A 144179-nucleotide genomic window follows, 5' to 3' on the forward strand; every position below is an offset into this window, starting at 1 on the left:
GTTGTCTGTGAGACGCAGGAAAACAACTACCCGCTCTCTCGGTGATCCGCCATCGAGCCAGAGAACAAAGGACCAGTTGACTGGGTGAGTACTGAGCGGTTTAATGTGTCTTTGTTTCTTTCGAAATTGTATTCTTTCCCGCCGTGAGTTAACTATAAGGTTTCCTTTCATTGCTGTTTTAGGCTGCGTCGTGTTTATTAGGGATTTGTTTCAGTATAGCTTTTATTAAACTGATTTTGCCCGCGCACGGCCAAAGACAACATCCGGGTCTTACATGCAACATTTTGGGAGCACCACTAGGTGTCCCTGTAACACCGGCTACTAACATATGCTATATGCAACAGGATTCTACTGCTAACTTGCATTTTGTCTAGCCCTGATGAGATTGTTGCGCTGAAGCATTATTCTGCGAGCGTTTGTTGGCAGATTTCGTTATGCGCTAAAGCATTTTCGATTTCTTACATCCCCATCTGACATTTAGTGTTAAATTTTTAGCTAAGATTCGGGCTCAGCTAGAGGTGGTTGAGATGTCTAGGTTAAGGGAAAATCCTGTTAATTCTATAGACTGGTCTGCTTTTAAGATTTGGGAGAGAGTAGCACGAGAGAGGTTTTTTAGGTCAGGAAGGAAAGATAAGGAGGTTCAGCAGACAGTCTCTCCGCCATTTCCCCAGCAGAATAACTCTGATTTAAAATTAGATTTTTCCCCCTCTCGTTGCTCCGTGCTCACACCACCCAATCAGGCTGTTCTTTCCCCTTTTTATGCTCCCGCCATTAGCCACGCCCCTTCTCTCTCCCCTCTACAATACGAGTTAAGCGCGCCCCTTTCTACGAGGTATTCGTCCGAACAAGAACAGGTCAGGAAGGAAGAATTGGCTAGAGCTATATCTGAGGCTAAGTTTAATTTGGAACAACTGCAAATGGCTAGAGATAGTCTGGAGGGACCGCAAATACAAGCGCCACTGATACGCTGCCCAAACCCTGTTCCTCGCCCTTCACAAATAAATGATGCAGCTGGTTATGCGGCCTGGACTCCAGAGATTACGGTTTATAGACCCTGGCGCTCTGATGAACTGCGTAATATAGCTAAAACCTTGCCCGATCCAACCAAAGACATGAACGAGTTCGAGAATCTTTTTAACAGTTTAGTTCGAATGTATGAGCCTCACGCCGAGGAAATCGCCATGATCATGCGACAAGTACTTGGGTTAAAATGGATCGAAGTAAAAGACCCGTTTGATATTACGTTGCCTTTTTCTCATGTCGATTTTACTGCACAAAACGCTGCGCTGTTGAACAGAATCAAAACTCGATTCCCTAAAAAGATGGATTGGGACCGTATCACATATTGTAAACAAAATTCCGATGAACAGTTCGAAAAATTTTGGGAACGGCTAGAATCAGTTTTCGCCGCACACAGTGGCATGGACAAAGCGAACGCCGATTATAAAAAGATTTTGAAACAACAGTTAATGAATAACTCTCTCTCCTCTTTGTCTGACCGAGTGAGGATGATATGCCACACCTGGGAATCAACTTCTCTCGGGGAAGTTGTTGATCATTTCCGGTATTCCGAACGCCTCCGACATTACATTGAACAACGGAATTTGAAAAAAGTCAAGGATGGTGCCGCTAGACTTCAGGCTGCTCAATTGAGACAATTAGACATTCAAAATAAAGGTGCAGGTCTGAAACAAAAACGGGGACGACGACAAAGGGAGAATAGGCAACGTAGCAGTAGGTCTAAGCATGTTCACAGGTACAGACAGAGTGGGAAAGATGAGGCATGTTTTCATTGTGGTCAATATGGTCACTGGATTGAACAGTGTCACAGTTACCGCAAGCTGAATGAAAGGGAAGAGCCTCAGATTTGGGGTCGAGCGCCACCTGCTGGGTTTCCCTTGAACAACCCACAAGGGAGATTTTAACTAGCCAAGATAGAGCCATATATTTTTTTTTTAAGGTAAATAAACAGGAGAAGACAGATGTAGCTGAGGCGGTAAGGTTTGTGCATGATGGTGGGAGGATGATCTTTTAGGTTTGGAGGAGAACTCAAAAGTCTGACAGGGTTTTGAATAGGTGTTTGAGTTTAGGTTATGGTTTTCGCTTTGTTTCAGGAGTTTTATGTTTCAATAGTCAATGAATGGCCATAAGCTGTTCGTTTATGCATTCTACTGTATGAATTTCATTCACATAATGATGATGTGTTTGTGAGGAGTTGGCTTTAGGCCTTCCCCTCTGCTATATTGACCCCAGTCTGTTGAGTGTTATTTTTCAGGTGCTATGGACCCTGGGCGGCAGGTCTTTGAGGAGCCTGGATCGTGCCTTCCTGGGGACTGCCTGGAACCTGTTGTTTGTCTGTTAACTGTTTGTCTTGTCTATCTCTTTCTGATATATGTAGGAACATGAGGTTACTGGATGTTTAGCATTATATGTCATTTCTGGTTAAGGGGTCTGTTTCGATAAAGCTTGAGGATGTCGCCTACATTTCACCTGTGTTTTTGATTCAGGTGTGTGTACACGTCTCCTTGGTTAGATTGTTCTGTTTTGTAGTAATTTAGGTTTAGTCTATTTCTATAGGATGTTCTGTTTTTGTGTAGTTTTGTGTTGATGTTTTCAGATTTTCCTGGAGTGCATTGTGTGGGCTACCAAGGAGTAGCCCCTCGCCAGCATGAAGCTATGAACTGTGTGGAGTCACGAATGACTTGAGGGTCATTCTTGGACATTTCTGGAGTGTTCTCCCTGTTTCAGACGGGGTGAGCTTACCATCTTGCTACGGACATTGCTCTCTGGGTGTCAGAGAGGACTGCGACACCGGGGGGTTTGATGTCTGAAGATTGCTCCAGCATGGAAAGAGGATATGAGACAGCGCTGAGGGCTGTTCTCTCTCGATGGGGCAATGTGCTAGTAACCTCTGGCCCCCAATTTGCTTTGCTGCTGTGTGATGATTTGGTTATTTGTATGTGTTTAATGTTTTTGTTAAATATCTCATGTTTATAGTTTGAGGCACATTCATCGGGCCTGAGTGTTTTTTCTGAGTGTTTTTACAGACAACTGTCGTTCCGGGAGTGATGGGTGAATGCCGAACCAGGAGGCGGGCACAGGACCGGAGGTGTAGATGGAGGTTACCGGCCTGTTTCCCTACAGATGGGCGATCTGTGGTTCGTTGGATGCAGGACCAACGCCATGTCACCGACTCACTGTGAGCGACAGATAAGTATGAAACAGGGAAGAGACCATTTTGTCCGAAGCGGTGCCCAATACTCTGTCCTCAAATGCAGAAGAGGGAAGTTTTAGATAATTTTAGCTATACAAATGAAGCTTTGATGGATTTTTTGATTAGTTAATTGTAAATGAAGCCAGTTCATTTTAGTGTCATTTTATTTGAGTGATGCATTTTTTTTCCCCATCTCTATTTTTATCCTGACTTCAGGGAATTTGTTTTCACCCTTAGGGGGTGTTTTTTTGTTGAGACGAGAATGTGGTTATTTTATTTTATTTCATAAAATCGCGAGAGAAATTCTAGAGCCAAATCCAATTGCCTTGATCATGACTGGGGACTGGGCGTGTTAAAGTCATTCTAACACTGCCCCTGATGTCACTGTAGGCTACTGCAGACTGGCTCTAATAACACTTGAACAGACACCCTGTTTAAGTTTTCCTGACTGAATAACAACATTTTTCCCCAAAGCAGGAGCTTGCACTTAAGGGGAGACACCCCAGGTGAATAGGAAAAAAAAAATCCTTAATAGGTATCACCATCAAACTCCCCAAGTTTGTTAGGTACATTAAGGAGCATCTTTTTTGTATTACAATTTTTCTGAAATCTTATGGATAAATATGCAAATTAGGCATTATATGTGCTAAATATGCGCTAATTTGCATAATTTCAGGAAATCAATTTTTTTAACTGGTTCAAGCCAGATTCAAAATTCTTGTTTCATTTTGTTCACATATCCCTATTCAAACTTTGTCCAAGGGGGATTTTTGATATCTCTTTTCTTCACTTCAGAAATCGGAAAATACTGTCAACAGTCATTAAAAGACCAATTTTCGCCATGTTTTAGGGATAAACTGTTATATAAATCAGGCTATGAATGAAATTTTAAAAATCCCCCTTGGACAAACTCTCAGAATATGGATTGGAACAAAACTGGAAAGTTAGGTGTATGTAGGTGCTACTCAAGTGGTGGTTTTGATGTCCCTAAGATGAGAAATAACTCATTTTGAGAAAACGGGCTTTGAAAATTTGTATTGTAAAAAACCATACATTTGCATTGTAAACCAATATTTACAAACACAATATCCAATCACATCATTAGTAACAACATTACACAACATCTGAAAACACATAGAAACTGAAAACTGAATAACACAGCATGTTGTGGATTCAAAATAGTCCAGGAGTAGACATTTTGTATAGAGAAGTAAGACCTGTTTAGTTGGAAGCCCACTCACCACGTCAAGGTACAGCCCACGAGTGGGATGTTAGTAAGACGAGACTAGAGACGAGACAATGTTAGTAGGGAAGAGAACATTCCCTTTTAGAAAGCTTGTATTATTTTGTTAAACAGATCATGGACAAAGATAGACACATTTGACGAGGACATGCATGAGAAAACAGATTATCTAGCTTTTTGTGTTTTTTTAAGCGTTTTACATGGAGAAAACATGAATGAATGAATGAACATGAAGAGTAAGCTGATTCATAAATACACAGGACAAGATGTGGTAAACAATGCAGGGTAAACACCAATAGAAGCTAAATATAGATTGCCAAACAAACAAGTGATATAACCATCGTCAAAAGCAACACCATAGGAGACATCAAGCTACGCCGTCATAGGTCTACAGAGTCACTCCTCAGATGGCACCACACTAGCTATCAACAAAACTGTTGTAAGCAGCTGGTCTGTAGAACCCACTCAGCTGCAGTCCCCAAAACTGTCCTAAAACCACAATATGTTCCTGGTGCGCATGGGGTTGTCATCAGTGAAGCGGACTACCCCATATTGCCGCCTTCATGTTGTCCACTGAACGCTGGTTATTGAGAATTATTGTAATAATTCTCAATAACTGTAATAATTTTGTAACATTTTGCATTTATTGGCAGTCAGCTTACCTACCTCTGGGTCCACATCTGCATATGCCTGCCTAATCTGCTCTCTGCTTCTGTGAAAGGACTCCAGACCTCTCTCTATTTCAGCAACTGAAATTAAAACAGTTTATTTGGTCAGTTTATGGATGCATGTAGATATGCCACAGGTAGAGAGACTACTGTGCATATGTATAGGCTTCTGATATTGGCTAGAGAGAGAGAGAGAGAGAGAGAGAGAGAGAGAGGGAACACGTTTTATTTCTGAATAACCTCAGAAAGACACCCACCTCACAGCAGCACAGGATTTCATTAAAATGAAGCTCAAAATATAGAAATGTGTGTGCGTGGTGTGTGTGTGTGTGTGTGTGTGTGTGTGTGTGTGTGTGCACACCATGATGTGCTGTGTCTGTGTGATGAGGCTGAGGAATTAGTCTCAAATGGAGCAAGGTAATGGGCAATTATAAGAGGAGCAATAGTTGGCATCCACAGCCACACACACACACAGAAACACACACACCACACTCTCACACAAATACACACGCACACACACATACACACATGCACACACATACAGTACACACAGAAAACCACAGGTTGTGGTTTTTGGATGTGATTTATTAGCTATTTAACAAAGTTAACAAACAAGCACAGTAATTTCAATAGGCGATTTTACCCTCTGAGAGTAGGGGGGGCAACATTTTGACGTGAGAAAAAAAAACAGTTCTGCTGTCCCGTCCCATCCCATCTATTTACAAAGAATGCCAGTTGTGAACAGTCCTATGCTAATATGAAATCCGTATGACAATTCAATATGCACAACGCATCAAACTTCATCTAGACACCACAAGCATGTCAATATGACTTTATGACCGAGCACTAGGCCATACCCAACATCACAACATCAAACTGCAACTGTGCACGTAGCAGAGCAGTGAGTGTAGGCTATCACACACACAGGCAGTCCTGCAGCCTTCAAAATAGGCTATGCCATGTCGGTAGCACAACAGTAACTAAATTAAGCATAGCTTCGATAGCCTCTGGAGCATTTCTGCATTCGATTGCACCTGCTGCGGTGTCATTTCGAGTGGTAGCTTCTTCATTAGCATTGCCAGTTATTTTATTTTTTTATGAAGAAGTGGTCAATTGTTTTTATAGCTCTTTTCACCATTGTGAGCAGGTTGGCTAGTTGTAGCTTGTTGCAGTACAGTCAGACTCAGATTTCATTTTTTTGCGGTAACAGATCAAACCAGAAATAGTTGAGGTCGACGAACGAGTTGTGCCATTGGTGGATTATGAATATATTCATAAAATATATATATTTTGTTTTTTTAAGGTAGCCTAGTTTAAGTAATAAATACACTTTTAAAATAAATGATGACCTAACACAAACTTGTACAAACCACGATTATGTTTTTAATAATAAATGTGTTAATAAGTTAAACAAAAAAAAACAAAAACACTTCTTTCTTTTTTTCTTTTTTTTTTATTTGAGCAGAGTTGGGCTGGCCAATCAGGGGGGGACACTTGCACCCCCTGCCCCCTTATAAAATCGCCTATGTTCTGGACAGACCTGGAAAACCCAAGCGTGTAGTGAGGGTGAACTGGGAACGTCGGGAGGAAGAGCCTGTCCGGAGAGATTTCAATTGCCACCTCCGATGGAGCAGGCATCCCTGTGGAGGTTGGGGACATCGAGCATGAGTGGTCGGTGTTCAAAGCCTCCATTGCTGAAGCTGCGGCTGGGAGCTGTGGCCTGAGGGCCATAGGTAACTCAAGGGGTGGTAACCCTCAGACACCATGGTGGACAGTGGTGGTCAGGGAAGCCATCCGACTGAAGAAGGAGGCCTTCCGGGATATGTTAGGGTATCGACTGGCCCGGAGGGCTGCGGCTTTGGCCGTGACCAAGGCAAAGCAGCGGGTGTGGGAGGAGTTCGGAGAAACCATGGAGAAGGACTTTCGGTCAGTACCAAAGTGTTTCTGGAAGACCATCAGACACCTCAGAAAGGGAAAGGGGGGGACCATCCAAGCTGTATAAAGCAAGACTGACCTCAAATAAAGCTGACCTCAACTGAGGAGGTTGTTGAGCATTGGAAGGAGCATTTTGAGGAACTCCTGAATCCGACCAATGATCGAGGCAGAGCCGGAAGATGATGGGGGGTCATTGTCAATTTCCCTGGAGGAGGTCACTGAGGTAGTCAAACAACTCCACAGTGGCAAAGCCCCAGGGACTCATGAGATCCGTCCAGAAATGCTTAAGGCGCTGGGTGTTGAGGGGCTGTCTTGGTTGACACGCCTCTTTAACATTGCGTGGAAGTCCGGGTCAGTGCCAAAGGAGTGGCAGACTGGGGTGGTGGTCCCAATATTCAAAAAAGGGGACCAGAGGGTGTGTGCCAATTATAGAGGCATCACATTACTCAGCCTCCCAGAGATCACGGATACAAGCGGCCGAAATGAGTTTTCTCCGGAGGGTGGCTGGGGTCTCCCTGAGAGATCGGGTGAGAAGTTCAGTCATCCAGGAGAGACTCGGAGTAGAGCCGCTGCTCCTTTGCGTCGAAAGGAGCCAGTTGAGGTGGTTCAGGCATTTAGTGAGGATGCCTCCTGGGCGCCTCCCTAGGGGGGTGTTCCAGGCGTGTCCGGCTGGGAGGAGGCCGCGGGGTAGACCCAGGACTAGGTGGCGGGACTACATCTCCGCACTGGCCTGGGAGCGGCTAAAGATTCCCCAGGCAGAGCTGGTTGATGCTGCTAGGGAAAGGGATGTCTGGGGCCCCCTGCTGGAACTGCTGCCTCCGCGACCTGACCCCGGATAAGCGGATGAAGATGGATGGATGGATCATTGCATTATCACTGCACTATCACTGCATTGTTGCTGCACTATCACGGCACTGTCACTGCATTATTACTGCATTATCATTGCATTATCACTGCACTGTCACTGCATTACCACTGCATTATCACTGCACTATCACTGCACAACACCCATCACTTCCCCCATAGAAATATGAGGAGAACAATACCAGAACTGTCCATTTGATATGAGCCTCAGGTTCAGACAGCCAATCTTGTATGGATTACCCAGCACCCCCGTAGATATCTCTCCTTTTGTTATGGAAACAGGAGTGTTTAAAGCCAGATCTCTGAATGGAGGACTGTGATGCTTTGGGGCATTGCTGCTGGAATCATTGAAATGCAGATGTCCTGCAGAGATCAGACCTAGAGGCCGCTGTCTTGGTGGTAATGGAGAGGTAATTGCTGTATCTACAGTATCTACTGCTTACTGTTTTGATCCATCTACCCCTCTTTCTCTCTTCCATCTCTCCCTGTACCCATCACTCACCCTCTCACAACCCACATCCCCCATTCCTCTCTTCCCCTCCCTTCCTCCCCTCCCTCTCTCTTTTTCTTTCCTCCGCTTCCCTTCCTCCCTAGTTTGTGTATTTTATCTGTGGATGACCTCACCCCTCCTGCAGCTGTAACCATGCTCAGATCAGAGAGAGGAGAGATAGAGAAAAGAAGAGAGAGAAGGAGAGAGAGGGGAGAGAAGTGGAGAGAGAGAGAAAGAGAGGGAGAGGGGAGAGAGAAAGGGGGAGAGAGAAGGGGGTGTGGGGAGAAGGAGAGAGAGAAAGAGAGAGAGAGGGGAAAGAGAGAGAGGGGAAAGAGAGACAGAGGGAGAGAGAAGTGGAGAGAGGGATATAAAGTGAGAGAGAGTCTCCCTCTATGTTGTCCTCTCCAGTCTTGCTGAACCACTGAACAGTCCACCGTCCTAACGCTGATTAACGTCAACATCTGTTGAAAATGTCAGAAGTAATCATTGCAATGCTGCAGCGTCCCACCCATCCTGCAGGGTGGCCTCTGTGTTTCCCATCTGAAGTAGTGTGTACTGTATATACGGTTTTTCAAATGGTTTATGACTCAAATGGCTGAATCCTGTCCACACGTTTCCAGGGCTGACTGTACAATAACATCCTAAACCTTATCTTCATATGACTTCATAGTGGTCCAATGCAGATCTCTGTTTCTCCAGTCTGGTGAGATGTTCTCCTGGTTGGGGTTGTTTCTCTCTTCAAGCCAATGCCAGCATGTCGACCCTCGTTAGCTAAATAAAGGTTAAGATGCCCCAGGGCACAGGGCCCGAATTGGAGAACACCAACCATCTGCCCAATCCCCCCCCCCCCCCCCCTCCCAACCTCCCTCCCTCCTCCCTCCCCCCTCCTCCTCCTTCCCCTCCTCCTCCCTCTCAACCTCCCGCCTCCTCCCTCCCCTCCTCCCTCTCAACCTCACCCCTCCCTCACCTCTCTTCCTCCAGATCTGTCTCTTCTGTAATTGGTGCAGCAGTGAGTCTCAGGAACAGCTGATTAGATGGAATAAATAACATGACATCATGCCTTTTCCATTATGTACGGTGTTATCATTATGTCACAGATCATGACCTGGACCACTGAACCCTCAACATGGCTGACTAATGGACAGGACTCTTCACAAGACGCACATGGTCGATGACGATAATTGTCCCGCAGCAGAGCCACATGTTCGTCAATAGAAACTAGAAAGTACATTTCCTGGAGAAAATGTGAGGTGGGCTAGCTGCTGCAGCTGTATGTAACAAGACCGTGCGTCTCTAGCCCACCTAGGGGCTGAGTTGTGGGGTCTGTGGCGTGGACAGTGGCATGGTGGTGAGACTCCGCCCCCTCAGGTCAGAGCTGGTCTTGGACAGTGTACCCCTCTCCGGGCCACCTACCCGCCCGCACCGGTGAAGACCATGTGTCTCTAGCCCACTCAGGGGCTGAGTTGTGGGGCCGTGGCGTGGATAGTGGCGTGGGGGTGAGACTCCGCCCCCTTGGGTCAGAGCCGGTCGTGGACAGTGTAGGCCATACCGGGCTACCCACCTGCCTTCACCAGTGAAGATTGTGTGTCTCTAGCCACCTCAGAGGCTGTGTTGTGAGGTCCATGGCATGGATAGTGGTGTGATGGCGAGACTCCGCCCCCTCCGGTCAGAGCAGGTCGGGGGCAGTGCACTGACATCCGGGCAATCTCCATGCACCCAACAGTGAAGGCCGTGTGTCTGTAGCTCACTCAGGGGCTGAGATGTGGGGACAGTGGCGTGGATAGTGGCGTTGTGACGAGACTCCGCCCCTTCGGGTCAGAGCCAGTCTAGGACAGCGTACTGCTCCCCGGACCACCCACATGCACCCAACCGTGAAAACTGCGTCTTTAGCCAACTCAGGGTCTGAGATGTGGGGACGGTGGCGTGGATAGTGGCGTCGTGGCGAGACTCCGCCCCCTCAGGTCAGAGGTTGTGGGGGGCAGGTCAGTGATTGCCAGGCCATCCCCATGCACCCCTCATTGGAGACCCCGGGCGGAGCAGTAGCTGTGAAGGTGTTGTATGGAAGTTGAGGTTAGAAGCAGTAGCAGTGAAAAGCAGTACGTGTTTGTTATGAGTACTGCTAGTACTACACTCAAAAATAGATTAGACCACTCATCATAACTCATAGTTTTATTGAGTTCAATAGCTGAAAGAGGACAAAATATATTGTGGCATATATATGAGCTTGCAGCCTGAAAAAGAGTGTCATTCTGAATATTTCTTTGAATATAAGGAAAGAAAGAAAGAAAGAAAGAAAGAAAGAAAGAAAGAAAGAAAGAAAGAAAGAGAAGGATGGATGGATGGATGGATGGATGGATGGATGGATGGATGGATGGATGAAAGAAAGAAAGAAAGAAAGAAAAATGGATAGATGGATGGATGGATGGATGGATGGATGGATGGATGGATGGATGGATGAAAGAAAGAAAGATGGATGGATGGATGGATGAAAGAAGGATGGATGGATGGATGGATGGATGGATGGATGGATGGATGGATGGATGAAAGAAAGAAAGAAAGAAGAAGGATGGATGGATGGATGGATGAAAGAAAGAAAGAAAGAAAGAAGGATGGATGAATGAAAGAAAGAAAGAAGGATGGATGGATGGATGGATGGATGAAAGAAAGAAAGAAGGATGGATGGATGGATGGATGGATGAAAGAAAGAAAGAAAGAAAGAAAGGAAGGAAGGAAGGAAGGAAAGAAGGAAGGATGGAAGGAAGGAAAGAAAGAAAGAAAGAAAGAAAGAAAGAAAGAAAGAAAGAAAGAAAGAAAGAAAGAAAGAAAGAAGGAAGGAAGGAAGGAAGGAAGGAAAGAAGGAAGGAAGGAAAGGAAGAAAGGAAGGATGGAAGGAAGGAAGGAAGGAAAGAAGGAAGGAAGGATGGAAGGAAAGAAAGAAAGAAAGGAAGGAAGGAAGGAAAGATGGATGGAAGGATGGATGGATGGAAGGAAGGAAAGGAAGGAAGGATGGAAGGAAGGAAGGAAGGAAGGATGGAAGGAAGGAAAGGAAGAAAGGAAGAAAGGAAGGGTGGAAGGAAGGAAGGAAGGAAGGAAGGAAGGAAGGAAAGAAGGAAGGAAGGAAGGAAGGAAGGATGGATGGAAGGATGGAAGGGTGGAAGGATGGATGGAAGGAAGGAAGTAAGGAAGGAAGGAAGGAAGGAAGGGAAGAAAGGAAGGATGGATGGATGGATGGATGGATGGATGGAAGGAAGGAAGGAAGGAAGGAAAGAAGGAAGGAAGGATGGAAGGAAGGAAGGAAGGACAGAAAGAAAGAAAGAAAGAAAGAAAGAAAGAAAGAAAGAAAGAAAGAAAGAAAGAAAGAAAGAAAGAAAGAAAGAAAGGAAGGAAGGAAGGAAAGATGGATGGAAGGAAGGAATGAATGAATGAATATGAATGCTACCACAATAGTCATGAAAGGGTGCCTGTACAGAGAGCCTGCATGTGTCCCCAAATTCAAATCCCAACTGACACTGTGCCCTACTAACACAGTACGTAAAACTGACGGGACACATTGGTGTAATTGTGGTAACTTTGCGACGTCACCAGCAGCGGACCTAGCTGACACCTAGCTGACACTTGCCTTTTCAGTCGCAAAATAACCAAAATAGCCGTCCTCAAGTACACTGTAAGGGAACGTAGCCGCCACTGCTGCTTAAATCCGTAACTACGATGTAATTAAATAACGTGACAATGTGGTTAGATCACAGTCCCAATCTGACTTTATTGGAAATGTGTCACAGTGGGTCAGAACATTTGTAAATTACTTAGGTTTTAAAATAAATTTTGAAGTCATACAGTTACAGAATTGTAATAATGAGGAGAAATCCTGCATGTCTGTTTTGTGTGTAATTTCTCATTTACAGTTAATATTAACACTAAAGATTTGCAGTCTAGGCCTAATAAAAAGAATGATAAAAAATATGCCTATGAATAAAGTCCTAATTTTGCAACCTAAATGTGAGCAATGAACGCTGAGCAGTGAACGTAGAATGCAAGGCATTGGGCTACTTTCTTAGGTGACACAATTCAAGAACTAGACAAACAAGTTACACACTCTGTGCCAGTAGGTGGCGGTATGCACATTAAAGTTGTTTGCGATCCGCCACTAAACCTAGCGAAGGAGAAGAAGAACGGTAAACTTCCGCCCCGTTTCAAACAGAAGGAGAAAGACCAACACGCTTTGTCTCCGCGACAACACAGATCCTGTAAGTATCTCAATTTCAATGTATACATTAGTATGTATACATACATACTATGTATTTTGGTATCGTCCCAGATAAAACACCAACGTTATGTGCAAGCTACCCTTTTGTAATGATTATCTATATGCAGATGCTTTCCAATGTTGGCTAACTAGCTAGCCAGCTAACGTGATTAGCCTTTTTCGGGCAATGGTGGAGTCTTCTCGAGTCTAGCAGGCTCGCGCGAGCTCCTGCACGTTCGTACTGTTTCATCGCTTGGAATAAAATGTGATAATTAGCTTACTCATTGATTTCGCATTAACCCACGACACCGTTAGTATGTGTTTGTTTTTAGGCATTCATTTTTCCGAAGTTAACGTTAACAGAATACTAGAGGCCCCAACAACGGAGCTAGGCTAGCTAGCAGGATTTGTTATAGCAGCCATCTTGGCTCATTTGGTTACAGCAGCCATCCTGGTGGATTTCATGTTACTCTTAACTGTTGAAATGGTTGCTCATTCTGTCAAACGGGTAAAGAATTGTGTACTATGTTTTCACTCACATACAAATCCAAATTTTGCATAATAGGTACTCATGATGTGGACTACTAATAGAGGCGCTAAGACGGGGACAGGCGTGGCCAGGGGCAGTCCTGGGACAGCACCACAGGCTCTGTGAGTCTTGTTCAGTTGAATGCCCTCATGAGTATTAACAGAAGAGCACCATATACATATGCACACATACACTCTAACATGTCGCTCTCTCCTCAGCTCAGCCCAATGGTCTCTGATGGTTCTGTCTGGCCAGCCCTTAGGTGGAGAAACACCTGATCATCAATATAGGCAGGCACACGTAAGTACAAATGCACATACGTTTCCATAGACGGGATAAACAAAAGGGAATATTGATATTGAGTTAATGTTAGCGGTAGACACGTGAGATTCATAAGACGCATCACTGACGCCAGTGATGCCACAATATCAGGGAAATTGAGCAATTGCTTCCCTGTAGTGCAAACTTGCAAGATTCGCTCAGTTATTAACCCTTCTTGCCTTTTTTGTTGTTGGTTTTCTCTCTCCTCCTTCCTCTCTGTGCAGTTCTCCTGTGTGCTGAGCCGCTATCCCATGTATTGCCACTGCTGACAGGGTAGAGCTCAGCCCCATGCAGAAGTGAGTGATGAGGAGAGGGAAGATCATTTTCCCGTTTTTTTCCCCTCCAGTTCTAGGAACCGTCTCAAGAATGTGTTCCCCACTTTTATGCCTTTAAATCAGGGTTGCAGTATTCCAGGTGTGTGGCCATGGCCATGAACACCAGTAGAGGAGGGAACCAAGTGTCTCATTCTCTCTCCACAGTTGTGTGGTTGTAACCCCCCACTAGCTACATATTCATTCAATCTTTATTTAACCTCGTGAATCAATTGAGAGTAAGCTCTCATTTACAATGACGTATAATCACTCTATATTTGAACTTGTACTACAGGTGAGATAATCCTTTTTAATGGTCTCTCCAGAGGCGGACTGGGACCAAAAATCGGCCCTGGCATTTTTGGCCCAGACCGGCCCACCACAATCGGCCGGACCCAGACCTGGACTGGGTGAATATTTCCTACCGGGAAATGTAGCCCCAGTCAGGCCACTAGCCGAGCTGACGCGGAGAGATGGAACACCTTCAGTTTCGTTTTGTTGACGGGGGGGGGGGGGGGGGGGGGGGGTGCTGCTGCGCGATTTGTTGACGGGGTGACAGGCCAGTTGGGCCAGCCCACTGTCAGTATAGAAAATGGACCAATGGGCCGCTGTCCCTGATCTATGGGCCGTTCGTTGGCTCTTTTTTTTTTAGATCGGCCCACAAGTAGGTCCGGCCCACCGGGCATTTGCCCGGTACGCCACATGGCCAGTCCGGCCCTGGGTCTCTCTCATTCGCTCTCCTAGCTGTGATGTTAGAGTTGTGCAAGACTTGGGTGTTCTCCTGCTCTGAGTGCCCATTCTCCTATACCTCCCAGATCTACCTCCACAAGCACATCAAGAGGAGCCATGACAACCTCTGTCTGCTGAGGAACACACAGAGCATTATGAAGTAGCCAGTGCCTTGGCGAAGGTGTTTGAGCAGCAGTCATCAATGGATTAACTCCCAAGACACAAGGAAGAGACAGCGCAACACACGCTATGACTCCAGTGACGAAGGTAATATAATAAAGTGCATTCAACAGTCCCAAAAGAGTACTACTTGAGTTGACTAATCTGAGCTAATTTACCTCTACTATATGTTCCAGTGCCCAGGCAGCCGGTCGGCAGAACTCAGACCAGACCAGCTATGCCAGGTGCCAGAGCTGGAAGGCCTGCTCTGCCAGTTATCAATGCAGGTATCCATGCATGTTTGTGTTGGTGAAATGTCTATGCATATTTGCACACTTAGTTAACTCAGGACTTTCGGAAGACTCATGTACTCAGTTCACTAATTCGCTCATCTCACATCTCACTACTCGGCAGTAGATGTTCATCGCCCGGGTCCTTTGAGCCAAGGCGCTGTGAGCCCAGGCCCTTCAGCCCTTCAGACGTCCAGGCACGAGCAGCATGCATCAGCGATTAGCACCCCGGCCAGACCAGGTCAGGGTCTGACATGTCTCATGTCGAGTTGATTCTTCCCCTTATGCCAGAATCACTACGCCGCCAGCACCATAGTTTCCTGCTCATCCCTTTATCCTCTGGTTTTCAGGTAGTTCTCTGATGCCATCGCCTGTGAGACCAACAGCTCCAGCAGTGTTGCCATCAAGCTCTGCAGATGCTGGTATGCTGAATTTTGTGAACTACTTCATGCTGCATGTAGGGATATACTTTGAGCTGAATATCCATTATGGGACCGTACAATTACTTATAGCCACATCTGTGTTTAATATCCAGACTTCCAGAGGATGATGTGTCAGCAGTTCTCCAGCGTCATGCAGAGTCTGAGGGAGATGGCACAGACAATGATGAGACTGGAGCAGAGGCTGGAGCAGAGACTGTCCGGCGAGTCTGCAGACAGCTATCGGGGAGCAGTACTGGATGACCTGCACCCTGCTAAAACGGAGGAGGAGCTGCTGGTCTTGGAGGAGCAGCTGAAGGACAAGGATCATCAAAGGAAGATGGTGAGTAACTTCAGGGCAGAACTTTGTTCCTTATTTTTGCAGGGAAGTGTTAAGGAAATGTAAAAGTAAATGATTGTCTTTATGTTTTGCAGACACGATATCTGAGCTTCATGCCATGTGCATTGAAACCATTCCCTTTTTGGTTAAAAGGTGCAGTTATGGCCTGTAAGCCAAGCACCACTGTGACGGAGGTGTCTGCCCAGCTGCAGGAGATGCTGAAACATGCCCCTGCTCGATTCAAAAAGGTATGTGATGTCAGGCAGTTAATTTTCTCGTATCCAGTGACATGGCACGCTTCCAATGAACGTATGCGACTTGCTTTTACAGCCATTTCATTATGTCCTTAGGCATCTGCTCCAGCCCAGCTGACCTCCCCAGCCCAGCCCCTGACCGCAGCTCCAGCCCTGACCACAGTGGAGTATTCAGATGAGGATGAACTCTTCTGCCCAGACCCTCGATTCAGATGTGGGTGACCCCCAGCCCGTCTCCCTAAACCTGCCTTTCCAGCCTGCAAGGATGGATGCCTTTTTTGTAAATAGTTTTTGTAAATTTTAACCTTTTTTTGTGGGATACAACGGTCTGTTCCCGGTCTGCCTGCCACAGAATGCGCACTGTTTCATTTTTGTTTTTAGAACTTTTGCAATTGTCAGATAATGGGTTGCTAGCCAGAGCTTGTACATGCTTTTTTTTGCTTTTCTGGCTATGCGTAATGTGACAGACCGTAAACCTCATCCTTGTAAATATGTATACTTTTAATTAGTAATGTACTTTGTGTAATAAAATGTTCTAAACTGTTAATGGTGTTCAGTCTTATATTGGTTTGTATCATAATGCTTGCTGCTATATCCCCATATAGCATTAATTCGTTTTTGTACTGGTAAATGCTAAATATAGCCAGTGGTACTGCAAATGCTAAATATAGCCAGTGGTCAGTAAGTGACCATATTTGCACCGTGCGAAAAAGACGTGCAGACCAAGTCATATAAATACCTGTAAATCTAGTGTCAGCCAAGTGAGTTTATTACGGAAGTTCCTGCCCACGTTTTTTGCACGCGGCCGCACCGTATTTGCACCGTGCGAAAAAGACGTGCAGACCAAGTCATATAAATACCTGTAAATCTAGTGTCAGCCAGGTGAGTTTATAACGGAGGTTCCTGCCCACGTGATCACGTGCGTTCTTTGCACGCGGCCGCAACTTCTGAATGACGTGTCGTTCTTACGTAGAGTCTACTAAACGGCAGATCTCGCGTTTCCGTAAATGGCCGCGTAATTTCCGCACGCGGCGCAGACGAATCGTCACCTATAGCGGCCGTATGTAGAACGTTTGCGCAACCTGCGTGTGTTAGTAGGGTGAGCATCCTCTCATTCACTTCAATGGAAAGGCATGTTGGATTCAGACAGCTCTCTCTCAAAAAGTATAAAGGTCACAGCCTAGATATTGACATCGTAGGAATCCTGAGAAAATGTTGAACATTTTAGGCTATGATATGTCCATGTAGCTTAAAAACTGTAGGCATGGCGACGAGTTAGAAAAAGGGTAAAAATGCAAAATTAGCTTCAATGAGGAGCGCAGTTGCCGAACAAATCATCATACAGCGAAAAATATAAGTCTTAGGCTTAGATACTTACATTGTACGAATCAGCACAGTTGTGTGAATGTTTTGATGTATAATATGTGTGTGAGCTTTCAAAACTGTAGGAGTGCCAGCAGTTTACATAATGTGTGAATATTTTCAATATTCAGGAAGGAAGGAAGGAAGGAAGGAAGGAAAGAAGGAAGGAAGGAAGGAAAGATGGATGGAAGGAAGGAATGAATGAATATGAATGCTACCAGAGTAGTCATAAAAGGGTGCCTGTACAGAGAACCTGCACGTGTCCCCCAAATTCAAATCCCAATTCTGCAAGCTAGCCCACCTAATTAAAGCATTGCGTTAAAGGGAGAAAGTGCGAGGGGTAAACTGTGGGGAAAGAGGGATGATGAGGAGAAGAGAGGGGAGGAGGAGAGCAGAAGATGGGAGAGAGGTGAAGGGAGGAGAGGAGATGAGGAGAGGAGAGGAGGGGAGGAGAGAGTTGGAGAGAGGAGGAGAGGAGGCGAGCAGAAGAGATGAGTATATGGATTTGTTGTATAATCGTCGCGCGTGCGGCAAATCAGTGGCCCACACAGCAGAAGCTACTACACCATCTGTCTCCTCCGACTCAGAACTGGTCAAGATCGGAGAGGGAGGGAGGGAGGGAGGGAGATATATATATATATATATATATAGAGAGAGAGAGAGAGAGAGAGAGAGAGAGAGAGAGAGAGAGAGAGAGAGAGAGAGAGAGAGAGTTGCTCATTGCTGGACCGGTAGTCGGCTCCCTGCCTCGCTTAACGCAGCTGCCAGTCGGTCAGCATCGCTGAATTAAAACCCACTTTCATCCTCCGTGTGTGAAACGGAAAGCGGAAGCCCGTTTCGAGCATCATGAAAGAGAATTCATTCAGTTGGACAAATAGGCTGTTGAACTCATTATTCGCTTGTATTGAGCTCCGATATTTGATAACCTACAGGGTTTGATTGGATTTAATCGGATAATGAAACAACAAAAATAAATAGTGCTGTGCTTAAATCGACCGGCTGGTAGCCTACGAGGCGGGCTGTCGATGAAGCGCTTGGAAGAATTGGACACAAACGGCATTTAGCCTACTATAGGATAATATCACCCTGGTGAGTATAGTTTTCTGTTCATAGGCTGTTCGGTCAGTGGGTTGTGGACTGGGATAGCTCCCTCTGCATCAGACAAAAAACAACATTATTTTAAACCATTCCTATAGGCTAGGCCTACTTAATGTCTAGCCTAATTGTGTATTTTATATAAAATATTAGTCAAATATGTTCTACAAGCTCTGTTTGTTTTAATGGCACGTTTGTGTCCAACTGCTTCTGTTATGCAGGTCACTTTGGGATTTTATTTACAAATTATTTAGTGACCGGTGAATTTTCACCAGGCTCGGCCTGTTCAGTTTCATAAACTGAAATCACATGAAAGTTGGGAATTTACAGTTAGGCTACTACATATACATTTAATATGATCTATCTTCTTTAAGAGACCGGTGAACATGCAAGGTGACTTCGCCGACCAAGCCTTTATCCACAGGTGCCCCATCCCAGCAGCTACTCCTACTTGTTGGGTTTTCTTTAAGACCACTGATCTAGTTGATTACTATTCCATTTAGAATTTAAAACTATTTAATTTTCTTCCCACAGATATCCCAGCTCTACATGCGAGGTTACTGGAAATAATTTCGCGCCTTTCCCGTCTGCTGTAGCTGTGCGCCTGTTTTGTCCCAGACGCCTCGCCGTTGGGATGGGGGACCACGTGTCCAAGCGGCTGAATCTGGTTAGTAACGCGGAAGAGATGGAGGAGCGCTGCTTCCACAACCCCTACCCAGACTGGGACCAGGGCGTCCTGGCCTCCTCCGACCCAGGAGCCGACAGCTACTCCAACGAGCCACTCGATGCAAACGGAAAGGTTAGAGAGGCTGTTTATAACGTGTGTTGATGTTACGTTTCTTCCTTAGTTTGCTAGCTAGCCCATCTAAGGCTAGCTTCAGTGAGTCCCCATCTTCAAGATTCACGTTTATTGCCGTGTATATGGTTCACACATACTAGGAATTTGACTAGGGTTAAGGCATAGCCTACGATGTTGGAGACGACCAGGGCCGGCCCATGGGTCTATGGGGCCCTAGGCAGATCTTGAAAATGGGGCCTCTCCCCCAAACATAATTTAACCCCTACCCAGCTAAATCTGCCTCGACAGTCAAGACTTCTGAACTCCAAACAATAATTTAATTAAGGTCTCATTCTATTGAGTGTGTCACAGCCATTCAGCGAGCCGTTAGCACAGAGCCATCTTTTTCATTTAATTTCAAACCTTTATTTAAACTCGTAGGGCAATTGAGGTTTCCCTCATTTCCAATGCCGACGAGCTCACAAGCAAACACAAACATCAACAAAACATAAGCAATTTACAACAACAATACAATTAAGATCTAAAACAGTGACAAGTTGATGAACAAATGTCTAGAGCCATGGCTCTGAACTCCGTATCGGAGGGAAGCAGCTCTAGCTTCAATGTCTGTTGGAGAGAGTTTCAGGTATACTGAGCATCATAAGTGAATGCAGCCCATCCAAGTTCTGTACGAGAACGAGGGACCTTAAAAACAAGAAGATCATTCGATCAAGTCTGATGAGTGCCGACACTCCGAATCAGCAGAGGTGACAGGTACAGTGGAAGTTTGCCAGCAATGCTTTTATAAATGAACATAAACCAGTGATAGTTACGCCTTGAAGACAGAGATTGCCAGCCAACTTTATCATAAAGAATGCAATGGTGAGTGTCATAACCTGTAATACTGTACATCTCAGAGCGGAATGGTAAACAGTGTCGAGGGGTTTCAATGTTGTCACAGAGGCATGTCTATATATGTAGCTAATGTTACTAGCTAAACACAATCTCCCAGAGCTGCATTCAACCAGTCCCAAGAACTGTGCAACTTGCATAGCTTATCTTACATTGCATTAACGTTACTTACGTTAGGTGGATTTATAACAGTCGAAAGCTATGGCCTGTGTAAATTAGTTTTAGTTTTAGCCACAGCTAGCTAAGATATAGCTAACCTTAACTAGCTACAGTAACGTTAGCTAGGTAGGCCTATCTTCACACGTCACGTGCCAGTTCCAACTAGGGATGTCAGTTTCGGTTAAGTTTTCTTTCGATTGACTGACACCCATAACCGGTAATTAACCGGTTAATTAAACTTCCTCTGTGAGTGTGTTTCTGTTTTGTCTTTTAGTGTTTGTTCAACAGTTGTGTTAGTGTTCTCTGAAAGTTCCGTCCATCTGCGCACCTCTCTCGTCTCTGGACATTCTTTTTATAGTTTATTTACATAAGCAGGCCACAAGAAGGTGGTGGAGGGATCGCTGTTTCCTATTGGTGCCGCGGGTTTGGCCCTGTATGCCCCTTTGATCGGGGTATAACAGCGGTCCAATGTTTTTGATCCTCTCGTGGCATAGTGTTGGTGGAAGTTAGGCAACACTGTCTTTAGGTTCGCCTGGTTAAAATCACCAGCTACAGTTAGCGCAGCATTTGGGTCGCTAGATTGGTACCGTAGCTGTCCAATGCTTTGTGGAGAACTGAGAGGGCAGAAGACGTTGTCGCCTGTGGTGGAATACACACAGCCACGATTATAACCCAGGTAAACTTATGTGGGAGAAAGTGCGGTCGGCATTTTATTGCAAGGAATTCCAAGTCAGACGAGCAGTGGCGTTGCATTTCAGTGATTTTCTTTCTACACCATTTCTGGTTAACAAACACACAGACCACTGCCTCTTGTTGGACATTGGATGCAGTCTCCTGCCAGAGGGGTGTGGGTCAAAGAGATTGTGACTGGGATGGGAGTGGTCGGCCACAATCTGGCCTGTTTTAGGGTCCTGGAGGTGTGCAGGTCCTTTCTACAGCCCATCACCCTCTGAGTGGAGCAGATGATCTTGATGATGATCTTATTCTATTCTGTTCAAACATCAGTACTTACTAGAACTGACTATAACAGTAATAATAATAATAATGTACCTAATAAATTAGGCCCATTTGTCCACCCTCTCACCACAAACACGCAAACACACACACACACACACACACACACACACACACACACACACACACACACACACCCAGCCAAGCACACTGCAAAGGAATTAGTTAGGAGGGGGGAGATCCCAGGCAGAGGGGAGATGGTTCAGTTCTCCAGGCCTGTGGCCGTTTGGTTTAGTGCTCCAGGCCTGTGGCCTTCACCTATTGAGGGATTGAAGTGACTCTTAAGCCACTATGGAGAACATAGCATCAGGGCTAATGATGTCTTGGCATGGTTCCACCTCTGTCTGCTTTAGAGCCACACAAAGGATAGGATGATCACACAGGCCAGTCTGTCTGTCTGTCTGTCTGTCTGTCTGGCTGGCTGACATGACATGACAGCAATGACAACAACAGTGGGTCCTGATTGAGGCTATACGCGTAGAGATGGCGGCTGGCCTTTATTGCCCTCTCTGTGTTCAGCACCTTAGACAGCAGCACCATGCTGGCACGTCATGATGCCTAGTGGAGGTTCATGCAGGGGTAGTTAGGCCTACCTAACCCAGACAAGTGCTTGGCTTTCCCATTGAGCAGCCAACACTGGGCTGGTTGAATGTTGAGCAAGAAGCAGCCATCATCAAGGCCTGAGCCCTAGGCCTGTTTGTTGCCATCCCTGGGTCCTGATCCACCAGCCTGAAGATATGCAGCTCTGCATGGAGCAGAGGTTTGAGTGGGCCTGGATGTGGTATAATCCAGATTAATCCCAATAAACACCCTGAGGCACTGAGCAGAGATCAGGATTATGGCATAAAAACATAAAATCAATGTCTCTTCAGCAGAAGAGCCCAGGGGACGTCCAGGCTGTTCTAATGCCAGCCTACTGCTGTCTATCGGTCCATCCTTCTGTCTGTCTGTCTGTCTGTTTGTCCGTCCGTCTGTCTGTTTGTCCGCCTGTCTGAGGCAGTGTCTCTGTTCCCTCCCTGGTTGGTTGCTCTTAGTCTCATCAGGGATAAGGCCAGGGCTGTGAACAGAGGCGAACATTCGTGCCGGACATGTTTTCTTTGAATGTTTATATTTGAACAAAGAGCCCTTCTGTGATCAACAATGATTTTCTTAGGATGTAGTCCTGCTAGTACACCCTAATTTAACGTTAGTTAGAAGTAAAAAGGCCTCCGGAATTCAATTCAATTCAATTAATTAATTAATTCATTCATTCATACAATTACATTTCCCTCAGTCCAGTGTCAATTTTTGTTATTTATGTTATGTTTATGTTATGTTACTTATGTTTGCAAACATTTGCAGCGTACACAAGGCAAAAAAGTTTAAAATAGTTTCCAAACGTTCGCCAATTTTTGCTATGTTTCCTGAATTTGAACGCACCCCAGGTGTTCCATAGTAGTTCCTATATATTTCAAGCCTAAGAACACACACTGGTGAGACCATTAGGTTGCTGTTCTTTATACTACAGCTAGTTTCGACCGCGCATTGTGATTGGCTATGACGCATTCCAAGCCGTGCTATAACCACAATATACCAACGGGCAAATCACCGGTAAATGTATCACTACGCTTTGATACATTGTATGAATGAATGAATAAATGAAAGTTTATTTCGAACATAATAAAAACAGATTAAAACAAACAAAAAACAATAACAGTGTTCAAAAAGGAGTAGGAAGAAGTATACACTTGTAGGTTCCTCCCCTTCTCACTCTATTAACTCAAAATATGTAATAAATAATTAAACCAAAAATTTGCAACCCAGTATCCACCGTCTAAAGAAAATTAAAATAACAATAGTGAGCCATGAGGCCTTTAACACAACCCTTCCTCATCCATATACTTTAGTGCTTTGTTTAAACTCCATGCCCAGATTATTCCACAAGTTCACACCACAAACTGAAATACACATACTCTTCATTGTCGAGCGAACACAATGTTTCTTGAAATTAAACTCCCCTCTTAAATCATAAACCCCCTTCTCTGTCACAGAACATTTTCTGTATATTGCCCGGGAGTGAATTGTTTCTGGCTCTATACATGATTTGAACAATCCTAAATTCTAACAGGTCCATAAACTTCATGACATGCGATCTCAAAAACAGTCCGTTTGTGTGCTCCAGATATCCTACCTTATCATGACGTGATGGATGTATGTAGGCTATTAAACTCGTGTGATACAGTGTATTCAAATCAGCGATTCACGTTGGATACACCAATTGTCACATATCCTACTTCAAAAAATGTATAGTGCTACGGGAAGTTTAACATTACGTCCAATGTCGACCTTGACAACATTACAAATGGACAAAGTTCATATTAGCCGCTAGCTTGCTTGTTTGCTCTGTTTACGTTGTGGGCCAGTCCAGCTGTAAGTTGCCTATAGCAACGGTAAACAATTGGGAACTATTTGGGATTGCGGAGGGCCGAAAGCAACTCAATTTAGCGAAATTGAACACTGAACCCATATATATATATATATATATATATATATATATATATATATATATATATATATTTATATATATATATATATAAAATATTTAATGACAGTGCAGTGCTGTTGTATAAAAGCAATAAGACACTTGAGGTCGTGCGTTACTGTGGTTATTGGCACGGCTGTGATGCCTGCGGCCGCACCACAGCCGTGCCAATAACCACAGTAAAGCACGTGTCTTATTGCTTAATTACGCACCAGTGTGGCTGTCGGTCTGTGCTGACCAGTGCAGCTGTCCTCCTCTCTAACACTGTCACAGACCACCAGAGCAGCTGTCCTCTCCTCTAACACTGTCACAGACCACCAGAGCAGCTGTCTTGTAGCACCGTCACAGACCGTCGGAGCAGGGAAGCAGAAACTCTGCATGATTTGCATCGCTAGAGAAGGAACAGCTGCTGAGCTGGCTGCTATGAGTCTGTCCTTCCGCATGGAGCCTCAGCGAGACAGAGGGGGGCTCACTGGGAGACTGGGGGGCCATGAGGGGGGGGCATGGGGGAGTCTGGAGGGAGGCAGGGGGGAGTGGAGGGAGGTAGGGTGGGGGGCTGTGGGGGAGTCTGGAGGGAGGCAGGGGGGAGTGGAGGGAGGTAGGGTGGGGGGCTGTGGGGGAGTCTGGAGGGAGGCAGGGGGGAGTGGAGGGAGGTAGGGTGGGGGGCTGTGGGGGAGTCTGGAGGGAGGCAGGGGGGAGTGGAGGGAGGTAGGGTGGGGGGCTGTGGGGGAGTCTGGAGGGAGGCAGGGGAGAGTGGAGGGAGGTAGGGTGGGGGGCTGTGGGGGAGTCTGGAGGGAGGCAGGGGGGAGTGGAGGGTGGGGGGCTCAGCATGTAGACTCATGAGTCAGTGTCTAAGCACTTGTCAACTAGAGACTGAGGACTCTCATTCAGATTCCGTCGCTTAAAAAAATGTGAGAGTTTAGAAGAAAACCTGCATTGCAGCACCAATCCAAAGTCTTTATCAAGGCGTAGGTTTGTTCAGGTTGAACCAGTCCAAAGCAGCAGGCGTAGTCTTGTTATCGTTTGTTCTTGCCGGCATTTTAGCGACTATTTCAATGTTCAGAAGGCTCAGATCTCCGATTGTCTGGTATGGTGAGACTACTCAGCGTGTGGCTGGGGAGAGACCAGAGCTGTCAGACCTACAGAACCTTCGGTACACCACTGTGCCAGGCTGGCTGGGTGGGTGTGTCTCTAACTGGCGCTTCCTCTGGTGGGATGAGGCAGGATGTTTTGATCAGCTCAAAAAAAGCTCCTGTTTATTAGAGAAGATGGAGTTCTGTACTCTCATCAACATTCAGGTCACACACACACCCACACCCCCCCCCCCACACACACACCGAAATATCTACAGTGTATTGAGCTGTGGTGTACTGAGCAGTGTATGGATGGTGTCTCCAGGTGAGCGAGGTGTTCCAGAAGAAGGTGCAGAACAAGATCAAAGACCTGCTGCAGCAGATGGAGGAGGGGCTGAAGACCGCCGACCCCCATGACCTCTCCACCTACACTGGCTGGACAGGTCGGTTCCTACCTTGACCCCACCCTGGCCCTATTAGGGCTGTGTACCGAACCACAGTGATTTTTTGGCACCGACCAAGTGACGTCGGTACGACTGCACATCGAACGCTGTTAAAGATTCGGTGCTGAAGTTCGATACTTCAGGAGAGAGAATGTTTAGTTTGATCATCCAACCAATCACATATCTAGATAGGAGGACTATGGGACACTCCTCTCTCTCTTTCTCTGTCTCTCTCTTGCTCTCTGTCTCTCTCTCTCCCCCTTCTCTCCCTTCTCTCTCCTCCCCCTCTCTTCTCTATCTCACCCCCTCTTCTCCCCCTTTCTCTCTCTCTCTCTCTCTCTCTCTCCCTCTCCAGGTATCTCCTTGCTGTACCTCCAGCTGCACCGTGTGAGTGGGGAGGCCTCCCACCTGCAGAGGGCGCTGGACTACGTGAAGCGGACCCTGCGGAACCTGACTGGTCGGCGGGTCACCTTCCTATGCGGGGACGCCGGGCCGCTAGCCGTGGGCGCCGTGGTCCACCATCGCCTCCAGAACCAGGCCGAGTCCCAGGACTGCATTGCCAAGTATGGACCATCCAATTAGCTTACTAACTCTCTAATCGCCAAGTATAGACCACCTGACTAGCTTACTAACTCTATAACTTGTCCCAGGATGGCCCCTAACCCTAACCTGAATAGCTTACGACCTCTAACTCTGATTTTGTTACTCACTAACTAGTTAACTCGCTCTCTAACTAGCTACCTCTCTGTTAACTCTATGACAGATGATCTACTGTGTGTGTGTACATTCTCCTAACAGCTGTGTGTGTGTGTGTGTGTGCGTGCGTGCGTGCGTGCGTGCGTGCGTGGGTGCATGTGTGTATGTGTGCGTGCATGCGTGTGTGTATATATATGTGTGTGTGTGTGTTTGTGTTCTCCAGGCTGTTGCAACTGCAGAGATCAGTGTTGAGTTCGGACTCTGAGCTACCAGATGAGCTGCTGTATGGCAGAGCTGGCTACCTGTACGCTCTGCTGTACCTCAACAAGGAGATCAGCCCCACCACTGTGGACCAGAGCACCCTCACCAAGGTCTGTCACACACACACACACACACACATACACACACACACACACACACACACACACACACACACACACACACACACACATGATTTGGTCCGATTTAGGATTAAACCATGTTTTGCCCATGGTGTTGTGTAATTGTAAAGAGAGAGAGTGTGTGTGTGTGTGTGTGTGTGTGTGTGTGTGTGTGTGTGTGTGTGTGTGTGTGTGTGTGTGTGTGTCTGTGTGTGGTGTACATATTTGTCTGTGCCCTGTCATTGCACCAAGGGAGCATCTGGTGCCACAGCTTTGGAAGCACTGACTGTGTGTGTGTGTGTGTGTGAGAGAGAGAGAGAGTGAGAGGGAGTACTTTGGTGTTAAAGGATAATGTTCATTTTTGACAACCTGGACCTTATTTACGGCGTATAATAAGATATAATATGATCTTGAGAAATGTCTTTCAAAACGAAATAGCTTCCTCACTTGCTCCAGCACTAATGCGCACAGCGCGCAATCGTTGCTCCAGCACGCTGTGCGCATGCGTGCTGGAGCAAGTGAGGAAGCTATTTCGTGTCTAAAGACGTTTCTAAAGATCATATTACAGAGGCATGTGAAATACCACAACAGGCCTATGCTCTATGTAAGCACAACTAGCGATTCATAAAGACAGATTGATGAAAACAACCGTTTCGCGGCAGAAAATAGATTTTTAGAAACTGCATTCTAAGTGCCCAGACCACCGCCATTACATGGATATACTGGCTCGCGCTGGATTTTAAATTTCTTCTACATGCCTCCGAACTACACCAAAGTGATCTCGGTGAGTCAAACGTCTCGTAAATAAGGTCCAGGTTGTCAAAAACGAGCATTGTCCTTTAATTTGACTTTGTTTGTGCCGATTATCCATAGTAATAACCAACTAGTTACAAAAGTAACTTACCCTATAGTCCATTGTTCCATGCCCGGGAGAAATGTTAGGAGCTTGGCTTAAATGACGCACCTCTCTCGCTCTGTAGTCGTTACAAAGTCAAATTAAGACGTATTGAATGACGACATTTGGATTTCTGGAACTTGGATTATTGGAAAGGAAAAAGAGCTTATGTTTGGAACCATCCGTGAGTATATTACAGCCTATGCCGCTGCGCTCAAATTGTTTGTTTGGACAACAGGGAAGCGCTGGGTTCAACCCTGAAGAACTTTGAAACCCAAATGTTGATCGCGCCCTAAAAGTGCTAAATAAATAAAGAAACTGGAGCAACAAGGTGAAACGGGTGAGATGGTGGTAGAGAGAGAAAAATAATTTTATAAACGAATGGCAACGCGGCGAGGGAAGTTGGGTGTTCTCACTCGTAAATGCAATGAAATAAATGCGCTTATGGAGGCTAATCAGCCCAACACAAATGAACTGGTAAAACAACACGTTGATATTTTTAATGAGTACCTAGCTGAGTTTATGGAATTGCAAGTGACTGTCCAGTCGTTATTGCCCGAAGATGAAAAAGAGTTCGACCACAACGACTGGTACGAACCTAAACTGTTGCGTTTCAAGCAGTTCCTACGTGATGTTAAATTTTGGTTTAATGCTGATAAGGTAGAATCTGAACCCGAGAAAGAGGAGAAAGAATTGCACCACCAAAAGGATGTTGTCACTGAATCTGAAATATGGCCACTTGATAGTGTTTCACAGACTTCAGTAAAGGCCGCGAGTAAATCCTCTAGCCAGCGCAGTAAAGCGTCTGCTGCGCTCTCCGAAGCCCGAGTTCAACGCGCCATACTAGAGGCGCAACAAGGAACACTGGATGCGCAACTGGAGTTAGACATGGAGGAAACGCGAATAAAAGCGAAAAAATAAAAACTTAAAATAAAGACTAAGTTAGCTGAGGCTGAAGCTAAAATAAAAGTGCTGTCGGAGTCTCAGTTTTTACGCATGGAAATGGGTAGCCGCGCAAGTTCGTCAGCTGAGTATATTGTTCCAACGACAGCAAAAAAAGGTTCAAACCAAGGAAATAATTAACCCTGACCAAAATATCTCTAAGACCTCCACATTTCAGGTTGAATCAGAGGTGCAAAGCATAACCCCATTCCAAACCGATAGGCGTGTCCAACGCGCAATGGAAACGGAGACTCCAAGGGTCGATTCTCTTGCTGATGTCATGACAAGGCAAAATGAAATTACAAAACTGCTGGTGAAACAAAGTTTAATGTCTCAACTTCCACAAAGAGGAATCCCCGTCTTTCATGGTGACCCACTGCAGTTCAGATCTTTCATTAAAGCCATTGAACAAACCATTGAAACCAAAACGGAGGATATGCAGCAAAGGCTGTACTACTTGGAACAATACACCTCAGGAGAACCAAGGAAGCTCGTGCACAGTTGTTTTCACATGCCACCAAGTGTAGGATACAAGGAAGCCAAGGAACAACTGGAATGGCATTTTGGAAATGAAATGAAAATCACATCTGCTTTTATGGACAAGGCAATGAATTGGCCTGCTATTAAGGCAGAGGATGCATCTGGTTTAAGGTCATATGCAATCTTTCTGAAAAGCTGTCACAACACAATGCAGGAGATGGACTGTGTAAAAGATCTTGAAGCACCCTCCAATATGAGGATCATTGTGTCAAAGCTACCTTTTAAGTTTCGTGAAAAATGTAGATCAATAGCCTGTGGCTTTCATGACAAGCACAATAAGAGAGCCACATTTGAGGATGTACTTGCTTTTATTAACAAACAGTCTCGAATCATGCTGGATCCAATCTTTGGAGAAATCCACTGTTCATTGACCACAGCCTCAGACTCAAAAGTGCAACACAAAGCATTTTCAAAATATACCAGCAGGGGGAGCAGTTTTGCTACAGCTGTTTCACCAATGTCAATGGCTGAGCAAGAAAAGGTGCAACCACATCACAACAAGCAAGCCTCACCTGCAATCAGTAGTTCAAGTGCCTTCACAAAGCCTTGCTTGTTTTGTAACAAAAACCATCCGATGGAAGTATGCGAAGCACTTCAAACCAAATCAAATAACGAGAAGGTGGAGTTCTTGAAAACTAAAGGAATATGTTTTGGGTGCTTAGAGAAAGGGCACATGAGTAGGAGTTGTCAGAAGCGTATGACTTGTGATGTATGTAAACAAAAACATCCTACAATGTTGCATATAACAAAGGAGAATCAAAGAAAAGCATCTGATGCTCTTGTCTCTATGGCAACTCGTAGTTATACTGGGGCCGGAATCAAACAGTGCGTGCTGGCAATCATGCCTGTCAAAGTTAAATTGAAAAAAGGAACGAAGCACATTCAAACATATGCTTTCCTAGACCCAGGGAGCTCAGCAACATTTTGCACTGAGGAGTTGTCCATGCAGCTTCACGCCCCTGGTAAAAAGACAGATATACTTTTAAAGACAATGGGTCAAGAAAAGGCAATATCCAGTTATAGAATTTCCGGTATGGAAGTAGCTGCATTAGACAGTGACACGTTTCTCAAGCTGCCTGATATTTTTACGCAAAAATCAATCCCAGTAACACATGACAATATTCCAAAAGAAAAGGATTTAAGAAAATTGTCTTACCTTGAGGAGGTTGAGTTGACACCAATTGATGCAAGCATTGGGCTACTAATAGGAGTCAATGCTCCAAGAGCTTTAGAACCCTGGAAAATAATTAACAGTGTAGGTAGTGGACCATATGCTGTCAAAACTCTTCTTGGCTGGGTTATCAATGGCCCACTTGGCATTGAGGAAAGTGGAAATGGCAGTGACTCTACTGTTCAAGTCAACAGAATATCCATTGCCAGCTTGGAAAACCTGTTAATACAACAGAACAACCATGACTTCAAGGAACAAGCCAAACTGAAAGCAAAAGCATTATATTGTCAAGGAAGACAAAGTCCTGAGGATGTCAGAAGATGCACCACAGACAGTGACGTCCTACTGAGAGCTAATGCTGCAATGTCTGGCAAGGAAGAGGAACTCTCTTTCTTATGCCCCCTAGAGGAGTCAGATTTGTTATGCCCCCTAGAGGAGTCAGATTTGTTATGTCCCCTGGAGGAATCAGATTTAGAAGGTTTGGTCAATGAACCAGCCACATGCTCAGAAAAGGATCACAAAATCAATATGAACACAGAAACAAGTAAAACATTTGTGGAGAGTGAGAATTATGAGGATGAACTGCCCTTCCATATTGAGCCTTGGTTATGCATTTCCCTTGTAGAAATCCAGAAGGATTTCGGCCTATGACCAGTAGGGGCAGTGCAATGCGATAGGGAGATACAGTCAGAACCAACAAAAATGAGGGTGCTACACAAGTTCCAGATATTAAAGTCGAAAATGTCTCCTCTCCCCCAACAACAAATGAAATGGAACCCCTTTGGTGTCTTAATGGAAACGGAAACGCTGACATGGTCCATATGCATAAATATGATGTAACTAAAAGGCTGGAAGAGGATAAGAGAAACTCTCCAGACATTTGGAGGGATACACCTTATGCACAAACAACCGTTTTGTCTGACATAAATTCCCTCCCTGGAACACCACCTGGAGAGACCATGTTAGAAAATGAAACAGTGCCCAGACCTACTGAGGGCCAATCCCTGACTGAGCCATCAACAACAGAGACAATGAGGGACCTTTATCCCTTGTGTTGGGAAATTGGTCTGGACCTTAGACTAAAATCAAAGTGTTGGGCAGAACAGAAGCTAAATCCATCCTTATTGACGAAGGGTGTGATGATTGAAGTAGCTAGTTTTACCAAATATTTGGGTGGAGCCCCCAAGCAAATCATGTTTGATCTTTTGAAACAGAAGCCGTTCTCACTTGCTCCCAGGATGAAAAGGAAAACTTCAGAAGGCACAGAGGAAACTAATGCAACAGCTTCAAAATGTCCAAGACTTTAAAAAAAAAAAAAAAAAAAAAAAAAAAAAAAAGGAGATTGGATTTAAAAAAGGAAGCAAGAGGAACAAGCCCCGCCAAAGCTTCCTGGTTGGGGACCTAGTCCTTATAGTCGATGAGTCTACCCCCAGGAACTCATGGTCTCTGGGACGCATTATAGAGACTATGAAGGATCATAAGGGGTTTGTGCGTAGAGTACGTGTTAGGACACAAAGAAATGAGCTCGAAAGGCCCGTTACTAAGATATGCCTTTTGATTGAAGCCGAGTAGGTTGACTTTAAGGTCCTGTATGGCAGAATGTGTAATTGGAGGCTGAATATTGTAAATTGTACATTTTAATTGATCTTGAGATACCCTTGAATACATGCTGTATAAAAAAAGTATAATGTAATGCACTTATAAATGTACAGTAGATGCATATGAATATGTTCCTTTGAAATCTATTGAAATGATGGACTTTAACTATCATGGGCTTTATGCCTGAAGAGCTTTTTGAGTTTTTGATGGACACTTTCTTTTTGGACTCTTGCGTACACACATACACGCGTACATACATACAGTACACACACATGCACACATGGAAAGGAGGGTCCGGCCGATAGTCGAACCTCAGATCGAAGAGGAACAATGCAGATTTCGTCCTGGTCGTGGAACTACCGACCAGCTCTTCACTCTCGCAAGGATCTTGGAGGGGGCTTTGGAGTTTGCCCAACCTGTCTACATGTGTTTTGTGGACTTGGAGAAGGCTTACGACCGGGTCCCTCGAGAGGTCTTGTGGAGGGTTATGCGGGAGTATGGGGTGAGGGGGTCCCTACTTAGGGCCATCCAATCCCTGTACACCCAGAGCGAGAGCTGTGTCCGGTCCTCGGCAGTAAGTCGTCTTCCTTTCCGGTGGGGGTTGGCCTCCGCCAGGGCTGCGCTTTGTCACCAATCCTGTTTGTGATGTTCATGGACAGGATATCGAGGCGTAGCCGTGGGGAGGTGGGTTTGCAGTTCGGTGAGCTGGGGATCACGTCGCTGCTTTTTGCAGATGATGTGGTCCTGATGGCATCAGCTGCCTGCGACCTCCAGCACTCTCTGGATAGGTTCGCAACTGAGTGTGAAGCGGCTGGGATGAGAATAAGCACTTCTAAAGCTGAGGCCATGGTTCTCAGCAGGAAACCGGTGGCCTGTCCGCTCCGAGTAGGAAATGAGTCCTTACCCCCAAGTGAAGGAGTTCAAGTATCTGGGGGTCTTGTTCACGAGTGAGGGAACCATGGAGAGGGAGTTTGGCCGGAGAATCGGAGCAGCTTGTGCGGTTCTGCAGTCGCTTTACCGCACTGTTGTGACGAAAAAAAGGTGAGCCAAAAGGCAAAGCTCTCGATCTACCGGTCTATCTTCGTCCCACTCTCACCTATGGTCATGAAGGATGGGTCATGACCGAAAGAACGAGATCACGGATACAAGCGGCCAAAATGAGTTTTCTCCGGAGGGTGGCTGGGGTCTCCCTGAGAGATGGGGTGAGAAGTTCAGTCATCCGGGAGAGACTCGGAGTAGAGCCGCTGCTCCTTTGCGTCGAAAGGAGCCAGTTGAGGTGGTTCGGGCATCTAGTGAGGATGCCTCCTGGGCGCCTCCCTAGGGAGGTGTTCCAGGCGTGTCCGGCTGGGAGGAGGCCGTGGGGTAGACCCAGGACTAGGTGGCGGGACTACATCTCCGCACTGGCCTGTGAGCGGCTAAAGATTCCCCAGGCAGAGCTGGTTGATGCTGCTAGGGAAAGGGATGTCTGGGGCCCCCTGCCGGAGCTGCTGCCTCCGCGACCCGACCCCCGATAAGCAGATGAAGATGGATGGATAGATGGACACATGCACACACAAACACATATGCCTACACGCAAGGAGAATGGACATTTGAAAAGACATGTAAATGTGAAATGTGATAATTATGCAATGAATGATAATGATATGAGAGTGATTAATGTTTATATGAATGTAGTAATTACACTCTATACCATAAGTGAACAACAATGGCTGATGTATGAAATTGGTAATTATTTGTTTTACAAAAATTAGGGGCCGGAATGTTACAGCCATTTTCATTGAATATTTATGGTTTATGTTTTGAGGTATAGCCTTGGATGAGTGATAGTTTTGTGTTATTGTTGTTTGTTTTGTTTCATGTGCCTAATGTCCTTTTGAGTTGGATTCCTGAGGACAGGATAGAGAGGTCAAGGGGTGTGTCTATATAGGACAAGGGGAAGTTGAATTGGGTAGGCCAAGGTGAAAGAGGAGTGTGGTTCAACACCTTAATTTGACCATACTCTCCGTATCTGTGTTAGAACATTGGTTTTTGTAAGTTTATTTTTGGACGAATATCGAAAACTATGGATTTGGAACAATAAATTAATTTTCTTTGCAACGACTACAGAGCGAGAGAGGTGCGTAATTTAAGCCAAGCTCCTAACATTTCTCCCGGGCATGGAACAATGGACTATGGATAATCGGCACAAACAGTAAACACAACACACACACACACATAACAGTACACACAACACGCACACATAGTGATAATGTATCCCAGGGCGCACCTGGACCTGCCTCACGGCACGCCATTTGGGAACCACGGCTTTACAGTATCTGGTCTCTCCGTCTAGTCTCTCTCTTCACGCTCCCTGTTATCTCTGTCTGAAAGCTCTGTTTGGTCTTTCTCTGTCTGATAGCTCTGTCCGGTCTCTCTCTACAGTCTCCGTTCTCTCTGTCTGCTAGCTCTGTTTGGTCTCTCAGGTGTATGTTTTCTGAGGGAGACGAGACCAGAGTTAATTCATTAGCTCACTCAAACAAATGAATTCCTGTTAAATTATATCTGCTCCCTCTGCTCAGAGGCTGCACTGGTCGCTGACGAGGGTCTTCTATGTAGATGTGTGTTAAAAGAGGAAAGAGTTTGCATGTAAGTGCGTGCATGTGTGTGTGCGTGTGTGTGCATGTGTGCTTGTGAGTGTGTGTGCACTTGTGAGTGTGTGTGTGAGTGCGTGTGTGCATGTGTGCTGGTGAGTGTGTGTGTGCGCTTGCGAGTGTGTGTGAGTGCGTGTGTGCATGTGTGCTTCTGAGTGTGCGTGCGCTTGTGAGTGTGTGTGTATGTGTGAGTGTGAGTGTGTGTGTGCATGTGTGCTTGTGAGTGTGTTTGTGTGTGTGTGTGTGTGTGTGTGTGTGTGTGTGTGTGTGTGTGTGTGTGCAGGGAGAGAGAATTGGAGTGCGAGAGAGAGAGCGAGAGAGGGTCTTAGTCTGCAGTTTTTTTGTAATCTGTCCACAAGGCCCCTGCACAGCAAGAGGGGAAGAGGAGGAAGGGAGAGAGGGAGTAGAGAGAGGAGGGAGGGAGAGAGGGAGTAGAGAGAGAGTAGAGAGAGGAGGGAGGGAGGGAGAGAGGGAGTAGAGAGAGGAGGGAGGGAGAGAGGGAGTAGAGAGAGGAGGGAGGGAGAACAGTGCTGCTGCAGTGACCCCTCCCTGATGACAAGGTGGTTCCAGCAAGAACACCCCCCCTTCCCAGACTACTGTCAGCCTGTCTCTCTCCTGAACTGCACCAGGCCTGTCTCTCTCCTGAACTGCACCAGGCCTGTCTCTCTCCTGAACTGCACCAGGCCTGTCTCTCTCCTGAACTAAACCAGGCCTGTCTCTCTCCTGAACTAAACCAGGCCTGTCTCTCTCCTGAACTAAACCAGGCCTGTCTCTCTCCTGAACTAAACCAGGCCTGTCTCTCTCCTGAACTAAACCAGGCCTGTCTCTCTCCTGTCCTGAAAAGGGTTAGAGGAGGACTTCAGAATATTCAAACACACCCGCACCTCGTAGGAGATGATGTTAGTGATGTTAATATCAATGACTGCCTCTTTCATGAAATGTTGAACTCTTCTATCAACATGGTGCTGTGTGAACTCCTCTAGCTAGTTGTGAATGGACTATCTTGCAGTCACAAGTAACATAACCGTGTGTGCACACTTTAGATTGGTGTGCTATGTTTGTTAGTTGAATGTTGGCGTTGGTTGGATGGATTTTGTTTGTTGGTGAACATGCTAACAACTAGATTGCACCTGAAGAAGGCCATGTCGACCGAAACGCTGTGCTTTATTAAAACCACTATGGGAGCTATTTAAACAGTGTACGGACCTCTCTTCTCTTATCAACATGCTAACTTCCAACATTCTAACAACAACCGCCAACTTTAGAATGCTGGGTGCTGGGAGTTGCCGTTGACGTTGGTTGGAGCATTGTGTAGACACCTAAAGTCTCATTCAAACAAAGTCAAGATTAAAACCTGCGTTTGTGTGGATCCCTAATGTCTTTACAGGCTGAGTCATAGACTGGAAGCCTCGCCATTTAACATAAGCAGAGGAGGTACTCACCCCCTCCCTCCCTCCGCTAGGTGGTGACGGCCATGTTGGAGTCGGGGAAGAGTCTGTCCCGGGAGGAGAAGAAGGCGGAGAGATGCCCGCTGCTGTACGAGTGGCACAAGAAGCAGTACGTTGGCGCCGCCCACGGCCTGGCGGGCATCTACTACATGCTGATGCAGGTAGGGGATGTGTGTGTGTGAGTGTGTTTTTGCGTGTGTGGGTGCGTGTGTGGGTGGGTGTGTGTGTGTGTGGGGGTGCGTGTGTTTGTGTGTGTGTGTGTGTGTGTGTAATGCTAACATGCTAGCCAGGGGTTAGCTGCCAGGCAGACTAGGGCTGTTGGTATCATGCTATCATTCTACTAGAGGTCTTCACGGGTCGGGTAAATCCGAGAGGACCCGAACCGGACCCGAGACCCGTCCGGGTCCACATTTCCACGCTTTTATTATGGTCAATTGGGTTCGGGTGGATGCAATTCTATTACCTTGGGTCCCGGGTCTGTTTGTCACTATGCGTAATACCCGAGAGAAACGCATGACGCAAATTCAGTGAGACGCGACTCGAGCGGAGACACCGCCACCACCAGTAGCCTACCTTGTGAAAAGCCAGGTCAAGCCTGGCTTATGTGTGTTGGCTGGCTTGTTTCTGTGCGGGACTGGTAGGACGGTAATGTCTGATAAATAAAGATGGGTCTTTTCACCTGGACACATCACTTCCAATGCTTCCAATGCTAATCCAGCACAATAAGAGCGGGATAGCCAGTTAGCTCATGATAGCTCCTTTGCTCATGATAACAAAGTCATCCCCACCAGGAACCCCGGTTTCCTGGGTGGGAGTCCAATGCTCTCACCACTACTCTACTTGTGCAGTGGAGTTCGGCGGGTGGGTTTTGGTGTCCTTCTTCCAGTCCCTAGTGTGGGTTGGGGTTAGAATATGGGTTGGGGTTGGGACAGGATCTGATCTATAAGGCAAGGGGTAAAGGTTGGAGTGAAAGGATGAACATGTGGAGGTTTGGGGTATAGTCCCATAAAGTCATCCCCACCGGGTGTTCAACCCCAGTCTCCAAGGTGGGAGTCCAATGCTCTCACCACTACTCTACTTGTGCAGTGTAGATCGGCGGGTAGATTTTGGTGTCCTTCTTGATTTTGGTGTGCTGGGACTACTGAACGAAGCACGCATGCCCGCGCAGTGCGCACGATTTTTTGGGGGGTGCGCTGTCAAAGCATGCCCTGATGGGTTTCACAACACCAGAAGGGCGCTGAGCATTGGCATTTATATGTGACAGCGGCTGGTGATTTTGTCCGCAACTCGGCAAACCCCGAAATGCGCTAGGGGGCAAAATAAATAAAAAAATGTTTTTTTTCGTTTTTTGTTGTATTACCAAAGTTGAAGTTGTGAAGAACCCACTTACTATAACAGACAACAGTTTTAGGTTCACGAAATACGTATAATTAGTCTGCAAACTAAGCTCGTTTTTAGCTGATTTCGAGTCGGGTTTGGGGGCGGGCAGATCGATTAGCATGATTTTGTTTCATTGGCTATTGCTTCCGGGTTCTCCGCCCCCCCCACCCTTCCCCAACACGCCGGCTTTGTTTACATTCAGTCCCAAGTTTAACCATGGATGCTACAGCTTTTGCTAAAGAGAAGACGGGGATGGCATCCAGGACATGGAAAGAGTTTTAAGAGCAGCTAAAACTCCAGCAGAGCAGGACTCGTTCGTACACGGAGTTTATTCTTGATGACCTGTGATACAGAGATGACTGTATCAACAAAGCAAGTTGCTACCAAGCGAACGACGTACCAGGTTCACACCACTGTTGTCTGCCGCCAAGCATTCTGCTTTGCTTTGGGGTAAGCTATCTTTATACTATCTGTGCTGTTTACATTACATTAAACGTTAGTCGTTTAGCAGTAGCTCCTTTCTAAACAAGTGACTAAGTCTAGCTAGCATAACAAAGGCACTAGCACTAACTAACAAAGGCTAGCTAGCTAACGTTAGCTAACATGCTAGTTAGCTGAGCTGTCCCTTCATTCCTAAACTAGCCAGCTACCTAGCACAGGGACATGGCTATAGCTAGTGAGCTATCCCTTTGTTCCTAAACTAGCCAGCAAGGCAGCTAATATCTAGCCAGCTGCCTAGCACAGGGACATGGCTAGCTAGTGAGCTAGCCCTTTGTTCCTAAACTAGCTAGCCAGGCAGCTAATATCCAGCCAGCTGCCTTTATCTATATGGAGTGCCAGTACTGTGGGCAATAGTTTAATGTACTTTCTTCCTTCTATTCTATTGCAGTTTTGATGCTGAGAGACCTGGCATGGTTGTGGCCAGAGAACACCGTGATGCACCGGCAGTCGAGTTTCAGCTGCTGCGCAAGCCTGATGTCCTGCCCCCCAGAGAAGGTCTTCTTGTGCAAGCCCCACCCAGACTGGACATGGCCAGACAGACGTATCTCTTTGACAAGATCAGAGAGTTCTGCTCTGATGAGGGACGAGACGTCACATGTCCCCCGCCAAACTCCACAGCAGCTCAGAACAAGACTGTCCGCTGGTAGATTCACTGCAGATCATCAGGACGGACAGCACTGCAGGAGAAAGGCCACAGCCTTTTCCTGTTTGTATACTGAACCGTTGCTTGTTCTCTTGCACAGACTTGCCCACACTTGCACAGACTGCATTGTCAGAATATTGAATACTGAGCTGAGTACTGTTGTTATTACCTTGAGTATTGAGCTGGGGACTGTTATTACTTTGTTGTACACTTGATCACAATGAACACTATGCACCGTGTCTATAAAACAGACAACTGACTGTACACTTTAACACTTAGACTGTTGCCTTTTTTTGTACACTTTACTACTTATGCTTGTACTTTATATCATGTATGTGACAATAATGAATGTTACATTTGAACTTCATCTTATATTGTGTTGTGAATGCAGTTGAGAACAAGATTAATACTGACTCAAAGAGTGTGGGGTCATCAGTGAGAGAGCACCCCACTTGGCAGCCACTCTCAGTTAATACCCCAAGTTGACAGCCACTCTGACAGATAATGACAGATCGTCCAGTGGGGGAGTGGCTGGGGGTGGGGTTACCAGGCTATTGTTCACGCCCATTACCTGGCAGTCAGAGGTGTGAAAATGTTTGAGAACTTTGGAGGAAGATTTCTCAGCTAAGTTGATTTGGCAGTACTAGCATTCAAATAAGCATATCTTCTTCAACTATGTTCAGATTTCAATGTATGAGACCTCGTTTGAAAGTTTACAATCTGCACTTTCATAATCTGTAAAAAACTGAAAAATGACCTTTGCCTAGTTGAGGACCAAATTACCAGCGGCGGTCACATATGTAAAAACATACAGGCTACTGATGTTTTTTTAAACACATCAACAAGGGCCAATAATTTGAGAGCGAGCGAATAAGAGGGCAATATTTAGGCCGAAACAACCAAGCTTTTAGGGACACACTAAATAAACTACAGAGCCATTATGACAACAATGGCCAAGCACCACGAAGAGAATGACAGGACGATAAAATACACCCCCTTAGGACACAGCACTCAATAGCCTACTCTCCTACTTCACTAATCAGTGTTTAGCCTACTAGGCTACTAGGCGTATTAGCCCACCGCTCCAGGTCTTGATTTGGTCTTGATTTGATTTGGTCTTCGACTTCTGTAAAAGCTAGAATCATTTTATCTGGCCTACAATGTTAAGTGAATAACGAGCTAGTAAGACCGGTGTCAACGGACCGTAACGTGGACTGTATTTTCATGAGGACGGAGCACTACCAAAATGCTAGACACGGATGACAATTAAGCGATATGGCAGAATACAAGACGCATTTAAGTCAAAAACAGTCTGAAAGTCGATTTCAGGCTTCCCCTTATGGTGTCAGAACGATGGCTTATGATCAAGTTTTCAAATCAAGTTTTATTTGGATTTGTATGGGTAACCCAGGAGCAATCGCCACTGGTAGGGGTACCAATAATTTGCAACACTTGGGACAATTTAATTTTTCCTATCAAAACGTAAACAACTATAATTCCGCACCAAAACGAAGTCCATTAGGCTACGACAACTCGTGCTCAAACACCACAACGCCTTTTATCAAACTGAAATAGCGCTGCCAGTGCTAACCATCTCTGGGCTACTGTATTTAACATAATAACATCGCATTCATAAGCCATCGTTCTGACACCATAAGGGGAAGCTTGTCAACGACATGCGACAACAGGTCCTTATCTCTCACATAGCAGCAAATTCACACACATTGCCAACATGATCAATCTGAAATGCATACGGTTGCGTGTCCACCGACAAGCTGTATTTTAGGGCGCTATAGGGACGAGAAAATAACTTACCTGATATAAATTGGGCACCGCAAACGCGGGCATTTCTGATTATGTCCTCAGTCCAGTCCGTAGGCTATGCTTAGCCACAGGCGACTCCATTTCTGAAAAGGCCGGTTTCCTCTTGAAACGAATAAAGTTTGTCACTAGAGCGCCGATTTGTAACCAACACCCGTAGACGCAACAGCCAGACCTATTGATGGTATATAAAATACGGCTCGCTCTGAACTCGTCCGTCTCCACCTGCTTCTGTTTCAAGAATGCCCGCGCATACATAGCTGGGTCTATAATGAACAAATATGACCCACGCTCTATTTTAAGAAATGGACCCATAGTTATGCACCTCCCTACCTTAAAGACCTCTGCCTCCCGCCATTGGAATGCCCTCCCTGACAATCTGAGGACACCACAGACTCTGGGCCCTTTCATAATAAAGACCTACAGTACTTATTTAGAAAAGCTTTTTTGTTTGTACTGTGTATATATTTGTTAATTAATGTCTCTGTTTTCTTAATGACTGTGATTGTTTCGGCACTTGTTTCACAATCTAGCTGCTAGTCGGACTAGGACTGTTGTTGGTACCATGCTAACATGCTAGTCAGGGGTTAGCTGCCAGACAGACTAGTGCCTTTGGTACCATGCTAACATGCTAGCTGCCAGACAGACTAGGGCTGTTGGTACCATGCTAACGTGCTAGTTGTCAGGCAGACTGGGGCTGTTGATACCATGCTAACATGCTTTTTGCCAGGCAGACTGTAGGGCTGTTGGTACCATGCTAACATGCCAGTCAGATAGCAGAGCTCTGTTGCCTGTGCTATGCTAACAAGGTGTTTACCTTTTACTATGGGGCGTAGCTGGAGGCAGGATGGCTTTCAAGGGAGCTGGGGAGAGAGGCCTCTCCCTGGGTCCCTGGTTCAGCCCGTAGGTGTTAACTGCCTGGCACATCATCGAGTTATACACAGTCCTCTCTATACACCCAGCCCATTCTAGCGTGTCGACAGCTGCAACAAGAGCTGGGAACTGGCGTGTGTGTGTGTGTGTGTGTGTGTGTGTGTGTGTGTGTGTGTGTGTGTGTGTGTGTGTGTGTGTGTGTGTGTGTGTGTGTGTGTGTGTGTGTGTGTGTGTGTGTGTGTGTGTGTGTGTGTGTGTGTGTGTGTGTGTGTGTGTGTGTGTGTGTGTGTGTGTGTGTGTGTGTGTGTGTGTGTGTGAGAGAGAGAGAGACCACTGGACACACAGGGCCAGGATCCGTTCCTGCTGACTGTTCTCCCTCCCTCTGAACACTTGTTGTACAAGATGATGTGTTTTGGATTGACTCATTTGTGCCAATGTTCTCTCAGAGCTTCCAGGAGATACGGACAGGCTGTTTTTAATACCGTCTGTATGTATACGTATTCCTGCGTCTATGGATATCATGCATTTTTTAGCTCAATGATATCATGGCGGAGGTGTGAAAACGATGGTTACATATTGTAACCTTAGTTCTATGAGTGGAGTGGAGCCCCACAGGGCTAGCTCCTATTGGCTAGCGAAACCCAGCTAGCCACATTGACTGAAGAAAAAAACATACACGCACCTGTGTCCAACCAAGTCCGGTGCACCACTGTATAAGCGCTTTGCCCGCACATCTGCTCCTAACCGAAATTTTCAGCGAGCAGACTGCGGGGCCAGCAAGTCTGTTCCCTGTGGGGCTCCGCTCCACTCATAGAACTAGGGTTACAATACGTAACCATCGTTCTATTTCGTGGAGCTCCGCCCCACAGGGCTAGCTCCTAGTGGCAAACCAACAACTGGTGGGTAGTGCGGACTGCAGCCGTGCGCTGGACGTAACACGCCAATGCACGCACAGGTCACAATAAATGTAGGCGGGCCTCTACCTCACTCGCTTGAGGTCGGAGGATAGAAGGCTCCCAGCTCCAAATCCTGTGCTCTATACGCGCCCCGGACCACTTTCGGAACGAAAGATGGATCCGTGCGCAACACAGCTTTGCTCCCATCACCCGGGAGAAAAAAAACTGTCAATGCCCTCAGATCACTGACCCGCTTGCCCGACGTCAGACCAGGGAGCAGCGCGGTCTTAATCGAAAGCCACTTGATATATATATGCTCCAATGGTTCAAACGGCGCTTTACATAGCGCATCCAGAACCAAGAGCAAATCCCAAGGCGGCGCCGCAGTCCTACGCACAGGACGAAGACGGCGTGCGCCGGCCAGGAAACATTTAACCAGGGGATGCCCAAAAACCGTAGTTTTGGTGAACCCCTCATGGCATGCGGAAATAGCACACGCATACACTTTGACAGTGGATGCTGCCAAAGCGCCACCATGATCCATCAGGCGCTGAAGGAATCCCAAAATCGCCTCGACCGAGCATGACTCGGGAGCGAAGTCCCTTTCTTCACACCAACGCGCAAAAGCAGCTCATTTGCCAGAGTAAACTGAGGCATTGGAAGCCGCGCGCGCACTCTGAATCGTACAGATCACGGCTGGAGAGAGTCCGCTATCAGACAATCTCCGCCGTTCAAGAGCCAGGCCACCAGCGGCAGTCCCAAGACCGGAGGCGCGCAAATCGAGCCCTCAGCCTGGGACAGCGCCTTTGGCCAATGAGGGATGTGCCATGGTTCTACAGTAGTCATGGCCATCACTTCTGCATACCATCTCGCCCAGTGGCGGTCCGGCGCTATCAGTATTACTGATGCACCCTCTCACCGCACCCTGGACAACAATGGTAAAATCAGCCCCATCGGCGGGAAAGCATACAGCAGCGCCCCTGGCCAGGGGGCATGCGCGAACGCATCCACGCCCAGCAGAGGCTGGTCCTGCTGTTTCAGAGAGAACCAGAGGGGACACTTTGCGTTCTCTCTCGAAGCGAAGAGATCCACCCCCGCTCTGCCGAACTGGGTCCAGAGCTGAGCCACTATCTGAGGATGGCTCCACTCGTCCGGGTGAGGCCCGCCCCGAGACATCAGGTCCGCCCCGACGTTCGTGTGCCGCGCTGTCAGTGACCGAAGATTGACATGAGCTCATCGCCACAGTGTCACCGCCAGTCGGTGAAGCGCTGCCAAGAGGACTCCCCCTTGTCGGTTGATGTAAGCTACTGCGGTCTGGTTGTCTGACCACACCAGCACATCGCGCCCCTGTACCAGGTGTACAAAGTGCGCAGCGCAACGCCAGCAGCACCGTCTCCAACTCCAGGAGGTTGATGTGGCGCCATTCTCTGACGGCCCACAAACCACCTACGGCCTGGGACAGACATTTACCACCCCAGCCACTTAGAGACGCGTCTGTGAAGACGGCCACGTGAGCTAACACCCTGCCTATTGGAACGCCGTGTGCTATTATGCACCGGTCCCTCCAATAGTCGAGGTCTGCTGACAACGACCCCGGCATCCGCACAAGGCGCCGTCTGTGCCTCACAGGGTCCAGACGAAGGTGAACCATCTCTGCACACGCTTCATGTGAAGTAGGCCCAGTGACACTACCACATGGGCGGCTGTCATGAGACCCAGAAGGCGCATGACCGACAGAACCGCGATCTTCCGACAAGGACGGCAAACGCTGAGACTCTTCTCCAGCGTTTCCCTCCTTGAATCGGATAGCCATGCTCTCATGGCACTCGTGTGCAGATTGATACCCAGGTGATCTGATGGGCCGGCCACAGAGAGGTCTTCTCCCAGTTGACTGCAAACCCCAGGTCGGTGAGATTCCTCACCACCGTGGCGGTATGCGTCAGAGCCAACAAAGGCGACGGAGCCAGTACTAGCAGGTCGTCCAGGTACGCCAGGATCCTGATGCCCTGCCGGTGTAGTGGTCTCAACGCTGCCATCACACAGTTGGAGAAGGTTCTGGGGGCGAGCACAAATCCAAACGGGAGTCTGGTATATTCGTACGCCACACCCAGGAAGGCCCATCCATCCATCCATCTTCATCCGCTTATCCGGGGTTGGGTCGCGGAGGCAGCAGCTCCAGCAGGGGGCCCCAGACATCCCTTTCCCTAGCAGCATCAACCAGCTCTGCCTGGGGAATCTTTAGCCGCTCACAGGCCAGTGCGGAGATGTAGTCCCGCCACCTAGTCCTGGGTCTACCCCACGGCCTCCTCCCAGCCGGACACGCCTGGAACACCTCCCTAGGGAGGCGCCCAGGAGGCATCCTCACTAGATGCCCGAACCACCTAAACTGGCTCCTTTCGACGCAAAGGAGCAGCGGCTCTACTCCGAGTCTCTCCCGGATGACTGAACTTCTCACCCGATCTCTCAGGGAGACCCCAGCCACCCTCCGGAGAAAACTCATTTTGGCCGCTTGTATCCATGATCTCATTCTTTCGGTCATGACCCATCCTTCATGACCATAGGTGAGGGTGGGGACGAAGATAGACCAGTAGATCGAGAGCTTTGCCTTTTGGCTCAGCTCTCTTTTCGTCACAACAGTGCGGTAAAGCGACTGCAGAACCGCACCAGCTGCTCCGATTCTCCGGCCAAACTCCCTCTCCATGGTTCCCTCACCCAGGGACAACTTCCGATGCCGATGAGCTATCGGTATGTGGAAGTAAGAGTCCTTGAGGTCTATGCTGGTGCAAAAATCGCCGGGAAGGAACGCCTCCAGCATTTGTCGCACCGTAAGCATATGGAACTTCAGATTCGCCACCGTTTTGTTGAAAAGGCGGAGGTCCAAATTGGCTTCACGCCCCCCGTCTTCTTTGGCACGAGGAAGTAGCAGGAATAAAATCCCTGCACTAACCATCCCTCGTTAGTGCTAGTGTTATATTACATTAACATTATTGTTATATTAGTACTATATGCAAACAAACACACAGCATAATTACTTACAGTTTCTGCATAATTTCCACAGACAGTTGGTATTGCTTGATCATTCAGATACCTGTGAATGTTCATGAAGATTGTAGATAAAAATACATTTGGTCTGAAAAAAAAAAAACGCCATACATACCCCTTATGTTTTTTTTTCGGGTGGAAATAATTAAATTGTTCACTGCTCGGCCTAGGAATGGACTAGACACCCCTGGGTGGGAGTTTATCTGAAAATCCTGCATTGTACTGACCCAGGTTGGAAAAGCAATCGGGCAAAAAATGGCTACCACACACTGCAAGTGTTTTGCCAATTTCAGCGGGAACGTTGCCATCAAAAATAAAATGTATCCACTCAGCTCTTCTGTCCTTTGAGCTTGGGAGACGATCTGTGCTGCTTAGTACATCCAAGAACAGAGCATTTTCCGTGCAAAGACATTGTTAGCTTGCGGGACTGTGACGTAAAGTCACACGGGAGATTTGAATGGCTTGCAGGGACTGACTTTTTTTTTATGTTTTCATTTCGGCTGACCACAACAAAATGACTGGGTTGTTTCACTTCATACTTTGTGTGTTAGTAGGCCCATCAGAGACTCAAATGTACATGCAAAAACAATGAAAAAGTTAGTTTTGCAAACGTGGACCCCTTTAATACCGTCTGTGTGTGTGTTATTAATACCGTCTGTGTGTGTCTGTGTGTGTGTGTGTGTGTGTGTGTGCGTGTGTGTGTGTGTGTGTGTGTGTGTGTTATTAATACTGTCTGTGTGTTGGTGCTATTTGTTTTGTTTTCCCTGCGTGTCACCTCGCTACAGGTCTCAGTGTTCTAGCAGACAGTGTGTAGCAGCAGGTCTCTCCAGGAGCGCTGGTATCCCAGCATGGTCTCTCTTATCCAGGATCAGAGGACGAACACGACACGCCATTAAATACCACACTCACACGATGTGCCTCTCCCTCCCTCCCTCCCTCCCTCCCTCCCTCCCTCCCTCCCTCCCTCCCTCTATCTCTCTCGCTCTCTCTCTTACAGCCAGGGTCGAACATCAGCCAGGACATCCTGTCTGAGTTGGTCCGGCCTAGCATTGACTACGTTCGCCACAAAAAGTTCCGCTCAGGAAACTACCCTTCGTCACTAAGCAACGAGATGGACCGTCTGGTGCACTGGTGTCACGGGGCGCCCGGAGTGGTGCACATGCTCGCCATGGCCCACAAGGTAGGACACGTCCAGAGCGGTCAGAGGTCAGGGTCTCCCATTCATCCTGCTGTCGCAGCACAGTCCCAGCCAGGGGAAGGTCATTAGCTCCCGACCACCAGCTGATTCTGAGCTCTAGGGCTGCGTTCCGAATCGCCTACTACCCTACTATATAGTATGCCAAAACAGAATGTAGTATGTCCCAATACATAGTATGCCACATGCAGTATGGCAAAAATACCAGGATGACCTACTACATCCGGTCGTATTTTGCAGTATGCACGCCAGCAGGCTTTTCTGGCTATTCTGACCCACAATCCTTTGCGCAGCGGTAATGTGCGTCACATGCGCGAGTTGACAGCTGTAGATGAATGTCGCGTTATGGACAGCGACGGATGTGGGCTAATTTCAAGGCGCAATGTTATGACAAGGTAGTATGTCCCAATTGGATGCCTACTGCTTGCAAAGTACGTACTTTCTAAGGGCAGCTGTAGTAGGTACTGGTAGTAAGAAGTAGAAGTATGCGATTCGGAACGCAGCCTAGGCCTCCAGCTGGTTTGTAACCCAGGCTCTCCAGTCTTACGCAGTAGATGAGCCACAGTGCCACCCTGTGGTGGGGTAGGGAACAACAGCACCGCATAATAACTCACTACTAATATTGACTTTCATACAGTCCAGGTTGTGACATATTATAACTCACTTCTATTATAGACTTTCATACAGTCCAGGTTGACATATTAATAACTCACTACTATTATAGACTTATATTACAAGTCCAGGTTGTGACATATTAATAACTGCAGCTTTATTACTAATCTATTTTCCAATAACAGGCATCTGTGAAGGACGGCCTCTGTTCTGCTTCTCTCAGCAAGACTGCTAGTGAGCTGGCTCTTCCTCTCTCTCTCTCTGTCCTTCTCTCTCCCTCTCTTTCCCTTGCTCTCTCTCTCTCTCTCTGTCCTTCTCTCTCCCTCTCTTTCCCTTGCTCTCTCTCTCTATCTCTCTCTCTCGATCATGTGATATATTTGGAATTTCCTCCTCGCCATGCTGAACGCTGTTCTCTCTGACAAACCAGACTGTTTCTGCCATCCGTCACACTCTGGTGTGACCACACACTCACACACACACTCAAATATACCCCCCCCCCCCCACACACACACACACACACTCACACACACTCAAACATACCCACACACACACACACACTCAAACACACCCACACACACACACACTCAAACACACCTACACACATACACTCAAACATACCCACACACACTCAAACACACCCACACACAGACACTCACACAGACACACACGCACACACACACACACACAAACATACCCACATGCACTCAAACATACCCACACACTCTCTCTCTCTCTCTCTCTCACACACACACACACACACACACACACACACACACACACACACACACACACACACACACACACTCAAACATACCCACACGCACGCACTCAAACATACACACACACACACACACACACACACACACACACACACAGCTGTGTGTAATGTAATTTAGCCTCCCCATGGTCCATTAGCTGTCAAGTAATGTGTTGCTATTTTAACCGTTTCATGACTCCAGGTAGTAAGGACACTGTAATAGTCCAAAACAGAAGCCATTAAACCATTCCAGCTCTTCGGGTGAACAGACACACCTCTCTGACTGTGCACTCATACAGCACACTACAGTGGATACTCCGAGACAGGGTACGACTATGTCCTCAGTACACTCTACAGCACACTAGATACTCGGCATGTCTGCATCTCCTAAATACACTAATAAGAGTTCACTAGACACTTCCAACCAGACTATGTCTGTCTCCTCATCCTAGACCAGTATCCTTTTCCCGCTGACCCCAAAACTCACCAACACCTACTAACATCTGGGTTAAGTCAGTGTGAAAGGGTACACTCTGCATTCAGTTCCGTGTCTACTGACTCTGCAGTAGGCACAGGTATTTCTCAGCTCCAGCTCCGAGTGGCAGTGATGTGAACATACACCCCTGGGTAGACCTGCGGAGGCAGAGGCATATTACATAGTAGACAGTCATGTTCCCTTGTTATCCAAATGAGCAACTTTTGGCTCCTGCTACCTTTATATAAGCTTGCTGAATTGTTTAGCTTGCTAGCTGAATATCTGCTCATGATTTAATCATGTGTGGGCCTATTTTCTCACGTGTAGGCTTGCTGCTATAACAACATTACATAAGTAATTTAGCTGACGCTTTTATCCAAAGTGACTTACAATAATTGCATTTAACGTAGGAAAAGTCAATGTACTGCTACTTACCAGAACAAGTGCATCTCCTTTTGAAAACAAGTGACCAAGAGCATAATCTAGTGCTAAGGCAAAGTGAAGGATAGCAAACTAAAAATACAATGGGTGCTGAAGAGGGTGGATCGTGGTATTACTTCTTGAAGAGGTGAGTTCTGAGCCTGCGACAAAAGATGGGCAGCGACTCTGCTGTCCTGACAGTTCATTCCATCACTGCGGAGGCAGGACAGAGAAGAGCCGTGACTGTGTCGATCGACCACAGGGGCCTTGGAGTGACGTGGTAACCAGCCACCCCGAGGTAGCAGACCGTAGTGGTTGGGAGGGGGTGTAGGGTTTGACCATGGCCTGGAGGTTGGAAAGAGCTGTTCCTTCCATTGCCCGGTAGGCTACCAGAGTTTTAAACTGGATGAGAGCTGCTACAGGGAGCCAGTGTAGAGAACGGAGAAGGGAGGTTGTGTGGTAGAACTTGGCGTGGATGAACACCAGGCAAGCAGAACTTGGGGTGGGTGAACACCAGGCGAGCAGCAGCTTTCTGGAGAAGCTTGGACCTTACTTAAGGCACACACACAGAGCGAGGAGGATCCTGACACGTGTGTGTGTGTGTTTGTGTGCTCCAGGTGTTCCAGGAGGAGAAGTATCTGAGGGATGCGTTGGAGTGCGGGGAGGTGGTTTGGCAGCGGGGCCTCCTGAGGAAGGGCTACGGTATCTGTCACGGCACCGCCGGCAACGCCTACACCTTCCTCTGCCTCTACCAACTCACCCAGGACAAGAAGCACCTGTACCGCGCCTGCAAGGTCCGTACGTGCCTCTGTGTCTGTGTGTGTGTGTGTGTGTGTCTGTCTCTGTGTGTGTGTATGTGTGTGTGAGGGAAGGGTAGAATATGGGTACCTGTGTGTGTTTGTGTGTGTGTGTGTGTGTGTGTGTGTGTGTTAGGGCTGCACCTAACGACTATTTTTCTAACGATTAATCTAGTGATTATTTTTACGATTAGTCGATTAATCTACTGACAAATTTAATGATTATTTTAACGATTATTTTTTTATTGCTCAATTAATAGAGCACTTAATTTACCCCACATAAATATAAAAAATGTCTCATTAATATTTCAATATCTTATTCAATCATCTCTTAAAAACAACAAAATGTAACAAGAAACAAAGTAGCTGCACTGCAGGGCATTAAAAAAGTTGCAAAATCTTTCAAATTTGTAGCCAAACTATTTAGCTGGCAAATGGTTTCTTTAAATTACTAACCAATGTTTGTATAATTTAAGCGCTGTGTGGGTAGGTTTACCCGATTTTCCAATGTTATTTTACATTGAAACAAAATAGATTTTTAACCACCCAATTGATTAAGCTCTGTGTTGAACGTGCCTTTTCTCTTTAGTCTTACATACCACATGAGTGCTCAGAGACTCCTTGACAATGGCGCACAGCAGCTCACAACAGTTGCTATAATCAATTGACACAGCGACAGTTAAATCAATGTTTAATCCCCACGCATAGTTTCTGTGGTTTATTTTCTGATTGGATCTGATTTTTAATTAAATAACATAATGATAGAACGTCATTAACTCTGTCTGTGAGCATTCATACCAGCTGGCGGAGAAAACTACTAGGCAATGGAAAGTGGTGCAGTTCTCCACATATAGCCTATGATGCGCCTTTGCTAAATGTTTCAACGATTGCTTGTGTTTCCTCCTTCACTTGCAAAAGACTGTTTGCACTTAGCAACGAGCAACCACACGTTTGACCACTTCCATTCTCTCCACTCAGAGCAGCTGGTCACCGCACGTGTGAGCGCAGAGCCGCTGTTGTACAACAGAGAATTGGAGCGGAGGAGAGACGTCTTCTGATAATTTATAGTGAAAATTTCCTAGACTCATATCTTAATCTTAATGCTAGTTCGAAAAGGGGATGGAAAGATAAAAGTTGCAAGATAATGTTTATATGGCGTAAATAAATAGAAAATCAATTTCCAATACTGATAGTTTTGACGGTACGCAGCCATCTTACTTCTTCGCGACGCGTTGACGCATGTGTTGCAAGTTGATATATTTACGTAGTCGACCACATCGACGCATCGCCCCAGCCCTAGTGTGTGTGTTTATGCATTGATTTCTTAAGTCTCCTCTCTCCTCTCCTTCTCTGGTCTCTCCTCCTCTCTCCTCTCTCCTCATCTCCTCTGCTTCTCTCCTCTCTCCTCCTCTGGTCTCTCTTCCTCTCCACTCTCTCCTTCTCTCCTCTCTCCAGTTCGCTGAGTGGTGTTTGGACTACGGTACACATGGCTGCAGGATCCCAGACAGACCCTACTCGCTGTTCGAAGGTTCAAACATTTAGTTAAACCTTTTTGAGGCATAATTAATGTCACTGAATCATAAATGCCTCTCTCTTCTCATTCACACAGCCGATACACTCTAACGGTTGAGGTGTGGTTTCCTCTGGTGTTGAGGTGAGGTTGAGGTGTGGCTTCTTGAGGCGTTGAGGTGAGGTTGAGGTGTGGTTTCCTGTGCCGTTGAGGTGAGGTTGAGGTGTGGTTTCCTGTGGCGTTGAGGTATGGTTTCTTGAGGCGTTAAGGTGAGGTTGAGGTGTGGTTTTCTGTGGCGTTGAGGTGAGGTTGAGGTGTGGTTTTCTATGGCGGTGAGGTTGAGGTGTGGTGTCTTGTGGCGTTGAGGTGTGGTTTCTTGAGGAGGTGAGCTTTGCTGTGTGGTTTCTTGTGGCGTTGAGGAGGTGAGGTTGAGGTGTGGTTTCTTGAGGTGAGGTTGAGATGTGGTTTCTTGTGGCGTTGAGGAGGTGAAGTCGAGGTGTGATTTATTGAGGAGGTGAGGTTGAGGTGTGGTTTCTTGTGGCGTTGAGGAGGTGAGGTTGCTGTGTGGTTTCTTGTGGCATTGAGGAGGTGATGTCTGAGGTGTAGTTACTTGAGTAGGTGAGGTTGAGGTGTGGTTTCTTGTGGCGTTGAGGAAGTGACAAGCACACATGCGCACAGCGTGCTGGAGCAACGATTGCGCGCTGTGCGCATTAGTGCTGGAGCAAGTGAGGAAGCTATTTCGTTTCGAAAGACGTTTCTAAAGATCATATTACAGAGGCATGTGAAAAACCACAACAGGCCTACGCTCTATGTAAGCACAACTAGCGATTCATAAAGACAGATTGATGAAAACAACCGTTTCGCGGCAGAAAATAGATTTTTAGAAACTGCATTCTCGGTGCCCCCACCAACGCCATTACATGGATATACTGGCTCGCGCTGGATTTTACATTTCTTCTACATGCCTCCGAACTACACCAAAGTGATCTCGGTGAGTCAAACGTCTTATAATATGTCGTAAATAAGGTCCAGGTTGTCAAAAACGAGCATTGTCCTTTAATGATGATGATGATGATGGTTCAGGGTGGTAGATGATGACGATGATAGTGATGATGATGATGATGATGATGGTGGTGAGGATGACGATGATGATAATGGTCATGACTGAAGGAGTGCAGCGGTGAGAGCTCAGTGAGAGCTGAGCTGATTTCCACGGTTACAACCATGACACACTTAGAGGAGGAGCCTAGTGGAGGCATTAGGGAAAGAGGAGAGAGAGAGAGAGAGAGGAGAGAGAAAGAAGTTTGTGGCTAGAAGGGGTATGGTGTAAAAGGACGGTAAAGGCTAGTTCCATAAACGCAGAGGCCATTTAGGGTTACGTTTTGGATTAAGATTAGGGTTAAGGTTAGGGTTTACTAGCCTTCTACACAGGCCGTAGCTGTACTCCATCTAGCCACAACCGAGAAAGGAGAGAGGGGAGAGAGAAGGGGAGAGAGAGAGGAGAGAGAAAAGGAAGAAAGGGGGAGGGAGAGAGGACAGAAGGAGAGAGAGATGAGAGAGAGGATAGAGATAGCCATGAGAGGGTGAATTTCTGTCTCTGTGAGTGCATGAGACCCAGGTAGAACATCTTAGAACACTGCAGTGGTGCTCTTGGCTGTCACACCTGAGCCATCTGCTGAGTGTGATTGGATTGGATGCATGATCCTGTGTCTCCATGGCAACCGGTTTCTGCCTTCGTTGTAGTAGCTTCATGGGCAGTGATTGGTGGGACTTATTTTTTTCTGTCACACGCACACACACACACACACGCATGACGAGCTGTGTCGGCCTGACTGTCCTCTCTCCTCCAGGCATGGCGGGAGCCATCCACTTCCTGTCTGACCTCTCCCAGCCGGATTCCTCCTGCTTCCCCGCCTTCCAGCTCTGACCTCTGACCTGGAGGTCCGGGGGCCGCTACGGAGGACTCTCCTCCCAGCTCTGATCTGGGTGGGGGGCAGATAGGGCTCTAGGAGGAAAGGTGAGGTGGACTCTAAGAGGGAGGGGGGGGTTAGTGGTCCAGGGAGAAAAGATGCCTCTGGAGTTGACCCCTGACCCCTCCACTCCCGCAGACATGAATGCAAAAAAAACACCCCCGCCCTCAAAGCCCTCAGCCTTTAACTCTGTCAACGCCGTAATCTGCGAGTCTAAGTGTGTGTGTGTGTGTGTGTGTATGTGTGTGTGTGTGTGTGTGTGTGTGTGAGAGAGAGAGAGAGAGAGAGAGAGAGGGAGAGAGAGAGGGAGGGAGAGAGAGAGAGAGAGAGAGAAAGAGAAAGATTGTGTGCGTGTGTCTGTCTGTCTGTCACAACGTTATACATGTTGTGTATGGGGAACTGCTGTTTTGTAACCTACAGTCAATTAGTCTATGCATGCTTGTTCTAATTCTCCATCTGGGCCTCATTCTACCATAATGTACCCTACAATACCGCACCATACAATACCGCACCATACAATACCGCACCCTACAATACCACACCCTACAATACCACACCATACAATACCGCACCCTACAATACTACACCATACAATACCCCACCCATCAATTCCACACTCATCAATACCACACCATACAATACCCCATCCATCAATACCACACTCATTAATACCCCACTCTACAATACCACACCCTACCATACCACACCCATCAATACCACACTCATCAATACCACAGCCACCAATACCACACACTATACAATACCACACCCATCAATACCCCACACGTCAATACCACACCCATCAATACCACACCCTACAATACCACATCTTACAATACTACACCCATCAATACCACACCCATCAATACCACACACAACAATACCACACCGAAGAAAACCACACACAAAAAATACCACACCTATTAATACCGCATCCATCAATACCACACACAAAAAAACACACCCTACAATACCACACCCAACAATACCATACCCTGCAATACCACACCCTATAATACCACACCCATCAATACCACACCATACAATACCACACCCATCAATACCCCACCCTACTATACCACACCAATCAATACCATACCCACCAATACCAAAGCCAACCCCACTCATCTCCTCTCCCCTCCCTCTCTCCTCCCCTCTCCATCTCTCTCTCTCCTCCACTCATCCCTCTCTTTCCCTCCCCCTCTCTCTTCCCTTCCTCTACCCTTTCATAGCACCCCCCTCTATGCAGTGTTCTGGTTGTCTTTGCATGGTTTGTCAGAAACGTGTAGCAGTTAGCCATGGAATGTGCCAGCATCGGTCTGTCCGTCTGTCTGTCCGTCTGTGTAACAGTTCCTGAGAAAACGTGGTTTGTCGTGTTTTGTACTGGACTGTTTCTGTCTGTGACTGCCATGCGGAACAGAGGGTTAAGTGTTAAGTGTTTTATGTAGAGGAAAGGACAGGTTTTGACTGTGAGTATGACAGGAGTGATGTTAGCCATGTAAATGTTCATGTTCCCTTAGTGTCCCACATGAATGTTTATGTATGGACCGAAGCACCACAGTGTGATTATAATGATGTCTCCAAGGAACTGTATTCTCCCCTGCTTCTCTCTGACCAGCCACTGCTTGCAAAGTCAAGCAGTTTCATGCAAGGTTTGATATTATTGGAAATAAATAAATCATTTAAAGAGTGTTATGTGTGATTCTGAAGCTTCTTTAAGACTTAAACATGACACCACCTCACCAAACAACATGGGTATTGCAGGCCTGTTTTACCTGGCTCCAGACCCTTAGGGTAAAATTAGAGTCTGTTCTGTATAGTGGACGGGAGAGGTGGTTTCTGTAGGAGGTGAAACCACCCCTCCAGTCCACTATATAGGACAGTCACCTCCTATAGAAACCACCTCTCCAGTCCACTATATAGGACAGTCACCTCCTATAGAAACCACCCCTCCAGTCCACTATATAGGACAGTCACCTCCTATAGAAACCACCCCTCCAGTCCACTATATAGGACAGTCACCTCCTTTAGAGTGTCTAAGCGGAAGCAGGAAGAGCCGTCCCATGGGACCTTATTTCGGAAAAAATATGTACGCTAGTCAATGGTGAAAACAAATAATGTATTGATTCCAGTTGAATTGTGCCATGACCATACACATATGACGTTTGTCAATTGAAAACATAATTTTGCAAGTCAAGAAAGTCACAGTTTGTCATAAAGTAGTTGTTATTCCAGAATTAGTTTAAAATTATTAAAAGAGGTGAAAAGCACTATTAGTCTGGCCATGTTGAGAGCTCCAGGAAGGAGCTGGCATGCGAGATCGGCTTTACAAGGTTTTTTGTGAGTGTTAAAGCCTCTGGAAACTCAAATCCACAAAAGTGTTCTAACTATGTAATTTAGTGTAGTATGTACATAATAAACAACATGTAAAAGTATTAGCAATTACTTTCTATCAAAATTCGAAATATTCTCATTTAAGTTTTTGTAACATTCCTGACAGTGGGTTTGAAATGGGCGTTGTTTAATTCGTTTAATGTGACGTCATTATATCCGAGATCCAATCATTAAAAAATGCAAGTTAGTAAGTCCTACCTCCCCGCTAAATCGCCTCGTCAGCAAAATTGCAGTTAGCTAACATATTTGATCCAGCCTAGTATCTTTGTCTATTTTTATCTATCCATCTACCGGTATCTATTTTTATCTATCCTCTATCTCCCCACCCTGTGCACCATCATGATTGTTTGTGCTGTCCCTGGGTGCTCATCGGTGAGATGACAACAAGTCATTCTTTAGTTTTCCAACTGTGTTGGATTTAGAGAAACAGTGGACCGCGTTTTTGGTGAGCCGTGGTGGAGCAGTCCAGAAACATACCTTCATATGCTGCGCTCATTCATTAAATTCTGCCAGAAAGCCATGGGTTTTGCACAACGGCTATGTCGTAGCTGGAGCAGTACCCTCTCTCCCTCCACTTCAGCCTCTCCCCGATGCCCAGAGCCTAGAGATCGATCATGTAAGTTACTTGCTAATGATAAAGTTTAAGTAAATGTTCCACGTTTATTGTTAACCTCACCTTTTTCGAAAGAAATCTAACATTGTTAGCTTGCCAACTCAGTGCTTTGTAGCTGCTTAGCAGCCTAATAATGTTAGCACTAGCTAGTATGGTTAGAACTAGCTGTTGCTAACTAATTCTACTAATGCAGGGGTGGCCAACCAGAGACTAAGAGCCACAAAAATTACTGTGGTACCACCCAGAGCCACACCATATATACCAGCGTTTCTCAACCTTTTTTTCAGTCACCGCACCCTTCATAAGTACTTAAAATCTCAAGGCACCCCAGTCTAAAATAAGAAGAAAAACGTTATTGATCATTAAATATACATTTAAAGTTAATTTATTTAAAATTAATACATACAACAAGATATTTTCTGACATAATATATTTTGGACTGGGTTGGGTTACGCTGGGCTGGACTGGGCTAGGTTAGGCTGGACTGGACTAGACTGGACTGGACTGGACTGGACTGGGCTGGGCTGGGCTGGGCTGGACTGGGCTGGACTGGGTTAGGCTGGGCTGGACTGGGCTGGGATGGGATGGGATGGGTTAGGCTGGACTGGGCTGGGCTGGGTTAGGCTGGACTAGGCTGGGTTAGGCTGGACTGTGCTAGGCTGGGCTGGGTTAGGCTGGGCTGGACTGGGTTAGGCTGGACTGTGCTGGGTTAGGCTGGGTTAGGCTGGGCTGGACTGGGTTAGGCTGGACTGGGCTGGACTGGACTGGACTGGACTGGACTGGGCTGGGCTGGGTTAGGTTGGACTGGGCTGGGTTGGGCTGGACTGGACTGGACTGGACTGGGCTGGAGATTTGAGGCTTTGAAATGTCCCAATGATGTCTGGCATATCAGACAGAATGGTTTACCATTACGTTCTATGAAGAAAAAATGACTGTCCAACTCGGGTAAAAAATGTCCTGTGTTCATCTTCATATTTTCTTTTCGCTGCGCATTTCTTTCCAGCCATTCTTTGGTTGTGTACAGTAGCCTAGGCTACGTTAGCTTTTGTCGTAAAAGAGAATGCCCCACGCAAAGCTAATTATTTTGTTTACAATTATTTTGTTACCAAGCTGATTTGCTACCTATATGATTGGTTTGAAGTGGTTCTCACGCGACTTCCTCGCGACCTAGCGAAACGAATCATATGGTTTTATACTGCGGTCAAGCCAGCCTTCAATTTGGAAATACAAGTCATGTGGGCCACAGCCAATTCCCCTTTGCGCAAACATTAGCGTCATTACGGTACATCGTTTTTTCTCTTGTAAGGACATACCACCATCGCATTCACCGACAAGTAGTGAAGTCAAATAACTATGGTTTGATTAAAGAAGTGAAAGGCGGTTCTGGTGTGGCATTTCAAAATAAAGGACCTCTAAATTGTCATAACTATATTTCCTTAATATTCAGATTGGAAATAAAAGGAAATCGCCCATAATGCAGCACCTACTCCAATCCAGAGAGCTAGCAGACCACCCCTGGCTCTGGGTATATCCCAGTGATTTTCAGGACATTCTGATGTGGCATTTCAGAATAAAGGCTCTCTAAACTGTTCTATACAACCTACTGTTTCCTGCAATTTCAGATTAGGATTAAAAGGAGACTGCCCATAATGCATCAACACTTTCACTTCAGAGTACTAGTAGACCACCTCAGGGTGTCACCCTGTGATTTATATGACATTCTGATGTGGCATTTCAAAATAAAGGCCCTCTAAACTGTCCTATATGACCTACTGTTTCCTGCAATTTCAGATTAGGATTAAAGGGAGACCGCCCATAATGCATCAACACTTCCACTTCACAGTACTAGTAGACCATCTCAGGGTGTCACCCAGTGATCCTCAGGACATTCTGATGTGACATCTCAAAATAAAGGCCTTCTAAACTGTCCTATACGACCTACTGTTTCCTGCAATTTCAGATTAGGATTAAAAGGAGACCGCCCATAATGCATCAACACTTCCACTTCACAGTACTAGTAGACCACCTCAGGGTGTCACCCTGTGATTTATATGACATTCTGGTGTGGCATTTCAAAATAAAGGCCCTCTAAACTGTCCTATATGACCTACTGTTTCCTGCAATTTCAGATTAGGATTAAAGGGAGACTGCCCATAATGCATCAAAACTTCCACTTCACAGTACTAGTAGACCATCTCAGGGTGTCACCCTGTGATTTATATGACATTCTGATGTGGCATTTCAAAATAAAGGCTCTCTGAACTGTCCTATACAGCCTACTGTTTCCTGCAATTTCAGATTATGATTAAAAGGAGACCGCCCATAATGCATCAACACTTCCACTTCACAGTACTAGTAGACCACCTCAGGGTGTCACCCTGTGATTTATATGACATTCTGATGTTGCATTTCAAAATAAAGGCCCTCTTAACTGTCCTTTATGACCTACTGTTTCCTGCAATTTCAGATTATGATTAAAAGGAGACCGCCCATAATGCATCAACACTTCCACTTCACAGTACTAGTAGACCACCTCAGGGTGTCACCCTGTGATTTATATGACATTCTGATGTTGCATTTCAAAATAAAGGCCCTCTAAACTGTCCTTTATGACCTACTGTTTCCTGCAATTTCAGATTATGATTAAAAGGAGACCGCCCATAATGCATCAACACTTCCACTTCACAGTACTAGTAGACCACCTCAGGGTGTCACCCTGTGATTTATATGACATTCTGATGTTGCATTTCAAAATAAAGGCCCTCTTAACTGTGCTATACGACCTACTGTTTCCTGCAATTTCAGATTAGGATTAAAAGGAGACCGCCCATAATGCATCAACACTTCCCCATCACAGTACTAGTAGACCACCTCAGGGTGTCACTCAGCGATTTTCAGGACATTCTGATCTGGCATTTCAAAATAAAGGCATCTAAACTGTGCTATACGACCTACTGTTTCATGCAATTTTGTTATCGTATCATCTGATCTGAGGCCATGTGTTTTGGACACTCGGGTAAAGAGAGGGGCAAAGCTGTCCACTGATCACCATTTGGTGGTGAGCTGGTTTCGATGGCGGGGGAAGGTCCTGGACAGACCTGGAAAACCCAAGCGTGTAGTTAGGGTGAACTGGGAACGTCTGGAGGAAGAGCCTGTCCGGAGAGATTTCAACTGCCACCTCCGGCTGAGCTTCTCAGGCATCCTTGTGGAGGTTGGGGACATTGATCATGAGTGGTCGGTGTTCAAAGGAAGGAGGACTTTGCGGAACTCCTGAACCCGAATAATCCACCCTCTACAATCAAGGCAGAGCCGGAAGATGATGGGGGGTCATCAATTACCTTGGAGGAGGTCACTGAGGTAGTCAAACTCAAACAAAAGTCAAACAGAATGGATGAATCGACAGTTGAGATTCCTCAACGCGAGGCATTGTTGTGGTTTTCAAATACGGGGTCTTTAGCCTCTGTAATATGATCTTTACACGCCTTTCCCCACTTGCTCCAGCACGCAGACTGGCTATTCTCCGGCTCACATTCTCTGCGCTACGATCGTTGTTGGTGCCGAGAATATTGTCGTCGTCATTCGTCAGCAACAATCTGATCGTAGCGCAGAGAATGTGAGCCGGAGAATAGCCAGTCTGCGCGCTGGCCTGTGCGCATGCGTGCTGGAGCAAGTGGGGAAAGGCGTGTAAAGATCATATTACAGAGGCTAAAGACCCCGTATTTGAAAACCACAACAATGCCTCGCGTTGAGGAATCTCAACTGTCGATTCATCCAATCTGATTGATGAAAACAACCGTTTAGCGGCCGAAAATAGATTTTGAGAAACTGCATTCTCGGTGCCCCGATCACCGTCATTACATGGATATACTGGCTCGCGCTGGATTTTAAATTTCTTCTACAGGCCTCCGAACTACACAAAAGTGATCTTGGTGAGTCAAACTTCTTATAATATGTCGTAAATAAGGTCCAGGTTGTCAAAAACGAGCATTGCCCTTTAAGGGCCAAAACACTGAGGAGAATAATAAGAAAGAAAGAAAGAAAGAAATAGTGGGAATATCACAAGTTATCACAACCTAATAACATAACAAAAAGTATACAAAGAGTGGGCAAATTCAAAGGCATTATGCCTTTGCCGTTGCATTATGGGTGTTGCTCTTTTGATCCTGATTTAACCCTGATTTAAGCAGTTTTTGACACTTTAAAAGGCTTTTATTTTGAGATCCTGCATCAGACGATCACTGGGTGACACCCTGAGGTGGTCTACTAGTGCTTTGAAGTGGAAGTGTTGAGGCATTATGGCCGGTCTCCTTTTAATCCTAATCTGAAATTGCAGGAAACAGTAGGTTGTATTAAATAGTTTAGAGGGCTTTTATTTAGAAATGCCACATCAAAATGTCGTGAAAATCACTGGGTGACACCCTGAGGTGGTCTACTAGTGCTTTGAAGTGGAAGTGTTGAGGCATTATGGCCGGTCTCCTTTTAATCCTAATCTGAAATTGCAGGAAACAGTAGGTCGTATAGGACAGTTTAGAGGGCCTTTATTTTGAAATGCCACATCAGAATGTCCTGAAAATCACTGGGTGACATCCTCCGGTAGTCTACTAGTACTGTGAAGTGGAAGTGTTGATGCATTATGGGCGGTCTCCTTTTAATCCTAACCTGAAATTGCAGGAAACAGTAGGTTGTATAGAACAGTTTAGAGAGCCTTTATTTTGAAATGCCACATCAGAATGTCCTGAAAATCACTGGGATATACCCAGAGCCAGGGGTGGTCTGCTAGCTCTCTGGATTGGAGTAGGTGCGGTATTATGGGCGATTTCCTTTTATTTCTAATCTGAATATTAAGGAAATCTAGTTATGACAATTTAGAGGTCCTTTATTTTGAAATGCCACACCAGAACCGCCTTTCACTTCTTTAATCAAACCATCGTTATTTGACTTCACTACTTGTCGGTGAATGCGATGGTGGTATGTCCTTACAAGAGAAAAAACGATTTACTGTAATGACGCTAATGTTTGCGCAAAGGGGAATTGGCTGTGGCCCACATTACTTGTATTTCCGAATTGAAGGCTGGCTTGACCGCAGTGATTTACTGACAAATCTGCAATAAACTAAAATGGGCAGGAAGAAATGAACAGCGAAACTAGAGAGAGAGAGAGAAACGTTCTTATGGAATGAATGAATTTCATGCTCGCGAGCCGCGGGTTGGCCACCCCTGTACTTATGGATAGAAAAGCATTTTGGAACTCACCATTCAGTGATCGATTAAAATGAATTATTTGGAGATGGCAGGGCTTCTACTGTATTTCTGCATCCTCTGAGAATTGAGTATCTGACGGCTCAAACATATACGGCTGGACTTTTAGTTGCTGTGCATAGTGCGTTGCTAGTTTTGATGAGATTGACATTTTGATCCGCCAATGACAAACAATCAAATCCTGATCTGACGTGCCCACACATTCCTGGGAAATGGTCTAGAGAGCAAAATGAGCCGTTTTTAAACACTTTTTTCGAAGGGTTCTGAACGTTTATTTTAACTCAGATTTTTGTGGATGCTTAAAGAGACACTAACATTTGATATCATTTATGCATTTTTACTATTTCAAGCCAAGTTTCCAGAGGCTTTAAACAAGTGTTATGTCGGCTAGCTAATATTAGCTATCTTGCGAGTTAATTGAGATGAGTAAAATGTATGTTTGACATTTTAAATTGATGGTCATGGCATAATTCATCAGGATCAATAAATTAATTTGCTCACACTGTCCACTACCGTTCATATTTTTTCTGATTTAAGGTCCCATGGGGGTTTTCTCTTCCTGCTTCCGCTTAGGCGCTCTATAGAACCCCCCTCAACGCTCCACTATCCAGAACTGTCCCCTCCTATAGAAACCACCACTCCAGTCTACTATACAGGACAGTCAGGTAGATTATAGGAGGGGAGGAGAGAAGGGAAGGAGGCATCTTCAGAGCTGCAAGACTGTTGTCTTCTTTCTAATCTTCTTTCAAGGTAATAAATCGACATGAGTGTTTATCAGAAGGAAACTTTATTCACATGCCTCAGGGACATAGGATGTGGGATAAAAACATGAAGGAGAGAAAACCAGATGACAGAGATCGACACGTGTCTTACTGTAACTTTACAAATGTCTTCAGCCATGTCAGTTGCATAGTTAGGATCAAAACAAAAACAGCCATGTGTGTATGAATTCACAACACCAAGCAGCAACATAAGAGGAGGATGTGCCCTCAGGGAAAACCTCTACTAACATCACTGTACACACCCTGCCTGCCTGCTAGTTTGTCCATTTGAAGATAAAAAATCCCATCATTTTTGACAGCTCATAGATAGGGACGTGAGAGCAGCTGGGAAAAGCTTCCCTTTTTCATTCAGTTTCATTAATCCTGTGTGTATGTGAGAGAGTAGGTGTGTGTGAGTAGGTGAGTGTGTGTGTGCGCGCATGTGTGTGTGTGTATGTGTGAACTAAGTTTTAAAACCTCAACCATGGTTTTCGCCAGGGGATTTGTCTGTGCTGCTCCTGTTAATAGTCTCCACCTCCGGCTTAGAGCAGAGGAAATAGAGCGCTTAACCTTCGAGTAGAGCGTAGAGTAGAACAGAGTAGAGTACAGACATGGCAGGGTCCATTGAAGCAATAATAACAACACCAACAACTAACACAGTCTGTCATGTCTAGGCTGCAGCAGTGCGGCCCTGGTGGTGTCAGGGTAGATGTTGAGTTATTGAGTGATGTCTGGGGTCACCAAGTAATGTGACCTATACTGTACCAGACCGGACTGGTACACTGCTGCTGTACAGTAGTTATATGTCATCTACGGAGAGGAGAGAGGGGTTCAGTCCATCTAGGAGGTCCAGACCAGGAGCCTGTGGTTCTCAGCGGTGTGTGTGTGTGAGTGTTCTGCCCCACCCAGGGGCCTCTCAGGCCTTCTAAGCAGTTCCTGAGACAGACCGACAAGGCAGGCTGTCCGTCCCTTCCTCGACCAATCACACACGACTTTTCTGATGATGTCACCAGGAAACGGTTCCAGAGAGAGGGGCGGAACTCAGACATGTGGAGGGGGGTCGCTTCATGGACGACGATGACATCAATGGCGCCGGCTCTCCTCCACCACGCCGTTTTGGTCGCCGTTGCCATGGTTAGCTCTTGTGGGCATGGCGGACGACCTGCTCGTAGGACGGGGGCGGGTGGTTGCTGTAGGTGGGGGGCGGGGGGTATGAGGTCATCATGTGGGCGGAGCCGGGCGGGGCGGGGGTCAGCGGGGGGTCGTAGCCCTGCATGCTGGGCTGCTGGGAAACTAGAGGACAAGGAGACAGAGACCACGCGTTAGTAAGACAGGGAGAGACCACCCGCTAGTAAAACATGAAACAGAAAAGCCCATGGACAAACAAGAGACGAAAGAGTTAACTGACAGAGAAAACAACAGCTGAAAGAACTAGAGGGATAGAGAGGGAGAGACAGAAATAGGGGGAGATAGACAGAGCGAGAGGGAGAGATAGTAAGCGAGAGATACAGAGAGGGAGAGAGAGGTACAGTAGAGAGAGAGAGATAGTGAGGAGATAGTCCTGCTCAGTAGTCTATCGTACAACCCCACAGCAGCAAACTGCAGTCGAAAGTGACACGCCACGAAACGACATTCCAATTATATTATATTATTATTATATTATTTAGATATTATATTATTTAGACGCGTTCTGTCCGAGTGAATTTATTTTTCCGAGGTGGTCTTCTTCTGTGGTGGTGGCGGTGCTCTGAAGCTTCAAAGAGACCGTCACCACCACAGAAGAAGACTACCTCGGAAAAATAAATTCGAATTCACACGGACAGAACGCGTCTAAAGTTATTTAATGGTAAAACCCAGCATTTGTTTAAATAGACCCTTTTGCTTAGGTAAGTGAAGTTTCATGTTTATCTGACACTTGTAAATATGAGCGCCTCTCCTAAATAGGCCGACACCTATTTATTTTGACGGCGAAGTGAATGGAGCGGGAAAGGACTGTTGTCTGGCATGAGCGAGCATGCGACAACAGGACTGAGAAGTGCTAATCTCTTCCATGTCCTTCGTTCCATGTGTCATTTGTTTAACTTAAATGTAGGCTACATCTAGAACTAGCATATCATGTTCCTTGAGTAGGCTATTAGCTATTGTGTAGGCTAGCGGACTAGAGTGCGTCGCAGTTCTATTAATACATCCATGGTCGCGCTTCGCGTCCTATGTGCGGGGCTAACCGGACACAGCGCCATGCGCCGTCGTTTCGACTGCTGTTTGCGGGGGCCTTCCTCCTGGTAGCCGGTTATCCTAGTAGCCTGTTATTATTCTAGTAGCCTGTTATTATCCTAGTAGCCTGTTATTATTCTAGTAGCCTGTCATTGACCTAGCCTGTTATCCTAGTAGCCTGTTATCATTCTAGTAGGTCTAGCCTGTTATTATCCTAGTAGCCTGTTATTATTCTAGTAGCCTGTTATTATCCTAGTAGCCTGTTATTATCCTAGTAGCCTGTTATTATTCTAGTAGCCTGTCATTGACCTAGTAGCCTGTTATCCTAGTAGCCTGTTATCATTCTAGTAGACATAGCCTTTTATTATCCTAGTAGCCTGTTATTATTGTAGTAGTCTGTTATTATCCTAGTAGCTGTTATTATTCTAGTAGCCTGTTATTATTCTAGTAGCCTGTTATTATAGTATCCTGTTATTAATCGAGTAGCCTGTTATCCTAATAGCCTGTTATTAGTCTAGTAGCCTGTTATTTATCTACTGTAGTAGTTATCCTAGAAGCCTGTTATTAACCTAGTAGCCTGTTATTATCCTAGTAGCCTGTTATTATTTCATTAGCCTGTTATCCTAGTAGCCTGTTATTAGTTTAGTAGTTATCCTAGTAGCCTGTTTTTATCCAAGTAGCCTGTTATTATCTCTTCAGTTCTCTAACCCAGCTGACTGCTATAATGAAACGTTTTCTTTCTGCTGACGACCAATGGAGACATGCTCAATGTTGGAATATGATTGGCTGCCCGACTTTTCAGCAGCACTGTATTGATTGGCAATCTGAGGTTTTTCAGAGTCAGAAGGTTGTGGAGAGTCAGCCTTCCTATCATAGCCAGCTCCAGAGAATGGGTCCCTAGTCCTGAACCCTCCTCTCCTCCTATCTTTTCATCTCCCTTCCTCCCCTGTCCCCTCCTCCTCCCCTCTACTCTCCTCTCCCTTCTTCTCCTCTTCCCTTCTGTCCTCTCCACCTCTCCTCCTCCACCAGTCACCAGATGATTTGGTTCTGTCCTCTCTCACTATGTTGCTCTGTGAAGCTGAGAGTCTACCTGAGGCTGCAGGGAAGCTTGGAGGTGAGAGGGTGGGGAGGTGAACCTGACCTGGGGTGGTGACTGGCTGCCTGGTGAAGGGTTAGGGGTCGGGGGGGTGAACCTGACCTGGGGTGGTGACTGGCTGCCTGGTTAAGGGTTAGGGGTCGGGGGTGAACCTGACCTGGGGTGGTGACTGGCTGCCTGGTGAAGGGTTAGGGGTCGGGGGGATGAACCTGACCTGGGGTGGTGACTGGCTGCCTGGTGAAGGACACGTTGAAGGCGGGGTCTTCCAGGGGGGAGGGGTACATACGTCTCCTGATGAACAAGCCCAGGCCGCAGCAGGACAACACCCCCATCATCAACAGCAGCCTAGAAGACACACACATACACACACACACACACTAGGGCTGCACGATTATGACAAAAGATAATAATTGTGATTATTTGCTTCAAAATGCTAATTGCGATTAATAATTGTGATTCATATTTAATATATAACATTAATATATAATAACCAAAATGCTCCCAAATCACGGACGTTGATCCCTTTCTTGCTACTAACTCACTGACCTCGTTTTCGCAAATTTTTTCACTACTCACTGCTGCGGGTACTGAAATTGCTGCGCAGAGCGCACTCAGCAGGAACGCATGTGATTGGTCAGACAGCATAAACGCCTGTGATTCGTCCGTGTAGTCCTAGCACACTCAATTCAAAGCAAAATTATTAATCACATTAATTGCGGCCTTTTGCGATTAGTTAATCGCGGAGGTCATAATCGCGTTTTTGATTAATTCACGATTAATTGTGCAGCCCTAACACACACACATTAAAATGGCCACCTGACCACAGGTAGGGAGTGCACAGAACCATGGATAAAGGTGCTTTATTAATAACTCTTATCATCCAAGAGTAGGTGATGTGTGGTTAGCCTGGAAGCCATTTTGCAATAGTCTGGACATCTAGCCGCCCAGAATGATTTCAGTGGGCAGTACTTGCCTTGACAAACAAACTCCTTCAGCCAATCAGCGTAACACAATTTTTGCCGAATCCAGTCGGAAGAACGGCGAAAATTTATTTTCCTCAGAGAAACTCTGCTAGTGCACCCTATTGTTCTTGTTTAATTGTTGTTATTGAGTCTATTTCTGCGATAACTGCACTTAAAGGAGTAGTAAAGGGAAAATGCATGTTTAGCCCTGTTTTAAGGTTACTTATGATCATATACAATGGTTCAGATCAAAACGTTGACAAAACTAGCACTTTTGAGAAAGTCTGATAATTGCTCTACCACCGTTTAGGTCATACAATGGATGTGGGAGGGCACCTTGAAAAATCATTCAAAAACATGTTAAACTCTTGATTTCAAAGACAAGAAGCTCACCGAGGGGGTAATTGGTGTCCGTTGGTGTTCTGACAACAAATTTGCCGCAAAGTATGAATCAACTTTTGGGTTTAATTGATCATTTTATGAAATCCATTGACTTGTATTGAAGCGACCGTTGTAGATGTGTAGATCAATCCGCAGAGGGGATTCAGGAAGTGGAACTACTTACGGTAGCTATTGTTATTGTTTATGTTGCTAGGCTACCTAGTTTGCGGAAGTTTACACACGTATGTGCTGCGACTAAATAGTTCTATGCAAAATATTTTAAAAAGCCTTTCCAGATGAACTAGAATCTTACTTTATGGCGAATTATATGTCAGAACGCCAACTAACAGTTGGCGAGTTTCTTGTCTTTGAAATTGAGAGTTTGACATGTTTTTTGAACGATTTTTCACGGTGCCCACCCACATCCATTGTATGACCAAAACGGTGGCAGAGCCATTATCAGACTTTCTCAAAAGTGTATATGATCATAAGTAACCTTAAAACAGGGCTAAACATGCATTTTCACTTTACTACTCCTTTAACTGCCCTTATTCTGATTCTGATTGTGTGCTTCGGGAGACTACTATTTTGCCTAGTGGCCTGTGTAAGAGCCACAATGTGTAAATTTTAGAACGCATTATATATTTCATGCAAGTTACATTTCTTTGTTTTTAGTTAGTGCTTAGTTATAGCCTACATGAAATTTGTTAGCCAGAAGCTCCCCTTTGTTATACCTTTAAGATAATTGGTGATGACATCATGCATGGCAGTTTAGTTACATTTACAGTTTAGTTTACATAAATGTTTTCTACCGTGTGACTATGTAATCTTGCTTTTGAAGCTTTTGAAACGGATTACATATCCTGTCATTCGCGTCAGAGTGAAGTCAATATTCCTACAGCTCATTTATGGTATACTTAGAACGCTCTAAAGGGATGCCATTACAGCCTGTATTTCACACTATCAACTACGAGACCCTATCAGGGGCTGTGTCTGGACTGGGGCAAGGCAGCAGTTAGGATTGGATAAAGTGTAATTTCTGGAAATCGTTGTGGATGTGTAGTCCAGTCTGATCCGTGGAGAGCAGAATGTGAGCTCATGTGATCAGGATGGCGACACCAAGCTAGTGTGAGGTAGGTCTAGGGTAGGTAGTGTGTGGTAGGTCTTGATTAGGTAGTGTGGGGTAGGTCTAGGGTAGGTAGTGAGTGGTAGGTCTAGGGTAGGTAGTGTGTGGTAGGTCTAGGGTAGGTAGTGTGTAGTAGGCCTAGAGTAGGTAGTGTGTGGTAGGCCTAGAGTAGATAGTGTGTAGTAGGTCTAGAGTAGATAGTGTGTAGTAGGTCTAGGGTAGGTAGTGGTGGTAGGTCTAGAGTAAGTAGTGTGTGGTAGGTCTAGAGTAAGTAGTGTGTGGTAGGCCTAGAGTAGGTAGTGTGTGGTAGCTCTAGAGTAGGTAGTGTGTGGTAGCTCTAGAGTAGGTAGTGTGTGGTAGCTCTAGAGTAGGTAGTGTGTGGTAGGCCTGGAGTAGGTAGTGTGTGGTAGGTCTAGAGTAGGTAGTGTGTGGTAGGTTGTGTGTGGTAGGTCTAGAGTAGGTAATGTGTGGTAGGTTGTGTGTGGTATGTCTAGAGTAGGTAGTGGTGGTAGGCCTCGAGTAGGTAGTGTGTGGTAGGCCTAGAGTAGTTAGTACGTGCTAAGTCTTGAGTAGGTAGTGTGTGGTAGGCCTAGAGTAGATAGTGTGTAGTAGGTCTAGAGTAGGTAGTGTGTGGTAGGTCTAGGGTAGGTCGTTTGTGGTAGCTCTAGAGTAGGTAGTGTGTGGTAGGCCTAGAGTAGGTAGTGTGTGGTAGGTCTAGGGTAGGTTGTTTGTGGTAGCTCTAGAGTAGGTAGTGTGTGGTAGGCCTAGAGTAGGTAGTGTGTGGTAGGTTGTGTGTGGTAGGTCTAGAGTAGGTAGTGTGTAGTAGGCCTAGAGGTAGGTAGTGTGTGGTAGGTCTAGAGTAGGTAATGTGTGGTAGGCCTAGAGTAGGTAGTGTGTGGTAGGTTGTGTGTGGTAGGTCTAGAGTAGGTAGTGTGTGGTAGGCCTAGAGTAGCTAGTGTGTGGTAGGTCTAGAGTAGGTTGTTTGTGGTAGGCCTAGAGTAGGTAGTGTGTGGTAGGTCTAGAGTAGGTTGTGTGTGGTAGGTTGTGTGTGGTAGGTCTAGAGTAGGTAGTGTGTGGTAGGTCTAGAGTAGGTAGTGTGTGGTAGGTTGTGTGTGGTAGGTCTAGAGTAGGTAGTGTGTGGTAGGTTGTGTGTGGTAGGTCTAGAGTAGGTAGTGGTGGTAGGCCTAGAGTAGGTAGTGTGTGGTAGGCCTAGAGTAGGTAGTGTGTGGTAGGCCTAGAGTAGGTAGTGTGTGGTAGGTCTAGAGTAGGTAGTGTGTGGTAGGTCTAGAGTAGGTAGTGTGTGGTAGGTCTAGAGTAGGTAGTGTGTGGTAGGTCTAGAGTAGGTTGTTTGTGGTAGGCCTAGAGTAGGTTGTTTGTGGTAGGCCTAGAGTAGGTAGTGTGTGGTAGGCCTAGAGTAGGTAGTGTGTGGTAGGTCTAGAGTAGGTAGTGTGTGGTAGGTTGTGGGTGGTAGGTCTAGAGTAGGTAGTGTGTGGTAGGTCTAGAGTAGGTAGTGTGTGGTAGGTTGTGTGTGGTAGGTCTAGAGTAGATAGTGTGTGGTAGGTTGTGTGTGGTAGGTCTAGAGTAGGTAGTGGTGGTAGGTCTAGAGTAAGTAGTGTGTGGTAGGTCTAGAGTAGGTAGTGTGTGGTAGGTAGTGTGTGGTAGGTTGTGTGTGGTAGGTCTAGAGTAGGTAGTGTGTGGTAGGCCTAGAGTAGGTAGTGTGTGGTAGGTTGTGTCCTCTCTCTCCTTCTATGTGTTTGGGTGTGGGTGCGAATGGGATGTATTGTTTATATGTATTGTCTACTAGTGTGCCATATTTATACATCTCTTTTATCTTATTTCTGTATGTAAAGCGCATTGAGATTACTTTGTATGAAATGTGCTATACAAATTAAATTTGATTGATTAATTGATAGTGTGTGCTAAGTCTTTGTAGTTTGTGGTAGGGCTAGGTAGTGTGTGGTAGGTCTACGTAGTGTGCTGTAGGTCTAAGTGGTGTGTGGTAGGTCTAGGAGGTGTGTGGTAGGTATTTTTGGTGTGTATTATGTCTAGGTGGTGTATAGTAGGTCTATGTAGTGTGTGGTAGGTCTAGGTGGTATGTAACACCTATAGAGTATGGGCCCGTCCCCACTGGTCAACTCACTCGCGTCAATTTCCGCGTCCAATTCAAAACCAATGGAGAGCGTTTGCGTCGAATGATCTTCCGGTCGCGGGGATAACGCACTGGTGGCGCGTCGCGGAGTCGCGAGCTAATTAGCATGAAATAGACATCCATCCTATTTTATGCTAATTTACGCGAGCAGTGTCCAATCAGGAGAGGGTATTACACGTTCGTGTGGATCTTTGCTCTCCCAGCTTGCATGTCCCTGCATTAGCATTGACGCGGAGGGCACGCGTACACGCGTTAATTCACGCTGAACTGTGGGGACGGGGGCTAAGGGGGCGATCACACCTGGAAAAGACGCTAGAAATGCAGACGCTTCAAAGACGCTTGAACGCTTAAGCCCCCGTCCCCACTGGTCAGCGTGAATTAACGCGTGTACGCATGCCCTCCGCGTTTTCATCGCTTGGGTGTGCGTGAAGGGGAGGAGTTCAAGCTAACGAGCGTTATAATCTTGCATAGAGCTGCATCACATTGTGGCCGGCCCAGAATGTGATGCAGCTCGGCTTGGCATAGGGGTTCCTGGAGCTCTGTAGCCTGGCTCTACGATTGCGAACTTGTGAACAAAATGAATACCACATAAGAGCAAATATAACCTGCTCCGCTATAATGAAACTGTTAAAACTAGGATAAAGAAATATTTTTTCGAAATGATATATTTGACAGAATCGTGATATGATGGCAGATACTTCACAATGCTAATGCAGGGACATGCAATACAGCTGGGAGAGCAAAAAATCCACACAAATGTGTAATACCATCTCCTGATTGGACACTGCTCGCGTAAATTAGCATAAAATAGGATGGATGTCTATTTTATGCTAATTAGCTCGCGACTCCGCCAGTGCGTTTTCCCTGCGACCGGAAGATCATTCGACGCAAACTCTCTCCATTGGTTTTGAATTGGACGCGGAAATTGCCGCGAGTGACAGTTGACCAGTGGGGACGGGCCCTAAAACGCCTGGGAAATGGCGCTTCTCGCGTCTGACGCTCAAAAGGTGAAAATTATTTTATTATTTTATTATTTAATATTATAGTATTGTAGTTCAATTTTTTTTTATTCAGCGTCTACAAACGCGTGTCAAAACTGACACACCTGCAAGAACACGCGTCAAAAAAGACGCCCGTCAAAAAAGACACCGGAACGCCAGTCAGACGCGCCGTATCATAAAATCAATGGTTTTACTAGCGTCTCGTTTCTAGCGTCTTTCCCAGGTGTGATCGCCCCCTAATGCACTAAGCTATATTATATGTGTTACAAGCAGGTCTAGATGGTGTGTAGTAGGTCTAGGTGGTGTGTGGTAGGTCTAGGTAGTGTAGTAGGTCTAGGTGTTGTGTGGTAGGTCTGGGTAGTGTGTGATAGGTCTAGATTATAGTGTGTAGTAGGTCTAGGTGGTGTGCGGTAGGTCTAGGAGGTGTGCAGTAGGTCTAGGAAGTGTGGTAGTTCTAGGTGGTGTGTGGTACGTCTAGAGTAAGTAGTGTGTAGTAGGTCTAGGTGGTGTGTGGTAGGTATAGAGTAGGTAGTGTGTAGTAGGTCCAGGTGGTGTGCGGTAGGTCAAGGTAGTGTGTGGTAGTTCTAGGTGGTGTGTGGTAGGTCGAGGTGGTGTAGTGGAAATTAATCTGATCAAAAGTAAAAAGGATTTGCCAAGGTTCGCTCAAAAGGTTAAGTCTGATTTATTAAGAAAACAATACAATTGCAAAAGGACCTCAGGATAAATCAGAGTGGTTCATCCCACAGAAGTGAAGAAGTCTTGTGTCTTGTGCCTTATATTCAAGCAATACATGGATGTGACACTTCCAGAGATTTGGTTGGCTAACCCATCTGTACACGTCATAATAAAATGGCGGACATCAACAGTGGTCAAGAGTGCGGTACACTTTGAATAGGTTTCAGGTGGGGACAATGGAACAATGGAAGGTCCCCCTAGGCCAGGGGTGTCAAACTCAAATACACAGTGGGCCAAAAATTACAACTTGAACAAAGTCGCGGGCCAACATTGAACAAATGAAAATTTTAATATGGACCCAAACAAGTTTTGCTTTAACATTGAATATGCACTTATCACTTTCGCTTTTGGTGCGCATCAATGGTGTGCACTAACATTATGTGAATACGCCCTCAGACACAAGTGTTGGTGCTCCATCTGCTCAGTAGAGAAGCTTGTAAAACCCTGACTGTCCTACAGCCGGCATGCAGACAGACAGCCAGGCAGACAGGCAGGCAGACAGGCCGGCAAGAAGGCAGACAGGATTGAATGAACAGGAACAGAGCAAACACAGCGGCCGACTAGGTCAACACAGGTGTCTCTATCACAGTGAGACGTTACATAACGTAAAGCTTCTGTTTTCTGCCTTTCTTTTCGCCATTTTTAAGAAGGGGTAACACGGTTACAGTTGTAGTATGAGATTGCTATGACTACTGTCACAGAAGAGAGGGCGTTTCTGGGTCCTGTCTTGATTGACGCGCCGAAACAACAGCAGAGCATTATGGGATTTGTAGTATTAGCGGTGAATGCGCTGTATAATACTGGCGGGCCAGCTCTAGTAGTCATTTGGTATTGCCTCGCGGGCCAAATATAATTACACTGCGGGCCAAATTTGGCCCGCGGGCCAGAGTTTGACACCCCTGCCCTAGGCCAAGCAGGAAGTCTGAGGTATGTGTCCCCCCCCCGGAGATGCCTTCCTCTTGTAATGATAAAACCACGGCAGGGGTTTGTATTTGTATTGTATCATTACAAAAGGTGGAGGACAGGGGTGTTTGGAATGGCAAAAGGTAGGGGACTGTGAATCAATAGGCTTTAAGAACAAAAGGCTGAAATCTGAAAGGGTTGAGGCCAGTTGTCTCTAAAAATTCCATGAGAGTGGTAGACCTACTCACCAGAAGTACCACAGCCTCTGGATGGACAGAGCCCTCACACAGCACCGGGTCCCACAGCAGTCCTCATAAGAACGGCATCTGCAACAACACACACAACACGCTTATACACCTATAACACACACAACACGTTTATACACCTATAACACACAACACGCTTATACACCTATAACACACAACACGCTTATGCACCTATAACACACACACAACATGCTTATACACCTATAACACACACAACATACTTATACACCTATAACACACACACACACAACACGCTTATACACCTATAACACACAACACGCTCATACACCTACTGTATAACACACACAACACGCTTATACTGTACACCTATAACACACACACTCACACACCATGGGCATACACTAATAGCACACACTCTCTCTCACACACACACACACACACATCTGCCAATAAGAATGAATAATGCAGTGCTGCTTAATGAATCTGCACCTCTATAGATTCATGCTCTAGCTGTGCCTCAGTGCTGATGCAGCAGACTGCTGATCACCTCTCTGACAACGCTAATCAGACCTGGCAACCGGGCAGTGTCGTGTCCACACCTCTCCTCTCATCCCCCTCTTTCTCTCATTCATACTGAACCACACAGTGCTATAGGCTCAATGAGCCATCTTCTCCTCTCTTCTCTATCCAATTCCTCTGTTCCTGATTTTCATTCTCCCTTCTCTCGTTCATAGAGACTGTATTCTGCTTTCTCGTCTCTTCTCCAATCGTTTCCATTTCAGTAGAAGTACTCTGTCGGCCATACGTAGTTTATGTCTGCTTAAAACCTTTCCCCCTTTCTCACTCCCTGTTGTATGTGTGTGCGAGTGTGTATGTATGTATGTGTGCTTGTGTGAGTGAGGGGCCATGGAATAGTTAGATATGAAGATCTTCACTGGGCCATGGAAGAAAGAGCCAGGGACATTATAACAGGCAGGGGAGGAGGGGAGAGGAGAAGGAGGTTGGGAGGAGGAGGCAGAGAGAGAGGAGAAGACGACATTGCAGGAGTTCATGAGCAGACGTTCTCTGTATTCTACAGTCCAGTCTTCCTCTCTAGAGATAAACTGAAATAACCTCCAGTAGCATTATCTCTCATCACCTTCCTTATATCATTTACATTGTCCTGTCTCTGCACTGTCATTTACACTGTCCTGTCTAGTTCTTGCAACCTGTCTATTGTTGTCTCTCCATCAGTGTCATGCACCAAACAAACAAATGTACCTGGCAAAAACAAATCTGATTCTGATTCAGGTTTTGATCTGGAAGACTCACTGACGTCTACCTCAGGCCGACATCCTCCCTGTCTGTGTGTCTCATGCTCAGCTCTGAAGAGTGTGGGTTTTAAAATCTCAAATACAACAGTGGATTTCCTACACAGGCATCTAACTGAGTGAGTCCCTGCAGTGGGCTGTGTGGAGTACAGGCTTTATAGAGGAGTTTCTAGATAGAGCTAGGTTGAGGTCAGAAAGACAGACTGTAATGCATTTGAAAGCCAGTCCAATGATCACTGGCGTGTGTTTGTTAGCTAGTTAGTTAGTTTGTTTACACACACCTCAACAGGGTGTTGAGGCTTCTCTGTCACACAGGAAATAAGAGGAAACAATCAATTTTCAGGAGACTGATGTTAATAATGTATAATTAACATTAATAATTACTTTATAATATACTGTTTATCCAAGGTCTGTATTAAATGTACTGTATTAAATCTGTAGGTCTGAGGTCTGTATCAAAATTACGCACACACTCGTCACAAGAGCCCATTGTTGAAGACATTCATCTGTTATGGGTGGGTGGAGTGTCGTAGTTGTATACTAATCCAAACCTTTAACAGTACAGCTGTAGTTGCTGTCTGTCACTGCTATCACGTAGATCCACATATATACAGGAACAACTGTACTGCAGCTACCGTTAGTCAAAAACCTTTTCTGCAGCCAGGCTCCCTGTCCAATGGCTTCCCTCCAAGATGCTGGTTCTGCTGACCAGCGTTCCTCCGTGTAAACAGCGGGAAGGTTCTGCCAGAAGGTTCTGCCAGTTCTGTACTGGGACAGTCTGGCAGGGCAGCTGTGGGTCCTCTGGGCTGAGCTGGTGATTGATTAGGTTTTCTACAGAGAACGCCAGCAGCCTTCAATCATAAAACCATTGTTATTATCAGAGGTCTGGATGCTGAACAGCAACACGAAACCCTGACATAGGAGAGAAGAGGAGAATGATACTATGATGTGTCTCTGTCCTGTCTGGTGTAACTCTAGTAGTAAACGGTTTTCACTGTAGCAGTAACAGTCAGCAGTATCACTTCAGCTGCCAAGCATCACTGACTTTCTGCCACGAAAAGAACCGGAAGCCTTCACATGTCTTAGTGGTGTGGAGGAGAGGAGAGAAGGTGGGAGGAGAGATGGAAGAAACGAGGATCAGGCCAATAATGGAGGGTTAGCCTCCGTTTATGTATGGTAATATGCCTACAACAGTTTTGTTTTGTGGTGTTCTGTCCAGCCATTCAGAAATTATACAACTTCATGTGAAAAGCCACACCCTCTGCAATCTTTGTTGGCTTATAGTGGCTCTTTTATTTAACTTTTCAAAATTTTGTTGAGATGGAACTTTAGATATTCCATCTCAACAAAGATTCAGTATGCAAAGTTTCTCGCAGATTGGTGAAACTTTCAAGAAGGAGATAGATTTCAAAGTCGCACATAAATGAAAAAAGCATTCAGTCCCATTTTGGTTCACATAATTGGTCATAGTCTTCACCTTTTCAACGATGTATGCCCAAAAAAATACAAAATTCTACTTTTGTTGTAATCTTATATCAAAGTATATAATTTCTTACTTCCTGGAAAACGGAAGGTCACGTGCAATGACGAACAGGTACCTTAGATTTTAGGCCAATAATCTCACGACATCCACCCTGTCAATTAAAACGTCAACTACTCTGCAGCCTCAAGTGTTGAATATCCCGCCCGCTCGATAACGTTCCAATGAAATTCATCTAAACGTATGTCCCGCCCTTGCAGCCCGTTTCAGGCGGAAATACGTCAAAGTACGGAAGCAAGATCTTCTCCAACTTAGCTTTCGGTGTGACTTTAAGGGTTTTTCAAAATGGCGGAACATCTACATAACCAGGAGTTATGGGTTATTTATTTAATTAATTCCTCGTAAGGAGAAGCACGTGTGCAAAGTTTAATGCCTCTAGCTCAAACGGGGCATGAGATATGACCGTTCCAAGTTTTCCATATCAATCACGTGCTATTAGCGCCCCCCTTTGGCCAATCGATGTGAGATTCCATGGCTTCGTGGTACAAACCTCTACCACTGTACACAGTTTCGAAAAAAGCGAACAGTCGGTTATAGGGGCTGCCATAGACTTCCATGGCGGATTAATAATACTACCAATTACAATAGGGTGCCTTGCACATTCGTGCTTGGCCCCCTAACTAAAAAAAACAAAAAACTGTGTTGAGGAGGACTGACATATCTAGTCAATCAATCAATCAATGCTTTATTTGTATAGCGCATTTCATACCCAGAGGCAATGCACAATGCAATCTAGTGTGTTCAGCAGGGTTGATGCTGATAGAGTTGTTACTCACATGAAGTAGATGGGGTATCCTCCCTCAAAGTACCAGCAGTACTTCTTAGCCTCGATGCACTGTGAAAGAGAGGAGGTTAACCTTGTGATTTATGTCCTTGAATCTCTCACTCGCCTTTTGTTATGACCCAGCTTGTAGAGTCGCAACAAAAAGGGGAGTCACACTACCAACGCAGACTGTTAAGAATATTTAATACGTGGCTACTTAAATCATACAAACAATAATCAATTAGTATGGGATGTGAATATCAGTATGTCAGTGGTGTAGTGTAATGTATGGATGCAAAGACAACCGTATGGTGAAGATGGATGTTGCAAGGTGTAAACCAAAAGTCCAAATCAAAACTAAGGTGCTCCTGGGGAGAGAGAGAGAGCTCTGCTTCGGGATGGCCCTTATACTCCAGGCACACCTACGCCAGGTGCACCTGATCAGGAGCCACTCCCAGACTCCACCTGCTGGACTGGGAAGAAAAGACCCAGCCTATTTCCAACCCCCAGCCAGGGGACTGGGAGTTGTCACACCCCCCCCCCATAAACCCGGGGACCCCAAAAGGAACCCCGAGACCAAAACAAACACACAAAGCATCCCATAAACCTCCCAACCTCCAAACCCCACCTCACGAGCCCGCAGACCGCACTCCAGCAACTCGGCGCCTGAGAAGCAATTTAAGGAGACGGGGGACAGGGAAGGAAGAGGAGGACAGAAGGCAGGGACAACCTAAAACGACAAAACGTGGTTAGTCTGCAGGGGCACGGGACAAGGCATCCGCAACCACATTCTCCGTCCCCTTGATATGGCGAATGTCAAGAGCAAACCCCTGCAAAAACAAACACCAAGGCATGAGTCTCTGGTTTGGGTTATTCATGGAATGTAAAAAGGTCAAAGGGTTATGATCGGTATAGACCACTAGGGGGACACCCGACCCAACATACACTTCAAAATGCTGTAGAGCCCAAATAAGAGCCAAAGCTTCCTTTTCCACAACCGAGTAATTAAGTTGGTATGAATTAAACTTACGTGAAAAGAAGCTGACAGGGCGCTCGATACCCTGGTCATCCAGCTGTAATAGCACTGCCCCTGCCCCCACGTGGCTCGCGTCCACCTGAAGCTGGAAAGGCTGGTCGAGCCGTGGAGCGGCCAACACAGGGGCAGAGCAGAGGATAGAACGAACCCGGTCGAACGCGCCCTGACAGGCAGTCGACCAAATAAACACAGCCCTTCCCTTAAGAAGGTCCGTCAGCGGAGCCACAACCGTAGAAATGTTCTTGCAGAACCCGCTGTAATAGCCAACAAGGCCCAGAAAGCGCATGAGCTCCTTCTTAGTGGTAGGGGCCGGATAGGAGTCTATAGCCAAAACCTTAGCCCGGACCGGCCGCACACACCCCTGACCCACCACCTTACCCAGGTAGGTCACCGTCGCCCTGGCGAACTCACACTTCGCCAGGTTGACGGTGAGCCCTGCCCAGGCCAGACGTTCAAACAGCGCACGGATGCGCGACAGGTGAGCAGGCCAGGTATCACTGTAAACGACCACGTCGTCTAAATAGACGACCTCTAACGGTGCGACCACCCTGTTCATGAGCCTCTGGAATGTCGCAGGGGCGTTCCTAAGGCCAAAGCTCATTACAGTATAAGAATACAATCCCGAGGGGGTAATAAACGCTGACACCTCACGTGCGCGTGGAGATAAAGGCACTTGCCAATACCCTTTTAGGAGATCGAACTTGGACACAAACTTTGCCGACCCTACTTGGTCGATACAGTCCTCCATCCGCGGGAGGGGAAAAGAGTCAGGTTTAGTGACTTTGTTCACTTTTAGATAATCGGTACAGAACCGATGAGTGCCGTCGGGCTTGCCCACGAGCAAACACGGTGACGCCCAACTGGATGCGGAGGGCTCCGCAATACCATTATCTGTCATATACTGGACCTCAAAGTCCAAAACACGCCGTTTCTCCATTGACACCCGGTAGAAACGCTGCCGTATAGGCGGGGCCTCCCCCACGTCAATATCGTGTTCAATGAGATGCGTGCGCGAGGGAGCATCCCCGCAAATAGAAGGAAAACTTCTGATAAGCTCCGCCAACTCCACCCGCCGTGAGTCGGACAGATGCCCTAGTAAGCCCTCCAACTCAGCCAGTGTCTCAGAATTTTTCAAGCGGCCCTGCAGCACACAGTCATCAGGTATACCTACCCCCTCCTCTGCGTGTGCTGCCACATCACACGCAGGGACCATCCCCACCGAACCCAGCAACAATGCAGGACTAGGGGCTACTGTGCCTACAGGCGCCCGGGCATAATACGGCCTTAAAAGATTTACATGGCATAACTGGCTAGGACGCTTCCTCTGTGGGGTAGCGATAAGATAGTTGGTATCAGAAACCTTACGCATCACCCGATGTGGGCCAGTAAACTTGGCTTGAAAAGGCGAACCTACCACAGGTAACAAAGCTAACACCTGGTCGCCCAGAGAAAAACAACGTGGCTCCGACCGGCGGTCATATAGCCTCTTCATCCTAGCCTGCGCCCCCAACAGCTTCTCGCACGCCAACTCTCCAGCAGCATAAAGGCGCTGCCTGAAACCGTTCACATAGTCAAACAGGTTCTGAGGAGGCTGCTCTGTAGACCAGCGCTCTTTCAGCGCCGCCACCGGGCCACGCACGGTATGGCCGAACACAAGGTCATTTGGGCTAAACCCCGTGCTCTCTTGGACCACCTCTCGAGCAGCCAGCAACAACCATGGGAGGCCCTCCTCCCAATCCCCACCGATCTGAACACAAAAACCCCGGAGTAGAGACTTCAGAGTCTGATGTAACCGTTCTAAAGCCCCCTGACTTTGTGCTTAACTCGCAGTTGTTTCAGTACTTGCGAAAATAAATGACTAGTGAAGTTCGAACCGCAGTCGGTTTGGATGATCTTAGGGATACCAAAAACCGAGATGAACTGTGACAAAGCTTTAACCACCGAACGAGACGTAATAGTGCGCAGTGGATACACTGCAGGGTACCTCGTAGTCTGGCACATAACTGTCAACAAATAAACACAGCCCGTTTTTGAACGGGGTAAAGGGCCAACACAATCAATAATCAAATGCTCAAAAGGACGTCCAATGGCAGGAATCGGGTGTAACGGAGCAGGCTTAAGACTCTGGTTTGGCTTGCCCTTTAGCTGACACGTATGGCAGGTTTTAATATAGCCTGCCACGTCCCTTTTCATATGCGGCCAATAGAAAGACCTCACGAGACGATCATATGTCTTTCTCACTCCCGCATGCCCTGACTGGTCATGAGCAACTTGCAAGACCATGTCACGAAACTTTGTGGGAACCACGACCTGCGCTACCGGGTCCCCCACAAAAGGATGGTCATACGGGACCCACTTTCGCAACAGAAGGCCGTCCTGCAGAAAGTAGCCCTGCGGGACACTGTTCACCTCCACCCCTGACAGGACAGTCTCAAACACCTCTGTCAAGGATGGGTCAGCCTGTTGCTCCTTCACAAACTCATCCTGAGAGACTGACAAGGATAAATCAGACAGAGAAACCCGCACCTCAGGGCCCTCCTTCCCCTCAGAGTCAGGTGTGTCAAACCCAATCTTAGCACGACTCATTGCGCGGGTCACCGCACACGCCGTGAAAACCTCTGGATATTGCTGTGCATTTACATCGGTCTCCCCCGTGAGCTGAGGGGTGTTCACCACAATAGGGGGTGAAACGCCTTTCCATACAAAACCACCAGCTAAATCATTACCCAAAAGAAGGTCCACGCCCTCCACAGGCATACCGGGACGCACCCCAAGAGCAACCTCTCCACGCACCAGGTCGGACTCCAACACCACAGTGTGGAGAGGCACACACATAGTCAGCAGCTCCATGCCCTGGACCAAGATGTTATAGCCGGTCTCCGAGTCCTTAGAAAAGGGAAGCACTTTCTCAGAAATAAACGAATCATATGCCCCAGTGTCCCTCAGGATCCGTACGGCAACCTTCTCAGCCATACCCACCAGCGACACATAGCCGTTCGTTATAAAAGGCGAGTAGGCCGTGGACCCACCGGAGGTTCTAACCAAGGCCTGGTTAGGCAAAGAATCTGCTACGGGCAGCACAGGGCCCACCAGCCCAACTCCCTTCGCCTGCCCACTGGATTTACCCTTCAGGACCGGACAATCCAACTTACAGTGACCCTTTCCACGACAGTAATGACAAACGTTGCCGTCAGGTTTTACGCGGGACGCGAGGTGGACGCGAGCCGCGCGGTCAGAAGCCGGCAAACTGCGCTCCATCCCCGCTCCCCCCCTACTCGGAGAGCGGAGACGACGGTCTGAGCCACGGCGAGAGCACTCGTCCGTAGCGCGGGGCTCATAACTACTTCTGTGAGTTATCACATAATCTTAGGCCAACGCAGCAGCCTCTAGGGCCGTCTTAACGTCTTTGTGGTCACCCACATAAGTTGCCACGCGCCCAGGCACTGAATCCTTAAACTGTTCCAATACCATTAGATCACACAGAGCATCAAACGTGGTAACTTTTAACGAGGTGCGCCAACGAGTAAACTGACACCAAATCCCGAGCAAACTCCAAATGGGTCTGCTTGTCGCCCTTTTTCCAAGTCCTAAACCTCTTACGATATGCTTCCGGCACCAACTCATACGTTTTCAATACCGAATCCCTGACTTTAGCATATGTAAGATTCGGCTCTGCGGCCAACGAACAAAAGGCCTCCTGGGCTTTCCCAGTAAGAACGCACTGTAACATTAGAATACGGTTTGCGTCGGACCAATCTCCAGCCTCCGCTGCACGCTCAAACAAAGCAAAAAACGTGTCCGGATCCTTTTCATTAAAGGTTGGAACGAGCCGCAAACTCGTCCTAATGTCAAATAAAGGGAGCGGGTTAACAGCACCCCCAGGCATGGCCACACCCCCCTGGGGCCTACCTGGCTGACCTAGCTCGAGCCGACGAGCCTCAAGTTTTAACTTCTCCTGCTCAACTTGTAATTTCTCACGTTCCAACTGCATCGATTCACGTTCCTTTTCACGGTCCGTTTGCAACAAATACATTTCTCTATGCTGCTCAAAAGTCCACCCGGACCCCGATGCGCTAAACCAATCCCCACTTTCGTCTTTCCTACGAATAACACCTTTATCCACTAAACCATCAACCAAAGCAGCTACTAGGCTGTCCTTAACTCGAGCACTACTGCTACTAATAGCAATACCATAGTGCTTCGCTATATCCATAAGCTGATCCTTGGTAAAATCAGCCAAACCGGACTCCGAAGGAGTCGCCTGAAAATCATCGACAGCAGCCATAATGACCCGATGTTATATTAATAACCGAAAGTCACATATGCAGGTTGTTATGCAACCTACGTCCCGAAGCAAGTGACCAAACAATGAATGAACTAACCACACAAAACTATTGAATGAACCAAAGCAAAACCAGGGACCAATCACATGTTGACGCGCTGTGACGCACAGCGGCCGAATCCACACAGCCAACGCAGAATGCGCTTCCCCTCTAACTGCCTACCGAAAACTATCTAATCTCCCCCCCTAGTCTTCATGTGACCACATAACGGCGGGTATTTATGCACTAAAACCCGCTGCTGCGGAAAGAGCGATCGGCAAGCCGACAACCCGCCCGGAGCAGGGACGTGCTCCCGAGACTTTGTCTCTAACCGCGTTCGCCACAACACTACAAACCCCCCTCAACGAAACCCAAAGGGGAATCGCTGCTCTGCCTGACCAGGGGAATGGTAGCAGAGCGCAAAGTGCAAAAGCTGCATAGACCCACCCGCTGACGCACAAACGCAAACCAGTAAACAAAGAAGACGGTCCCAACCAAAACTATTCCTGACAATCGCAAAAATAGCAATAGCAAAATAGTAGCCTACTAAAGCTTAGCACTAAACTCGCCCCCCCATAAAACAACAAACGCAAACAACGCAACACAAACAAGAAAACCGAAAACTCACCAAAGCGCGACTCCCAGAACAACAACGCACAGAAAACCAAACTAACAACCACAACGGACGAGCCCCCACTTTTGTTATGACCCAGCTCGTAGAGTCGCAACTAAAAGGGGAGTCACACTACCAACGCAGACTGTTAAGAATATTTAATATGTGGCTACTTAAATCATACAAACAATAATCAATTAGTATGGGATGTGAATATCAGTATGTCAGTGGTGTAGTGTAATGTATGGATGCAAAGACAACCGTATGGTGAAGATGGATGTTGCAAGGTGTAAACCAAAAGTCCAAATCAAAACTAAGGTGCTCCTGGGGAGAGAGAGCTCTGCTTCGGGATGGCCCTTATACTCCAGGCACACCTACGCCAGGTGCACCTGATCAGGAGCCACTCCCAGACTCCACCTGCTGGACTGGGAAGAAAAGACCCAGCCTATTTCCAACCCCCAGCCAGGGGACTGGGAGTCGTCACACTCGCTCACACACACACAGATACATGCCGACTTGACAGCAACTTTAGTTAATCTTGTTGACTCTTTCTCTGTGATGGTAAGGCAGAATCATATGTCAGGAAACGGTCTTGTCCAGAGAACAGAACGCAGGGGTCAGCTAAGGAGAGGTGGCTAGCTGGAGGTGGGAGGTTAGGATTAGTAGGCTCTTTATTGATCCCTGTGAGGAGGAGGGGGGGGGTGCACTGAAATCCAGAAGAGAGCTTAGCAGTAGGTTGAGGTGGTTTGGGGGGGGTTAAGAGAGGTTGGGAGGCTAGCTGGGGGAGTCTGGCAGAGATGATGGGAGGCTAACAGAGGTTGGGATAAGATGGTGGCATTCATGCCAGCCACACAATGGGCCATTTGTCAGAGTGTTTGTTTGGTATGTCGGAGCCTGGGGGCTGGAGAGGGTGGGTAGGAGTCAGGGGGCAAGGGGGGAGGCGCACCATGGGACAGCCAACCAGAACCAGGTTGATGGTCAGTGGGAACAGCTCCTCCCCCAGTGCCAGCAGTACTGGGATCCACAGACAGGGAGCGTACCTGGAGATACAGCAGAAGCCTGCCTGAAGGGGGGGGGGGGGGGGGGGTTGTGTGTGTGTGGGGGGTGTCCTGTGGGGGGGGGGGGGGGGGGGGGTGAACAGTCCTGACTCAGAGCAGTGGAGAGAGGCGGGGTCTTTAGAACCTGTGTTACCACTGGTACAACAGCAAACGTAACATAACAACAGGGGGTGGCGTCCTGCAGATCTCAGATCAGCCCTAGGTCTATGTTAGTGGGTTAGATCCATCATAGTGATGATCCATCATCAGTATGGAAATATACATGTAGACGGTGGCAGGATTACCGGGGTTATTAAACCACTGTTTATCTGGCCATAATGTTCATTACTCACCTAATGTCAGATTAATACAGCATGGCCGTAAACCTTCCAGACAGCGCAGCAGGGTTCCATCTGTAACATTAACTACGGAGAGGTGGAACAGACAGGGCTCCACCCTCCAACCAAGCAAGTTCAGCAGTCACACACACTCCCAAGATCACTTGATATGAGACAGAAAACAGATAGCCGTCCCTTCACTTTCCTCCACTCCTCCCTCTCTCCAGCCCTTTCTCCTTCCTTGCGCTGCTGGATCGATACCCTTCGACCGCGAGGATGTCGGCTCCATTAGTGAGCAGCAGCAACCCCAGAAGGATCATCTCACAGAGGCCACGGCCTGGAGGATGACCTTCTAACGCCTCAGAACACTCTCTCGCTCTCTCACTCCATCTCTCATCTCTCTCTCTCTCTCTCCCTCTCTCTCTGCCCTCTGCCCCCAGTGTCTCTATGGAGCTAGTGTTAGACCCACGGAAGCCTGAGTAAGGAGCCTGGAAGGCCAAGGGTTAATGTTGAACAGCAGGGAGAGAGAAAGAAAGGGAGCAGAGAGCAAGAGAGAGAATGTTGCAGAAGTTAAAGCAACCACATTTAATACAGGAGCTTTAGTAGTAATTCTAGAATAGTTTACCAAATAGAACAGCCCTTTCACAAAAAAAAAGCCTTGCTCAAGGAACACAATGGCAGAGCAGGTCTGAAACCAGCAAGCCTCCAGATGCCACTGAGATCTCCCCGAGATTCTCTTTTATAGAGTCAATCTCCTGATATTTATTTTATTATACAGTGACAATTCAGTACATTGTCAAAAAAAATGTTTTCTCCGAAAAACATTGAAGGTGAACACAACAGTCAGACAGCAGATTGGTCAAGCTTGATCGAATTACAGCACCATCACTCAGGCACTCAGCCAATCACAACACCATTATTCAGGCTCTCAGCCAATGTTAGATCCCGGGATGGACATGAGTGGCCTGATAGGTCCTTGATCACACACCAGAGATATGATTACTCTGCAGTCAGACAGCCCTCATCCACTCTGACCTAGAGACCAGACTCTCTTCCATGGAGACCAGACCCTCATCCACGGAGACCAGACCCTCTTCCACGGAGACCAGACCCTCATCCACGGAGACCAGACCCTCTTCCACGGAGACCTGACCCTCTTCCATGGAGACCAGACCCTCATCCATGGAGACCAGACCCTCATCCATGGAGAACAGACGCTCATCCATGGAGACCAGACGCTCATCCATGGAGACCAGACCCTCATCCACACTGAGACGAGACCCTCATCCATGCTGGAGACCAGACCTGTGATATCTTATGTGGCAGGTTAGGAGGTGGTGATTAGGGCTGTGTGTGTGTGTGTGTGTGTGTGTGTGTGTGTGTGTGTGTGTGTGTGTGTGTGTGTGTGTGTGTGCGCGTGTTTGCATGCATGCGTGCGTGCGTGTGTGTGCTTGAGTGCCAATGAAGATATCGGCCATGAACAATAACTGACAGACTAAACCTTAAAGAATATTGTTAAATAAAATGGCTTGAATAATAAACAAAGGTTTGGACAGTTCAAATGCGTCCATGTGATGTACTGTAGTATATTTTTTATACTGTATTATACTGTATTACATCAATCACATCTGTATTACTCTCATGTAGTAATCATTTTATTAGAAGAATGAATAAACTTCACTTTAGTTGGAACTGTGTTAATATAAGGAGTTAATATAAGGAGTTTAACATGTGAGTTATAACAGATGTCCTTTGTCCCTGAGTCAGCATGATCCTTTGTCTATAGCAAATGGTCACCTCTAAAAGTAGCCTACAGTTGTAACATGATCCTAGGAGGACCCAAGAAGCTTCTAGGGTCCAGGGGGCAGAGCTCAGCTGATGCAAAGACCATTCAAGAAGATCAGTTGATCGTTTGTGACCATATTTGTGTTAATGAACATTCCTTGTATGCAATTTTGTTTTTCATGTGATCCTGGCCTGAAGCAAGGATAAGAGCTCGGCACCTCCATGAGAACGTCAGTATTGCCGAAGTTCTGGCCCCTGTGTTGGGCATGCTCAATAAATTGTTGATTAGACGTTTTTGGCCTCCTTGAAGTTCTGTTTCATACGAAGATTATGCTTTTGAAATACACTGCAGTACCTATGGAACAAAACTTAGAGGGGAATTATTCGCACACGCACCAGAGACGGCCTACCAGTAGCTGGGCTCGGCGGAGACATAATATAGCCCACTACAGAGCCAAGCTGATCACTGGCCCACATGAACATGGTTCAAAAGATTGCTTTGTATTCATCAAACCACCCACAAATGACCGGTTCATCATTTCATTGTGTTTGTAGGATTTTTTTTTAAAATCATGCTGACAAATGCTTAAAAGATTTGTCAGGTGTATTTTTCAAGTGGAAATAATGGCTACTTTTTTCATAGTCCACCATGCTCCATCAACACTAGTTAAATAACTGTTCCGCTCATCATCAAAGCGACCATTAGACTCATGGAAGAAGTCCTCATAGAGAACAAAGCCCGGCTTGCTGACTTGTGAATAGTCTACAGTAGCGAACAGTAGGGGAAAATTAGGCTACCCGTAATAACTGCACATCAATACAAAAGAAAAATAGGCCTATGGTTACACTTACGGACACTGGAATACAATATCCTAGTGAAAGTATTTTAACCTAGTTGCTGACAGACACTGAAGCATGACGTAGCCTATACAGTAGGTGATATATGCTATGGGAGGCTGAAAGACAAAGGATGGTATCACAGCATAGCTGGCGGCTGGTTAATCCGGCTTCGCTGTTTAGGCTATCGCTATCTCCATAACCATATTCAAATAATCGATAGGCCTAAGTAATATTTCAGTTTAATCCTGAAAGAAATAACGCGAGGGCGTTGGGCTCATCCTGTCTCAGACCGGTGATAGCGGACAATATTGATAACATCAGCGACTGCTCACCTCTACAAATATCCAAAACGCCAGTATTATTCCGGGGAGTTGATTCTTCATCGCTCCGCTGCGAGATCACACTTCCACATTTAAAAAAACAAACATGAGAAAGTCCTTCACTATGTCGATTTCATACCTTTACACAAAGCGTTCGGTAGGATATAAAAAGAAAGCGGTTCTCACCGCAACGTTATCAGCTGCGCTCAGGCACAAAGCGCACGACGCGTCTTGGCGACCCCGCTGTCAGTGCGTGAGAACCGGGGTGACAGAACGGTTCACTGCCGGAGTCCCGTGGAGGTCAGGGACAGACAGACAGCATAGAAAATGTCACTGAAGATGAAAAACGGGCCAGCTGCTCAACTATTTTAACATGAAAACTACACCTGGAGGATGAAACAGGGTGTAGCATAGAGGCTACGAGGTTATTCCACGCCCCTTTTCAGTGACAGATCTGTGCCTCGGTCTGCGGATACAGTAGCCTATAGGCTTGGCTCGCCCAGGAGAACTACTGGAATATGAAGGAACGGGCCCTCAGGACCCCCGGAGAAAGGTGTTGGGAGATGACAGAAGGTCTGATGGAGTCCCAGCTACCTTCAGCAATGTTAGTTTCATATGAGAGGGGGTAATATTGGGATGGGGATAGGAGGGTTACAGGATCAGTGAATCTGATTCAGGTGAAGTTTGCACCATTAATGTCCTGTTTTCAAGAAACAAAAACAACATGATGCTAAACATGATTCTAGAGTAATGATACGGACATGATCATTCAGATTGGTATAGGTACAGCAATTACCTGCATGTAGAACTGACTTGGTTCAATAATGTAAATTAAACCATAGCACCCTCACTCTCAAATCAAATCAAACTTTATTTGTAGGTATAACACATGCCATACACAGAGGCAACACAATGCGCTTTACAGAGAGCAATGGGGGGGTAGGTAGGTCCCACCCATATTCCATAGGGGGGAAAAAACAACAGTTTCACTCTCTCTCTGTCATGGGGTGGTTTAGTATGGTCTAGTATGTGTACAAGTAAGTATGTCATGGTTTGGAGAATTGTAACAGGTTCTCTGAAAAGCCATGCTGGTTAAATTCACCCAGAATACAAACAAAACCAACATGGGGACACAGGAAGTGGCCTACAGTACAGGTTTCACCTCCTTTGGTATTTTTTGTCTTTCAATTTCATTGTGTTCCGAACTGAACTATAGACACATCACATGCTTGTTCTCCTGTTTCAAGACAGTGAGTATGTGTTTGTTGGATGGAGAGAGAGAGAAAGGTCAAGGTCAACTTTATTTATAAAGCACGTTTAAAATCAACCGAAGTTGCACCAAAGTGCTGTACAATATATAAAATAAACTAAAACAAAAAACAGAATAAAGTGCACATAATCACAGAACAATAAAAGGACAGGACACAAAACAGGACAGGGGATGTAGGCTATCAGGCCTCAAAAGCCAGTGAAAACAAGTGTGCGTTTTAAGCTGAGACTTAAAGAGCCCTAGGTTCTGTGCGTGTCTAATGTGTGGAGGGAGGCTGTTCCAGAGCTTTGGGCCAGCCACTGCAAAAGCTCGGTCACCCTTGGTCTTAAGTCTCGATCTAGGGACTATTAAAATAGTCTTGGAGGAGGACCTCAGGGTTCTAGATGTCGCACGAACTTGAATCAGTTCAGCCAGATAGTGGGGGGCCAAACCATGTAGAGCCTTAAAAATAAACATTAAGATTTTAAAATCAATCCTGAAGCGAACAGGAAGCCAGTGGAGGGAGGCCAGCACCGGTGTGATGTGGTCCCGCTTCTTGGTTCCAGTCAGGAGGCGTGCAGCAGCATTCTGGACCAATTGCAGGCGCCTCAGTGACCGCTGGTCAAGGCCCACATACAAGGCATTACAGTAGTCCAATCTTGAAGAAATAAAAGCATGGATGACTGTCTCCAGGTCCTTAAAAGAGAGGTACGGTTTCACTTTGGATAAGAGCCTCAGCTGGAAAAAAGAGCCTTTAACCACAGAGCCAATTTGTCGCTCAAAATTAAAACCAGTATCAAAAGTGACACCAAGACTTTTAATAAAAGAGCGATTCTTGGCAGCGAGGGGCCCTAGGTTGCTAACATGGCTGTCTTTATGACCAAACAAAATAACCTCGGTCTTCCCATCATTCAGACTAAGGAAGTTTAAGTCCATCCAGGTCTTGATGTCATTTAGCGCAGATGTTACAGGCTTAAAGGAATCCTTACAGTTCAATTTCAGGGGGAGGTACAGTTGGACATCGTCAGCATAACAGTGGAAAGACACATTGTGTTTCCGTAGAATGGAACCCAGGGGCAGCATATATAAAGAAAATAATAAAGGGCCTAAGATGGATCCTTGGGGGACACCGCAGGTGAGGTGGGCCACACTAGATGAGAACTCACCCAGCTGGACAGAGAAGCTCCTATCAGTCAGGTAAGACTGTAGGAACATGAGAGCAGCACCTTTAATGCCAGCACACTGTTCAAGGCGGGTAAGAAGGGTCTTGTGGTCCACAGTGTCAAAGGCCGCGGTCAGATCTAGTGTAACCAGGATAGCAGCACACCCAGAGTCGACAGTAAGAATAATATCATTAAAAATCCTTAAGAGAGCCGTTTCAGTGCTATGAGCAATTCTAAAACCAGACTGGAACTTCTCATACACATCATTCATCGCTAAAAAAGGGTGCAACTGAATGGAAACAATCTTTTCCAGTACTTTGGACAAAAAAGGCAGTTTAGAGATGGGCCTAAAATTAGCGAGAACATTTGGGTCAAGACTAGGCTTTTTGATTAGTGGCTGTACTATAGCATGTTTAAAGGAGGCTGGAAAGACTCCAAAACTAAAAGATGCATGGACCAGAGTAAGAATAAAAGAGCCCACTGAATCAAACGCATCTTTAAAAAGGCGAGAGGGAACACTGTCGGAGGGGCAGTTTGTAGGCCGCAGCTCGTGGACAACGTCAGACAGTGATGTCAGGGATATGAGTTTAAACTCATTGAGACTAGCTGGGCACGAGGATGAGGCAGAGGGATCAGGGGCAGCAATGGGGGGCGCGGACCGAAGAGACACGATTTTCTCAACAAAGTAATTAAGAAAATCATTACAGAGAGCAGATGACGGTACAACCGGGGCAGTATCCCGAGGGTTGACGAGAGAGTCCAGAGTGTCAAAGAGAACCTTGGGTCTCCCAATGTTATTGGAGACAAGGTTGGAAATGTACCCGGTTTTTGCAGCCTTCACAGCTCTCTGAAACTCCATTACACAGTCCTGCAGAATCCCGAACGAGACATGTAGCTTGTCCTTTTTCCACTTTCTCAAAGAAAGAAAGAGACAGACAGACAGACAGACAGACAGACAGACAGATAGATAGATAGATAGATAGATAGATAGATAGATAGATAGATAGATAGATAGATCCGGGGTTTCAGCAGTGGGAAAAAAATAAAGCGGAATAAAGAATATATAGAGAATATACATAGTAGAATAAATTAAATTACAATAAATGTATACAGAGACGGAGAGAGAGATGGCTTGAAACCGAACTCTCAGGCCATCCTGAGCTCTCTGTCATGCTGTCTGTCATGCCGTCTGTCTGTCTCTCACATCTCCTGTGTTACTGATGGCTGCTTCTATTCTTCTCCTTCTCTTCTCGGTGGTTTGGTAAAGTAAATCTCCTCTCTCCCGTGTCCAAGTCTTTTATACAGGTTCGCTGCAGCAGAGCCAATCTAATTTGTGGAGACAATTATTCTCCTGTTCCCCCCCAGTGAGAGCAGAGGCGTCTCTGGAGACCCATCGCCCGTCTGATGCAGCAGGCCGGCCGCATACACACAGCAGGACCAGGCCTCTGTCAGGAACATAACCAGCAGCTTCCTCCAAAGCCTCTACGCCTTCAGGCTCCTTCAGCAGCTGCAGCCCCCTGCTCTGTACGAAGGCTCCAACACAGCACGTGTGAGGAGGGCAGTTGACAAGGTCTTTGGTGGGGGTGGTGTAGTTGACCAGCTTTTTGTGGGGAAGGGGGCAGAGGGGTTAGTTGACCAGCTGCCTGTGGGGAGGGGGGCAGAGGGGTTAGTTGACCAGCTCTTTGATGGAGAGCCTGTAAGTCTTCTTCTTCTTCTTCTTCTTCTTCTTTTCTTCATAGCTAATTCCATCCTATAGTAGCTAGTTCCATCCCATAGTAGCTAGTTCCTAAGGAAGCTAGTCATGCCTGGACACTCATCCCTGCTGTGCTGGTCAGTCAGTGTGTTGATGAGATGAGAGTGAGAACGGGCTGGTGATGTCAGCAGGTCAGCTAGGGAACCATGGAGGGAGTTAGAAACGGAAAACTACAGTAACAGAAATCCATGATATTGGCCGCCCAGTATAAAGGTCACACACACACACACACACTAGGGGTGGGAGAAATTACATAGTTTCCTTTCCGGTATAACAGCCATATTTCTTCCGGTTAACCAGTTACCCGTTGAGCAATTTGCGTTAATTAATGAGTCTAAAATAGGCCTAACGTTACCTGTGTTTTGATACAGGCAACTTTGCAAAAAGCATGAGAGGTGCACTTATAGAAATTCCTACTATCAATGATAATAATGTGACAAAAACACAACGATGAAGAGAGAAGCACGCTTTAATAAACAAGCCCTGCTGTAGCACCAAAGCTGTAGGCTACAGATACAAAAACGAACACGGAGACACAGAGCCTGCATTGTGCATTCAGAAAATTATAGCCCATATATCAGAAGTTGTCGGCTCAATCACTGACACAAGTCTGATTCAATCTCTAAAATAAAACACTATAGGCCAATAGGCCAACTCGGTCAAACAATCTGCACTTGATCCCGTCTCGCCTATCCTTACACATATGAGCTCTGTCAAAACCAACAACGAACTACTCTCGATATGACAAAACAATAAACATTTGTCAGGAATCAGGATCAGATGAATATATTCGGTTTAGTGTAAGATGAAGCTGTAGACTTCTTCACTAGTCCCTATTCCCTAGCGAGCCTTCCTATGAAACAAAAGACAAGACGGAATAAAACAGCATTATTATAACGAACGAGGAAGAACGGCTGAACGCGATCACATCGTCACTTGCATTACGTCCATAGAAACGGACTCGACAGATTAATTTAATTTAATAATTATAGAGGCTGGTTAGCGGTATTTTTTTTAATTCTACATGATTTAAATTGCAAAAAACGAAAAAAAGGTTACTGATTTTTAGTACCGGTTAACCCCTCCCACCACTAACACACAGACATGGGCCGTGTCCGAATTGCATACTACTTGCTATATAGTAGGCGAGATGCAGCATGCTGCATCAAAACTGTGCATACTGTATTTCGCCTACTATATAGTAGGTACTATATAGTAGGCGAAATCGGCGAAAAAATGGGCGTAAATGTAGCATAGTCCAGAGCATACTGTTCCGGAAGTCGAGACGTGAGACGTCACTGGGCTGTGAGAAAAATAAAAAAAGATGGCGAACGAAGAGATCTCCGGGACCGCAGCGGGAGTTTTCAAATGTAAGTATTGACTTAATTTGTCGATGGAAAAATTATTTTTTCGGACAGATATCTTAGTTATAACGACACAGAGCTACAAATGCAGTTTTGTGTATATAGGTGGGGTAGAAATGACATTTCGAAAAAGAACGTCATGATAGCTAGCTGCTCTCATTGATCTCTGTGGTGGACGTTACGTTAGCTCGCTAGCCCAGCCAACGTTAATAGGCTGCTAACGTTACAGGTGTTCAGACGGCTCTTGCTCAAAACGTATTAATGTCATAGCTTAAATGTTATTATAGCTAGAATCAAGACAAACAGAGTAACATTTCCATGTAATATGACCATGATTGCTTAAGAAATGTATAAGAAATGTCGAAATTGTGATGAGTTGTTAAATGGCTAACCTAAGCCACCGAGCCTAACGTTACTTGACGTTGTTTAAACAATTGTCTGTTCATTCCGTGATTTAAACGAGTTCAACTGTTCATATATCATTATGTTCATATATTAGTATTCATTGTCCCATAATACTTCTGGATGTATTACAGGGACTGACGACCACACCAGGGACCTGATCTCCTGGAGGACGGCCAACTCTTCCCTGTTCACAGGGAAGAGAAACGCTGCTCTGAAAGGCTACGAGTAAGTTAACTAATGTATGCATTGTTGCTCAGAAGCGATCCAGTGATGTAGCCTTTCTGTTTACTTTGGATATTGATTTATGTAGGACCTACATCGTAGAAGCTGGGCTGCAGGGGAAGATCCAGGGGCCCATGCTCAAGAGGAAGTGGGAGAACCTTGTAGCCAAGTACAAGGTGATTTTGATCTACAGGCTACATGGTCAGGCTACATGATGGCAAAGATATTAATAGGGATTCACAGTTTGCATGACACTAGAAATCGTTATCTAACCTCCCTTCATAGGAACTAAAGAGCCCCAGAACTGGGGTTAGCACAGAGGGAGGGGAGGCCACAGCCGCTTCGTGGAAGTGGTACGGGGCCTTGGATGAGGCGATGGGGGCCACCCATGCGGTTACACCGGTGGTCCTCATCTCCTCGTCCGCCCCGTGCCCTCCACCGGCTGTCGCCTCCCCTTCCGTGGTGCTGACCCAACCGACAGAAAGCCAGGTGACGGCAGAGTGCAGCGGTGAGGCGAGGCCAGGGAGAGGACAGAAGAGGAGGAGAGAGAGTGAGCTGGAGCATTTTCTGGAGATGCTGGAGAGGGAGAAGAAAGTGGAAGAAAATAAGGATAGGGAGAGCGCGAGACTGGACAGACAGAGGCAAGAGGAGAAGGAGGCTGGACATAGAGAGGAGTGGAGGGCAGAGAAGGAGAGGATGGAAAAGGAGAGGGCAGAATGGATGAGAGAGAAGGCAGAATGGGGGAGAGAAAGGGTGCAGATGAAGGCAGAATGGGCGAGAGAGAAAGAAGGTATGAAGGCAGAATGGGCGGGAGAGAAAGAAGGTATGAAGGCAGAATGGGCGAGGGAGAAAGAAGGTATGAAGGCTGAGTGGAGGGAGGAAAGAGGATTGTTCAAGGAGAGGGAGGAGCGGTTAATGTTGCTCCTGGAAGCCGCTGTGAAAAAGTAGTTTATTTTTTATTAAATGTTTTTTTTTCTTAAATTGGTCTGTGTCTCATTCCTTGTAATGTATTCCCAGTCAAAGGAGAACAAATGTCACTATACCTAAAACCAGTCATTAGAGTAAAATAACATTCCTAATGGACATTGTAGTTTGCAATTGGGCATAAACGGAACACACATGTTGGTTCACAATGCTTCATTGGAATTATTCAGAGACGGTTATGAAAGCATCACTGTTTTTCAAATGTGTTTGACTAACGACTACTTGATAAGGGAGTTACATGTCCAAAGCTCTCTGCACGTTGAGTGTTTAGACCTTCCAAGTTACATGACGTATGTCCTCAATGTGTAGATATTACACTTTTTGTTGAAATTGTATACATCAAGAAGTAACCTTTACATGTATAATGTAAGAAGCACAACATTTCTTGGATATTTTTATTACACAATGGTCTTCAAATATACTTTTGACTTGTTTATATTTGGTCAGATCATTAGCTTCCCTCGCAAAAGGTACTGACAGGAGACGCGACGAGAACGCTGATCTGTTGTCTCCCAAAAAACTTAAAAGAACTGTTTACTATGTACAGTGCAAAATGAAACACAGACATTTAAATACAAATACATTTAAACAAATGTCTCAAGGCAGTCTATAAGGAACTGATTGATGTTTAAAGCCTCAAGGCTGTCTATAAGGAACTGATTGATGTTTAAAGCCTCAAGGCAGTCTATAAGGAACTGATTGATGTTTAAAGCCTCAAGGCTGTCTATAAGGAACTGATTGAAGTTTAAAGCCTCAAGGCTGCCTATAAGGAACAAGGCAAAGCAAACTCATGAACTGACTGACTGACTGACTGACTGACTAACTATTTATGGCAGGATGGGGTAGTCGTGCTCACCAAGAGCTGGGACCAAGGCAGCTGGTGCCGATGCTGCCGCTGCCATACGGTCTCTGAGGCCATCACCAGGGTTGGGATGATCTGCAGCAGCAGGACCATGGCCACCGTCAAGGTCATCAACCTTTAAATGGTTAAATGCAATTACTGTAAGTCGCTTAGCAGACACAAAAAGTGTCTGCTAAATAAATGACTAATGTAATGTTGGACAAAAGTTTCTGCTAAATGACTGATGTAATGTCACCTCCTCTGGCTCCATGATGTCTCCGTTCTCCAGGCAGAGGTTGTGCAGGACAGCACAGGCAGCAATCACCTCCGCAGCCAAGGGCAACTTCACCTAAAAACACAGTTTTGCACTTTGATATTTATTTCATATGTAAAGTGTGTTACAAAGAAAATGTATTATTATAATTTTTTTTCTACAACGGAGAGTTGGGATACTTGATACGTGTTTTTTGTGAATATATATATCTAGTAACCGTTGTAGAAAAGCAATTGACTTAAATTACCTCCAGAGCCTTCAGAAAGATCCCCCTCCACCTGGTCTTCATCATCCCGAACGCCCTCTCTATGATGCACCGGGCTCTGGCATGCAGGGCGTTGAAGCGCAGACGCACCGGTCCCTGCACTGGCTCTCTGATATATAATAACAATATAATAATCATAAATGTAATACATGCTTTAAAGATAAAATAGTACACGTGATTATAAAAACAAGAACCAGAGTTACTGTAACTAACAAGAACATAAAGAAGCAAGGCTTCCTGTAAAAATACCTGTATGGCGTGATGAGGGCGACGGGTTCAGCCTGGCAGGGGTAGCCTCCGTCCCCGAGGAGGCACCAGCCCTCCGGCGGATACTGCCGGTGGACATACATGTCCGAGTTCTTCAGGACACGCGAGTCGTGGGCTGATCCCGGAAAGCCAACAAGAATGTTGACAAACCGTCCCTTGTGGTCACAGACAGCCTGCATCTGGATGGAGTGGTAGAGCTTTCGGTTGAAGTAGCTCTGCTGCTCTGCCGCTGGGGGGATGAAGCGGACATGAGTGCCGTCGATGGCTCCGGCCACACTCCTGAAGGCTTGAGATCTGGCCAGGCGGGCAAACCCGGCCCCGACCTCCTCCAGCGCTGCCTCCGTGGGGTAGCGTATCACACGGCTTATGATGCGCTGAATACCCCTGCTGATTCTGTGGACCACATCACAGACGGTCGACCGGGGCATGTCAAAGGCCTCTGACACAATCCGGTAGGAGGTTGCACTGGCCAGCCAGTAGACAAAGACGAGCACCTGTGTGTGAATGATAAGACCATTGTAAAGGGTGAGTACTGAGAAAAGCTCTAAATGCAATGAATTATTATTATTGTTAATGCTATTATTAGCACCTCCATGGTCTTGCCCCATCCTCCCTGACCATCATCAAGGGTATCAATGAGGTTCCTCAGTGTCGGTCTTGACAGTCTGAAGTCCCTCCTTGTGTCCGCGCCGTCAAAATAGGTCCTCAACAGGGGGACATGGAGGTTGACTTGGTTGTAAGGACCTCTGTCTTCCATGCGAGCCTACAGGGGAAATATTATTAGGCCAAACTTTAACTCATTTGCGCTTATGGCATATAATTGTCTTAACTAGCAAGTTAACGTTCAATATTTACCTCAACTACAATAGCCCCAAGCTAGCTACTGGCACCAGCACATGCGGGCTATCAACTAGCGTAGCTAGCAAGCTAACGTTCAATATTTACCTCAGCTAGAAGCATGTTGAGAACAAATCTCATGACGGCTCTTCTCCTTGCAGCGCGAACACGTCTTCTCCTGTTCGCAGCAGCCACACATCCCATGTCGGGAAAAGGCAACATTTTCGTGGATATTACACAAAATGATCGCAAAAAACACCAGATAACTTTTAGCACAGGTTCGCGGTTCGCGGTCTGAGTAAAAGTATCGTAACTCGTCGTATCCCGTCACTTCCGCTGGATGACTCGAGTAGCATGCTGTATTTTCTCGCATACTACACGCGTTTTGTGGAACAGTAGGTACTATATAGTATGCAGTATGCATACTATATAGTGCCTACTATATAGCATGTAGCAGGTAGTATGCAATTCGGACACGGCCAGACAGACACACACATAGGCACACACACAAATATACAGTACACACACATCGCAGTGGTGGAACTTACTGTCCATTGACGTCAAGACCTCCCAAAGTTCAAGTTTAAATACATATAATCTGCGAGTGAAAATAGTTCTATGCTCAATGATAAATAAAACCCAATCGGAAGCGTACTTTGTGGCGATTTTTTTGTCAGAACATCAATGGACACCAGTGACCACCAGAGTTTCCTGTCTTTGAAAACGAGAGTTTATGGTGTTTTTGAGGGATTTTGTTTATGCACCTAAGGAGTGTGTTAGCGGCGACAGGCTTTATCTCGAGAGTGCACCTTCTGACAAAACATTGATATCGGCCGTTGTATATGATCATAAATAATAAAACCTTATAACATGGCATATAATGCTAAATTCCGAACCTGTCCTTTACATGTAAGCTCTTAGTCACTTGTTTAGAAAGGAGATGCACTTATTAGTTCCTGTAAGTAGTAGTACACTAATATGTTGCATTTATTGTATTATTATTGTAAGTCGCTTTGGATAAGTGTCTGCTAAATGATCGTAATGTAATTTAATGTCATTTAATGACAGGATAGCCCTCACAACATCTAGTGAGGGTGTTCACCACGACAGAGCTGTGTGATCTTTGTGTATGTGTAAGTGTGTGTGTGTGTGTATAAGTGTGTATGTGTGTGCGCGCGTTTGTGTGATTGAGACAGAAAGAGAGTATTGGCGAGTATGAGTGTGTGATTGAGAGAGAAAGAGAGTCTTGGCGAGCATATATGTGTGTCTGTGTTTTCAACCCTGCGGGCTACAACAAAGGACCCCCCCACACTCTGTCCACTGTTACTCTAGTTTCAATCACCAGCATTGGGGAGTTTACACACACGCACACACACACACACACACACACACACACACACACACACACACACTTTAAGAGACTTAGAGAATGAGCGGGACCCTGGGGAATGGACTTTAACCAGAGTCATACATTCACAGCAATGTGTCTGGTTGTCATGGCAATAGCGAGCGGAGGGAGAGCAGACCTGTGTAGATGAGATGAGAACAGCGCTGGAACTCCTCACAGTACCGTGCCCACATACAGTAGACAGCCCTCTGTTGATAGACATCTTATATAGACAACCCTCTGTTTATAGACATAACATATAGACAGCCCTCTGTTTATAGACGTCACATATAGACAGCCCTGTTTATTATATCACATATAGACATCCCTGTTGTGATTTGGGCCGGGTCCGCCCCGGCTCGGCCCCTGCTCCCGGTCTGGACCCGCGTTCCTGCCCTGGACCCCCGATTTGCCCCGGACCCCTGGTTCGCCCCGGACCCCTGGTCCACTCTGCTCGCTCCTGGTCCGGACCCTCGCCCCTGCCCGGGCCCCTGGTTCGCCCTGCTCACCCCCTGATCCTGGCCCTGAGCTCCTGTGCCCCCTGGACCTTCCTGGACCCTGAGCACCGCTCCCGGTGACTGCCCCTGCACTGCCCCCAGAGACTATTGTACACTTTGTCACTTGGTTTTGTTCTACCTCCTTGTGTGTTTGGTCTTGTGTTCGTTGTCTTGTCTTCTATGTTGGTTTGTGTCCTCCCAGCCCCAGCTCTAAACACCTGTCCCCTCACTAGTCTCACGTCACTCAAGTCCCTCCTCTCCTGGCCCTTTAGTTCCCCCCTCTGCTTCTGCCCGGTCCCTTTCCCTGTCCCAGCCTCGTTCCCCGTTCCCTTCCATTGTGTCCTTGTTCCTGTGTCCTTGTGTTGGTGTCTTGTTGGAATCCCTCCATGTCCTTGTCTGGGTGATTGTCTGCACCTGTGTCAATGTTAGTGCGTGTTTCCCCTGCGTTTCCTCCCGGTATTATTTGGAAATTAAAACCCATATTTTGAACCTGAGCTGCTTGCCTGCCGTCTGCTTTTGGGTCCTGCCTCAAACCCTAACAATCCCTCTGTTTATAGACATCACACATATAGACAGCCCTATGTTTATAGACATCACACACATAGACAACCCTCTGTTTATAGACATCACATATAGACAGCCCTGTTTATAGAATCACATATAGACAGCTCTGTTTATATACATCACATATAGACAGCCCTGTTTCAGTGGCGATTTTAGCATGGCATTTCTGGAGGGGCAGTTTTATATTATGTCACCATCACAAGAACTAAAGCCAATTAGACTACGGTAGGTACATCAGAGCAGAGGCTACAACACACAAAGATAACGACACATTAACACACGCAGAGTAGGCTAATTAGAGAGCGCATGCCCGGTCCAGGGTTCTGAAAGTGACAAGTGTTCACCCATCAGACCTGGGCACTACGCATAACCTATTAGTACTCCACTTACTGTATATCACAGCCAAATAGTCTACTAGAGTGAAGGCGCACTGTCCACATTAGTCCCCCTCACACATCGTCTCAAAAATGCACCGAAAAATGCCTGGGTTCAGTGAGTTCGCTGACTCGTCGTGACCACGCAAACCCATTTCACACTTCCCACAGAGTTTAATAAAAGTGATCAGCCTCCCCTGAACATACCGATTCTCCTCGGTCTGTTTGTTGTGCTCCGCGATGGAACGGCGAAACGCATCATCTAGTTGTGCCTGGACGTTGAGCTGCCCCAGTAAACCCAGCTTCATGGCACAGTTCAGATGGGACGCAGAGCTTTCATGCTTCGCGGTTCTTTCTGACAGATGTTTAATGTCTTTGAATCCAGACGATGCCCAAACAGAGTTTTCACCAAAAAGAATACAAGGGAAACAGAACAGCGCACTTTTCGAGGTGCTAGCAGTTAGCGACTTATTTTTCTCAAACCATTCCTGTTTGAAGGTAGGGGTTACCTTATCTCCAGCCTGGAGCAGCACCAATTCTTCTGGTCGTATGGCCCTAAACGTTTTATTTCCAGTTTCTCTTCAAGTTTCAATGTACTAAACCGCACATTCAACAAATAATCTACACTATTCATTGTTGCACCTGAAAACACTTTTAATCTCTACAAAACTTTAGCTAGCAGCATTGGCTAACGTAGATCGACATCGACAATGACCCAGTAGTTCAACTTTGATCAACGTTGTTTTATTATTCCCTGGCTAAACCTGTTGCCAGGTAGATTTCGTAGGGGAAGAGACTTTTCTGCCCCTCCACCGAATAAAATCTGCGTGATATTTTTTCACATTACTCCCGACCACGCTCACATTGTCGCTATAGCAACAGTAGGGGAGAACGCTTCGGTGCCCCTCTGCCGAGTCAGAGCAGTCTGTGACACACTCATACAAAGGGAATTACTGCAAAACAGCACTATACATAGTGTCAGTCAGGTGTATTATATTTATACATGCTATTTTAACCACTGAATCACTATTTTGTATTAATTATAAATTTGATTTTTCCGAAACACAGTTGTAGGCTAAGATGCATCTTGCACAACAGCGCCACCTGGTGGGGCACTGCCCCACCTGCCCCTAATGTAAAATCGCCACTGCCCTGTTTATAGAATCACATATAGACAGCCCTCTGTTTATAGACATCACATATAGACAGCCCTCTATTGTCTGCACCCTCTTTATATGCCATGAGGGTTCCACTGAGCTAACTCACCATTCTCAATATGCTGATGCTCACATTCCATTGTTCCTCCACTGTGCACAAAGTCAGACCAGAAGCTTAGAACAACAACAACAAGAAAGAGCGCTCAGAAAGCACAGGCCTCTGCCCATGAATACATTTTGTCGGTGTAACTGAGTTGAAATGGACAAACTCACTCCTCAGTATAAATATCGTCCACCTGCGCCCTGCGCCCTGCGATTGCCATGAGAGAGAGAAAGGGAGTGAGAGAGAGTGTGTGTGTATGTGAGAGAGTGAGTGAGAGAGAGAGTGTATGTGTGTGTGTGTGTGTGTGTGTGTGTGTGTGTGTGTGTGTGTGAGACAGAGAGAGAGAGATGAGTCGGGCTGGGTGTGACAGGGCACTACATTTCTAATGTGGGCTAATTGCTGAGTTGTGGAAGCATCAGGACAGATGGGTAACAGGAACAACAGGGTTAGAATGACAGATAGATGAAAAACATTATGAGAGGGAGAGAGAGGGAGACTTGGAAGGGGGAGGAGAGAGAAGAGAGATATGGGGTTAGATCTGTTTCAATACTTGTCAATATACACCACGTTTCACAAATGTTTTTTTGTGGTTCACAAATACATTTGTGTGGTTCACAAATTAATTCTTGTTTCACAAATGTATTTTTGTGGTTCACAAATATATTTCAAACTCACAAACATGTGCACCGCTTGTATTTACTTGCACCCGAGACAATGTCTAACCCATTCTGGTGAGAGAGACACGAACCATGAAACTGCTGACACAAATCAAAATTGATTTTGAAACAGATCTACTGTCAACCCTATGGTAGTTATTTTTCATAATGTTTGCAAATATATTTCTGTGATTCACAAATACATTTGTGTGATTCACAAATAAATTATTGTTTCACAAATGTATTTTTGTGGTTCACAATATATTTCAAACTCACAAACATGTGCACCGCTTATGAAGTCTCCGACGTAACTTCAGGCGAGGCACAAACGTCACGGCCGGGGTAGTCGGCAGAGGTTAATCAGTCACGCATGACGCCAGCACCAGCTGACTGTCAGCTGTCATAGCATTGGTTCAGCTCACTAGAGCGCATGTATTTAAGCTGTCAAAACATGTCATTGTTCGCGCTTGCCATTACTGCTGGTTGTGCATTGCATGCTCGCCCCACCTCCTCCCCTGCTCCTCCTGCGTTTGTCGATGTCGTCTCTGTTGTCATCGTTGCTCTCTGTCCGGGGGTATTGCTGCATTCTTCCAGTATTCCACTATGCGTCGGCTAGTGGAAGCCAGAGTAGACACTAGCTGGTCTCTGTGGCTCTCCGTGGTGACCGTGGGCCGAAACATCTCCGAATGGCCATCCAGCGGTCCCTCCGGTCTCCATGGAGGCAGAGACACTAGGCTGTATCTCCCTCGGAAACCACGAAGCGTCGTATTTACTTGCACTGGTTGTATTTACTTGCACCTGAGACACGAACCAGAAATCTATTATGAAACGTTTTGAAAAAATCTACCCTGCCTCATCTCCAGCCAATCAGATTACAAGGCAGCTCCGACCAATGAGTGTGCGCGTTTTTTTTGGTTCCGTCACTCAGCTTCGGTTTCTTATTTTGTTAGGGGATTAATTGAAGTCCAGAGTTTAGGGAAGGGACCTTACATTTTCAGTCACACTTTCGATTCCCGGGCTTGTCTTTTTTGTTGCCCTTTTTTATGAAGTAGGCTACAGGAGATTGTGATCACACCATATACAATAAAATACAATTTAATACAATTAAAATAAATAATGGGAGTCAAATGTATCTTCTACAACTACCGTAGATGCTCAATTCACCTTCACATGGGCACCTTCTAGCCCAAGTATGGCTGATGTGATGTCAATGCAATCTGAATTTTAGACTTGTAAACACAGTTTCCCCTAAATTCTCAGCTGATACATTCACACTCATTCTAAGGGTGTTAGAAGCATTTTACTGTGAGGAACACCATGCTTGTGGTCTCACCTGTGCTGTTGTCCTCCAGGGTTGCAGAGTGCAGTTGAGGAATGGATGGTGTGTTGACTTGTTCAGACTAAGATTTGCAGGTGTTAGTGGAGAACCTACCATGATATGAAGTGCTACCCAGCAAAATGCATTTATATTTTACCGCATAAACAAGCAATGTTATAAAACAGTGTCCTCTTCTTTTTTACCACAGCGCAGCAGGCTAGCCATGGTTGTCATGGTAATGACAAGTTAAGGTCAGTCACTCAGTCAAGTAATTTAAAGGATGTGGGGATACCATGTTGGGGGGGGGGGGGGGGGGTGGCGGGACTGTACTTGTCTTTCTTACTGTAAGTTTAATTATTATTATTATTAATTATTCTTTGTTGACAGCCCAATTCAGCAGGTTGTGTGCACCCCATAAGTGACGAGGTACAACAGGAGGGTATGAAAGTACATACATGTGTCAATTTTCACCAGCTGCTTATTACAAGGTAACCTTCGGAAGACTCACCCTAAACTAACCCTTTTTAGAACTGAAAAGTGTACCCTATGGCATCTATGACAATGGATTCATTTTTACCAACAGGAGACAGTGAGGGCATAAATAAGCACTTTTACCATTGAGAAACAAAACAGGAACTTGGTACGCATTTTATTTCATTCATATCTTTTCTGTTCAATGTCCCAGTGTCTGTTCAGTTCTGAGACTTGCTGCCTTCTACCTCCAGCTTCATCTCCACTCGCCCTGGCACCTGGGGTCTACTGGGTTCCGTGGTGCCTGGTGACAAGACATTGAGCAAGTTTGGTGGGTAAGGAGGTCAAGGCATCTACTGACGCAAATGGCAGTCAAGACAATGTGGCTGTATTTATGTACAGACATGTAAGAAGGCTGAAGGCTAACAGAACATTGGTGTGTGTGCGCGTGTACTGACCTTTGTGCTTGCAGATGTCGGTGATGATGCGCCGCTTGTCACTTCCCCCCTATTTGATGCTGATGTTCTGACCCACCCAAGTTGTCTCTAAGTAGATCCTCCTCCTGGAGCCTTTGGCCACCACCAGCCAGGTCACGCGGTCGTCAAATCTGCGAAAGTGGAGAATTGCCTTGACCAAAAGGGGGACAGAAATGCAATCCATACAAACACAAATAATGTGTGGGCTCTGCAGTCTTCTCTTCAGTGAGAGAATGAAAGAAAAGCATGTTACCAGCAAGTACAATTCTCAAAGCAGCTGGATTAGGTCATACATGCAAAAAGGCTGAAGAATATAGACTGCCTAGAAAAATAAAATAATTAAAACGAGCAAATTCGGTAGCATGGAATCCAGACTCGCTCAGTTCAGAGGACTTTAGGTTACTTTTCCACTTCACTTGTGAAGCAGAGAGGGAAAAAACGGTGAACGCAGCGAGCAGGCTGGATTTCAGGCTACCGAACTTGCCCGTTTTAATTATTTTCCTCTCGTAGCCACTTGTCGTCAAGCTGACTAGCAGCTTGGGGAACTCATTCCTACTGGATAATGCTTATTAGGTGGGCTAGCTTGTAGAAGCTAGCCCAACTTGTGATATTCCCACTATTTCTTTCTTTATTATTATTAAGTGGGCTAGCTTGCAGAAGCTAGCCCAACTTGTGATATTCCCACTATTTCTTTCTTTATTATTATTCTCCCCACTTTTTTGAACCTGAACTAGTTCTTCATAATTGTCCTAGAAACTTCATTCAAAATTTAAAATGTTCATAGCTCTTGAACTGATCCGTTGCTTTGAAAATATTCACCTCCTAGAAACTTCATTCAAAATTTAAAATGTTCATAGCTCTTGAACTGATCCGTTGCTTTGAAAATATTCACACATTTTGTAAACTGCTGGCACTCCTACTGTACTGCCCTGGCAGCGCGTTACTATGCAGAGCTAGACAGGTAGCTAACAACTTGACATCTCCCAATCACAAGGCTTGACTTTTCTTGTAGTTTAATGAAAGAGTCTCGTTGTAAAACTGAAATACAATACAGAAATCAAATACACATTCATTAGTACACAAACACAATTACTGATATGCGAACACACTGATTACACAATTGAAATGTTGTTAATCTCACTGAGAAATCCAATTACAAAATACAATCAAATTTGCCATATATCTATAGTCAAATCCACATGAAAATAATCTTCAGGAAAAAGTATGTTCAACAGGCTAAACAACATTCTCTCATGTTCAACTAAATTATGTCTATACCAATACATACAACATACATGCATACAACTGTGACTAGCAACAAACTAATGATAAACTGTTAGCCTGGTCTAATAAATCAGCTAGCATCAAAAGGCTGGCTAGCGTAGCTAGAGCATGTTCAAACAAACATTGTTTCTTACAGAGAAAATGGCTCAAACGCACGTTTTCTACAAAAAGGTAAACATTAGACTACTTATCTACAGGATTCGTGTACTTACAGACAAATAGTATCCAAGGCAGAAGCGTAACAAGAAAAATAACGCTGCAACACATGAGCTCTGCTGCGTGACTCGTTCTCAACTGAAGAAATGTGCAGAATTCCTGCAAATACTCTAGGTACCAAACTATCCACTAGGTGGCAGTAAACACCTAAAATAATCAACTCAACTATTTCTAAAATGCGTTTCTAATGAAAGGCAGCACACTCCCCGCTTGGGAATAATACTTTTAACCCACTAACCATTTAACTAAATCATAAAAGAAAAGTCCTTTGGCTATAAGCATTTTTAATCCTTTCTGCAGGTTTCCTCTGAAAGCAGGACCACAATCTCTGAGACTGGCCTCAGAAATACCTTGGCAGTCCCTCCCTTGACTATCTTCACCTCCACCTTACGGACTCTTTTGTCACTGCTTGGCAAAGTTTTCACAATCAGTCCCACTGGCCATTCATTTCTGTGCACTTGGCTGTCTTTCAGCAAGACAACATCTCCTGTATTGACATTTGGCTTCTCCTCTGTCCATTTTCTGCGACTCTGTAGTGTAGACAGATATTCTCCTCTCCATCTCTTCCAAAAAGTGTCCGCAAGACACTGGACCTGTTTCCATTGCTTTCCATGCAGTACATTCATGTCAAAGTTTCCAGAGGGGGCGGAAACAGCACTCATCTTCTGAGTAAGTAGCATCGCTGGGGTGAGGACTGCTGGCATGTCGGGGTCAGTTGATACTGGCACCAAGGGTCTCGCATTCATGATTGCCATGACTTCGGCCATCAGCGTACTCAAGATCTCATGAGTGAGACGAGTAGGTCCTGTCTGAAGCAGCATACCGTCCAGAATACGCCTAGCTACCCCAATGAGCCTCTCCCATGCACCACCCATATGGGATGAGTGAGGGGGATTAAACACCCATGTGCAGTCTCTCTCCTGAAGGAAGTTTGTCACTGCTGCGATGTTCTCATTGATGCCCAGCTCCTTACAAGCGCCAACAAAGTTAGTCCCTCTGTCAGAGCGTAGAAGCTTTGCTGGACCACGGATCGAGAAAAACCTCCTCAGAGCATTGATAAAGCTGTCTGTTGACATGAACTCAATCAGCTCAATGTGCACAGCTCTGGTAGCCATGCATGTAAAAAGTACAGCCCATCGTTTGTTGTCCGCACTACCTCCTCTTGTGCGACGCATCATGACGGTCCATGGGCCAAAGACGTCGAGCCCAACATTGGTGAATGGTGGCTCAGGAGTGAGTCTGTCTGCTGGCAAGTTTGCCATCTTCTGGCCTTCTAACCGCCCTCGTAGCCTGCGACAGATCACACACTTGAAAATCACAGAGGAAACCAGACGCTTGCTGCCAATGATCCAGTATCCTGCAGCTCGGATGGCTCCTTCCGTGATGTGTCGTCCTTGGTGTGCCACTTTCTCATGATAGTATCTCACCAGCAGTGTAGCAACATGATGAGTCCGTGGGATGATCACAGGGTGTTTTTCTTCTTTTGACAGGTCTGCAGATGCTAAGCGACCTCCAACCCGAAGTAGACCATCTTCATCTTGAACAGGGTTTAGTTTCCTGAGTGGACTTTGTCTGGGGACTGACTTCTCCAGACATTGTAATTCCTCATTGAAGAAATCATGCTGGACAGACTGAATGATCACAGCTTTGGCCTGTGAAAGTTCTCCTGTGCTGACTCCATCGTTGAAACATTTCCAGCCTTTGCATTCAGCATCCTCTGCTCTCTCATGGAAAGATTTGGCAACATGGATGAGCCGGGCCATAATCCGACGGAGTGTGATCCATCTTGAGAATCGTTCGAAGCGTTGAGAACCCAGCTGAGACTCTGAGGCTTTGGTAACCAGGGCTGTAACATCAGGTCGAATCTCAGCATCAGCTTCCGGCTCCAATAGAGTGAAGAGACTTGACTCTTGACTTGGTGCCTCCTCTGCATTGCCATGAGACAGGAAGGCCGGGCCTGAGAACCAAGCACTGCGTTGCAGGTGAGCTGCTGGTAGAGACCTAGTGGCAAGGTCTGCTGGGTTCAGGTCTGTGGAGACGTAGCTCCACTGGTCAGGGTGTGTGGATTTTCTGATACGCGTCACCCGGTTGGATACATACACATAAAACCGTCTTGTGGAGTTGTGGATGTAGCCAAGCACAATCTTGCTGTCTGTGAAGAACCTGACAGAATCCACATCCAGATCAATCTCATCTCGGATCAGCTCGTACAGTTCAACAGCCAGTACTGCTGCACACAGCTCGAGACGTGGAATGGTGTGAGCAGGTCGAGGGGCTAGTTTGGACTTCCCCATGACAAATCCAACATGGTATTGTCCTTCAGTGTCATCAGCTCTCAAGTAGGCCACAGCTCCTATTGCCACTGTGGACGCATCTGAAAAAATGCACAGTTCCCTTCTCTGGGTGGTAGACAGCGAGACTGGAATGTAGCACCTCTGGATGTGCAGGTCTTCGAGAGCCCTCAAAGAGTTCTTCCAGAGGTTCCATTCAGCTTCTTTTTCTGGGAGGAGTGGCGCATCCCACTCGCTATGGTCAGATGAGAGTTCCCTGAGTAGCGCCTTTCCTTGCATTGTTATGGGTGCCACAAACCCAAGAGGGTCGTACAAGCTATTGACTGTGGACAAGAGACCTCTCCGTGTGAATGGTTTCTCCTCTTGGAACACCTGGAATGTGAAGCTGTCTGTTTCCAGGTCCCAGGAGAGCCCCAGGCTACGCTGAAGAGGAAGAGGATCAACTCCAAGGTCCAAGTCCTTCAGGTCTTTAGCACGATCCTCTGCAGGGAAAGCTTCCATCACTTGTTCACTGTTAGATGCTACCTTGTGTAGCCACACATTGGACTCTGCCAACATCTCTCTGGTTCTTGTCAGGATGTCTATGGCTTCCTCAGGAGTTGCGAATGAGGCAAGACCATCGTCGACGTAGAACTGTCTCTCTACAAACTGCTTTGCATCAGATCCGTGTTCTCGCTCACCTTCTTGAGCAGCTCGCCTCATGCAGTAAATGGCTACCGCAGGTGAAGGGCTGTTTCCGAAAACGTGCACCTTCATCCTGTACTCCACCACATTCTTGCTAATGTCGTTGTCCTCATACCAGAGATACCTGAGGTAATCTCGATGATCTTCTTGCACGACAAAGCAATAAAACATTTGCTGTACATCTACTGTCAGGGCTACAGGTTCTTTCCGGAACCGCAGGAGAACACCCAACAAGGTGTTGTTCAAGTCTGGGCCGCTAAGGAGCACACTATTCAGAGACACTCCGTCACATTCCGCACTTGAATCAAACACAATCCTGATCTGGTCGGGCTTCTGTGGGTGATAAACACCAAATGTCGGAAGGTACCAGTGTTCTTTACCTTCCTCCAGATGTGCAGCAGGCTCTGCTTGATCATTATCCAGCATCTTCTGCATGAACTTGATGTAGTGACACTGCATTTCTGGTTTTCTCTCCAGAGTTCTCCGCAGTGAGCAGAGACGCTTCATGGCCTGCTCTCTGTTACTAGGAAGGCGGCGTCTAGGAGAGCGGAATGGCAAAGGTGCCACCCAGTGGTTTCTGTCATCCTGGTAAACCTGTTCATCCATGATGCTCAGGAAGGCTTTGTCCTCCATGGAGAGTGCTGGTTTGTCATCATCCTTAGACTTTTCAAAAACAGAGCATCCCAAGTTATCTGTACTCACAGTGGGGGCAGTGTCCTCCTCAAAAGCAGAAGAGACTGACCTATGTTGCTGTGTCGTGCCACCATAGTCTTCTTTCACCAGGATACTGTTTGCACATGGGCTGAGGAAGGATGTGCGACCGTTGTGCAGTACGTTTGCTTTGTAGACATTGACCTCTGCAGGTTTGTGAACCGTTCCCAAACAGGCTTCACCAACTATGACCCATCCCAAATCAAGCCGCTGCGCATACGGAGCATTGTGAGGCCCGTTGATTTGCTCACGCACCTTGTGCACCCTTAAGATGTCTCTTCCTAAGAGCAGGAGGATTGGAGCATCTGGGTCTACAGCTGCGATCTTGTCAGCAATTGGCAGTAGGTGAGGGTGATGGCGTGCAACCTCTTGGGAGGGAATCTCTGTTCGATCATCTGGCATCATGTCACACTCAATCAAGGTGGGAAGCGAAAGCTGCAGTTTTCCATCCATAGACTCTATCATGAAGTTAACAGCTCTCCTTCCTGAAGTCTCCATCTTTCCTGCACACGTTTTCAGTGTGTATGGAGTGGAGCTTGCCTGGACTTCAAAGAGATTGAAGAACTCTGTCTTCGCAAGCGATTTGTTGCTTTGTTCATCAAGCACTGCATACATCCTGATCGCTTTCTCCTTCCTGCTTGCAGGATATGCCTTGACCAAACAGATTTTGGCACATGAGCGTGGAGCATCTGCATTCCCACAGACCTCTGTACACTTTGAGGTGACTGAAGACGCATTCTCGCTTTGTTCCTGACTCTCCTCTTTGTCAACCATAACACTTTCTGTGGTCCAAGAAAAAGGGCCTGGATGCAGGGCTGTTATGTGTCTTTCACTGTTGCACTCAAGGCACTTGATTGCCGCTTTGCAGTCTTTTGCTACATGCCGAGTCGACCCACAACATCTGTAGCATATGCGGTTCTCTTTCAGGTATGATTTTCGCTCTTCTATAGACTTGCCTCTGAAGCTTCGGCACTTCTTGAGTGGGTGTGGCTTGTTGTGTATTGGACATTGACGATCGGGGTCATCCACTTTCTTCCCAGCAGGACCAGGTTGGTTGTCTCGGGATTCTGGTGAGACCTCTGTTTTGTGCACACTTACAGAGGCTCTGTAGCTGTTCTTGACATGTTTCTCTGTTTTGGACAGGGCATGGCTGCTTGAGTTGGTGAGAGTGAAACATGGATCGTTCCTGATCTTTGCTTGACGTCGTACAAAGGTGGTGAAGACAGAGAACGGGGGAAATGCCACTCTGTGGTCCTCCTTGTACTGGGATCCATGAGCCATCCATCTCTCCTGGAGGTTGTGGGGGAGCTTTTCCACTATTGGATTCACTCCACGAGCCGTATCCAAATATGAGAGACCTGTAAGATACCCATCTTCCTTAGCACCCTCCAGCTCGAGGAGAATGTCACCCAGTTCTCGTAGCTTGGCATTGTCTTTGTTGGTTAACTTCGGAAAGTCTTCAATCTTCTTGAGTAGAGCGTGTTCAATGACCTCCGGTGCCCCGTAGCATTCTTCAAGACGTTGCCAAACCATGTTGAGTCCTGTTCTGGGATTGAGGACATATACTGAGCGAATCCTCTTCGCCTGTTCTGCTGACTCCAAGCCAAGCCATTTTGTCATCAGGTCCAGCTCCTCTCTATATGACAGGTTCAAATCCTTCGTAGCACTCACAAAAGATGCTTTCCATGACCAATAGTTTTCAGGTCTATCATCAAATTGCAGAAGGCCTGAACTCACCATCTCACGGCGAATGAGGTACCTTGCGAGGTCTGGTGCCCCTTGTGGCTCAGGTGAGTACTCTGTTGGTTTATTTTCTGTCATTTCTTGTCTTGTAGGCTCAGTGTCTCTGAAACCAGGCTGTTTGTGACTGTGTACTCTCTGATGACTAGCTGGTCCAGTGCTGAAAACTTCCAAATGCTTCTTGGATGACTTTTGTGGCTCTCTTGGATTTTCCCTTGATGGAGATTCCTTGATGAACAGCTGGGAGTGTTGTTGGATGTACTCACTAGTACGTTGTATGTTGCTGAGTGCCGGTTGTAGCGTAGGCATTGATTTATAGCTTTGCTCCCCGCTTTCGAGATCCTCAGCTTCCTCATATGCTGCAGCTTCAGCTGAAGCAGCAGCAGCGTCCTTCTGGCTTTGCAGTATGTAGAGATTGGCCTCTAGGTCCGCTTTCTGCTTCATCAAAACAGCCTCTTTCTCTGCAAAGGCCAGTTTAGCATGGGCAGCTTTTGCCTTAGCATGCGCTTTGGCGGCTGAAGACGATGATGACCGTCTGCTGGAGCGCCGAGATGACCTAGACTGATTTTCGATATCATTGTCTTCATAAGGAGACTCATGCTCCTCTAATAGCTGCTCCTTTTCCTCCACTTTTTGTTCTTCAGTAGCTTGTTGCTCTGTTGCTTGTGGCTGCGTAGCAGAGTGACTATCCTTCAGATATCCTTTTCCTGACCGTAGACTCATGCTTGCTGAGTGTTCTCTTCTTGTGCCTGAGCCCGCTGTGCTCTTGTCTTTTTACTATACTGCCCTGGCAGCGCGTTACTATGCAGAGCTAGACAGGTAGCTAACAACTTGACATCTCCCAATCACAAGGCTTGACTTTTCTTGTAGTTTAATGAAAGAGTCTCGTTGTAAAACTGAAATACAATACAGAAATCAAATACACATTCATTAGTACACAAACACAATTACTGATATGCGAACACACTGATTACACAATTGAAATGTTGTTAATCTCACTGAGAAATCCAATTACAAAATACAATCAAATTTGCCATATATCTATAGTCAAATCCACATGAAAATAATCTTCAGGAAAAAGTATGTTCAACAGGCTAAACAACATTCTCTCATGTTCAACTAAATTATGTCTATACCAATACATACAACATACATGCATACAACTGTGACTAGCAACAAACTAATGATAAACTGTTAGCCTGGTCTACTAAATCAGCTAGCATCAAAAGGCTGGCTAGCGTAGCTAGAGCATGTTCAAACAAACATTGTTTCTTACAGAGAAAATGGCTCAAACGCACGTTTTCTACAAAAAGGTAAACATTAGACTACTTATCTACAGGATTCGTGTACTTACAGACAAATAGTATCCAAGGCAGAAGCGTAACAAGAAAAATAACGCTGCAACACATGAGCTCTGCTGCGTGACTCGTTCTCAACTGAAGAAATGTGCAGAATTCCTGCAAATACTCTAGGTACCAAACTATCCACTAGGTGGCAGTAAACACCTAAAATAATCAACTCAACTATTTCTAAAATGCGTTTCTAATGAAAGGCAGCACACCTACAGTTTTGAAAGCTCACACGCATATTATACATCAAAATGTTCACACAACTGTGCTGATTCGTACAATGTAAGTATCTAGCAGTGTGACTTATAGTTTTCGCTGTATGACGATTTGTTCGGCAACTGCGCTCCTCATTGAAACGTATGGCAATGCACTCTAGCTTTTGAGCTGCTAATTTTGCATTTTTACCCTTTTTCTAACTTGTCGCTATGCCTACAGTTTTAACAGCTCATACACATATTATATATCGAAACGTTCCCATAACTGTGCTGATTCGTACAATGTAAGTATCTAAGCCGTGTGACTTATAGTTTTCGCTGTATGACGATTTGTTCGGCAACTGCACTCTCCATTGAAACGTATGGGCCCACTCATATCATAGCCTAAAATGTTCAGCATTTTCTCAGGATTCCTACGGTGTCAATATCTAGGCTGTGACCTTTATACTTTTTGAGAGAGAACTGTCTGAAGCCAACATGCCTTTCCATTGAAGTGAATGAGAGGATGCTCACAGTGTCAGTTGGGATTTGAATTTGGGGACACGTGCAGGCTCTCTGTACAGGCACCCTTTTATGACTACTGTGGTAGCATTCGTATTCATTCATTCATTCATTCATTCATTCCTTCCTTTCTTCCTTCCATCCATCCATCCATCCATCCATCTTTCTTTCCTTCCTTCCTTCCTTCCTTCCTTCCTTCCTTCCTTCCTTCCTTCCTTCCTTCCTTCCTTCCTTCCTTCCTTCCTTCCTTTCCTTCCTTCCTTCCTTCCTTCCTTCCTTCCTTCCTTCCTTCTTTCTTTCTTTCCGTCCTTCCTTCCTTCCTTCCTTCCGTCCTTCCTTCCATCCTTCTTTCTTTCTTTCTTTTTTTCTTTCTTTTTTTCTTTCTTTCTTTCTTTCCTTCCTTCCTTCCTTCCTTCCTTCCTTCCTTCCTTCCTTCCTTCCTTCCATCCTTTCTTTCTTTCTTTCTTTCTTTCTTTCTTTCTTTCTTTCTTTCTTTCTTTCTTTCTTTCTTTCTTTCTTTCTTCCTTCCTTTCTTTCTATCTTTCTTTCTTTCTCTCTTTATATTCAAAGAAATATTCAGAATGACACTCTTTTTCAGGCTGCAAACTCATATTAATATATGTTCTCCTCTTTCAGCTATTGAACTCAATAAAACTATGAGTTATGATGAGTGGTCTAATCTATTTTTGAGTGTAGTACTAGCAGTACTTATAACAAACACCTACTGCTTTTCACTGCTACTGCTTCTAACCTCAACTTCCATACAACACCTCCACAGCTACTGCTCGGCCCAGGGTGGGCTATAGACACATGGTCTCCAATGAGGGGTGCATGGGGATGGCCTGGCAATCACTGACCTGCCCCCCACAACCTCTGACCTGAGGGGGCGGAGTCTCGCCAGACCCTGAGTTGGCTAAAGACGCAGTTTTCACGGTTGGGTGCATGTGGTCGGTCCGGGGAGCAGTACACTGTCCTCGACCGGTTCTGACCCGAGGGGGCGGAGTCTTGTCACCATGCCACTATCCATGCCACTGTCCCCACATCTCAGCCCCTGAGTGAGCTACAGACACACGGTCTTCACTGTTGGGTGCATGGAGATTGCCCGGATGTCAGTGCACTGCCCCCGACCTGCTCTGACCGGAGGGGGTGGAGTCTCGCCATCACGCCACTATCCACGCCACGGACCTCACAACACAGCCTCTGAGGTGGCTAGAGACACACGGTCTTCACTGGTGATGGCCTACACTGTCCACGACAGGCTCTGACCCAAGGGGGCGGAGTCTCGCCACCATGCCACTGAACATGCTACGGACACCACAACTCAGCCCTTGAGTGGGCTGGAGACACACGGTCTTCACTGGTGAAGGCAGGTGGATAGCCCGGTGCGGCCTACACTGTTCACGCCTGGCTCTGAACCAAGCGGGCGGAGTCTCGCCACGACGCCAGAGACCCCACAACTCAGCCCCTGATTGAGCTAGAGACACACAGTCTTCACCAGTGGGTGCAAGGAGACTGCCTGGAGGTCTTCATGGTGGAGTCAGGTAGGTGGCGTGGAAAGGGGAACCCTGTCCCCAACTGGCTCTGACCTGAGGGGGTGGAGTCTCACCACCACGCCACTATCCACGTCCCACAACTCAACCCCTGAGTGGGCTAGAGACACAGTCTTCATTGGTGGATGCATGGAAATTGCCCAGAGGTCACTGTACTGTCCCCGACTAGCTGTGACCCAAGGGGGCGGGGCCTAACCAGCACGCCACTATCCACGCCACGGGCCCCACAACTCAGCCCCTGAGTGGGCTAGAGAGAGAGTGTCAACCGGTGAAGACACGGTCTTCACCGGTTGAGTCAGGTAGGTGGCCCGGAGAGGGGTACACTGTCCCTGACTGGCTCTGACCTGAGGGGGCGGAGTCTCACCACCACGCCACTATCTACGCCACGGGCCCCACAACTCAGCCCCTGATTGGGCTACAGACGCACGGTCTTCGCCGGTGGGTGCATGGAGATTGCCTGGTCCATAGTTCTAGCAGTAGCTGTTACATACAGCTGCAGCAGCTAGCCCACCTCACATTTTCTCCAGGAAATGTACTTTCTAGTTGCTAATGTTAGCTAGCTACAATTCCTGGAAATGTGTTCATGATTCCACCGAGGGAACACTGAATTATTAAGTTGGATAACATGAAAGTATACGATGGACACACGATGGTAGCGTGACAAGCTAACTAGCTTACGTTACCATTAAAGAGATCTCAGGTAGCAAATGCATGTGGCTTTAGTTTTCCTTACACAATGTCGGGCGAACCAGCACAATAAAGTACTCTTGTGTGAAGTGAACTTATCTGAAAGTTGTTAGCTTGCACTGGTCGCAGCTCTTCACAGATCTTCTCGTTCGCTTGCTGTCCTCGAAGTGATTCTGAGACTCGCTGCGCACACTAATTGGTCGGAGCTGCCTTGTAATCTGATTGGCTGGAGATGAGGCAGGGTAGATTTTTTCAAAAAGTTTCATAATAGATTTCTGGTTCGTGTCTCGGGTGCAAGTAAATACAACCGGTGCAAGTAAATGCAACCGGTGCAAGTAAATGCAAGCGGTGCAAGTATATACAAGCGGTGCACATGTTTGTGAGTTTGAAATATATTTGTGAACCACAAAAATACATTTGCGAAACAAGAATTTATTTGTGAATCACACAAATGTATTTGTGAATCACAGAAATATATATATATAAACATTATGAAAAATAACTATCATAGGGTTGACGGTAGATCTGTTTCAAAATCAATTTTGATTTGTGTCAGCAGTTTCATGGTTCGTGTCTCTCTCGCCAGAATGGTTCGTGTCTCGGGTGCAAGTAAATACAAGCAGTGCACATGTTTGTGAGTTTGAAATATATTTGTGAACCACAAAAATACATTTGTGAAACAAGAATTTATTTGTGAATCACCAAAAAACATTTGTGAAACAAGAATTTATTTGTGAACCACAGAAATGTATTTGTGAACCACAAAAAAACATTTGTGAAATATGTGGTGTATATTGAAACAGATCTAACCCCATAGAGAGAGAAAGAGCTAAACTCTTTCATTATTTTCCATTTGTCAGATTTGTAGATTCTTCAACTCCAAAACAAATCATGCACATTGGGGTGTCACAATGTGTTACACAAAACTACAGGAAGCTGATAGCCCTTCTATTCAGTATTATACACTAACATGCAAACCCTTATTGCCCAGCCCTCTGCAAGAAGAACAATGACCTTTCCAGGACAGAGCACAGAGAATAAAACATCCTGACCGGCACACAGAGTGAAACGATAACCAGAAAGAGATACACTATAGAAACAGGCTACTGTACATAGATACTATAGAAACAGACTACTGTACATAGATACTATAGAAACAGACTACAGAAACAGACTACTGTACATAGATACTATAGAAACAGGCTACTGTACATAGATACTATAGAAACAGACTACTGTACATAGATACTATAGAAACAGGCTACTGTACATATATCTATAGAAACAGACAACTGTACATAGATACTATAGAAACAGACTACTACTGTACATAGATACTATAGAAACAGACTACTGTACATAGATACTATAGAAACAGGATACTGTACATAAATACTATAGAAACAGACTACTGTACATAGATACTATAGAAACAGACTATTGTACTGTACATAGATACTATAGAAACAGACTACTGTACATAGATACTATAGAAACAGGATACTGTACATAAATACTATAGAAACAGGCTACTGTACATACAGTAGATACTATAGAAACAGGCTACTGTACATACATACTATAGAAACAGACTACTGTACATAAACACTATAGAAACAGACTACTGTACCTAGATACTATAGAAACAGACTACTGTACATAGATACTATAGAAACAGGCTACTGTACATAGATACCATAGAAACAGACTACTGTACATAGATACTATAGAAACAGGCTACTTTACAGAGACACTATAGAAACAGGAGACACTATAGAAACATACAGACCAGATAACTTTTTTATTTATTATTATTACAGCACTCGAGGGGGGGTGGGGGGGTCTGATGGAGGTCTCTGTCACAAAAGACTCCATGAACTCCCATAGCAACAATAAATCAATCTGGTTTCCACAGATTAGATGAATAATCCAGCAATCTAATTGACTTTAGCAAGACCCAGAAAAATCATTTTTGTGACAAGATACCGCATGGCCTGTGAATTTATTATTTTAGAATTTCAGTGTCCTGGCTAGTACACTGTACTGCTAGTATACTGTATACTGCAGTTTTTATGACAACAAGAGGGGCCGCCAAAGTGCTGAGTTATCAGGGAGGCCGAGGAGAAACGATGGAACCATTCCGCCATCGTGGTTCTACAGGGCTTGTGTTGTGGTGCACCTCTGATCTGAACTGAGCATGTGTAGTACACAGGAGGCCTTTATGACTGAACATGTGTAGTACACAGTAGGCCTTCATGACTGAACATGTGTAGTACACAGTAGGCCTTCATGACTGAACATGTGTAGTACACAGTAAGCCTATATGGGCATCACACATCAGCCGGAAGAACTCAGGGACCCTAACCCCTAACCCAGTGAGTTTGGTTGTGGGGAATGCCCCTCCTCATCCCTAACCTAACCTTAACCACCTGTTTATTGGTACCTAAACTTACTGTTGAAAATGGACACAGAGGCGTGTCCTGTGGTAGTGGGTGTATCGTGTGGTAGGCGTGTCCTGTGGTAGGCGTGTCCTGTGGTAGTGGGTGTATCGTGTGGTAGGCGTGTCCTGTGGTAGTGGGTGTATCGTGTGATAGGCGTGTCCTGTAGTATTGCGGTAGGCAGATAGACCTACTTGGACAAAGGAGCCTATACTGATCTGTCCTACACTGCCCCCTATGGGACGGTATTCTCTATACAATCCACAGGCACACCCATGGCTAAAAGGATGTTCACGCCACAGTAGCAGTCTGATTCATCCACGGAACAAACTTTATATTCAGGACAGCTAAAGATGATTTACAGATACTACTAGTAGTGTAACGTTGATATGCCACAACTCTGTTGATATTCAATATTTAATTACTTACTTAATCCTTCTCGTTCCTTGAGGAACATAAGACTGTGAATTATGCGCTGCTTTAATCTGCTATTCAATATTTGCTGACTATTATACAGTAGTAGACCTACTTCTTCAGTCACCACTGAGCTTGTTTGAACCAAGCGTAAGAGTTACATTAGGGTGCCAAAAACGTCTGTCTTTGGTCGGTGGAAAGTTAGTTATAAGCATTAGTTAATTCTGTGAGCCATGGAGCGATGGCACAGAAGCACTGGATTGTTCATTATCATGACTGATGAAGTATGGGAGTAGTGGCAGAATAACCGGTAATCATGTTTGCTTGGTTACTGTCAAACTAGGCGCGCCAAATGTTTTCCTTTCCACTGATCTGTCATCTGGAGATGCATTAGTTATTATTGGCACGATGGTAGGTGTTCAACGCCCCGTCTTTCGGTAATTTATAGCGAACATGGGTGATGATCTGATCTATCACAAAAACAACAACTAGGCTATTAGACTCAGAAATGTGAGCAAACACTGACACCTAGTGATCATTTGGTAGAATGGTGTGTGTGACAGATGGAAAGAGAGACAGACGGGGGCACATACACGGGTACACACGCATGCACACACAGGATACTGACTTTCTCATCTCTTTTACAAAGAACAATATTTATCTCAGAGTTGTAGGTTTAAAGACAGGTGTTTATTTACAGTATCAGAACATGTACACATTTCAGATGTTCCCATAAAAACAAGCTTCTCATTTGATGGAGACAAACTTAGACCAATTTACAGTCTCTAGAGGAAGTTAGGAACACCCGCGACTTACTGCAGGATCTACAAGGGTAGAGGACCTGCAGTTTATTGCTGAACAGATTTAAACCCAGGGAAGCCCTGGTGCAGACATGTGCAATGGCTTTTAAACAGTATTATTATAAACATACAGTACTCTTAAAACATACATTTGTTTAATTTACATAGTTATCCCTATGCCCCCAAAGATGCCCCCAAAGATGTTTCTAACCGTACACAGAAACAGAACAGCTCAGTAAAGACAAGGCAGACAACACATGACACAAATAAAAACAAAACAAATCAAAATACAAAAAATTATACAACTCCATTTATGGCCCAAAATCATCTGTATAAATCACCGAGCATGGCACCCAAGAACAAGAAAACACAACCAGAAGAGAGTGACCACACAACAAGGCCTAACAGTGACTGACTGTCCTGATGTTCGGCTGTTCAGATCTCACGTTCAGCATCCAGACTGGAACCCGATCGCTTTCAACAGCAAAACACCACATGGAAACAGATTTTTGCTAATAAGAATTAGCCACATTCAGAGGTGGTTTGAAATACGATTGACGAGTCTCAGTCTGGATCCTCTGGCCACTCAAATCTGATAAGAATTAATGAACGCTCTATTACAGGAGTGGGTCAAGGTGATTTATGGTTGTATGCTGTGTAATCAGGGCACCACCATGCTAGAAGACACATGATACACAGTTTTCGGGGACCACCTTCTGAAACTCCATTGAATCCCTTTAAGACGTGGTAGCTTTAGCGTTATGGAAGAGAAAGGCCTGTTTGCTGCCATGTGGGGCGACGCCAGACTACCGGCGGAGCAACGCAGGCCTACTCATGCCTACGTCGTTAGTTTCCAGAGCAACCAATTCAGACAGGTCAAAGATGTCTGAAAACACAAATCCAATCTGATCACTAGAAAATAACAGTGTGGACAGTCAGTCCTAAATGTCGTATTTCAGAAACAAATCTGATTAGCTTGCAGTCTGAACAAAAGAGAGAGAGACAGGAAATGGTTCAGGTCATGCTGTGGGTGGAGACTGAGTGAGTTTTCATCCAGTCTGTTTCTATAAGTGCGACCAACAGCCAATCACAAATCAACCACCTAACTCTGAGAATAGTGAGGAGAGGCCTGGATAGGTTAAAGCGTGTGTAGAGGTGGGAGGGAGGGGTGGACAGGAAGGGGCGGAGCTAGGTGTGACCTGGCGTGGTGTAGAGGTAGGGAGCGGGGGGAGGGAGGGTGTACAGGAGAGGGTGGGGCTTCAGTAGATGAACTCCCCGGGGACTTCGTGCAGGCTGCTGAAGGGTTCCTGGAACTTAAAGCGTTTGGAGATGAGAGCCTTCTGGTCCGGCACCATGCTCTCCTGCCCCGTGTGACGACACTGGCCCAGCGCATACGCCGCCATGACGATCAACTCCTCCGTCACTGGCCCCTCCTCCTCCTCCTCCCTGGTGGGGCTGTGACTGTCTGGGGGACAGGGGGGCTCAGCGCTGGGGGGGCACTCCGTCACCTCCACCTCCCCCTCTGTCTTGCTGGTCTGGTCTTTGGGCTGCAGCCAGGCATGCAGCAGACACTGCTCCGCTGTAGCACGCTCCCTACACACACACACACACACACACACATATCCTATCCTTAATTTGAGTCTAGTTTTTGTCGACGAAACTCTGAACATGTACAGTATGTATGTGTGTGTGTGTATGTATGCATGCATGTATGTATGTATGTATGTATGTATGTATGTATGTATGTATGTATGTATGTATGTATGAATGTATGAGTGTACAGTATGTATGAATGTATGAGTGTACAGTATGTATGTATGTGTGTATGTACTGTATGTATGTACGTATTTGTGTGTATATATGTATGTATGTATGTGTGTATGTAAGTGTGTGTAGATTAGAGTTAATTAGGTACTACCGGTATTCACAGGACCCATCCTCAGAACCATTTCTCATTTCCCGGGAAATGAACAGCGGGAAAACGGGAATTGCAATTTCAATAATAATTAATAATTGAATTAATAATTTGACCAAAAAATCCATTGCCATGGGTTTTAATTATTATTTTGACAGCTGCATGATATTATTGCAATCTCTGCACACAGTGCGTGCGTAGTGACGTGAATGTCTCTTTTCTGCACGACGTAACCTACCGTAGGCTACCGCGTGCGTGGGCTACCCCACAACATCCCATAGGCCATGTCCAGCCACTCCAGCTTCGTGTGGAGATATTTCTGAGCAACCAAAAACATAAATTAGGCCTATTTAATTTCACAGGCTACTGTTAGGCGTACTTTATAAAAAGACTAACCTCTGTTTTTCTCATATTATGGATGCCATGCAAACCTGTTTTTTTTTTTCGAGACATTTAATTGCACAGGCTGTCACAGTCACTTTATAAAAAAGATTAAGATATTTGTGGTGAACTGTTCTACAAATGACTGCAAAATAAATATTCTGTAAACATTGAGCTTTGAGTGATCATTTCGGAGCAGCGACCTCATGGTGAATTTAACAAATGAAATGTCTTAAGTTTATTGTGTATAACCAGGCCGGCTGTTAGTGCTTCCCTGCAGTCGGATCACATAGGCTACATCCGAGCATTACTGAAGTAGAAGCTGCTGATTATTATTGCCATTTAAACTGCGTTCGTTTAGATGACAAACAGCACACAAACACACCTCCAGAGTTCAAGCTATTCTGCATGTGAACTTTATCTCAATATAGATTATAGGTCACAATTATTAGAGTTGTGCCTCCACACCAGTGCCTCCTGAGTGAGTGCCTGAGTGCCTCCACACCATAAAATGAAAAACATTAATATTTTTCCCGGGAATACCGGGAAAGAGAGACGCAAATCCCGGGAGGAAAAAAAATGCACATTTCGGGAAAAATATCTAACCCTAGTGTGGATGTCTGCATGTTGTGTGTATGTGTGCATGTATGTATGTGTGTATGTATGTATGCATGCACATATATGTATGTATGCATGTATGTTTGTGTGTATATATGCATGTATGTTGTGTGTGTATGTATGTGTGTATGTATGTATGTATGTATGTATGTATGTATGTATGTATGTATGTATGTATGTATGTATGTATGTATGTATGTATGTGTGCATGTAAGTATGTGTGTATGTATATATGTTGCACGGTATGCTGATACTTGAAAGGGACCGCGATAGCCTGCCGTCAAAAATGGCACAATACCCCATTTTATTACTACCGTCAATTTAAGAATGAGTCGTATTTCCGAGTTGCGTCGAGGCAGTGTGCGTGTCTCTCTCCCTGTCTGCTACTCTGTCCCTCTGGGGCAGTGTGCATGTGTGTAGAGCTCTGGTTCTCCTCTGCTACTCCCTTTCCTCTCTGCTACTCCCTAAGCAGAGTGCACGTGCCAACCATCAGTCCAGTTCACCAAACTACTTTCAGACCACTCGCTTATTTCTGCCAACGTTTGGGGCCAACACAAATCTAGGAAAAAAAAGTTGAAAGGGCTGAGGGCTGCAGTTGGTTAATCTAGAAGGTGAACGATGATTTCCAAAAGCAAAAGCGCCTATTTGGCAATATTTCATATTTAAATCCATTGCTAATAGCTGGGGAACCTCATAACATTAATGAGGAAATCTGTAAACTCTGGAGCTAGTCATTTCATAACGTGAACACCGTTGCTCTGTGCTGCGAGGCTGCGACCCACTCTACTGAATCTGAATAGCAATTCAATCTGAGTGTCAGACTAGTGGAGCAGAGACACTTTCAGTTTATAATTGTAGCATCCCAAGCTTATTTTTTTACAAAGTAGTAAATTAATTAAATGAATAAAATTAATTTTATTTAATTAATACAATTAAATACATATGTAATTTCTTTAGTTTAAACAGTTTATATTCCTGCTCTGCCTCAGCAGACAGCAAACACTGACATCAGTAGGCTACACTTGACATTGTATTATTCCATTTCCTGATGTTTTAGGTTTTTGCTGTGGTATCGTTTCAGTATAGGTATCAAGATATTTTTTAGCAGGTATCGTATCAAAGTTATAATTTGGTATCGTGACAACACTAGTATGTATGCATGTATGTATGATGTATGTATGCATGTGTATGTATGTATGTATGTGAGTATATATGTCCATGTATGTATGCATGTGTGCAGGGCTGAAAATTAACACCCGCCACCCGCCAATGGCGGGTAAAATTTCCATTTGGCGACTAAATTTCGGAGGCTCTCTGCCACGCTGGCGGTTAAATGTTTGTACCAATAGAGTCATGTAATAAATTATGCGCGCGATGTCTCCACATTCTGTTTGTTGCACTTAAACAGCTCCCCCGCTGCACCAAATAAAGTTTTCAGTCACATGACTGTTGCAGAGCCTCGCGCACTAGGAGGGACTGGTGACACAAGGCTACTCGCGCACAGAAAATCATTCCCATTTACCTCAGAGGACGCTCGCTACAGTCGAGTACAGTCACGCTACTACAGTCGACACCTGTAAAAAAGGCAATTTATTATTTTGGCCGGTAAAAAATATACTTGGCCGGTGGATTTTTTCACCTACCACTCCCCTTGGCAGGTGAGCCCTGCATGTGTGTATGTACGTATGTGCGTATGTATGTACATATGTATGTGTGTGTGTTTGTATGTATGTATGTATGTGTGTATGTATGTATGTATGTATGTATGTATGTATGTATGTATGTATGTATGTATGTATGTATGTATGTATGTATGTATGTATGCAGGTAGGTAGGTATGGTATATGTATGTGTGTATGTGTGTATGTATGTGTGTGTGTGTGTGTGTGGTGTGTGTGTGTGTGTGTGTGTGTGTGTGTGTGTGTGTGTGTGTGTGCGTGCGTGCGTGCGTACTCACTGAGGCTGTTTGAGCAGCAGGGCCTGTATGAAGCTCACGGCGGCTGTGTCCAGGCACTGCAACTCCTCATCTGCATAGCTGATGTTGATGGTGGAGATGTTGAGGAACGTCTCCTGCTTGTCCTCCCCCAGGAACGGAGAGATGCCCGTTAGCATCACGTACGCCAGCACACCGATGCTCCTGCACACAGGAGCACGTCACACACGGCACAGAATGCTATAACCCCATATATTCCTCAACACTCAGAGGGCTAATAGTATGTTTAAGTGGAAGCAGGAACAGCAGTCCCATGGGACCTTATTTCAGAAAAAAAATGTACGGTAGTGAATGGCGATAAACAAATAATTTCTTGATCCCATTTGAATTGTGCCATGACCATACACATATGTATTTTGATATTACATATATGTTTGTCAATTTAAAACATAATTTTGCAAGTCAAGAAAGTCGCAGTTTTTCGCCAGACTGTAAATTATAGAACGAGTTTAAAATTATTAAAAGAGGTGCAAATAATTATTAGTCTGGCCATGTTGAGAGCTGCAACTATGTGAAAGGAGAGTTCTGTAAAAGCTGGCATGTGAGATCGGCGTTACAAGGTTTTGGTGTTAAACGAGGGCCATGTCAGTTTGCTAATATTAACTAACTTGCGAGTTAATTGAGATGAGTAAAATGTATGTTTGAAATTTTAAATTGATGGTTACGGCATAATTCAATCGGGATCAATAAATTATTTTTCACATACCGTTCACATTTTTCCGATTTACTGTAAGGTCCCATGGGGGTTTTCTCTTCCTGCTTCCACTTAGGCACTCTATACGTGACGTAGTGTACACCAGTACGCCATTAAAGGGTTAGTAGGTCACATAGAGAGCACCAGAACCCCACGAGACAGAAGAACTGCAGATCTAATAATTAAGTATTTGTATGCTACATCCATGACATGGGACAAACTGCTTTTTCAGCTACTACAGAACGCACTATAAACTTCTCTAAACAGTCACTCGAAACGTGATGGGACTCCGAGCTCAGAAGGTGTTGACATTAGATTTGTTCAACACAGCACCCACCACATGTCTGTCGCTGTGCTGATCGGTTCGTAGTTGAGGATTTCTGGGGCTGCAGGTGAAACACACAGAAGGGGGAATGAAGAACCAGTCAGTGTAAGAAGCTTACAATAAGATGTAAGTATCCCCAGACAGTATTGTGTTCTGGGCATGTGTGTGTGTTTGTCAATGTGTGTGTGTGTGTGTGAGCATGTTCCCCTCACCTATGTACTCCGGTGTGTATGTGTGTGTGTGTGCTCATGTTCCCCTCACCTATGTACTCTGGTGTGTATGTGTGTGTGTGTGCTCATGTTCCCCTCACCTACGTACTCCGGTGTGTGTGTGTGTGTGTGTGTGCTCATGTTCCCCTCACCTATGTACTCCGGTGTGTGTGTGTGTGTGCTCATGTTCCTCTCACCTATGTACTCCGGTGTGTGTGTGTGTGTGTGTGTGTGTGTGTGTGTGTGTGCTCATGTTCCCCTCACCTACGTACTCCGGTGTGCCCATGATCTCTCGGAGCTCCTGGTGGCTGCTCACCCTCCTGGACAGACCGAAGTCAACGATCCTGATGTCCCCAACTGGATCGTCGCTGGTCAGCAGGATGTTCTGGGGCTGAGAGGAGAGGGGTACAATACCTGGTCTAGCTAGTACCACACCATCAGATACCTGGTCTAGCTAGTACCACACCATCAGATACCTGGTCTAGCTAGTACCACACCATCAGATACCTGGTCTAGCTAGTACCACCATCAGATACCTGACATAGCTAGTACCACACCATCAGATACCTGGTCTAGCTAGTACACCATCATGGCCGTGTGTGTGTGTGGATGTGTGCGTGTGTGCATGTGTGTGTGAGTAGGTGTGTGTGAGAGAGAGAGAGAGAGAGAGAGAGAGAGAGAGTGTGTGTGTGTGTTACCTTCAGGTCCAGATGGACCACGTTGTTTCTGTGCAGGAAGGCCACGCCCTCTAGGATCTGCCTCATCAGCTTCTTCACCTCCTCCTCTGAGAACGCCTCCTCTCTCTCCCCCACACACTGGTTAAAGATCTCTCCCCCCGCCGCACTGCGCATTCACACACACACACACACATACACACAAGTTAAATATCTCTCCACCTGCCGCACTGCGCACATGCGCACACACACACACACACCACCTACACACACACAGACACACAGGCATGCACACACACAAATGCACGCGCACACACACACACACATACAGTACACACACACACACACTTATACACACTTACACGCACACACAAGTTAGACTAAAATAAAGATGGGACTCCTCACACCACTTGACAAATAGACTGTGTTATAGCTTGTGTTATAGGTTGTGTTATGGATGTGTTATAGCTTGTGTTGTAGGTTGTGTTATAGATGCGTTATAGGTTGTGTTATAGCTTGTGTTATAGGTTGTGGTAGCCTATGGATCAGTGGCGGCTGGCGACAAAAAACTGAGGAGGACAGGAGGAAGAGAGGCGAACCGCCCATGGGCGCCGGGGGGCACTTTCCCTCAGTCAGTTATTATTTGAAATATCAGCTTAAAGTGGATTTACAGTCAATTTTAGCATATGAAAAACTGAATAACACTTTCTTTAACTACATGCAGCATTTATTTATCATATTCATGATAAAATATTACAAAACAACAATAAAACATTGTAAGCAATAGTTGTTGAGAGAAAATAATTGATATTGGTGAGGTGCTGGAGAGGTTAGGTGATATATGAAAAATGTTTTTGATTAGGGGACACTGAGGTGTGCTTGCTCTCAAACAGTTTGTTGGCAAATAGATTTGACAACTGGACAATGGAATACGTTGCACAGCAAATGCAGTATCCAACAGTTCGCTCATGGCTAGCTAGCAATGGTACAGCTATGGGATTAGCTCATTTGGGATGCTGTCAAAGCTGCCACTCTTATGTAGCCTACAATTATCAGAACAATATTAACATTCAGTTAAAAGTTTTCCATCCACCCATCCATCACTGGATGAGGAATAAGCACCGCAAAGCGATCAATTCTCACGCAAGCAGGAGCCAGGCTGTGGATTTCTCCGATCCGGTGTTGCGACCCAGTCTCTAGAAATGTTTTGGACGAGTTTCCGACAGTTTGCGCCTCCAGCCAATCTGCACGCCTGCCTATGCCGTAGCCTGACGTGCACCTCGTAGCTAACGTTACCGGCTATAGCCAGCCAGTGGAACTGTAGTGTTCAGACAGCTCTAGCTCAAAAAGTATTTATGTCAGCTTAGATATTTAGATGGCTAGAATCAAGACAAATATATGAACAGTTTGATGTATAATATGTCCCATAATACTTTCGGATGTATTATAATATGGAGCTACGAACACACAAACAGTCTCCAATGGCACAGGGAAGAGAAACACAGACATCAACGCCGACTCAATCGGCCTTGACTGTGGTAAATCTGGAATCTGGAATGTGATTGGACTAACAAAATGTCAATATCTGAATCCTGTTCAGACAGGGCCGGAGTACTAGCCTCCCTTGCGGTAATTTTTCAGCGTTTTGGCCAATCACAAATTAGCAAGAAAAAAAGGCATTACATTGATTTAAGAGAAAAGAACCCGCCCTAAGGGAGGCTAGCCTCCCTTCCATAGATATCTATGGGTCCTCCAGCTGCATGTTATAGATGTCACTGTTGGAGCTTTAGAATTTCAATAATGGGTTTTTATCCATAGGGAAAACCTGATTTATGAATACAACTGAGATAATATTAATTATGAATAAATAAATTCATATATTTATATTTTCCCTCTCTTCTCTCCAAAAACTGAGGAGGACTGTCCTCCCCTGCCTCAATGGACGAGCCTCCACTGCTATGGATGTGTTATAGGTTGTGTTATAGATGCGTTATACTGTAGGTTGTGTTATAGCTTGTGTTACAGGTTGTGGTAGCCTATGGATGTGTTAAAGGTTGTGTTATAGGTTGTGTTGTAGGTTGTGGTAGGGATGTGTCAAATGTTGTGTTATAGGTGTGTTATAGGTTGTGTTATGGGTATGAATAAGAACAGCTCTGCCCTGTCCTAGTGTTAGTCTAGCTCTGTCCTGTCCTAGTCCTTCCACAGGAGAGCGGATACAGCCAGCTATCGAGATCAGATGACAGAGAGAAAGGCTGACATTACGATCGCCGGCATTAGAAGAAATGGTGCAGTGTCTCTAAACAGATGGCAAATCATGGACAAAGCTCAGAAATACCCTCCTGCACTGTTTCAGGGGGCAGCCATGTGACTGTGCTGTCTCACTAAAACATCTGAGTTCACCACTGTCCTAGCTAAGCATGATCACACTGAAACATCTGAGTTCACCACTATCCTAGCTAAGCATGATCACACTGAAACATCTGAGTTCACCACTATCCTAGCTAAGCGTGGTCTCATGGACATGGAGGTGGAGTTGGTGGGACTCTCCAGAACAGCCAGGGAGCTATTATCATGGCTGGACCAGAGGCCGCTGCAGTTCCACTGTCAGATCAGCAGGGGTCAGTGGAGAGCTGAACAGGGCGGTGAGGAGATTAATTCAGAGATGGACCTGCTGCTGCTCAGCTAAAGCTCTCTGCACCATATGCAAATGGAACACATGCAAATACTATATCAGAAAACATGTTCTCAGGTTTTTACAGTGGTGTCCTCAACACCCTTCTATTTTCATTTGAAATACAGTCTACAAATCTAACTCACCAGACTACCAGCAACCAGGAATCATTACTAGACTTCACCTGGAACCCAGAAAGGGACTGGATCCCAGTGACCCAACCTCACAACTCACACCACCCCTTGACCTCTAACCTAGAGACAGTGATAGATAGATAGATAGATAGATAGATAGATAGATAGATAGATAGATAGATAGATAGATAGATAGATAGATAGATAGATAGATAGATAAATCATGGAATGTGTTTTGGCATGATTAGAAGATGGGCAGGACTTGCGGTAGGCAACTAATCGAATCTACATTTTCACAATTGCTCATTTTTTCCCCAACGTCGACGACTAGTTTAAGTTTGAATATTTATTAGACAGCACTAGAGGGTAAGCGTGATCTCAGTTGGTCAGCAGTTAGTCTGGCTTGGTCAGATCTATCTCCACACTTGGTTTCTGCTGTGCCAGCACTGTCTGGGTGACACATTACCATTCAGGAATTGGGGGGAAAACGCTGTATTTCTTTAAACCAATCAAATTCAAAGCTTATTGGCATGACAGATGAAAAACCTATGTTTCCAAAGTAGTACAGGAAATTTGAACATTGACAAATAATAAGCAACTGTCTTCGGGGGAGCAGTTACTAGGTTATCGCAGCGCTGCGCTGTTGTTGTTTCAGTAGTCTGATTGGCCGACCACATGAATCAGGCGCCACTGATTGGGCAGTAATAAACGAACGACAAGGCTTATACCCAAAACCTATATTGGTTGAGTCAGACTAGTCAGAGGGTAAACATGATGTCAGTTGGTCAGTGCGTAAACGTGATCTGTCAATTGGTCAGTGTGTAAAAACCCCTGAGCTGATTATGGATAAACTAAGTGACCAAGCCCTGGACACTGGACCACGTCCATCTGGCACAGCAAGGTCATTAGACACTCGTTAGACACGCACACACACACATACACACGCACACACACACACACACGCGCACACATAATGACTACACACTAGCTCTGCCGTTAGCCTCCGTCAGTTTAAAAACAAGAGAGAGAGAAAGAGATAGAGTGAGAGAAAGTGAGAAAGAGAGAGATAGAGAGAGAGAGAGGAGAGATTGGGAAGGGTCTATCCCCCTCGCTCTCTGCTCTATAATCCCTCCCCCTGCTCTCACGCCCCGCCTCTCCCCGGCGGTGGGCCACGGTCCCAGCCCTCACGTGCCTGCAGTAACGACCTCACAGATGGAGCCAGGAGGCCTCTCTCCCTCTGTCTCTCTCTCTATCACTCCCTCTCTTCCCTCTCTCTTAGTCAGCCTGTAACAGTTCTTTGGACCCTGTGCCCCCACCGCCATCTCTCCATGGCATGAATAGCAGCTCTCTATGAAGTCAGACTGATACCCCCCCACCCGCCTGCCCCACTGCCCCAAAATACCCATCAGCTGTCAGGAAAGACAAAACACAATCTATTACAACCATCTCTCTCCCTCCATCCCTCTCTCCATCTACTGGCCTCACGTGTCAGATCCTCATAAAAGCATTCCGCCCTACTTCCCCTGCATATTAAAAACGAGAAGAGAGATTCCATTCTCTTTATTGAATGCTGCTGACACGGGCTCGGCCAATCACAGCCAGGGGGGTCGTTCCAGCCTATCACAGCCTTTCACTCGTCCCTTCAATATTTCACACAACTTTATTGATTTCACGACCCTTCTCCTGGTGGTGTGTGTGTGTGTGTCACTGTGCACACTGCCAATAATGTTTGAGATGAATGGGTGTGTGCATTCTTCAAGTAGGGTTTAAGATGTCAGCTGTCATCCTCTTCTTAACTAGAATTTTTAATGAAAAAGTTGATATAATGCTCAGTGTGCAATGTACTGTAGTTGTTTATGTAGGTTGAGGTTGTTGTGCATATTGTGTATACTGTATGTGTGTATGGTGCATATTGTGTATATTGTGTATGTGGTGCATAGTGTATTTGTGTGTATATGGTGCATATTGTGTATATGGTATATGTGTGTATATGGTGTATGGAGCATATTGTGCATATTGTGGTGTATAGAGCATATTGTGTATATGGTGTGTAAATAGTAAATGGACTGCACTTATATAGAGCTTTTATTCAAAACACTTTACAATGAAGGCCTCTCATTCACCCATTCACACACACATACACACACCAATGGTGGCAGCTGCCATGCAAGGTGCTAGCCTGCTCATTGAGATCAATTTGGGGTTCAGTGTATTTGCCCAAGGACACTTCGACATGTCGTCAGGATGAGCCGATTTGAACCGCCGATCCTATGATCATTGGACGAGCCACTCTACCTCCTGAGTCACAGCCGGGTACCATTCATAGATGTGATTTCATGCCTCGTTTACAGGAACCCTGGGACATGACTGGCCTGGCAGCTTCCTGTCTGGGTTTCCCTCTCAGCGCCCTCTCTCACTGGCAGGCTCGGTGACAGGTCAACAGTATGATTGGTCGACCACATGCCGGTCCGGCTGTCAGCTCAATGACACTTCCATATATGGTCAACATCCAAATGGGCTGTTTTAAAAGTCAGTGTGGAGGGAAGTAAGTGTGACTAGTGCCTGTGCCACCTGGACTACGCATACTATTCTCCGCTGAAGAGAAGCAAGCGTTTTTGGGTAAAGTAAGGCTCCGCCCACTAGACCATGAAGCCTGGAGCAATTTGGGGTTCAGTGTCTTGCACAAGGACACTCGAACCGCTGACCCTACGATCATTGATCCGCTCTACCTCCTGAGCTACATCTGCCCATATACAATATATGTAGTATGTGTGTATATGGTGTATGTGTGTATATGATGTATGTGTGTAGTGTGTATATGTATGTGTGTATATGTGTGTATATTGTAAATGCTAATGCATTCCAGTTCTCAACCAGGAAAGCTGCCATATGAGTGTTAAATAAAACCTGAAACATGAGATATTTGGATGTGTGTGTGTTCTTCATGTAGGGTTTGAATGGGTGTACGTGTTCTTCATGCAGGGATTGAATGGGTGTGTGTGTGTCCTTCATGCAGGGTTTGAATGGGTGTGTGCTTCATGCAGTGTTTAAATGGGTGTGTGTGTTCTTCATGCAGGGTTTGAATGTGTGTTTGTGTGTGTGTGTATTCTTTATGCAGGGTTTGAATTGGTGCGTTCTTTATGCAGGGTTTGAATTGGTGTGTTCTTCATGCAGGGTTTGAATGGGTGTGTGCATTCTTCATGCATGGCTTGAATGGGTGTGTGTGTTCTTCATGCACGGTTTGAATGGGTGTGAATTGGTGTGTGCGTTGTTCATGGGGCTGGATTAGCAGCCGGTCGACAGTGGTCCTGGGATTAGAACTGGGGGGGAGCGGTGCTGCAATTAAGGGATATTCTTAAAAGGGCAGATTGCATCCTAATACACGTGTGACCAACAAAGTGTAATCCTGCTGACGCTTCAATATCCATCAGAAATGGCCCTCTCCAACACACACACACACACGAGCGCGCGCATACACCTGGCACGTTCACACACGCACACACACACACACACACACCAATAGCGGCCGGCAACAATGCAAGGTGATAGCCTGCTCATTGGTTCAGTGTATTTGCCCAAGGACACTTCGACATGTCGTCAGGATGAGCCGATTTGAACCGCCGATCCTATGATCATTGGACGAGCCACTCTACCTCCTGAGTCACAGCCGGGTACCATTCATAGATGTGATTTCATGCCTCGTTTACAGGAACCCTGGGAGATGACTGGCCTGGCAGCTTCCTGTCTGGGTTTCCCTCTCAGCGCCCTCTCTCACTGGCAGGCTCGGTGACAGGTCAACAGTTTGATTGGTCGACCACATGCCGGTCCGGCTGTCAGCTCAATGACTATTCCATATATGGTCGACATCCAAATGGGCTGTTTTAAAAGTCAGTGTGGAGGGAAGTAAGTGTGACTAGTGCCTGTGCCACCTGGACTACGCATACTATTCTCCACTGAAGAGGAGAAGCAAGTGTTTCTGGGTCAAAGTAAGGCTCCGCCCACTGGACCATGAAGGCTCATAGGCTTGGGGGAGGGGGTAATATTCACAAGCCCCCTTTTAGCAATCATTAAGCAGAATAACATGTGTCTCATGTCTCCCTCAGCGCACAGCTGGCCTCCTCAGACATAATAAGTCACACATGCGTGTCAAACACAGCATCAGGGAACCACAGCCGTGCACTCCGGTCCCTGGGTTACACACCACTGGAGCTGCTCAATACTGTACATGCTGCACCACAGCCTGGGGTGTGTGTGTGTCTGTGTATGAGTGTGAGTGAGTGTGTCTGTGTGTATGTATGTATGTGTGTGTGTGTGTGTGTGTGTGTGTGTGTACACGCGTGTATATGTGTGTGAGAGAATGTTTGTGTGTGTGCATGCGTGTATATGTGTGTATGTGTGTGTGTATATGTGTGTGTGTGCATGTGTGTGTGTGTGTGAGAGAGAGAGAGAGAGAGAGAGAGGAGTTTGTGTGCGTGCTACAGCAGATGTGAAGCCAATTGTATGTCACTCAGTCACAGGGAGAAGTGAGAGGGAGCCCTGCCCTACTGAGAGAACACACACACTCACACACACATAATTGTATGATTGAATGAAGGAATGAATTGACAGAGGCCCTTTTACTTCTAACTAACGTTAAATTAAGTTGTACTAGTAGGACTACATCCAAAATATATCATCCAGAAAATCATCGTTGATCACAGAAGGGCTTTCCATTCGAGTTTAACCGTTCAAAGAAAACATGGTGTTGAAGAGAACAGGGATGGGAGGGGGTATGGAGGGGCTACAGACCAGCCAAGACCACAGAGACCACCGACCAGCTAGGACCACAGACCAACCAGGACCACAGACCAGCCAGGATCACAGACCAGCCAGGATCACAGAGACCACAGACCAGCCAGGATCACAGACCAGCCAGGATCACAGAGACCACAGACCAGCCAGGATCACAGACCATCCAGGATCACTGACCAGCCAGGACCACAGAGACAACAGACCAGCCAGGATCACAGACCAGCCAGGATCACAGAACATCCAGGATCACAGACCAGCCAGGATCACAGACCAGCCAGGACCACAGAGCAGCCAGGACCACAGAGACCACAGACCAGCCAGGATCACAGACCATCCAGGATCACAGACCAGCCAGGATCACAGAGACCACGGACCAGCCAGGATCACAGACCAGCCAGGATCACAGAGACCACAGACCAGCCAGGATCACAGAGACCACAGACCAGCCAGGATCAAAGACCAGCCAGGATCACAGAGACCACAGACCAGCCAGGATCACAGAGACCACAGACCAGCCAGGATCACAGACCATCCAGGATCACAGACCAGCCAGGACCACAGAGACCACAGCAGTCAAACTCTCTCTACCTCAATGAACAAACACTACTGCATTAAGAGGTCAACTATAGAAATACATCTTGTATGTGTTTGGACATCATTACCAATAATTTGAGAGGAACACAGTTCCAACTGTAGACCCCCCCCCCCCCCCGGAAGTTCAATGTCAGCATGTGACATTAGAGAAATGCAATCCCAACATATCCCTGTCACAATGTGGTGTGTGTGTGTCCCATCCCGTGTAGTGGAGATAGGCCCAGGGGGGTTGGTGGTGGGGGCGGGAGGGAGGGAGGCACGCTGTTGAAATAGCCACAGCTCAGTCAGGCATGAGCAGCATCACCCTGGGCTGGCTGCAGGGCTGGAATACTTCTCTACTACCCCCCCCCCCCTCCCCTCCACGCCCCACTCTCTCTCTCTCTCTCCCTCTATCTCACTCTCTCCATCCCTCTAGCCAGCTCAGCCTCTACATCCAGCTCTCCTCCCTCCTCCACTTACAAGTCGTTCTACTGGCTCCTCTCTTTAGACCAGCTGCTATACTTAAGTTTCACCTCAATATTTAAAGGTTCTCTCGTGTCTGTGCTGCTCAGTCTACCATGGAGGACAGGTGGTCTACTACCTTATTAAACACACAGGTAGTCTACAGACCCGTCTACCTTATTAAGCACACAGGTGGTCTACAGTGCTGTCTACCTTATTAAGCACACAAGTGGTCTACAGTTCTGTCTACTTTATGAAACACACAGGTAGTCTACAGTCTACCTTATTAAACACAGATAGTCTACAGTTCTATCTACCTTATTAAACACACAGGTAGTCTACAGTCCTGTCTACCTTATTAAACACACAGGTGGTCTACAGTCCTGTCTACCTTATTAAGCACACAGGTGGTCTACCGTTCTGTCTACCTTATTAAACACATAGGTAGTCTACAGGTGGTCTACCTTATTAAACACACAGGTAGTCTACAGTCTAGTGTGTAGTCTACAGTCTACCCCGCGTTTCCGCTGGTAAGGTTTTGCCGTGGCGCACCGCCACGGCAAGATCCTTGCCGCTACACCAAACATTTGATACAAAAAACAATAATACAAACTAGAAAGTACATTTCCTGGAGAAAATGCGAGGTGGGCTAGCTGCTGCAGCTGTATGTAACAGCTACTGCTAGAACTACTATGGACCAGGCAATCTCCATGCACCCACCAGCGAAGACCGTGCGTCTCTACCCCACTCGGGCTGAGTTGTGGGGTCTGTGGCGTGGATAGTGGCATGGTGGTGAGACTCTGCCCCCTCAGGTCAGAGCTGGTTGAGGACAGTGTACCCCTCTCCGGGCCACCTACCCGCCCTGAAGACCATGTGTCTCTAGCCCAATCAGGGGCTGAGTTGTGGGGCCCGTGGCGTAGATAGTGGCGTGGTGACGAGACTCCGCCCCCTCGGGTCAGAGCCGGTCTAGGACAGCGTACTGCTCCCCGGACCATTCACATGCACCCAACCGTGAAAACTGCGTCTTTAGCCAACTCAGGGTCTGAGATGTGGGGACGGTGGCGTGGATAGTGGCGTGGTGGCGAGACTCCGCCCCCTCAGGTCAGAGGTTGTGGGGGGCAGGTCAGTGATTGCCAGGCCATCCCCATGCACCCCTCATTGGAGACCATGTGTCTATAGCCCACCCCGGGCGAAGCAGTAGCTGTGGAGGTGTTGCAGTAGGTGTTTGTTATAAGTACTGCTAGTACTACACTCAAAAATAGATAAGACCACTCATCATAACTCATAGTTTTATTGAGTTCAATAGCTGAAAGAGGAGAAAATATATTAATATGAGTTTGCAGCCTGAAAAAGAGTGTCATTCTGAATATTTCTTTGAATATAAGGAAGGAAGAAAGAAAGAAAGAAAGAAAGAAAGGATGGAAGGAAGGATGGAAGGATGGAAGAAAAGGAAGGAAGGAAAGGAAAGGAAAGGAAAGGAAAGGAAAGGAAAGGAAAGGAAAGGAAAGGAAAGGAAAGGAAAGGAAGGAAAGGAAGGATGGAAGGAAGGATGGAAGGAAGGAAGGAAGGAAGGAAGGAAGGAAGGAAGGATGGAAGGAAGGAATGGAAGGAAGGAAGGAAGGAAAGGAAGGAATGGAAGGAAGGAAAGAAAGAAGGAAGGGAAGGAAGGATGGAAGGAAGGAAAGGAAGGAAAGGAAGGAAAGAAAGGAAGGAAAGGAAGGAAAGGAAGGAAGGATGAAAGGAAGGAAGGATGGAAGGAAGGAAAGGAAGGAAGGATGAAAGGAAGGAAGGAAAGAAGGAAGGAAGGGAAGGATGGAAGGAAGGAAAGGAAGGATGAAAGGAAGGATGGAAGGAAGGAAGGAAGGAAAGGAAGGATGAAAGGAAGGAAAGAAAGAAGGAAGGAAGGGAAGGAAGGATAGAAGGAAGGAAGGAAGGATGAAAGGAAGAAAGGATGGAAGGAAGGAAAGGAAGGAAAGGAAGGAAAGGAAGGAAAGGAAGGAAAGGAAGGATGAAAGGAAGGAAGGAAGGATGGAAGGAAGGAAGGAAGGAAGGAAGGATGGAAGGAAAGGAAGGAAAGGAAGGATGGAAGGAAGGATGGAAGGATGGAAGGAAGGATGGAAGGAAAGGATGGATGGATGGAAGGATGGAAGGATGGAAGGAAGGAAAGGAAGGAAGGAAGGATTGAAGGAAGGATGGAAGGAAGGAAGGAAGGAAGGAAGGAATGGAAGGAAGGAAGGAAAGGAAGGAAAGGAAGGAATGGAAGGAAGGAAGGAAGGAAGGGAAGGAAGGATGGAAGGAAGGAAAGGAAGGAAGGAAGGAAAGAAGGAAGGAAGGAAGGAAGGAAAGAAAGGATGGAAGGAAGGAAGGAAGGAAAGAAAGCAGGATGGAAGGAAGGGAAGGATGGATGGATGGAAGGATGGAAGGAAGGAAGGAAGGAAGAAAGGAAAGGAAAGGAAAGGAAAGGAAAGGAAAGGAAAGGAAAGGAAAGGAAAGGATGGAAGGAAGGAAGGAAGGAAGGAAGGAAGGAAAGGAAAGGAAGGAAAGGAAGGAAAGAAAGAAAGAAAGAAGGAAGGATGGAAGGAAGGAAAGAAAGGAGGAAGGAAGGAAGGATGGAAGGAAGGAAGGAAAGAAAGAAGGATGGAAGGAAGGAAGGAAGGATGGAAGGAAGGAAAGGAAGGAAAGGAAGGAAGGATGAAAGGAAGGAAAGAAAGAAGGAAGGAAGGATGGAAGGAAGGAAGGAAAGAAAGAAGGATGGAAGGAAAGAAAGGAGGAAGGAAGGATGGAAGGAAGGAAGGAAAGAAAGAAGGATGGAAGGAAGGGAAGGAAGGAAGGAAGGAAGGATGGAAGGATGGAAGGAAGGAAGGAAGGAAGGAAAGAAAGAAAGAAGGATGGAAGGAAGGATGGAAGGAAGGATGGAAGGAAAGAAGGATGGAAGGAAGGAACGATGGAAGGAAGGAAGGAAGGGAAGGAAGGAAAGAAAGAAGGAAGGGAAGGATGGAAGGAAGGAAAGCAAGGAAAGAAAGAAAGCAAGAGGAAGGAAGGAAGGAATGGAAGGAAGGAAGGAAGGAAGGAAGGATGGAAGGAAGGAAGGAAGGAAGGAAGGAAGGAAGGAAGGAAGGAAAGAAGGAAGGAAGGAAGGAAAGGAAGGATGGAAGGAAGGAAAGGAAGGAAAGATGGAAGGAAGGAAGGAAAGGAAGGAAGGAAGGATGGAAGGATGGAAGGATGGAAGGAAGGAAGGAAAGAAGGAAGGAAGGAAAGGAAGGATGGAAGGAAGGAAAGGAAGGAAAGATGGAAGGAAAGGAAGGATGGAAGGAAGGACAGAAAGAAGGAAGGAAGGAAGGAAGGGAAGGAAGGAAGGATGGAAGGAAAGGAAGGAAGGATGGAAGGAAGGAAGGAAAGAAAGAAGGAAGGAAGGATGGAAGTAAGGGAAGGAAGGAAGGATGGAAGGAAGGATGGAAGGAAGGAAGGAAAGGAATGAAGGATCGAAGGAAAGGAAGAAAGAAGGAAGGGAAGGAAGGAAGGATGGATGGAAGGATGGATGGAAGGAAGGAAGGAAAGAAAGGAGGAAGGAAGGAAGGAAAGAAAGGAGGAAGGAAGGATGGAAGGAAGGAAGGAAAGAAAGAAGGATGGAAGGAAGGGAGGGAAGGAAGGATGGATGGAAGGAAGGAAGGAAGGAAGGAAGGAAGGATGGAAGGAAGGGAAGGGAAGGGAAGGATGGAAGGATGGATGGAAGGAAGGAAGGAAAGAAGGAAGGATGGAAGGAAGGGAAGGATGGAAGGAAGGGAAGGATGGAAGGAAGGATGGAAGGAAGGAAGGAAAGAAAGAAGGAAGGGAAGGATGGAAGGAAGGAAAGAAAGCAAGAAGGAAGGAAGGAATGGAAGGAAGGATGGAAGGATGGAAGGATGGAAGGATGGAAGGAAGGAAAGAAGGATGGAAGGAAGGAAAGGAGGAAGGAAGAAAGGAAGGAAGGATTGATGGATGGATGGATGGGAGGAAGGAAGGAAGGAAGGAAGGAAGGAAGGAAGGAAGGAAGGAAGGAAGGAAGGAATGAATATGAATGCTACCACAGTAGTCAATAAAGGGTGCCTGTACAGAGAGCATGCACGTGTCCCCAAATTCAAATCCCAACTGACACTGAGCATCCTCTCATTCACTTCAATGGAAAGGCATGTTGGCTTCAGACAGCTCTCTCTCAAAAAGTATAAAGGTCACAGCCTAGATTTTGACACCGTATGAATCCTGAGAAAATGCTGAACATTTTAGGCTATTATATGTCCGCGTAGCTTAAAAACTGTAGGCATGGCGACGAGTTAGAAAAAGGGTAAAAATGCAAAATTAGCAGCTCAAAAGGTAGAGTGTGGGCCCATACGTTTCAATGGGGAGCACAGTTGCCGAACAAATCGTCATACCGTGAAAACTATAAGTCACACAGCTTAGATACTTATATTGTACGAATCAGCACAGTTGTGTGAATGTTTTGATGTATAATATGTGTGTGAGCTTTCAAAACTGTAGGAGTGCCAGCAGTTTACAAATTGTGTGAATATTTTCAAAGCAACAGCTGCCACCACTCTAAAAACATAATGATACTGAACATTCCACCAGCCGTTTCAATGGCACAAAAATAACTATTAAAAGTTAAATTACTAAAAAACTATAAAAAATATCAAAAATCTGAATACATCCGGGAAACAGCTAAAGACGATGAACATTTTAAAGTTTGAATGAAGTTTCTAGCACAAAGTATGAAGAAGTAGTCAAGGGCCAAAAAACTGGGGAGAATAATAATAACTAGAAAGTACATTTCCTGGAGAAAATGTGAGGTGGGCTAGCTGCTGCAGTTGTATGTAACAGCAACTGCTAGAACTACTACGGACCAGGCAATCTCCATGCACCCACCGGCGAAGACTGTGCGTCTCTAGCCCAATCAGGGGCTGAGTTGTGGGGTCTGTGGCGTGGACAGTGGCATGGTGGTGAGACTCCGCCCCCTCAGGTTAGAGCTGGTCGAGGACAGTGCACCCCTCTCCGGGCCACCTACCCGCCCGCACCGGTGAAGACCATGTGTCTCTAGCCCACTCAGGGGCTGAGTTGTGGGGCCATGGCGTGGATAGTGGCGTGGGGGTGAGACTCCGCCCCCTCAGGTCAGAGCCAGTCAGGGACAATGTGCCCTCTCCGGGCCACCTACCTGACTCAACCGGTGAAGACCGTGTGTCTCTAGCCCACTCAGGGGCTGAGTTGTGGGGCCCGTGGCGTGGATAATGGCGTGCTGGTTAGGCCCCGCCCCCTTGGGTCACAGCTAGTCGGGGACAGTACAGTGACCTCTGGGCAATTTCAATGCATCCACCAATGAAGACTGTGTCTCTAGCCCACTCAGGGGTTGAGTTGTGGGGCCCGTGGCGTGGATAGTGGCGTGGTGGTGAGACTCCACCCCCTCAGGTCAGAGCCAGTCGGGGACAGTGTACCCCTCTCCGGGCCACCTACCTGACTCCACCATGAAGACCTCCGGGCAGAAGGAAGGAAAGAAAGAAGGAAGGAAGGATGGAAGTAAGGGAAGGAAGGAAGGAAGGAAGGAAGGAAGGAAGGAAGGAAGGAAGGAAGGAAGGAAGGAAGGAAGGAAGGAAAGAAGGAAGGAAGGAAGGAAAGGAAATGAATGAAGGATCGAAGGAAAGAAAGAAAGAAGGAAGGGAAGGAAGAAAGGATGGAAGGAAGGATGGAAGGAAGGAAAGAAAGGAGGAAGGAAGGATGGAAGGAAGGAAAGAAAGGAGGAAGGAAGGATGGAAGGAAGGAAGGAAAGAAAGAAGGATGGAAGGAAGGATGGATGGAAGGAAGGATGGAAGGAAGGAAGGATGGAAGGAAGGAAGGAAAGAAGGATAGAAGGAAGGGATGGAAGGAAGGAACGATGGAAGGAGGGAAGGAAGGGAAGGAAGGAAGGAAAGAAAGAAAGAAGGAAGGGAAGGATGGAAGGAAAGCAAGGAAAGAAAGAAAGAAAGCAAGAAGGAAGGAAGGAAGGATGGAAGGAAGGATGGAAGGAATGAAAGGAAGGAAAGATGGAAGGAAGGAAGGAAAGGAAGGAAGGAAGGATGGAAGGAAAGAAGGAAGGATGGAAGGACGGGAGGGAAGGAAGGATGGAAGAAAGAATGGAAGGAAGGAAGGAAGGATGGAAGGAAGAAAGGAAAGGAAGGAAAGATGGAAGGAAAGAAAGAAGGAAGGATGGAAGGAAGGAAGGAAGGAAGGAAGGAAGGAAGGATGGAAGGAAGGAAGAAAGAAAGGAAGGATGGAAGGAAGAAAGGAAAGGAAGGAAGGAAGGATGGAAGGAAGGAAAGGAAGGAAAGGAAGGAAAGGAAGGAAAGGAAGGAAAGGAAGGATGGAAGGAAGGAAAGAAAGAAGGAAGGAAGGATGGAAGTAAGGGAATGAAGGAAGGAAGGATGGAAAGAAGGAAGAAAAGGAAATGAATGAAGGATCGAAGGAAAGAAAGAAAGAAGGAAGGGAAGGAAGGATGGAAGGAAGGATGGAAGGAAGGATAGAAAGGAGGAAGGAAGGATGGAAGGAAGGAAAGAAAGGAGGAAGGAAGGATGGAAGGAAGGAAGGAAAGAAAGAAGGATGGAAGGAAGGGAAGGAAGGATGGATGGATGGAAGGAAGGATGGAAGGAAGGAAGGAAAGAAAGAAAGAAGGAAGGATGGAAGGAAGGATGGAAGGAAAGAAGGATGGAAGGAAGGGATGGAAGGAAGGAACGATGGAAGGAAGGAAGGAAGGAAGGAAGGAAGGAAGGAAGGAAGGAAGGAAGGAAAGAAAGAAAGAAGGGAAGGATGGAAGGAAGGAAGGAAAGCAAGTAAAGAAAGAAAGAAAGCAAGATGGAAGGAAGGAAGGAAGGAATGGAAGGAAGGATGGAAGGATGGAAGGAAGGAATGAAGGAATGAAGGAAGGAAGGAAGGAAGGAAAGAAGGAAGGAAGGAAGGAAAGGAAGGATGGAAGGAAGGAAAGATGGAAGGAAGGAAGGAAAGGAAGGAAGGAAGGAAGGATGGAAGGAAGGAAGGAAAGAAAGAAGGAAGGAAGGAAGGGAAGGAAGGAAGGATGGATGGAAGGAAGGAAGGATGGAAGGAAGGAAAGGAAGGAAGGAAGGAAGGAAGGAAGGAAGGAAGGAAGGAAAGAAAGAAGGAAGGATGGAAGTAAGGGAAGGAAGGATGGAAGGAAGGATGGAAGGAAGGAAGGAAAGGAAAGGAATGAAGGATCGAAGGTAAGGAAGAAAGAAGGAAGGGAAGGAAGGAAGGAAGGAAGGAAGGATGGATGGAAGGATGGAAGGAAGGAAAGAAAGGAGGAAGGAAGGAAGGAAAGAAAGAAGGATGGAAGGAAGGGAAGGAAGGATGGATGGAAGGAAGGAAGGATGGAAGGAAGGAAGGAAGGAAGGAAGGAAGGATGGAAGGAAGGGAAGGATGGAAGGAAGGATGGAAGAAAGGATGGAAGGAAGGAAGGAAGGAAGGAAGGAAAGAAGGAAGGATGGAAGGAAGGGAAGGATGGAAGGAAGGAAGGAAGGAAGGATGGAAGGAAGGAAGGAAGGAAAGAAAGAAAGAAGGAAGGGAAGGATGGAAGGAAGGAAGGAAAGAAAGAAGGAAGGAAGGAAGGGAAGGAAGGAAGGAAGGATGGAAGGAAGGATGGAAGGAAGGAAAGGAAGGAAAGGAAAGGAAAGGAAAGGAAAGGAAAGGAAAGGAAGGAAGGATGGAAGGAAGGAAGGAAAGAAAGAAAGAAGGAAGGATGGAAGTAAGGGAAGGAAGGAAGGATGGAAGGAAGGATGGAAGGAAGGAAAGGAAAGGAATGAAGAATCGAAGTAAAGGAAGAAAGAAGGAAGGGAAGGAAGGAAGGAAGGATGGATGGATGGAAGGATGGATGGAAGGAAGGAAGGAAAGAAAGGAGGAAGGAAGGAAAGAAAGGAGGAAGGAAGGATGGAAGGAAGGAAAGAAAGAAGGATGGAAGGAAGGGAAGGAAGGAAGGAAGGAAGGATGGAAGGAAGGATGGAAGGAAGGAAGGAAAGAAAGAAGGAATGAAGGATGGAAGGAAGGGAAGGATGGAAGGATGGAAGGAAGGATGGAAGGAAGGAAGGAAAGAAGGAAGGATGGAAGGAAGGGAAGGATGGAAGGAAGGAAGGAAGGAAGGATGGAAGGATGGAAGGAAGGAAACAAAGAAGGAAGGGAAGGAAGGATGGAAGGAAGGAAAGAAAGAAGGATGGAAGGAAGGGAAGGAAGGAAGGATGGAAGGAAGGAAGGAAGGAAGGAAGGAAGGAAGGAAGGAAGGAAGGAAAGAAAGAAGGAAGGAAGGATGGAAGGGAAGGATGGAAGGATGGAAGGAAGGAAGGAATGGAAGGAAGGAAGGATGGAAGGATGGAAGGAAGGAAGGATGGAAGAATGGAAGGATGGAAGGAAAGAAAGAAGGAAGGAAGGAAGGAAGGAATGAATATGAATGCTACCACAGTAGTCAATAAAGGGTGCCTGTACAGAGAGCATGCACGTGTCCCCAATTTCAAATCCCAACTGACACTGAGCATCCTCTCATTCACTTCAATGGAAAGGCATGTTGGCTTCAGACAGCTCTCTCTCAAAAAGTATAAAGGTCACAGCCTAGATTTTGACACCGTATGAATCCTGAGAAAATGCTGAACATTTTAGGCTATTATATGTCCGTGTAGCTTAAAAACTGTAGGCATTGCGACAAGTTAGAAAAAGAGTAAAAATGCAAAATTAGCAGCTCAAAAGCTAGAGTGTGTTGCCATACGTTTCAATGAGGAGCGCAGTTGCCGAACAAATCGTCATACAGCGAAAACTATAAGTCATACGGCTTAGATACTTACATTGTACGAATCAGCACAGTTGTGTGAACATTTTGATGTATAATATGTGTGTGAGCTTTCAAAACTGTAGGAGTGCCAGCAGTTTACAAAATGTGTGAATATTTTCAAAGCAACTGCTGCCACCACTCTAAAAACATAAAATTTCTGAACATTCCAAAAGCATTTCAAGCTGTTTCAATAGGACAAAAAAATGTTTTAAAAGTTAAATTTCTTAAAAACTATACAAAAAATATCAAACATCTGAATGGATCCGTTCAAGAGCTGAACGTCATGAACATTTTAAAGTTTGAATGAAGTTTCTAGCACAAAGTATGAAGAACTAGTTAACGTCCAAAAAAGCGGGGAGAATAATAATAAAGAAAGAAAGAAATAGTGGGAATATCACAAGTTGGGCTAGCTTCTGCAAGCTAGCCCACCTAATTAGGCTATATATAAATAAAACTTTCTAAATATTTCTGCTTAAATGCGCTTTCAAAACCACTGTCGCGCCCACATTAGGACTATTTATTTTCAATAAAGAGCCTCTAGGCCGCACGCTCTGTGCCGCTCCATGCTGCTCCTTTCGGAGGTGATCGGAAGACTCGGCGCGTGAAGGGATTTTTTCTTCAGTGAGCGGCATGAGTTTACAACGAAAGGCTATTGACGCTCAAATATTACCATAGTGTTAACCAGTGTTTCAATTGGGCCAAACACTGGTGCTGGCACCTAGGCCTACTCCTCAAAATGCCTAGCCTACTGTCTAAAATACATTTATGTTAGTAATCTAAGTGCCGTTATAGCTATAGTTAGACGTGCTGACAGCTCCTGCCCATCTCAAGCACGTTGGTAAAGCCTTTGGTTTTATCATTCCCTGATGACAACTAGCGGATCCTATAACCTAATATATCAATACAATTTTCCAGATGGGCATACAACGATTTTTGAAGAGGAAGAGAGAGGAGAATGATGAGACCAGTCAGGTAGGCTAGGTTATTGCCGGCTGATTCACACCGGGGGATTAAGGAACAAGGCAAGCTACCTGTAGTAGGCTAACAGTTTTTCCCGCTTCCCAGGGACCAGTAAACTCTGTTCGGGCAAGAGGAATGCCTCATGCAGTTGTCTGATCGGACAAGTAAAAAATGAATATGATAAATTGGCCTTGTGTTGCTAACGTTACGTAACGTTATCTGAAAATACAGTTTGAGCCGAAGCGGAGCCTGCTCCATTTGAGCTACGCGCTGCTGTCTGTCTGTCCGTCAGTCAGCCCTTCAAGCGAGCGTTGTCAAGGAGACATACACCACAAGCGCGAGTAGGTTCTGCAACTTTCGTGCGAGTCAGGTGCAGCGCTGCCTGATGGATTGTGCGACGGTCTTTTTGGCTGGCTGAACTAACACTAGCTTGTGTTAATGTTCCTACAGCCACCTAAAAAATGCCAATCAAAATAACAGAAAACAGCAGCTGTTACCATTATAACAGCTGCTGTTATAATGTTAACCTACAATACATCTGATTAAAATATAAACCATATGATTTATTAAGTGCCTGTGTGGTAACTGTTTTATCCCGTCCAGTTACATGTAATTAATTACATTTTAAGCTCTAGGACTTTACCAGCCTTACGAGATAAGTTAGGCCATCTTTATAGGCCTACTTATAGGAAGGGGACAGGAGAGAGGAACAAGGGAGGAAGAAAGGCGGTCTCCGATCCCCTGCTTTGGTTTCGAAATCTGACTCTTTTTTTCACACACCACCACACCAAGAGATCAGTTCCACAGGAAAAACTGAGTCTACCTTATTAAACACACAGGTAGTCTACAGTTCGGTCTACCTTATTAAACACACAGGTAGTCTACAGTTCTGTCTACCTTATTAAACACACAGGTGGTCTACAGCCCTGTCTACCTTATTAAACACACAGGTAGTCTACAGTTCTGTCTACCTTATTAAACACACAGGTAGTCTACAGTTCTGTCACCTTATTAAACACACAGGTAGTCTACAGTCCTGTCTACCTTTTTAAACACACATGTAGTCTATAGCCCCATCTACCTTATTAAACACACAGGTGGTCTACAGTTCTGTCTACTTTATGAAACACACAGGTGGTCTACAGGTCTGTCTACCTTATTA

At 46.0% G+C, this 144179-nt stretch overlaps 4 protein-coding genes across 8 annotated transcripts in view; 2 read left to right on the forward strand and 2 right to left on the reverse strand.

Annotated features, from left to right (window-relative positions):
- Positions 1–14944: 14944 nt before the first annotated feature.
- Positions 14945–16161, forward strand: LOC311312851 (uncharacterized protein; the record flags this gene model as incomplete). The annotated part of the gene is made up of 6 exons (XM_084442858.1): positions 14945–14993; positions 15121–15237; positions 15347–15418; positions 15532–15758; positions 15909–16003; positions 16106–16161. The coding sequence occupies 5 exons, from the start codon at positions 14945–14947 to the stop codon at positions 15942–15944; spliced, it is 501 nt and encodes a 166-aa protein (XP_084298984.1). The 3' UTR covers positions 15945–16003; positions 16106–16161.
- A 2939-nt stretch (positions 16162–19100) lies between these two features.
- On the forward strand, positions 19101–54251 carry lancl2 (LanC lantibiotic synthetase component C-like 2 (bacterial); the record flags this gene model as incomplete). Of its 2 annotated transcripts, XM_084443250.1 has the most annotated exons (9): positions 19101–19265; positions 25249–25366; positions 25722–25929; positions 26286–26433; positions 35682–35828; positions 45821–46003; positions 48900–49076; positions 50535–50607; positions 52440–54251. In XM_084443250.1, the coding sequence occupies 9 exons, from the start codon at positions 19101–19103 to the stop codon at positions 52514–52516; spliced, it is 1296 nt and encodes a 431-aa protein (XP_084299376.1). In that variant the 3' UTR covers positions 52517–54251. The 2 variants fall into 2 exon arrangements, with proteins under 2 accessions (XP_084299376.1, XP_084299377.1); XM_084443251.1 differs by lacking the exon at positions 45821–46003.
- An 8469-nt stretch (positions 54252–62720) lies between these two features.
- Positions 62721–86346, reverse strand: vopp1b (VOPP1 WW domain binding protein b; the record flags this gene model as incomplete). The annotated part of the gene is made up of 5 exons (XM_084442859.1): positions 62721–62878; positions 65110–65240; positions 72401–72478; positions 76006–76064; positions 86296–86346. The coding sequence occupies 5 exons, from the start codon at positions 86344–86346 to the stop codon at positions 62721–62723; spliced, it is 477 nt and encodes a 158-aa protein (XP_084298985.1).
- Positions 86347–117692: 31346 nt separating this feature from the next.
- Positions 117693–144179, reverse strand: part of LOC311313223 (E3 ubiquitin-protein ligase HECW1-like) — a 204075-nt gene continuing 177588 nt past the window's right edge. For all 4 annotated transcript variants that reach the window (XM_084443316.1, XM_084443317.1, XM_084443315.1 and 1 more), the window contains 5 exons: positions 124624–124768; positions 124190–124316; positions 123729–123777; positions 122662–122841; positions 117693–119383 (listed from right to left, as the gene is read on the reverse strand). In XM_084443316.1, coding sequence (XP_084299442.1) covers positions 119050–119383; positions 122662–122841; positions 123729–123777; positions 124190–124316; positions 124624–124768 — 835 coding nt within the window. In that variant the 3' untranslated portion in view covers positions 117693–119049. The remainder of the gene's footprint in view (positions 119384–122661; positions 122842–123728; positions 123778–124189; positions 124317–124623; positions 124769–144179) is intronic.

The sequence above is a fragment of the Borostomias antarcticus genome (genome assembly GCF_949987555.1).
Source record: "Borostomias antarcticus genome assembly, chromosome: 9".
NCBI classification, from domain to species: Eukaryota; Metazoa; Chordata; class Actinopteri; order Stomiiformes; family Stomiidae; genus Borostomias; species Borostomias antarcticus.